We start from the raw sequence: 126151 nt of genomic DNA, 5'->3' as shown, positions 1-126151 counted from the left end.
ATGCTGGAGATGTGGAACAGCAGGAACCCTCAGTCATTGCTGATGGGACTGCAAAGCATAGCATCCACGTTGGGAAACTATTTGGCAATTTCTTATAAACATACTACTTATACGGCCCAGCGATTCCATTAGGTATTTTCCCAAGTGAACTGAAAACTTCTGTTCACACAAAAAACCATACATGACTGTTTATAGCAGCTTTACTCACATTTGCCCAAAACTAGAAATAACCTAGTGAATGGATAAACTGTGGTATATTTATACAATGAATATCCATCCTTAACAGTAAAAAGGAATGAACTATTGGGTCTTGCAACAACAGGGACAATCTTAAATGCATTTTTCTAAGTGAAAGAAGATGGACCTAAACATCTACCTATCATATGACTCCATTTATATGACATGGGAAAGGCAAAACTATAGGGATGGAAGACAGGAATCTTTAGGGTAAGAGAGCTGTTCTCTATGGTACTGTGATGGTGAATACATAACTCTATGTAATTTGTCAAAGTGCAAAAAAACTGTAGAGCATACAGAGTGACTTTTATTGCATGCAAATTTAAAAAATTAACCCGTCTGTCAGGGGGACCCATGACTGAATGCTCTTTGTGATAAATGAATGTAACTGTATTACAAATATATGGCATAACCTCACTAAAGAGAGTGGAAGGAGAAAGAGCTGACCTAATTAACTTTGGAAAACAATGTTTTTGCTTGAAACAGTAAGATAAAAACACAAAAAACTCTACAAAAACACTGCACTCTAGTTGGTAAATTTGCATTTCACAGGAGTGTAGGTTAGCAATTCTGAAACTACTTTAAGTGTATACTAAGGTTAAACAAATAATATAGATAAGGAGAGGCAGGTTTCTTACTATTGGAGAAAACAGTAACAAGTAAGTAGGAAAGGCTCCAATGAACTCTGTCATGCTGGATTAGAACTGGGGGTACAGTTTGAACTCATGTTTATTTAAATGTATATGAATAGATATAGAAATCAATAGAGATACGTGTGTATACATAAGCTAGTATTTATAAATTTCTTAGCTCCATCCACTACAGGGTCTAGATGTGCTGACACCTCTATAGCAGTGAACACACTGAGCACTCAGAGCTTGGTTTCTAAATATCATTCTTCAATTAAAGTAACCAGAGCTCCTTGGAGAAATGGCTATTTCTAGGGCTGGGGCAGAGAACACGCAGGTTGAGCTTGACCATCTTAGAAAAGAGAAGAAGAGAAGAGAAGAGAAGAGAAGAGAAGAGAAGAGAAGAGAAGAGAAGAGAAGAGAAGAGAAGAGAAGAGAAGAGAAGAGAAGAGGAGAGAAAAAAGAAAAGTAGAGAGGGTGAGGGTGAGGGGAAGAAAAGACAAGAAAAGATGAGGACATGTCCCAAGGAGCCAACTTGAAGGAACCCCCAAAGGCAAAGCTAGAACAGTTTGAGCAATAACAATAAGTAATTATAATACAAATTTATAACTCAAAGAATAAAATAAATATCCATAACTGACATTTATATTAATGACCAAAAAAACAAATCTTCTTTATAGATAAATTATAAATAATAAATGTAGAAGAAATGAGGGGGGAAAAATCACCATTAAGGCACCACAGAATAATTGCTATGGGTAAGTCCAGGTGAATGTTAAAAGTAGTGGGTGACACTTTAGGAGAAATAAGATAGTTTCATAACCTCAAAGACTCTTCCCCAAAATATTCACTACTGTGATGATTTTAACACACGTGTCTGCAAATTATTTTATATTCCCCCTGGAACTTAATTCCTGTCCCCTTCAACATTGGCTAGATTTAGTGACTGTTTTCTCAAAAATAGAATATGGAGTTGGGGGGAAAGAAATTTAGAGTGGAGAGATTTGGCAGACATCTTCTTGACCATGTGATCAAGGATAACTCACTGGTAATAAGTCATTTTGCTATATGACCAAAGAGAAGGATACTTCACCTGTCTGGTATTCTTCCCCAAAATCCACAACCACAGTCTTAGGAGAAAAAATCAGAAAACCCAAATTGTATGACATTATACAAAAACCAGAGCAGAGCTCTTAAAAGTGTTAAAAGTCGTGAAACACAAGGAAAGGCTGAGAAACTGTCAGATTGGCAGACACTAAGGATACATGATGAGTAAGTATGACATGGTCCCTTGATTTACATCCTGGCATAGAAAAAGGACATTAGCAGGGGAAAAAATGGTAAATTCAAAAAAGAAGTTATATTTTAGTTAATAGTAGTATGTTAATGTTTGCTTCTTAGTTTTGATAAATATACCGCGGTGTGGAAGATGTTAACATTAGGGGGAGGTGGGGGAACGGTGTACTATCTTCTGTAAATGATTTCTAAATAATAATTTTAAAGCATGGATAAAACTGGGAGTAAAGACAAAAGGATCATCCCACTTAAATAAGTGTACCCGTCTTTCTTCTGCAAAATGCATGTACATAAAGCACATGCTGGTGATAGTTCTGGGTGTTCGTTCTCTGGGTCGCTTTGTTAGCCTCGGTGTTCAGTCTCCTCCGTCAGGCTGCATCCTTGCGCCTGCTGCATCATTAAGTCAAACATATCTCGACTTCACTATATTTAAGTCCTTTGCATTCACCCTGGCACTGAGCACAGGATCAAGATAAAGGCGCTTATTGATCGTTGTTGATTGATGGGATTTCAGTGCACCTACTTACACCATAACACGTTGAGGGTTTTACTGTTGTCCAGGAATCAAGGCTAAGGTCTAAAGCTGAGTACTAAAGGTATAAAACACCCACGTTCTGAGGTCGGAGTGCCACCAGCGGTTACTGGTCAGCCCACCCCCTCGGGGCTTACTGAGAGGGGGAATTAGTCCTACCACATGCTGTTCTTCCTTGCGCTTTGTCCCTGCTTCATGGAGAGGACCGAGAGGTGACGGAGGCTAGCCTTCGAGAAGCATCCTGGTCGGGAAGGGGGGTTGTTTCCTCCTTCACTGCCCCATCTCCCCGGATGGTAACCATCTCCTTCTGCAGAGCGCCTGCCGCCCCAGGAAGAGGAGGAAGAAGAGGGCACTGCCAGGACTGAGAGGGGGCCGCGAAGCAGCTGGCCACCCACTACTGGGCGTGGCAATGATGAGAGTGTCACCAGGGAAAGGCGGCTGGCCATGGGCCACCTTGTTGGCACCACCTCAACAAGGTGCCAGGCAAGGGCCTCTAACAAATCTTAGGTGGCTTCAACAAGCACTTGTTTGGGTGCTACTGACTGAACTTTTGTGTGCCCCCCAAGTTCATTATGCTGAAACCTAATTCAGAATGTGATGGTATTCAGAGGTGGGGCTTTGGGAGGTGATTAGGTCATGAGGGTGGAGCCCTCATGAATGGAGTTCGTGCCCTAATAAAAGAGACCTCAGAGAGCCCCCTTGCTCTTCCACGTGTGGACACAGCCAGAAGACAGCTGTCTATGAGTCAGGAAGTGGGCTCTCACCAGACACCAAATCTGATGGCACCTTGATCTTGGACTTTCCAGACTTCAGAACTCTAAGAAATAAATTTTTGGTGTTGAAGCAATCCAGTCTTTGGTGTTTTTTGTTACAGCAGCCTGAACAGACTGAAACAACGGGATAAAGGCAGATTATTCCAGGAGCCAGTTCCCCCACATTTCATGACTGTATTATGGGTAGATTTCTTCAGGGCTCTCAGATTCACCCCATAAGTGGCCAGCATTTAAATTCTTACCAAAGAGAAGACACTGTGCCAATCGCGGTGATGGCCAGGGAAACAACAATAAGCAGTAGGACGGCAACCCAGTCAGGTAAGGAGGAACTTGTATCAGAGGTGAGAACAAAGATTTGGACAGGACTGAATCTTAAATATTGGCATAAGAGAATTCTCATAACCAAGAGGGGATGAAAACTTATGGGATTAAAATAATTTGTTAAGAATGCTACCACCCAGCTGTAAAAAAGAAGGCTCTCTTACTCTTTGAGACAGCATGGAGAGACCTGGAGAGTATTATGCTAAGCAAAATAAGCCAAGTATCACATGACCTCACTCATATGTGGAATCTAAAGGACAAAATAAACTGATGAACAAAAGAGATCCAGAGACATAGAAGCAGGGAACAGACAGGGATCTCGGAGGGAAGGGGGGGGAGGGTGAGTGGGTGGGGAGAGAACCAAAGAACTTATATCCATAAATGCATAACCCATGGACACAGACAACAGTGTGGTAAAGGCCTGGGACTGGGGGGGGGATGGTGGTGGCAGACGGGATCAATGAGGAAATAAGGGGACATCTGTAATACTTTCAACAATAAAGATAAATAAAAAAGAAACCACTCAATAGGAAAGGGAGGTTCAAACTACCACAGTTGGGGGGCAGGTCCTAGAAAAAATAAAGTCAACTCATATTTATACCCCAATAAGACAGTTATATACATTCTCCTATTAATTATTAATAAATTGTAATTGTCTCATATTAGATAGGTAACCTATCTGTTTATTTCTTGTTCTGAGAATTTTTACAAGTGAGTGGATAAAAGACTATTAAATTATAATTCTTTCTTTTCCTTTATAGTTTTATTTTCTCACATTAGTTGCCAGGGCATTTTGAGTTCAACTGAATGCCCAGCTGCAGTAATTATCTGATCTCAACTGTCTGATAATGTTAAATATGAGAAATTTTTTTCAAGACCAGGATGAGAAAATAGATATAAAAATAACTAATCCATTTTCATTCATTAGTTAAATGCAGTTAATTAATTATTCAAATGTACGTTATATTGAGTGTGACCTCATTCAGAATGCTGTGCAGTGTGAAATACAGGTTTGCCAAGTCTTCTCCTTCCCTCTTTGTCACGCACCCTCTGATGGTGAGCAGAACACAAGATTTCGCTGCCTCTCTGGTATGTGTCCTCCCTGAGCACTGCCTTAGTGTCATGGAGTTTTATCATCGCTTCTGGTTTTCCTGTGGGCTGAGGGCCTGTACTGACTGGGGAAACTCTGAGTCTTAAACCGGTCAATAAGCCAGCATTACAGAAAGAAGGCGATGGTATTCTAAAAGACCCAAATGACCAAGGAAACCCATCTTACTTATGATACTTCCTTATATTAGTTAACCACGTATGCTGCAAATAATGACATAGCAAGAAAGGGAAAGAGAAGGTAACCCAGAGTTTCTTTTCCTTGCTCTCAGTAATTGGAATGTGCGTGGATCAAGAAGTGGAGGTAGCCCTTGCTGGTTTGGCTCAGTGGTTAGAGGGTCAGTTCATGGACTGAAGGGTCTTGGGTTCGATTCTTGGTCAAGGGCATGTACCTTGGTTGCAGGCTTGATTCCCGGCCCCAGTCGGGAGGCAACTAATCGATGTTTCTGTCTGTCTGTCTCTCTCCATTCCTTCCACTCTCTAAAAAAGTGGAGGTAAAAATTCTGCTCACCTAGTATAATGTGGGGCATTCCCACACCACTAAGCAATTCTCAGACATCACCGTGTGTCCTATAATTCAACTCAATTCTGACACTAGCTATCTGGAGAGACCATCAGATTCCACAGTTACAGGCTCAGTCCCACAGACTGCCCTTTACCTCAGATGCCAAAGTCCACATCGTCACTTGTGCTTCTCACAGACTGGGTATAAATCAGAGGTTCCCAGGACCCCTTCCTTGAGTTTGATTAATTTGCTAGAGCAGCTCACAAGACTCAAGAAACAAGTTTACTCACTAAATTATCTACTTATTACAAAGGGTATTAAAGGATACAAATCAACAGCCGATAAATCTTGCAAACAAAGAAGCTTCTATCCTCATGGTGAAAGCACTCTGGTTCACCAACCCAGAAACTCTTTGAACCCTGTCCTTTTGGGTATTATGGAAACTTAATACACAAGCATGATTGATTAAATCATTGTCTGTTGGCAATAATTTGAACATCCAGCCCCCCTTCCCTCCCTGGAGGTGATGGGGGTGGAACTAAAAGTTGCAGCCCTCTAATCACATAGTTGGTTCTCTGGCAACTTCTCCCTTCTTTAAGTGTGATCCAAAAGTCACTATTAACATAACAAAAGGTACCTTTATCACTCTCATCACTTAGAAAATTCCAAGGGTTTAAGAGTTCTGTGCCAGAAATAGGGACAAAACCACATATATATATTTCTTATTATATTTCTTATTATAAATCACAGTATCACAGGAGTAAAAACCGTTATTTTGTGCAGTCTTTCCACTGTTCTGGCAAGAATGGAATTAATTAATTCTTTTTATTCATGGTGGTTATAGTCTAGAAAGTCACCATAAACAATGAATTAATGAATACTACTGAACCACACTGCTCCTCAGGGAAATATACAGTTAGGTTCCTTTGAACTGGTCACAATATTTTCATTAACTCATCAATACATACTTGTTTTATGTGTTTCTGTTTAAAGACACCTTATTTAACATACATTGTCAATTCATTAACATTGGGACTCACTGCCAACTGCACTGTAATGCATGCCTGAATGAGGCTTATCTAGCACACATATTTTCTCCAGTCTTATTGCCCTTTGAACACTAGACAGTGAAACCAGACAACAATGGGTTCAGGCTGCCTGTCACTACTTGAGCCAATTAAGCAGACAGGGTTGAATCGTATATGAGCATTTATTCCAATAATGCAAGCAGTATGGGAGAGCAGCAGAATTTTCCACATAAAATCTGCTCTACTGCACCCCCCCCCCTCAACATACACACAAGCCAGCTGCTTATATTGGGTGGGAAGGCAAAGATTACACGGGAAAGTAGGAATTACAGACATCATAGGGAAGTAGGCAAGGTATAGTGCTAACACATTACAGGCAACGTGGGCTGGAGGTCCCAAAGGGTGGGCACCTCTGGGACTACAGGGCTAGTGCCTCCGGGATTCCACTGTTTCGGGAACAAAGCTGTTAATCTTCCCGTGATGACAGACCACATTCCAAAGTTAACTCTCATGTTCCAGGGCATACAACTCTCAGCCAGGTTAAAATGTGCTTTCTCAAATCAGAACAGCCCACAGTTAACAGAGCATGATTAATATTTCTGCCCCTAACAATACTTCAGCACTACATTTGGGGATCATCGGAAACACTGAAATCACCAACAAAAAGCACAAAAATGAAAAGAAAAAAAAAAGTGCTGCTAAATAGACTGCAAAAAAAAGACACTCGTTCATAGTTTGAGAGCTGAAATGAGAAAGCAGAATTTTGCCTTGCTCAATCTCAGGTAAAGGAATATGTGTGTTGGCCAACTGAAGTTTTTCCTACTCTGCACATGTGCATGTCCATGTATGGCCAAAAGTGCGAAAAGTACTGATTTTGAAGTTACAAATAAATTTTAGCAAGTAGGTAAATTTACAAACACAGAATCTACAAATGATGAGGATCAACTGTCTGAATGTACCAACTACAAAAAAAATTATGCAATTTTGGTGATTCTATGTATGAGTTAAATGCTGATATATTTGCATTTAAACTGGCATTACACAATATAAATCTGTTATTTACTTAGAATGGCAGTAAATAGTACGGAACACCATGAGAAGTCAAGAGAGAGACTAGAAGAAAGGGAAAAGCTTTATATTTTAGAACTTCTAATAGCACTTTTTTCCCGTTTTTTGAACTAGGGGCCCCACATTTTCATTTTACACTGGGCCCCACAAATTATGCAGTTGATGCTGTTCCCACAAGCCTTTCTTCCCTGCCCTCCAGTTCATGTGCTTACCTGAATTTCTTCACAGGAATATGGAACATTTCAGCTCCCCATTCCAACTATGGAAAACACATCCATTCTCACAAGAGCTTTGGCTCCCTCAGTCTTCACTTTGCCCCAGCACACAATGCCCAAGTCTAGGTTTTGCAGCCTGAGTGTCAGCTGGTTAGACAGTAAAAGGCCACCCTCACCTATGCTAACAGACTCCTGTAGGGAAAGACAGACCCTAGTTCAAAGGTCAAATGGACAGGTTTCTTCCATCAATGCTTCCATTTTGTTATTCTATCAATGCAAGATATGGACCTTTGGCTGGTCCCTTCAACTAGTGAATCTATTAAAGTACTAAAATCTATGCCCAGCCAGGCGTGGCTCAGCGGTTGAGCATCGACCTAAGATGCAGGAGATTGGGGTTCGATTCCTGGTGGGGGCACATGCCCGGGTTGCGGGCTCGATCAATGACTCTCTCATCATTGATGTTTCTCTCTCTCTCTCCCTCTCCCTTCCTCTCTCTGAAATCAATAAAGATATATTTTAAAAATAAATAAACAAAGTACTAAAATCTAAAATCATGGAAGTTTCAAAAGAAACACAGGGAAAAGTTTTATAATCTCAGAGTGGTAGAGGTCTTTCTAAACATGAACCCAAACCTTGAAAGCTATAAAGAGAAAGTCTGAGAAATTTGACTACTCTGTTACTTTTCTGTTGCCACAAACTTAGTGGCTTAAAACAATAAAAATTTATTATCTTACAGTTCTAAAAGACAGAAGTCTGAAATAGGTCTCACAGGGCTGTAATTCCTTCCGGAGGTGCCAGGGGAGAATATGTTTCTTTTCCTTTTCCAGCTTCTAGAGGCTAACTGCCTCCCATGGTTCATGGCCTGTCCTCCATCTTCACAGCACACACTCCACCCTCTGCTTCTATCATCTCACCTCCGTTTCTTTTCTTTTTTTCTTTTAATATATCTTTATTGATTTCACAGAGAGGAATTGAACCCTGATCGCCTGGATCCTAGGTCGATGCTCAACCGCTGAGCCACGCCCGGCCGGGCATACTTCCTTTTCTGATTCTCACTCTTATAAAGATCCCTGTGATTGCATTAGGCCCATCCAGATAACCCAGGATAATCATCACACTGTAAAGTTCTTTTTACCATGTAAGGTAACATATTCACAGGTTCCAGGGGGTAAGGTATGACATATTAAAGGGGGGCATTATTTTATCTACCACAACTATATAACAGATTACTATCTCTCATGATAGACGAGTAAAATGATATGTGTATACACAGGCACACACAAACATCTGGGTTTCAAAAGAAGAAATGAGAAATAGGAAGAACGCTGCTAGGCCTGACACATTTGCTGGTTTCCTGATAAACTGATTTAGATTATGTATCACATAAGGTGTTAATTTAAGGGAGGTGCTTCCTTTCCTGGAGGTCACAGCAAACGTCAAAGCAGAATGCAGACATAGAGAGCCACCAATGCCTTGGGACATGCAAGGCAGACACATCAGGGGAAGTCTCCACTGGGCTAAATATATCAGATCCTAGGTAACTTGCTTGCAGATGCTGAGACTCTCTGACAGCTCAGGTTTAGCTCAGGTATCCTGGAGAACCCTGACTCTCTAGAAGATCAGAAAACTTGTGGGGTTTTTTTAATCTTTAAATTTTTTTGATTTTTCAATTACAGTTGACATACATTATTATATTAGTTTTAGGTGTACACTCCAGTGACTAGACATTATATAACTTACTAAGTAATGATCCTGATAAATATCACACTTATCTGACAACATACACAGTTATTAGAATATTATTGACTCTATTCCCTATGCTGCACTTTACATCCCCATGACTATTCTGTAACTACCAATCTGTACTTCTTAATCCCTTCACCCTTTTTCAGCTACCCCCCAAACCCCTCCTATCTGGCAACCATCAAAATGTTCTCTATATCTATGAGTCTGTTTCTGTTCTGCTTGTTCACTTTGTTCTTTAGATTCGATTGTTGATAGATATGTATTTATTGCCATTTTGTTGTTCATACTTTTTATCTTTTTTTCTTCTTCTTAAAGAAGACACTTTAACATTTCAAATAATACTGGTCTAGTGGTGGTGAACTCCTTTAGCTTTTCCTTGTCTGGGAAGCTCTTTATCTGCCCTTCAGTTCTAAATGATAGCCTTGCTGGGTAGAGTAATCTTGGTTGTAGGTCCTTGCTTTTCAACACTTTGAATATTTTGTGCCACTCCCTTCTGTCCTGCAAAGTTTCTGTTGAAAAATCAACTGACAGTCTTATAGGAGTTCCCTTGTAGGTAACTAATTGCTTTTCTCTTTCTGCTTTTAAGATTCTCTCTTTGTCTTTAACCTTTTGCATTTTAATTATGATGTATTTTGGTGTGGGCCACTGTGGGTTCATCTTGATTGGGACTCTGTGCTTCCAGGACTTATATGTCTATTTCCTTCACGAAATAGGGAAGTTTTCTGTCATTTTTTCAAATAGGTTTTCAATTTCTTGCTCTCTCTCTCTCTCTCTCTCTCTCTGTTTCTCCTTCTTTCACCCCCATGATGTGAATATTGGTAGGCTTGAAGTTGTCCCAGAGGCTCCTTATACTATTCTCACTTTTTTTGTAATTTTTTTGATCCTCTGCTTTATCTGCTCCACTGTTGATTCCCTATAATGTATTCTTCATTTCTGACTGGTTCCTTTTTATGTTTTCTAGTTCCACTTTTATGTTTCCTATCTCTCTGTTGAAATTCTCACTAAGTTCATCTACTCTTCCCCTAAGTTCATTGAGCATCCTTATAACCAGTGTTTTGAACTCTGCATCTAGTAGATTGCTTGTCTCCATTTTGTTTTGTTCTTTTTCTGGAGTTTCGTTCTGTTCTTTCATTTAAGACATATTTCTGTCTCATTTTGGCAGCCTCCATGTGTTTGCTTCTATGTATTAGGTAGAGCTGCTATGTCTCACGGGCTAGGTAGAGTGAGTTTATGATGTAGGTGTTCTATAGGGTCTAGTGCCAGTCTTCATGATTACCCAAGCTGGGCACTCAAGGTGTACACCCCCTTGTGAACTGTGTACACCTTCCTGTTGTAGTTAAGGCTTTATTGCTGTTGGCACATCAATGGGAGGGATTTACCCTCAGACCAATCAGCTGCAAGAACTGGCTAAGATTGAATTTTGTCCTTGAACCATGGGATGGGGAATTTAAAGAAACAGAAAATGGTAAATAAGGGCTAATGATTGCATCATGATTTGGATTTGGACAGACCTGGATGTGAATCCTGACTTTGCCACTTACAGCAATGACACCTTGGAGACATCACTAGAACTTTATAAGCACCTATTAGTAAAAATAGGTTACTAACATTATCTAATAGAGTTATTGCAAGGATTCAATTAGATAATGTATCTAGAGCTATTAGCACAAAGCCTAGCACATAATGAAGTATCAATAAATGCTGGTTAATAATAAGAGGGAAATAAGGATCCAACCAATTTAAAACTTATGCCCCTACCACAGTAATTTCAGAGAAGTCATGAGGATATAAATACAAATGAAATATATTAAAGAGTACATGAGAGGTGAAAAAGTAGTCAATGAAGATAAGTTGGGATATTAGGTGTGCCAGGGGTAAAAAAGAAATTGAGCATAATGCACCCCCATCCCACTTTTTAAAAAATCAGTGGTGGCTTTGTGTATGTTACTAGACTTTGGGAAACAACCAGAGAGAGACAAGTTAAAACTATGAGACAGAGGGATAATGGATAGGATCAAGAAGGGACCACTTTTTGCTGCTTCCATTGACTCTTCACTGTAGTCACTCCTGCCCAACATTACCTCTAGTTCAGCCTTTCTGAAACACAACTTTGCAAATATCACATCTCTTATTTTTTTGTCCCTGATTCAAAGACTTCAAGGAATTCCTATTGTCCCCAAACATTATTCAAATGCCTTCCCAACATTCAAGGGCCTTCATAATCTTGCTCCAACCTACTTTTACAATGTTTATTCTTTCCATAACTTGTGGACTTTTCCCTAGCTGAATTTCTCTCCTAATTCCTTTGCAGGTCTCCCTAACATAGCTTCTTTCCTTGTCTTCACTTAACCTCTCACCTCTGTCCTACTTGATGTCAATTTAAGTCTCCCTCCCTTCAGAAAGTATTTCCTGAAACTGCATTTATCAATGACTGCCTCTTCCTTTCTAACTCTCCTGGACCTAAAGTGGAGATTACAGACCAGCCTACAAAGTTATTTTTTTAATTTTGTTTTGAGTTAGCTTCCAAATTTACAAATAAGTTTTCACACTTAGAAAATCTGAATTTCCAGCTTCTCTTGAAAAATTGGAAGATGTGTTAACACTTGGTTTATATTCCCTCCTGGCAAGAATGAGTTGGAGTTGAATGGTGATGGCTGGCCCTTTGGCTAGGGCATGCACTCAAGTTTTATTCTTATACCTGGCTTACCATACTCATCATATACACATGTGCCTGGCCCATGTCAGCATTTGAGTTTGTAACGCCAGGTCTAAACTATGCCTGGACACTTGGTAGTTATTTATCTTTGTATTTATCATGTCTCCCAGAAAAGTGCCATGTATCATGCCTATTTGGGAATCCCCACAATGACTAGCACAAAGACCTAAACATAGGAGGATACTTAGTGTAAGGTAAATGATGATGATATTGATAATGAGAACCTAGTCTGCCTTTTCTTAACTAAACCATCACCCAACAAAACTACAGTTAGCTTATTTCAAAATTAAATTCCGTGAAAAAGTATTCTATATGAGGAAATCAAACAGCCTAAGAAAGCATTAAGAGTGGAGAGGCAGTACTAAGAAGGTTGACTTGAGCAATACCAGCCCAGGTCTTGCAGCTAGAAGTTTGAAATTTATCCATTGTGATTAGTTGGTACTTGTGACTCCCATCCAAAGCTTCTTGCTGGAAGACTCTGTTGGTCCCTGTTTCCTCACTCATGTCAGACAGCTGAGACCCAAAGGCAGAAAGCAAACAAGAAAGGATGATGGATAATGGTGATGGGCACTGGGTTGGAGAAGGGACTATCTATTCATGTGGCAGTTACTTTTTCACTATATCCTCTAATGTGAGAAGGTAAAAACTGAGGCTACCCCCAACCTGGGGAACTCACAGAGTTGACTAGAGCTTTAGGGAGAGAGATAGGTCAGGATTTGAATCCAGATCATATGATTCCACAGTGAAACCGAAGAGAGGAAGATTTATCATGAAGCTAATGAAGCTTAACTTTCAGGACCCCTTACTTAGAGGAGCCTTCTTCAATACTCTGGGCAGGAATACTACAGTAATGTGTTCATGTGGTCATTGTAAAATTTGCAAAAGTAAGATATTTTAATAGCAAATGCTTCAGAGCCCTGAGTTTTCTTGTTTGCTTTGTTTTGTTTTTGTTTTTTCAAACAGACTCTAATACCTTCCCCTTATTGGGCATTTTTGGGATCTGGCAAAGAGAAAGTTGAGTTGAGATACAATTATTTTGGGTTATATTTGTGTGATTTACAGTCATTTTCATTAGAGTTGTTATTGCTAGACATGCAGGCATAAAAATGGCTTTCAAGCATACCCCTATTACCTATTGGGGTAATACCCCTATCTGGCATTGTGACCCAACATTGGAGGGCCAGAGGTCATAACTTATTTTTTTTTAATATGTTTTCATTGATTTCAGAGAGAGGAAGAAAGAGGGAGAGAGAGAGAGAGAAAAAAAAAAAAAAAACGATGAAAGAAACATCAATCTGCTGTCTTCTCCATGCCCCCTACTGGAGATAGAGCCCAAAACCCAGGCAAGTGCCCTGACCGGGAATCAAACTGGCAACCTCCTGGTGTAACAGACCAAGCTCAACCAACTGAGCCACACTGGCTGGGCCAGAGGTCATATCTTGATATAAGTGGCACCTAGATTGGGGAACCTGCTTGTTAGGTCTGGTTGACATGGCAACCAAAGAGTATTGTCATGTAAGGTAGGGACTGGGCCTAGGATTCTAATGTTGTGACTTATTGCTTTGAAAGAAGGTTGAAAAGCCAAGTGTGAGGAGACTCAGGACCCAGTTGTGGGCTGACTCGACTCCTTCACCAAGTTGGTAGCTGGCAGAAGAAGCCCAAGAGGAGATAAAAGGTGCCTGGAGTCCCATCTGCTTTGCTTTACCATCAAGTGTATCCTTTCTTAGCAGCAGAACTGTGTCGTCTGGAGTTCAGTAAAATGTAGCCGCCCAAGCAAGTTCTGTTGAGCCTCTAACTCGGGAGGCATTTGGGGAGCCTAATTTATCAGCGTAATATATTTCAGTATATGTGAATACAAAAAAGTTAGAAACAATACATGCGAAATTAATGAGAGATTATTCCTCAGGAATGAAATTAATAGAGATTTAAACTTTCTACTCTATATATGTGTATTATTTACATTTTAAAAAAGACCCACTCACATGTATTACCTTTATAATCGGAGAAACAAGATAAAAAGAATTCAAATGGGAAAATACAGGCTAATGTCAATAACTGAGGAGGCCAAAGCTGATGTTTTTCCTTCTGCCCCAACCCTCGTGAACTTCTTAGCACGAAATAATGTTCCAATACAAAAACTGGTTTTAAGAAATGCAACTCCCCCCAAACCTAATTTCACGTCTTCAAATAAAAGTAAATGCACAAACCCCTCAACATGGCATGGGAAAAGTAATTTATTTCTAAGTTAGATGTCTAAATAGTTGGGACGATTTATTATTCATTAAGCCAGCACTTTTGGTAAGAAAACACTGAGCGCCTACTGTCTGGTAGACACAGTTCTCGCGGCTTTCTCGCTTAGTACCTCGTTTGATTCAAAAAAAAGAAAAACCGTTTTTAAAAAAATCAAAGGTGGTTTCAAAAAAATCCGTTACCTTCATAAAACGCGATCCCGGGAAAGGAACGGCCGGTTGGCCCGGCGCCTCCCCTCTCACGTGACCAGGTGACCCGGGCGCGATCTTAAGCATCGCCTCATAGAGGAACTACATCTCCCAGAATCCTCGCGATTGCGTCGTGCTGGCACTTTTACCGCCCGGTCTTAGAGCTGAGCCTGTAGCCGGGCGCCATCTTTGACGCTGGCAGTCTTGGATTTCTGCTGGTGTTGCTGCTGTGAGGACGGCGGAGGGCAGCGGCTAAGAAAGAAGAAAGACGTGGCAGCTAGCGGGAGTCGGGAATAGTGTCCTCGGTTCGGTAAAGTTTCTGTTCTCCGGTAACTAGACCCGTTTTTTGATTCCCGGGTTGCTTGGGGCCGGGGAGGTTGGGGTGTGGGCGAGGGGAGTGGCCGCGGCCTCCCCTCGCCCCTGGGTCGCGGCCTAGCCCGGGAAGTCATAGCGGGTCCTTCGGCCCCGCGGTAACAGCACCCCCTCCCCCCCTCCGGCCGCTGCCCTCACCGGGGCGGGCGGGCGGGGAGCCCCGGACTCCCTCTGTTCCCATCCACCCCACCTCCACCCCAGCCCACCCCACCCCCACGGCGCCTGCTCCCTTCCCAGCCAACCTTCCTCCCCTCCCCCACATCCGGTGTTGGTGAACCTGGGAGCCCGGAGCAGCCCCAGAAAGCCGACTTGCTCCTCGACCCCCGGAGCGAGAATGGACTCGAGATTGCTTTCTGCGGGGCCATAGGTCCCCTAGTTTAGCCGACCCCCACTGCTTAAATGAACCTGAGTGCCAGGAGCTGAATTTACCTACTCTCATTCCTCTCCAGGGTCTCACTACTTTGGAGGTTTTCTCAAACTCCACATACAGAAAGCCACCGACCTTATTCCGGTATCCTACACCCCTGTCCTACCTTAATTATACTCCCACCCCCAGCCCTCAGCATCGGAGTCAAGAGCCACAGGGACACTTCCGTTCTCCTTGTAGGACTGATGAAACCGTAATGAAGAACACCCCCTAAACTCCCATAGTCGGTGCGGATTCCTATGGGGAAGGGCCCCTGTTATTGACATCTTACAGGCCTCGGTTTTGGACCTTGAGAAGGAGGCTGTGGAAATAGTGATAGCGATGCTTTTTAGGGTAAATGTATGTAGGTATTGGGGGAAGGGGAGGGACCAACCTAGAAGGAATGGAAGTAGTGTAAAGCTCATTTCAGTTTTTGCTGCTCATATAGAGTCCAGCTAACGAGTTACTCATTTACAGGCCATAAAGCGTCTCCAGTCTAAAAGGGTCTGAAAACTAAACTTGGATTAATTCTTGATACAGTAAATCGAAAATAACGTCTTGTGACCTTGATTTTTAATTTTACCCTCAAAGCATTTTTTTTAGCCACCCACATATTTAAAAATTGTATTAGTTATAATTACAGCTGAGAGGGTCAGCTAGGATTTGTTGTTAATGACCAGTATGTGGAGTCTGATTTAGCATTCCAGAATTGACTTTTTGGGTTGTACTGACAAATCACAGTCCTAAATGATCGATGTTGAATGATGCACTATGTTTTTGTTTAAATGAGATTTCCTGAAAATAATTTCAGAATTAATGGAAATTGATGTTGCTGTTGTGAGGCGTCATAAAAATACCTATTTTAAAAGTTGAAGGCATTTCAAGCATATATAGTTATTGATGAAGCAGAAAGAGTGTGGACCTGGGATTTGGAAAACCTGGCTTCTAGCTGCTACTGACCAACTTTATGACTCTGGGAAAGTGGGCTTCAGTTCCATTATCTATAACATGAGTAGATTAGGCAATTTGAACTCAGAACTCAGAAAGTTGGAAGGGATCTTAAAGCCCTCTGAAAAAGAGTTTGGGAATGTGCTCCATTGCTGTCACTTTTCCTCCAAAAATAACCTGGCTTGGAAGTCATTGGTCCACAGGGAATTTGATTCCCCGTAGAAATTGGAGAATAGGTAATGCAAGTAGAGAGGAACAGCTGTATTTCCGCTTGAGTAATAAACCCACTAACAGATTCTGGTACGAATTTTGGAGGCATAAAGAGAATGAGTGTATGTACCCTAAGTGTACCAGTTTCCTCACTCTCTCCTGGCAGAAGGTGCAGAACTTTTAGTGGTGCTGGGATTCTGGGAAGTGTTCCTATTCATTCTAATACAGATAAAGAAGATGTGGTAGAGAGAAAGATGGTGGCGGAAGGAATGGATAAAGAGGCAAAATTGCCTTCTAAAAAGAAAAGAAAGAAGGGCTTGCGAATTAAGGGGAAAAGACGACGAAAGAAACTGATCCTTGTGAAAAAGTTTAGTAAGGATTTGGGATCTGGGAGGCCTGTTGCGGATGCTCCTGCTCTGTTAGCTTCCAGTACTCCTGAGCAGGATGAAGAATGTCTTTTTGAGAGCAATATAGAAAAACAGATCTACCTACCTAGTACTAGAGCCAAGACCTCCATTGTGTGGCACTTCTTTCATGTTGACCCCCAGTACACCTGGCGGGCTATTTGTAACCTCTGTGAAAAAAGTGTTAGCAGGGGTAAACCAGGCAGCCATCTTGGGACATCTACTCTTCAACGACATCTTCAGGCAAGACATTCACCTCACTGGACAAGGGCCAACAAATTTGGAGTCACTAGTGGGGAGGAGGATTTTACTTTGGATGTACCTTTATCTCCCTCTTCTGCTGGAAGCAATGGAAGCTTTGAATATATTCCTACTGATCCATTAGATGATAGTAGAATGGGTAAGAAACGAGATAAATCCATATCTGATGCCCTGAGGGCGGAAAGGGGGAGATTTCTCATCAAAAGTAACATTGTCAAGCATGCCTTAATTCCTGGAACAAGAGCCAAGACATCTGCAGTTTGGAATTTTTTTTATACTGATCCTCAGCACATCTCAAGAGCTGTGTGTAATATATGTAAAAGAAGTGTGAGCCGGGGTAGGCCAGGTTCTCACTTAGGAACTTCAACACTTCAACGACACCTGCAGGCCACACATCCCATCCATTGGGCTGTTGCCAACAAAGACAGTGGTGCAGTTGGAAATGGATTAGATGAAGCTGAGACTGACAGAAATCTCTTGAGTGATACTTTGCATGGAGAGAAGTCTACAGGCAGCCAAGATTTAACAGCTGAGGACCTTAGTGACTCTGATTCAGATGAGCCTCCTGTGTTAGAAGTCGAAAATAGGGTATCTGAGGGTCCTATTCCTGTTGCAGAGCAAGATACTCTGATGCATGCCCAGGAGAGAGAAACAACATATTGTGAAAATTCAGTCTCCAGTCAAATAAGTCAGGCGATTATTCAAATGATTGTGGAGGATATGCATCCTTACAACTACTTCTCCACCCCAGCCTTTCAGAGGTTCATGCAGATTGTGGCCCCTGACTATAGGTTACCATCTGAGACTTACTTCTTCACTAAGGCTGTACCTCAGTTATATGATTGCGTCAGAGAAAAAATTTTCTTAACTTTGGAGAATGTTCAAAGCCAAAAGATCCACCTGACTGTGGACATATGGACCCATGATCCATCCACTGACTATTTTATTGTGACTGTACACTGGGTCTCCTTGGACACTGCACCTTCTTCCAATACTGACTGGGTCCCCAATTTTAGAAAATGGGCAGTGCTTTGTGTAACAGGTTTGGCCAAAGACTGTTTGGTAACCAACATTTTACAAGAGTTAAATGACCAGATTGGTCTGTGGCTCTCTCCTAATTTCCTCATTCCTAGCTTCATTGTTTCTGACAATTCCTCTAATGTGGTACATGCAATCAAAGATGGAGGTTTTACCCACGTGCCGTGCTTCCTGCATTGTTTAAATATAGTCATTCAGGATTTTTTCTGTGAGCACAAAAGCATTGAGAATATGTTAGTGGCTGCTAGGAAAACCTGTCATCATTTTAGTCATTCAGTCAAGGCCCGTCAGATACTGCAGGAGTTCCAAAATGATCGCCAGCTTCCGTGGAAGAATTTGAAGCAGGATGAAACTGGCCATTGGATTTCTACCTTTTATATGTTAAAATGGCTCTTGGAGCATTGCTACTCAGTTCACCATAGTCTTGGTAGAGCCAGTGGAGTTGTACTCACCTCCCTTCAGTGGACTCTAATGACTTATGTCTGTGATATTCTTAAACCGTTTGAGGAGGCCACCCAGAAAGTGAGTGTGAAGACCACAGGATTGAATCAGGTGCTACCCCTAATCCACCATCTACTACTTTCCCTGCAGAAACTCAGAGAAGATTTTCAAGTCAGAGGTATTACGCAGGCCCTCAATCTGGTGGACAGTTTATCTCTGAAACTTGAAACTGACACCCTACTAAGTGCCATGCTCAAATCTAAGCCCTGTATCTTGGCTGCTTTGTTAGATCCTTGCTTTAAAAATAGTTTGGAAGACTTTTTCCCTCAAGGTGCTGATTTAGAAACATATAAGCAGATCCTTGCAGAAGAAGTTTGTAATTATATGGAATCTTCACCAGAGGTCTGCCATATTACAGCTTCAGAAGCTTCTGGTCCCTCAGCTATTGTACAAACGGATTCATTTACTTCATCTACAAGAGAAGGCACTGTTGTATCAGGGTCTTTTGATAGCTCAGCTGCAGGTGTTGGCGTGGGAGGCAAAAGCTTCATGTTTCCTTCTGCTGTAGCAGTAGTGGATGAATACTTCAGAGAGAAGTGTTCAGAGATCTCAGGAGGTGATGACCCTTTGATTTACTGGCAGAGGAAGATTAGTATATGGCCGGCTTTGACCCAAGTTGCCATTCAGTATCTAAGCTGCCCCATGTGTAGTTGGCAATCTGAATGTATCTTTACTGCAAATAGCCACTTTCATCCAAAGCAGATCATGAGCCTGGACTTTGACAATATAGAACAGCTGATGTTTCTGAAAATGAACTTGAAAAATGTTAAATATGATTATTCTACATTGGTTCTGAGCTGGGATCCTGAGAATGAAGTTGTTCAAAGCAATGAAAAAGAAATATCTTAATTTTCTTTTCTCCATTTAAAATGGGCAACTTCTTGCTCTGTTACTGTATTCTAATTGCTATAGTTGTTACATATTGTTAACTAATTATTCTTTATACATGAATCTGGGGAAACCTGAAAACACAAAAAGGACTGAAAATTCCTCAGAGGTAACATTGACAAAGTGAAGATTAACTTCAGTGATTTCACAGTACTAACTCAATGTAGCTGTCAGATGAAATTTTGTTTCTATCAGTTGACAGATATTTTTTAATTAAAAAAATATAGTGCAGCATTGAAAGGCCTTAGGCTATTTCTGACTGGTAAACTGAACTGGTAATTGGTTTTAAATAAAAATTTCTCCCAACATGGGAAGTTTGATTACTCTGAAACCAATGATATGGAGAGAAAATATACTAAGCTGGTGTTCCTCCCTCCATCCCCATTTTTCTATTTCTTCTAAAACCCTGAATCATACTTATAGCTTCGCAAAAACAAAACTCACAAAATTGTTTTATATTTGGAAATTTCTAATTGCCTCCTCATACTGGTCAGTTTTATAATTTTAGCTTACTTTGTTCCCTTTATAGGATTGGATCTATATAAAAGGGAAACAGAAAACAATTAGGAAAAATTCTTTTAATCCTTGAATTACCTTTTTTAATCTTTATAAAATAGTGTTAAAAACAAAGATTGCATAGGTACTTTGGCCTAATTATGGGTAAATGACATAGTAAAAGTTTATGAAATTTAAAAAGATTGGGAATTAAAATGAAAGTCCCATCCATGAGCATACTTTGACAAACCTAGTATCCATTTTCCAAAGAATGTTTTTCTGATATTAAATGATCTTAAATGCTTTTAAAAATATACTGAATTATTCATAAAACTGTATTAACTATGAAATTGTTTTGACCTCAATTCTTAACTAAAAATAAACAATCAATATTTTCATGTGTTAGGAATCATTTCCTCACTGGTAAAATGAGAGAATTGATCTCAGTGATTTTTAAGGTGCTTTTCCACTCTAAAAGTATGTTTCTGTGATTGAGTGGGAGGCCAGAAAATGACGACTTTTTAATAAAAGTCTATTAAAATTTTCAGACTGAATAACTAATGTGAGATCCCAATTTTTCCTTTTTTTCATTTTAGATTTGGGGATATTCCCTGCCCAAAAATTTCCTGGAAAATTGACTAGTATTAAGTGTGAGTAAAAGGTGTCCACTTTTTTTTAAGTTTTGATTTTAGTTTTGTCTTGGATAGTATTTGGCAAGATTTAGCCTAGAAATAATGTAGTATCTATTACATGAGAATCAAAATTGCTTTGTTACTGGGCTGGTTTCAAAATTTAGAATTCATTTCTATGTATCAAGGTTTTTGGGGGTTTTTTGGTGGTTTTTTGTTTTTTTTTTTACCATTTTTATTTTTTTTAAATTCTTAAATGGTAAATGTACCATTGTGGAATGAAATTTCAACTTCAAAAGTTTACCCTTTTACTAACTGGAGTAAATGGATAATTACAACATCTTTAGTTGTAGCCATCAGTAGTAAAGAATTTGAAATTAGGCTGCATAAGCAAGCCTTTGCAGGGCCAATATTGAATTTCATGCCAGTTGACACTGGTGTTGGTATAAAAGAAAAAAATCTTCCCTTATAGAAGCTTTTTGTATTTTGACAGTGCCAGTTCAGTATGGCTATAATGCTGCTCTGCCTTCTACAGCTTGCTGCACCACTCTGTAGTTACTCTATAACTATACGTTTCTATCTTTTTTGGTTAAACACTCCCTGAAGGTAAAAAAAGATGATATACATGCATCCATATTATACACATTGATATATGTGTAAAGATTTCCCCTCATCTTTATTTTGCGGGCTGGGCAAAATTTTGTGTAATATACTTCATGATACTTTGGTATAAGAGTAAGTTCACTACTTTTATAATGAACCCAAATCTAAATGCTTTTGTAGTGTATTTTAAAAGGGAAAACTTACCCAAATGTTTTATTTCTACACATTTGTGTGTGTGTGTGTGTGTGTATGTGTGTATAAGCCAGTTAGTATATATGTATATTATGTACATAAAACACTTTATATTTTTACATACAAGTATGCTTTTACTATACAGATAATAAAGATGGGGGAAGGTTTCTGTTTTTTTCTTAATAGGTGAAGAAATCTTGAAGACCAGAAATTGGATCTTATTGAATTTTGGTGTTCTTTTAATTTTTTCTTTCTTTTTTTCTTTTTAAATTATATTGTTCGGCTATGGAAGATGGATTTTTAAAAAAATAATCCTTTGAATTTCAAGTTCATCTTTAAATGAACTTTTTTTGTTTGTTTTTTGTTTTTGTTTTTGTTTTGAGGAGATAACTAGCCCTAGCTGTCTCCAGTCTGACAAAGGTTGTTCGAATGGACTTAATCTCCCAATAGTTGGGAGATGTTTTAAAAACACATCCTGTGTTTGAATTGTGGCTGAGAGGTTTCCTTGGCAATGTGAGGAGGAAAATTTTTTCTGCCTCATTATTATTAATTCATGGATTGAGTGTTGGTTCGACCTACAGGCGTGATAGATTGGAACTCAGTGAAGACACAGATGTTCCTGTTGAGAGCAACCAGCTAATGTAAGTGTGGTAATGGTTTTTTTCTCATTAAAGGGATAAACATTTTTGTAATTTAAGGCATGATTTTCCTGGATTAGTAAGAAATTAGCCATTGTCAAAATATTTTTTTTTCTTATAATTGTTTATAAGCTTTTGGTTTGGGAATAGAGACACCTCCTCCCCTTTTTTTGATAATGGATGCACATTAAAAAAAATAAAAACAGTGTAGCCAAGGTGAAAACCCCCTGTAATTCCATCTCCTCAGAGACAAGCACCTGTTAATAGTTTATCACAGCATAGTTCCATGTCTGTACACGTAACTCTGCCTCATCTTTTTTTAATGACTATGCAGTGTGCCTTTATATGGATGTGCAATAATTTAACATATCCCTCCTTGATAGACCTTGGGTTTTTTACCTTAAAAACAGTCCCACATTCAATAATAGCCCTATACACACGTCTATGTGAACTGTTCCTTGGAACCAGTTCTCCAATGTGAACTTGTAGAATTGTTTCAATTCACTGTAAAGAGGTTGTACCAATTTACTGAATAATTAATGAGGTCTTTTTTTTTTAAAGATTTTTTTATTGATTTTTTTTTTAAGGAGAGAGAGGAAGGGGAAGAGAGAGAAACACCAATGTGAGAGCAAAACACCAATAGGCTGCCTCCTGCACAGCCCCCTACCAGGGATCGAGAGTACACCCTGACCGGAAATCAACTGGCAACCTTTCTGTGCCCGGGACAACAGCCAACAAACTGAGCCACACTGGCCAGGGCGATTAATGGGGTCTTTTGATTTGTAAAAGTTCTTGACATGTCCCTTTTAGTAAATATACTAAAAGTCCTACATTTTGGTCATGTTTGGCCATGTTGCTGATAGATATTTTGCTATATTAATGTTTTTCATTTTATGTAGTCAAATCTACCAATTTATTGCTAAGGTTTTTAACTGGTATACTAGGAAAAGTTTTTTCATCCTGAGCTTATAAAAACACTGCATTTTCCCCCCACAGCTTAGATAGTTATATTTTTTATATTAAAAATGTAATTTAGGGATTGTAGTTATTCTAGATGATTTTGCAGTGTGTCAGGTTCCAATAATAAATTCTCATTGAGATATTGACTTGAGTTGCAGTCAATGTATACATTTTGGGGAAAAGTAAAACTTAAGTCATTATCTCCATTATTCTGGTCTGCTGTGCATTAGTACATAGTTTCATAATTTTATATTTTTCCTTATTGTATGTTACCTTCTGGAACAGTGTTGTATGATAGTGAACTGAGTGTTCATTTTTCTTTGCCTCGAGTGAGCTTACCGTGAGCTTACTACCTCTAGTGTCTTACTTCATTGCATGTGCTGATGGTTTCTGATAGTCAAGTGCATTTATGCTAAGGCTGTTCCTTGTAATTTACAGAGTTTTTATCAGGTATAGATGCTGCATTTTAGCTTTTTCTTTTAAAGCCATTTTGACTTTTTAAAAAATACCATTTTAAGTCCCTTTTTTACCATTTTTTCCTTTTTGAAATCTTAATATACCACAGTTCTTTTTACCCACTTCCCTTTACTCTGTTAATGTAAAGACTTTCCTAATGTTAAGCCTTAGTCCTAGATCATGTGATATAACTGTTAGAATGCTGCAGTTTGGGTTGCTTGGATTAGGCTTTGTCAGCTGTTTCATAAATTGTGTATCCACAGCAGTTACTTTAAAGCTTTGTGGTTTTGTTCTTTTTCTTTCGTTGAGTTCTGTTTTCTAAATCCTTTTTCTCAGGTTAAAATACTTTTAAGTAATTTGTTCAAGAATAAACGGAGTACATAGATTGTATACTATTTGAGGCATTTCATGTCTAAAATCTTATTTCAAGTCCTGAGATCTTGAAATGTAGTTTGAAAGGCTAAATCTCTTTAAATTCTAGATACTTAGCATTTTGTCTTTCGGCATTTAAAGATTCAGGTGAGAAGTCAAACATTAAGCCAGATTTTCGTTCCCTTGCCACCACTCTGCTTTTTTCCTAGGAGTGTGTATGATTCTGTGGTTACCATTAGAATTCAAAATTTCACCACATCTATGGTATGGAGGTGTCTTTTAAAGAAAATTTCTGCATGGCATTTGATGAACCCCATTTAAAAAAGTTTCAAGTTCATTAAATTTAGGGGAATTTTTTGTATTGTTATTTTATTACCTCTACCCATTCCAGTTCTTTTAGAATTTCTGTTGTATAGAAATGGAATCTTCTGTAATTATTTCCATGTTATATACCTTTTGTCTCGTATTGACATCTATTTGCGTTCTGGGAGATGTCCTGACAGTAGCATTTTAATTCACCAGTGTTTATTTTCCTAGATTTGAAAAGCAATACTCTTCTATATTGGAAGAGATTTGAAAATCTGTTTTTGGAAGAAGATGCTAGAAATTTGAGTTTCCTTATTTTTTAAGCTGTCTCTTGTTTCCACTTTTTTTTCATAGTGATATGTTCATTTGTATTAAACTATATCCTTTAAAATTTGCTGAGAGCATGAGGATTTTAAAAGAATTTCTCTTTTTTCCTGCATTAATTCAGCAGTGGCACGGTGGGAGAGGACCAATTCGTTGTCTTGGCTTCCTGCTTTCAAACAGCTATTTTCTGTTTGAAAAGTAATCATGTTTTTCTTGGCATCCTGGATACTTTTTTTTTCTTTTAAAACTTATGAAATACATCAGTATGCGTCTTGGTTTTGAGTTTTTATTTGGGGTAATAGTGATTACTGTCAATTTTTAACCTCTAGATTTTTTTTTTTGCCATTTTCTTGAAGAGCATTTGTATTCCCCCATCCCGAAAGTTATTGAAGCTTAATTTGTAAACAGATATATGAAGTAACTGTTGAAACATTAATTAAGGGGGTGCCATATACTAAAGATTCAATATCTCCATGCCCTGCCTACCTCTGAGGGAATTTTGTAAAGCCTAAATTGGAAAATTTACGTTGTTGCTATTTCATGAATACTATTTTGTTGTTTGGTTAGTATTTGGGGGAGTGGTTCCTGAAACTAGCAACATTTCATATATCTTCTTTGGGATATTGATTTCAGGGATGAAATTGACCTCTTAAGCCTTTTCTTTCCTTTCTCTTGTACAACTTTTTCACTCTCATCTAATTCTTTTCATTTTTGTATATGTGTCATTGTAATTATTTGAATACCCCTTAGATCCCACTTGAAGCAGTTTTAAAAAATTACCTTTTGGTTTACCCAAGAATGCAGAATGCATTGCCTGGGGTTTGGGGCCAGGGGAATCCTGCTAACGTATCAGTGAGATGCTGTTAAAGTTCCTTGTCTCTTTCTGTAGTGGATCAGTGATTGTCAGGCCAGTTAGGGCAGACTTAATTTTTTTTATTATGTGTATGTTGCATTATGTTAGAAAATTTAATGTTACTAGCATAAAACAAAGTAAAAATTTGTAAAACAAAGAAAATTTAATGTTACTAGCATAAACAAAGAAAATTTAATGTTACTAGCATAAACAAAGAAAATTTAATGTTACTAGCATAAAACAAAGTAAATAGCTACCTATAATCCTACAACTCTGGCAATAACTACTGTTTTGGTGTTAAGTTCTTCTAGATTTCTTCCTGTTGTTTTACATCCTTACCAGCATTTGCTGGTGCCAGTGTTTTGGATTTTAGCTATTGTAAAAGGAATTTGGGGTTCCCTAATGACATAAGATATTGAGTATCTCTCCATATGCTTATTTTCCATCTGTATATCTTCCTTGGTGAGGTATCTGTTTAGATCTTTTGCCCATTTTTTAATTGGTTTGTTTTCTTGTTGAGTTCTAAGTGTTCTTTGTATATTTTGGAGGCAATCTTTTATCAGTCGTGTATTTTTGCAAAGATTTTTCTCCCAGTCTGTTACTTGTCTTTCAGTCTCTTAACAGTGCTTTCACAGAGTGGAAATTTCTGGTTTTTATGAATTCAACTTATCAGTGTTTTTGTTCATAAATTGTGCATTTGGTGTTGTATCTAAAAAGTTACCTGGATTTTCTCCTATGTTATCTAGGAGTTTTATAGCTTTTGCATTTTATATTTAGGTCTGTGATCCATTTTCATTTTTGTGACAAGTGTAAGGCCTGTGTCTAGATGTATTTTTTCATGTAGCTGTCCAGTTATCCCAGCATCATTTTTTTTTAAAATCTTCACATGAAGGTTTGTTTGTTTTTTCCATTGATTCTAGAGAGAGAGTAAAGGAGAGGCGGGGAGAAAGAGAGAGGAACACCAATGGGTTGCCTCCCATAAGCGCCTGACTGGGACTTGAACCCACAACCTGGGTATGTGCCCTGACTGGGAATCGAATCCTCAACCCTTCAGTATATACAGGACTGTGCTCCAACCACTGAGCGATACTGGCCAGGGTGTCCCTGTGTCATTTATTGAAAACACTATCCTTTCTCCATTGAAATTGCCTTTGTAGTAAAAAATTAGCATATAACTACAGTCTGTCCTCTGCATACAGGGATTCCCAACCTTGGAGTTGATGTTTGAACGTGGGTTTGAACTGTGTGGGTCAATTGGAAATATCCACATATGAGAGGACCTGCGCAGTTCAAAGCTGTGTTGTTCAAGGGTCAACTGCATTTTATGGGAAGAACCTCAAGGACTTTTTTTGCCCCTTGTTTCTAATTGGCGTGCAACTCTTTGTCTTTCTTAAGCCAGCTCTACAGTTATTCTAGACAGTTTTTCTAAACCTATGTATAACCGTGTATTTCTGAAATAAAAATGATTGTGAAAATATTGAAACTTTTGTTAGAGAAGAAATGTTAGTATGTCAGAAATGTAGATTTAGCAAGTATCTTGTGTAAAGTAATCTAAGTCTCATTAATAATCTAAAAGTAGATAATTTGCTGAGTTAGCAGTGCTTGCTTAATTTTATGCTGAAGCAGTGTAACAAGTACCACAGAGACTACAAAAGAAAGAAGGGCATGGCTATCCTTAACAAAAGATTGACATTTTAGATGAGAATGTACATCATGACATAAGAATAAAATATGATTCAGAGTGTTTACAAGGGTCTGTGTAGGCAAATACTATTGAAATTTGGTTTTAATAATTTCATTAGATGATTTGGAGGAGGAAATTGGAAGAATGTACCTGAAATACTTTAATTCATTGTTTCCTCATTTTAGGATTGCATTTTAAAGGCGATTTCTGTGATTGAGTTGTCTTTTGGAAGAATAAATCCATTTCAAGAGGACTTGAAGCTGGTCCTCACCTTGAGGAAGCAGTGGCTTGTTTTCAAGAAGCCACATCTGATCTCAGGATCTACCCAGCATGCCTAATCAAGGAGAAGACTGCTATTTCTTTTTCTACTCTACATGTACCAAAGTAAGAATTGCAGTCCCTAAAATCAGTTCTTTCTCTGGTTTCCCTAATAAAATTGAGTAAGATATTTTCAGTATACTAAGTTGTTTTCATGCTCTGTTTTACTGACTCTTTATTATCTGTTGTCAGTTTTTTAGTAAAGGATAGCATTCCTAGGTGGATTTATTCTTTGTCATGTTGTTTCCCTCTTCGTTTTACATTCATGTTCTACAAAAGTGAAATGGTCTCTTACCTGTAATTAATGTGTTCAGGGTGCCTTTGGAATTAGGAGCACTTTGGCCTGTGGCTTATCAACTTTGATTTTATTTGCTTGGTATTAAATGAGTGGGTGGGTTGTATTGTACTTCTAGAAACTGCCATGGGTTGAATTTGGCTTCAGATTTCCTACTGAAGACTAAAGTCATCTTCCAAGTATGCTTTTGTAGCTTTTTGCTTTTCTTTATCAAAACTTCCCTGTTTTCTGCTTGATTGTACTACAGCTCCATTTAGATTAATCTGTTTTCTGTTGTTCCTTTATAACTAATTCTATAAATGTACATGTTGTTACAAAAACTTTTCTTAAATCATCTTGGTGCTGTGTTTAAAATTAAGTTTTCAGCAAAGCCCTGATCTTACATAGCAGTTTGCTCAATTGTAGTATTTTGATAATACTGTTGTATGAAGTATAGAGTGAAGCATAAAACTATACGTAAGTCCTTATCTATTAACTTCTTTCTGACCTTTCATCAAAAACTAATCACAGTAGTTGGGATAAATGAAACAGTTTGAAGATGAACTGTATAATGTATTTTTAAAGAGTATCTAATACTCCCACTTGTCCTTTTTTTTTTTTTTATATGTCTCGGTTTCAGAGAGAGGAAGGGAGCGGGGAGAGAGAGAGAAACATCAATGGTGAGAGTCACTGATGGCTGCCTCCTGCACGCCCCCTACTGGGAACCGAGCCTGCAACCTGGGCATGTGCCCTGACTGGGAATCAAACCGCGATCTCCTGGATCCTAGGTCGATGCTCAACCACTGAGCCACACCCAGCCAGGTCATTTCTCAGATTGTGTCATTCATGTTGTCAGACAAGATGAAGGGTGTTGTCAGGAAATAGGCTGTAGAAAATTATAAACTTATTGACCTCTTCTTGTTTAGTTATCCCGCCTCAGTTGTCTTCTATCTTATCTCTCCTTACTCCTTTCTATTTGTCTGGATGCCAGGAAACTGTTATAATCATTTCACTTGGGATCTGTTTCATTATCACAGTTCTTTTCTATATTATTCTCTTTGTTTACAGGGTGACAGCTGTCCATTCCGTCACTGTGAAGCTGCACTAGGAAATGAAACTGTGTGCACATTATGGCAAGAAGGACGCTGTTTTCGACAGGTGTGCAGATTTCGGCACATGGAGATTGATGTAAGTATTGAATTTATATTATAATTAAATAGGTTGGTGTATGATGGGCCAATCAAAAATATAAGGGGAAAATGACATTTTATATAACGTGTGAGTTACATTTTAAAAAATGATCCAGTGAAATTTCTGTCATTATTATAATGTTCACTTAATACCTGCATGTTACAGAGTACAAATTGGTATCTTTTTTCTGGAAGACAGTTTGGTAATATCTAATGTGTAAAAATTATGTATGTATATTTGGGAAGTATTTGCATATCTTTATTTTCAGACAATCTCAAACTTAAAAGTTACAAGTACACATAAAACTTTTTCTAAGACATTTGGGAGTAAATTACTGACATTGCCTTTCACTTCCAAATATTTTCATGCGCATTTCTTACAAACAGGAAGGACATTTTCCTATATAACCATAATACAGTACTCAAAATTAGAAAATTAGCAGTGATATATGACCTTCATTTAATCCTCATATCCAACTCAAGTTTTGCCATTGCACCAGTAATGTTGTTTGTTGCAGAAGGAGCGTGTCCAGAGTCAAGTGTAGTTGTCGTCGCCCTTCATTGATGGTGCTGGCACTTGGGTAGTTACAGGTCAGTTGTTTTGTAGAACGTCCCTCAGTTGCAGTTAGTCTGATAGTTCCTTGCAACTGCTTTGAGGTGGTGTTTTGGCAGGAAAACCTCCGAGTTGCTCCTGTTGTTGCCCCCCCCCCCCCGTCGCCCACGTTGCCAGGTGGCTGACTCTTTAACTCTTTATCCTCGTCCCCGACGTGTTTCCTCAGAGCGAAGGGGCGGGGGGAAACATTGGTCAGTTGCCTCCCATACGTGCCCCATCCGGGGGTCAAACCCGCAGCCTAGGCATGTGCCTGCCTGGAACTGAGCCTGCAGCGTTTCGGGGTTCAGGACGATGCTCTGCCCTCCTGAGCCCCTGGCCGGGCCGGGGGCATCAGCTTTAACTGTCCCTAACAGATGATGCTGGCCTTGGTCACCTGGTCAAGGTGGTACCGACCAGACTGCTGTGCTGGAAGTTTCTCTTTTTTGTAATAAGTTTTGTGAGAGGTACTTTGAGACCCTGTCATTATCCCATTTCTCATCAAACTTTCCATTTTTTTCAGTGATGTATTTGCATTTGTGCAAACCCGTGGTTTCCTGTTTTATTCAGTGTGTTGTGCTCCGTTACTATCATCATATTTTGTCCTCAGATAGACCTAGATTTGGCCGGGGAGGGCCCTTCAAGCTGTTTTTGTATGTGTGTCCTTTGGATGTTTCCATAATTCTTTGTGCACCTCTTTACTTTCTGGCTTAAAGTTTTTCTAGGCTCTGTACTTTTCCTCCCTGAGCCTTGGAATCAGCCGTATCTCCAAGGAGCTTTGGTGGAAAATAGTATATAGAAAGGAGACTTGAGCTGCTCTTGTAGGGCTTCTGCTTCCAGGCCTACAGTGGACAGGAGGAGGAAATACATAAGTTATATACATACACACATTTATATCATCATTTATTACTTTATGCTTATGTATTGAAAATCATGAGTTCACATAGATGCCTCCAATTCACAAACACTACAGGTATCTCCTTTTGCATACTTGTAATTCTCTTTTCTGAAAGTGAGAAACTTGGTTTCCATTCTCCTTAATATTATTTGATCAGTCCCCTAGTTACGTAATACAGTACTGTATCCCAGTCTCTTCCTTCCTTTCAGGTTTTGACATCACACATGAGGCTGCTTCTCCACAGGGACATCTTTCTCACCTTGTTTCAGTGCCAACACCATGTACCAGGTCTCCCCCTTGCTTCGTCGTGAGGACTCCTTCCTCAGCCTGCTTGGACCTCAACATCCTATTCTGGAGCCCTCTCCCCCACATGGATGCCCTTTTCACACCCTTCGCCTCTGATACTCTGTTGGGCAGCCCTCCTCTGTGAGGTGCTCACTCTCACCCTGTTCCTTCTCTGACTCTGCACCAGGTCCCCACTCAGGAAGACCCTGCTTATTCTTGGATGCTCATTCTGGGCAGACTCTCCAAGAGTACACCCTCCTCAACCAGCATTGGGATCCCTTCTGTACAGAAGTCTTGCTTTCCTTGCTCACCCTGCTCAGGCTCCAGCACTGTGCCAGGCAATCCTCTTATGTAATTGTTATACGAATGGGTTCTGACACCCTTTGCCAGTCCCACCTTGTCAAGTAGACTCCATCTCAGTCGTCTCTTAACTCCCTGTTCTACCACATACCCTTCCCTTTTTCAGCATAAATACCTGCCCTCTCTTAGCCTTACCTAATGACTTTGGACTAATTGTTTGAGGGGTGGTGTAGGAAGGAAGAGACTAAATATGTAGTTTGTATGCCTGGGCTCATATATGTACTCTGGTTTAGTTCCAGATTTATAGTCTTTTTAACTGTCTTCTGTGCTGCCTCTCTTCCAAATAGCAGGGAATTCACTAACATTCCGACAGGAATACTCTATAACTTTTGAAAAGTCACGTTGTAACACTGCTGGCAGAGTTTGTAAATTGGCACAACTCCTAGGATAGATGTGTCAGGGTCTCTAAGGAGATCTACATTTAGAGATTCTCTAGAAGAACTCATGGGACTCAGCATATAGTTGTGTTCCTGGCTGAGGCTTATTACGGTGATGCAGTGAGGTTACGCTGTCTGATCGTAAGAGGTAAGGACACAGGCAGTTTGGAGGGATCCGTGTGTGGGTTTCTTTGTGATCTGTCCCTCCCATAAGAGGTCACACAGTGAACACTTCCTCCAGCCCTGAAAATGCGGCAGTATATATGTGACTTTCTGCCCAGGGAAGCCCATGAGAGACCCAAAGTTTTCATTGGGGTGGGTTCCGTAGGCACCCTCTACCAAATACATACCAAACTCCAGACTCTCAGAAGATGGGAGGTGTTCTGCAGAAGCTGTATTTGCATAAGCTGTCTTGGTACGTTCTGAGTGCCCCGAGTTTCCACGTGCCAGCCAAGGGCCAGCCTTGCGAGCAGGCTAAGGATAGCAGTTTTAGGGCTACTGTGTTAACTTTTCTGCACAGAGACTTATTTGACTACATCTTACAAAACTATTATACCTGTGTTTCATGTGCAAAATGAGGTACAGAATTACTTTTTGTGGCATAATTTGTATTAGTAAAGTATGAAACAACCTAACCTTCATTTAAAATAAATTTTACTGCATTCATGTGGTGGTGTGCTGGGCAGCTGTTAACAAAAATTTTTAAAGGGAAACTACTTAAATTGATATGTAAAGATCAGGATATATTATCAGTGAAAAGGGAGCAGAAAAAGGTGTATAATATGCCACCATATGTAAAAAAGAGAGGGAAAAATCTATTTTTACTTGCATGTGCATTTTAAAAATCAAAGCACTGTATAAAAGAGAAACTTAACACTGGCTATTGGGGTGGGAACAGTTTTGGGAAGGAACCTTGTTACTGTAAACCCCTTCTATATGCAATTTTTATTCGTGGGTTCCATATTTGCAGATTTGTCTGCTCGCTAAAATTTATTTGTAACCCCCAAATCAATACTTGCTTTCGTGGTCCTTCACAGATGTGTAGATCACTGAAAAATTTGAGTCTCCTGAGTCACCAAATGTACACATTTTCAGCTGAGATCCAACAAGGCAATACTCAGCTCTCTTGTTTCAGCTCTCGTAGTGTAAACAAGTGTTCTTTTTGTGGCCTATTTTAGTGTGACCCCCTTTTTGGGTGATTTTTGGGTTTGAAATGGCCCCCAAGAGTAGTGCTGCAGTGTTGTGTAATGTTCCTAAGCACAGGAAAAGAAAACGTGTAACAGATAAAGCTTCATTCAAGTGTGAGTTACAGTGTGTTGGCCTTGAGTTCAGTATTACTGAATCAACGATATTAAATAAGTTGTCTTTAAACAAAAACACACATAAAAACAAGGTTGTATAGTGATCACTTGTATTGTGACCAGAAGCTTGTAGGAACCTAACTCTGTATACCTTTGGTCTGTGTGCTGTATTACCTATTAAAAATTTAAAGAAATAATCATGTTAGAGAATGTTCCTGTGGAGAATGTGTTGCTAAATGAAAAATGTACAGAATTATATGAAATAACCTTTCTTTTAAGTGTGCATCTACACATTTACATTTTTTAAGAAAAAGAATTATATACCAAAATAAGTGATTCTTTTTGGGTAATAGTATAATAGGCACTTCTATTTTTCCAAGTCGTCTTTATTGTTGGTGTATTATTTTCATTTCGAAACAAAATCCAGTAAGTGCATTAAACAGGTCAACTAAATGTCGTGTGATTATTGCATATGGAGGATACTAGTATAGAAGTCATCCAATAATTTGAAAATTGCTTCTGCGAAAGGAGTAAAAACTTAAGCAAACTTAGGCTTAGGAGCAAGGAAGATTGTTATTAGGTTCTGCCTTGAGGAAGGAGGGCTTGAGTAATTACTGTTATTCTTATCTAAAAAACAATGGTAACTATTATACCTACCTTTTGAGTGTGACAGGAACTAATAAATTTTATCCAAAGGTAAATGTACTTGATGTAGTTTTTAAAAATAGGTAAGTATACATGTGGCAGTAAACTCAAGACATAAATTTTTAAAACAGTTTTTGCCAAATTGCCTTTTAAAGCTGATGAGCTACTTTACATTTCCATTATAAGTACACGGACTGCATGATTCTTTCACATCCCTACCAACACCATGTATTATCACATTATCAGTCTCAGTATGGTAGACTTTGATCTTTGCCCTTTTTTATACATTTAAGAATTTTTTTGTAATGGCCATTATTTCTTTGTTTCTTTCCTCCATATTTTAACATTTTTGAAATAATCCTGCTGTTCCTTCCTGGAATTTTAAACCTTTGGCTGCTTGTAATGATGAGACATCAACATAATGCAGGTTATTAATTAGAAGTTAGTTACTTTTCAGAAATGCTTATCAGGTTTTGTTTTTTTTTCCTTTATTGAACTATTCTTTAAAGTGTATATAGAAATATACTTGAAGAATTTTCACCAAGTGAGTAATATACTTAACCAGCACTAAATCCCCAGAAGACAAATGACCAAGTTAATACAGTTCACACTTCATTTTTTATTTGGAAACTATGTTTTTCTCTCTTACAGAAGAAACGCAGTGAGATTCCCTGTTATTGGGAAAATCAACCAGTGGGGTGTCAAAAACTAAACTGCGCTTTCCATCACAACAGAGGACGTTATGTGGATGGCCTTTTTCTACCTCCAAGCAAAAGTGAGATGTTTTTAATTTTAAAAGAATACTTACTATATAATGAATACCTGCTATGCACACTGTTCAAAGTACTTTATATACTTGCCCTTCTTTTACTGTTGTGGGAAAGTGGTATTATTTCCACTTTACAAATAAAGGAACCCAACTTTATTAAGGTTAAGTGATTTGTATGGTTACAAACCAGTAAGTATCAGAGTCACAATCAAAACTGTTGCCAGTGCCTGGCCAGTGTGGCTCAGTGGTTGGGCGTCGCCCCATGAACCACGAGGTCACGGTTCAATCCCCAGTCCTGTGGGTTTCTGACTCCATCCCCGGCAGGAGGCAGCCAGTTGATCATTTTCTGTTGTCATTGATTTCTCTCTGCCTCTCCCTGAAATCAGTAAAAACATATTTAAATTAAAAAAAAAACTTACAAAAAGCCATGTTGCCTTATAAGTGTTTCTTGGCATTACAGTTCTAGCTTCATTCCCACAGTTCTAGCTTCATTCCCAGACCCATAGAGGTTTTTGACTTCTTTCTGTCTCTCTAATCCTCACCCAAGGACATGCTTAGAGACGGGGGTGGGGGGTGGGGGGGGGTGGAGAGAGAAACAGATTGGTTGCCTTCCGAACACACCCCAACCGGGGATCAAACCTGTAACCCGAGTATGTGCCCTGACTGGGAATTGAACCAATAACGTCTTGGTTGGTGCACAGGCTGATGCTCCAACCAACTGAGCCACTCTGGCTGGGCAGAAGTTTTTTACAGAAACTTGATTTTCTCAGAGGGTTTGGCAGATCTGTTCTTCCACCTGTTTTATAAAATAAAGGTTTATTGAAATGAAGCCATGCCCATTCATTTTTGTATTTTCAGTGGCCACATTTTGTGCCACTGCTACAGAGTTGAGTAGTTGAGACAGAGATCTGTAGAGCCTATAATATTTGCTATCCAACTTTTTACAGAAGAGGTTTGCTAACCCTGCTATAGACTAATCTAAAATAAAGCTTACACTCTACCAAAAGCTAGTATTTATTTCCAAAGTCCCATATAAAGTAATTTCCTAGTGGAATGATCAACCATTTGAAAACCACATCTGCCCTGTGATTAAAATTTGATGGCTACATATTTTCACATTTAAGGGGGGGGGGGGGGGTAGGCCTCTCCTTTCTGGTTTGGCTCACAAGTGTTACCTGTTATCTCTTAAAAGCTACTTCTTGCTGAGGAAAAATCCTGGAGTTACAGTATTAAAATTACATGTCTAGAATTTACAGTCACTCTGCATCTAGCCTTCTGTTTATTCTATGTTTTGAGTGCCCACTTTGAGTGTGTTTACGTACATTGAAGAGTTAACCTAAAAGCCACATTTTTCCCTCCTTGGAAGTTTAGAACCTAATTGAGGAAATGGGGAAGTTAAATAAAAACACATTAAATGTTCATAAGGAAAATGCACCCACTTGAATTGGGATTGTATCTTCTGTTTTTAATTTATGACTAATTTTGTATGTCTAGCTGTGTTGCCCACTGTGCCTGAGTCACCAGAAGAGGAAGTGAAGGCTTGTCAGCTCACAGTTCAACAGAACAAATTGTCTGTTCAGTCTAATCCCTCCCCTCAGCTGCGAAGTGTGATGAAAGTAGAAAGTTCAGAGAATGTTCCTAGCCCCACACATCCACCAGTCGTGATCAATGCTGCAGATGATGATGAAGATGATGATGGTACATTTTAGTTCTTTCTTTAAGGCAAATCAGTGATGAGAGTCACTTAATGAATGAGACAGAATTAGGATTAAAGCTCTAGGCCTTGTTTTTAATTGTAAATTTGCCTTAAATGTTAATATAGATCAGTTTTCTGAGGAAGGTGATGAAACCAAAACACCTACCCTGCAACCAACTCCTGAAGTTCATAATGGTTTACGAGTGGCTTCTGCCCGGAAACCTGGGGTCTGTTTAAAACAAGGTAAGAAGAGGCTTTATTGATGCTGGCTCCCACTCAAATCTTACAGCACTATTGAATGTGTCCAAACTATTTTAAATTTAGTTTACGATGACCACCACCTCCCTCTTCTCTGCCCCCGTTAAACATACACAGTCATACTTCCTCTTTCTTTCTTAGAAAACATCTGAACACCTGCTGTATACAAATAAAATGCAAAGGTGGAAAAGGTGCTAGTTCCTCATGTGATTTCTATTTGCATTTCTCAGGTGAATGTTTGAATTTTGGAATAAAAACTCTTGAGGAAATTAAGTCAAAGAAAATGAAGGAAAAATCCAAGAAGCAAGGTGGTGAGTTACTAGTTTTGACCAGATGGTTGAATGTTGCTAGAAAAAAATAATAAGGGCACGTCCAATAGTGAGGACCCTGGCCGCAACCAGAATGAACTCGAGTGTATGACTGATTTGACGTAAAACACAGATTTAAGTCATGGTTGCTCTTATAATTCATTGCAACTGTGTTTCAGTTCCTAACTATTCATAGCTAAGCACTGCAATTAACCCAAAAGAACTTGTTTATCCTGAGAAATAAAGCATATTAAAAAAAGAAATACTTTATTTTGTAGTAGATTAACTCTTCCCAGGAGCTGCTAGGACTTTCTTCTAGAGCTTGTCTCAGCCTGGTTGATTTATATATTTCCAACCCTAAAAATTATTGTCAAAGTAATATTTAGAGAGAATCAAGTGGTTGATTCTTAAGTACCCTTTTGGTAAAACTTTTTCTATAGGAAGCTTGGAGTTGTGTTTTGCATGTAATTGAATATAGATGAAAAAGATTGAATTGACAAACCTGAGAGCTGGTGTGCTTCTGAGATTAACTTTAGAATAATGTTAGCCTTGTTGGTAAATAAAAGTAGATTGAGAGCCTAAGTCATTGGAAACAGTTTTATGTTTTCTTTACATATTGTGCCAAAGGAAGACAGGAAGTGGGGATCATCTCCCCTTCTCTCACCACCACCCCTGTAGGCAAACAGGAACAGAAGCTGATTGGCTTGTAGTCCAGTGGTCTGTGTTGGACTTACCTGGTCACAAACCAAATTTCTTGACTTGCGATGGCTTTATTTTTCATAAATTATTTGCTCTTCTTTGACTCGCTTTATTCAGAAGATTCTTCGGGGGTTTCCAGTCTTTTACTTCAACCTCAGCCCATTCCAGGTCCTGAAAAAGAGAATGTCCGGACTGTGGTGAGGACAGTAACTCTGTCCAACAAACAAGGTGAGATACTCAGGCTGCAGAGTTGTCAGGCTGCTCCTGAGGGACTGAGAGAGCAGTATTCTTGTGTGCATCTTACCTTTGATGGATTTGCAGAAAGAGTTCAGTATGTTGATGGATGAAAAGAAAAGTTAGTGCATTTGACTCTGCTGTTAAAAAGGTTGAAATTCTTACTTAATGCAGGTCTCACATTTATGTATATTTAATTTTTACATTTACTGTTTATTTGTATCTGCTCACCAAATTTATTGACTGCCCATTATGGATAAAGAATTGTTATAAACCCTTTAAGTTATAGAAATATTTCCTGTAATAGTTTTAAATTTAGTAAGGAATGGGACACAAGTAATTATAATATGCAGATATATTTAAATATTTGTGCCATTCAAACAACAAAGAATTAGGAGAAAGCGCTCACTTCTGGAGTGATCAAAGAAGGTTATAAGAATGGAGTATGATGTATTTTTTTAATTTTTGAGGGTGTTTATTAAAGCTGAGGACAGTGAAATAAGGGCCTAGGGTAACAGGAGACGGACTAGGTGGGAAAATGAGCCTAGGCTAGGCTGCTTTGGCTCACTAAGAAGTCAGAGAAAAGGGGGCAAGCAAAAGTATAGATTGAGTTTATAATCAATTGGTTAGAACACAACTTGTCTTTGTATACTTGGCTCCTATTAATAATTATGACTATGCTATTGCTTCCCTTTGGACTGTTCATTTGGCTATTTAAATTATTCTTTAATATGTTAATTTTTTTTTTAATGTGATAGTCTCCCTTAAGGCTGAGATCTGATTTTCAAGAGACTAGATGGACTTATGTTAATATTGGTGCATACTTTGTACCCATTAGTAGTTACTGAATACAGAAAAATTGGCTAATGGTACAGAAATTCTGTTTTTGCTATTTCAGGAGAAGAACCCTTGGTAAGATTGAGTCTCACCGAGAGACTGGGGAAACGAAAACTTTCAGTAGGTGAGATAAGTTTTGTACATATCCTTTGTTTTTAGCTTGTTTATGCATTTATATGATACCTCCTCCAAACTTCTCTTTACATAAGTAAGTGCCCTGTCATATTGATTTGTAGTCCCCTTGTATTCTTGGCTGAAAGCACATTTAAAATTTTTTCATGTTTTTCACATGTGCATTATACCTTTTATTGAAATCATAGAAATTTATAGTGTTATAATGTAACTCGATTATAGCCAGCATTTTAAAAAGCAATAAAGAATATGTGTTTCTATGGACAAATCAAAATTTGACTTTTTACAGGGAAAAGAGTGTTCGGTTAATATAAATTCAGCCACTGAGTTTATTAGTGCTAGTTTATATTTAGGGAAGTGTTTTACCTTATTACTGAATTGTTGTGTACCTACCCTAGTGTGTGCATCTCAAAAGATTTATTTTGAAAGTCTCTCTGACTTCAGAAGTTCCTTCATACTCTTAAAATGTGCTTGCAAATATGAAGTCTTACCTGTTTTGGGTTTTCTTTGACACTGTTCTCATTGAGAAATTTTAGGTAAAAAATACAGAAATAAGGTATTTTAATATCGGCATAAACGTAAACATTGTGAATTTTGGTTTCATATTTAAATTATCAGTGAAAGGAGAGAGAAAATCATACTCTGTGGAGAGTCAAGTTTTTAATGCATCCTGGAAAGATTGTATCTTCAGTCAAACAGTCCTAAAAAGAATTAACAACTTGTGACATTTAAACAACTTGTATTGAACAGTGTAATGTAATAAACCAGGAGTCGAGAAACTTTGTTCAGGTCTTGGCTCCATCACTAATTGGTGACTTGGCTAAGATAGAGAATATTTCATAACCTTAGATTTCTTATCTGGAATTGAAAAGAGGGCCTCTTTCACCTTCAGCATCTTCATGTCACAGAAAACTTTTTAATTTTGTGATTCTTTTGCTGTCCTCCTAATCCCTAGTGCATTAAACCACAAATGTACTTAGAATTTAGCAAGCAGCAAGTTAAGATTTTTTTGTACATGATGTTGTTTTTTTCATATATCCCTAATTCTGATTTTCAGTCTTAACCAGGACTTATAATCCTCCATTTGTAATTTTAGTCATTTATTTGGTTAATGTTAATTCATGCATTTTAATTTTTTGTCCCTTATTTTACTTCTTCTTTTCGGGACATTTTTATTTCTTGTCTAGCATTGAGTTCTAAGTAAGCTAGTAAATGAGCACCATATAAATGCAGAAAACTTAAGAAATATTCTATGTTGTCTGTTTTTGCTTGTATTTCTTGACCTTGCTGAAGGTTTACTTGGACTCTTAAACCTAGTTTCCTGTATTTGTAGGTGGCGACAGTGATCCTCCATTAAAGCGTAGCCTTGCACAGAGGCTAGGAAAGAAAGTTGATGCTTCAGAAACTGACAAAACACCAAAGAAAGGTACCTTTATTGTAATATACTTTGCGTGTGTGTAATCCTGACGTTTGTCTCCTATGATGTTAACAGATATATTTTGTCACTCTTTTTGTTCATGTAAATTAGATTATCTTCTGGTATACATTTTATTCATTCAACAAGCATTTGAGTGCTTGCTTTACTAGTTTCTAGGTAGATACCATTGGATAAAACAAACGCCATTACAGTCCTCAAGAGCTGTAGTATAATGGGAGATAGAAATAGTTGTATATATTCTGATAAATTCTGTGAGAGGGAAAGTATAACGTGTTGTAGAAACACAAAATTTGCAGCCAAATTCCCTTCCTCCTTGACAATCAATTCCATTGAAGACACTCATAACTAAAGAACATGTTTCAAACAGATTTAGGGGGAAAAGCCTTTTGACGTCAATAAGATTTTAGAAAGTTGTATGCTAACAAAATTATTTTACTAAATTTAATAGTTTCTGCTTTTCAAATCTAAAGAAAATTTTTTAAAGCTCTCCAGAGTGCTCTTAGGGAATTTATAATTTGCATAGAGAAGAAAGTTTAACACCTGAATACATTTTTAAAAAGCATTTGTATTAGAAATATAAGCCTAATTTGTGACCTTTGAAAAAGATATTTGACCTCTAAAAAGTCTGTTTAACTTTTGGGTTTTGGGGTTTTTTGGATTTTTTTACAGTTCAAGTTTCCAAGTCTCTAAAGGAACGGTTAGGTGTGTCAACTGGTCTCAACAATGAGGAGGCAGCAGGTAGGTAAACCCTAAGAGTAGCTTCTGATATCTTTTTCTTGCCATAAAATCTTTACTTTTTCTTCTATTTACTTGTCGAGTTAATGGTAAGGCTTATGGATTTTTGTTTCGTTTTGTGGTCTTAAGGAATTGATTACTCACTGTTATGAATTCTGTTTTTGTACTTAAAGATGGCATACTGATTTTTCATCATTGCATTGATAATAGGAAATTAAAAACAATCTAAATATCCAACAAAAGGGAATTAGATTAAGTTAAGGTAGTTATGTACTAAAATAATTGCTGTCATGAAAAGTCACGTTGTGAACAACAATAATGGAGAAAACTACTCGTACTGAATGAAGAAAGGTTACAAAAGAACACACCACTTTTGACCTTTTGCATTAGGGTAAAATAAGAATCTTTCTTTAAAAGTTTCTTATATTAGAAACATTCTCAGGAAGAAGTCCGTACATATGAGATAATTCCAATTTTGTAAAGATAAAAATATATGCCTAGAAAAAAACACTGCAAAAAAATACACTAAAATATTAACATTGGTTTTACCTGGGTGTTGAGATTTTAAGTAATTTTCATTTTCTTCTTTATATTCTTCCTGTACTTTAATTGTTGAATTTTTTAAATTGCAAGATACAACTACATAAACGTATCTATGTATACAATTTAAAGAATAATAAAAGGAACATTCAGGGACTCAACCATTTAGCTTTTTTATCCATTGCTGGATTCAGTTGGGTGCTTTTTAATTTTTGTATCTATATTTATGGATGGTATTAGCTGGGGCTTTTCCTGTTTCATTTTCTCCTTATTTTATTTGGATATTAAGATTTTATTGGAATTCATTAAAAGGGAATCGGACACGAAACATTCTTACTCTTTTTTCCTTTAATCCTCACCCGAGGACATTTTCATTGATTTTCAGGGGGCGACATTCACGTAGAGAGAAATATTGAGCAATTACCTCCCACATGTGCCTCAACTCAAGCTGGGGTCAGACCCACAGCCTAGCAAGTGTCCTGACTGGGAATGGGACAGTGGGGCCCACGACCTTTCAGGGCACTCCTGTCAATTGAGCCACTCCCACCAGGGCCGTTCTTAATCTTTTTGTAAACAAACTTTTGTTTTCTCTTTATGGAATTTTTTTTTGACAATAATCTTTTATTGAGAAGAGAATTTGTTCAGAAATTTTTGGTTAGTATTAATATCAGTATATTATAATACTAGTGTCTGTTCTGAAAATAACATGGACATTTATTTAGAGCACTGATAATTCCTTTACTTCTTTGATAATTACCTTGCAATCTTTAAGGACCTCAAAACCTAGGTTCCTGATCTTGTCTAAAATGATGAACAAAGTATAACATGGTCCCTCTCTGTTCTGCACCCTCCCACAGTCATTCGTAGAGTACCAGTGGGAACAGCAGCGAATTAGCCAATATTCCAGTGTTACACAAGTCCAGAAAGGACCGTTCACATTATACCCTGGTGTTCAACATAGGCTACCATACGGTGTGAATTGACCCCTTGAGTTGTGCACCATGGCAGGTTGTGGACATCTCTTTTCTCTGGGGAAGCAAGCCTCAAGCTGCTTATGTTGTGATTTTGAACCAGACCCAGGTTCCTATGGATGTCAGGCAGCTTCATGTATATTATCTCAGGAAATGCTCACAGCTGCTCCTGGGCTCTGGTGGAGGGACGGTGGCTTGGAGGAAATTGGAGTCATACAGGGAGGGCCATTTTTTCCCCATGCTTGCCTAACTGGTGACATTGTTCCCGTGTCCTGCGCTTCTTACTGGACAAACATTGGAGCTTTTGAAATAGGCTCCACCACCTGTTTTTTAACCTTGCCTTCATATTTTCTATCTCTGTTTTTTTTGCTTGACCTTTTATAATCTCTGCTTGGCTTTATTTTTCAGATTAGGAGTAGACAAATTTTTTCTGTATAGGGTCAGATAGTAAATATTTTAGGCTTTGCAGTCCACAATCTAGGTCACAACTACTCAACTCTGCCATTGTAGTGTGTAGCCATATGCAATATGTAAATGAAAGACCATGGCCAGATTTGGCCCATGGACTATTTAGTTTGCCAGCCCTTTTCTGGGTGGTTGAATTTTAACTAGCCTTGTCTTTTTTTATTATTTAGTCCTTCAGTTGGATTTCTTTTGGCACCTGTGTTCTTATTTTCCAAGAACTACTTATTTACTTATTTGTTATTTTTGTTGTTTTCTGATTTCTCTTTTTTCACTGATGTCAGGCCTCTTTGGGAGTCTAAATCTTTTTTTAAAAAAGTGTATATTATTTTTGTCTTCAGCACTTCTCTTTGTTTATTTTGGTTCATTTTTAATGTTTCTTTTCTATAATTATAAGTACCTGGCCTAGATTTCCTCTGTGAGTCTAAAGATCTTTTTTCCAAGTAGTCCTTTCTCCTGGCTGGGAGACGTGACTTAAAATGTCTGCCTAAGGGGTGGAGAGTGTACACTTAAAGGCAGCCTGTGTGGGTTGCAGGCTGGAAGGCTGGAGGCCCCTACAATTACCACAGTTAGAAAGACTTTCTTTCAGAGTGCAACTGATTTCTTTCCTTTTCTAGCTTTGCTTTTCAGTTTTCTTCCCCCACCCCATTCCTTTTTCTGCTTGGCATTTGTGAAAGCCTGAGATTTTTCATGCTCTACTTCTCTCCAGCCCTAGCATCCTTATGTGCTCCCTTCCCCAGCAGGTTCTCCTCCTCTTAGGGAGTAGTTCTCAGGAGAAGATCATGACTGGCCCAGCTGGTCGATAGGCCATCTTTAAATTTTTACCCACTGTTGCTTTTCATACTAGTTTGGCAGCTTTCTTTGGCTCTGCTGGGAAGAACATCTCACTTTTACAGTTCTTTTTCTGTTTTTTTCTGTAAATTCAGACATCTCTTTCTGTCTCAGAAATTGCTCAGGATTTAGGCTCTGCCAGTAGCATCTTTGGTTTCTGTTGCTATTGTTAATCCTCTGCCGAGGATAATTTTTCCATTGATTTCTAGAGAGAATAGAGGGGAGGGAGGGAGGGAAACACCCATGTGAGAGAGACACATCGATTGGTTGCCTCCCACACACGTCCCCCACTAGGGCTAGGAATGGAACCTGCAACTCCAGGTATATGCCCTTGACTGGGAATTGAACCCATGACCCTTCAGAGCATGGGTGAATGCTCTAACCACTGAGCCACACGGGCAAGGGTTATTTAGTCTACTTTTAATGTCTTCTCTTGTTTTGATGAAATTTTGATAGGGTAGGGAAATGATCACCATGGCACCACTCATATTGTACTTTATTGGAGTTATTTTGAGATCAGTGTACCATTTTGAAATGGAAGAACTTTTATTTTAAAAGCTTAAGGAAATAATTCAGTGAGTGCTTTCAATCTAGTGCACCCTGAACTAAAATAGTGTAGATAAGTGAATATAGTTACTGTTCTAATGAAGTATCTAGTGTGGTTGGAATACAATCAGTTATGGTACTGTGTGGTCAGTGTAGCAGACTGGATTTGGGAGTTGTCAGGTTTTAGACAAACTCAGTTAAAACTAACTGGGAAGCAAAAGAAATGAAGTCTGTAGGGACTATTCCTTGCAGAAGCAACAGCATATTCAAAGGTTCAGAACGTGATGTGTTTAAGGATGTAGAAGGATAATCTTTGGTTTTGATCTTTCATTAAAAGCTGTATTTAGTGATTAAATATGTGTGTTTATAATATCCAAATTCTTGATTTTTTCCCACATCACTTCAATATTTCTTTCTTTGTAGCCCTTCAGTAAGGAGGGCATGTATATCTGCCAAGTGTGAAATTTTCTCCTCAGTTTTAACAGATGAACAATGATTAATGTATTATTAAAAAATAGCTCTTCGTTGGCATGTCAGTCTCTGGGCCTTTCCCATTTTTCTTCTGTCTTGTCACCTGTTTTACTTCCTTTTCACCCTTTAAATATCACTTAAATATTACTTCCTCTGAAAAGCTTCCCTTAGCCAATTCCTAGACAGAAGTTGATGTTCTCCCTCTATGCTCCTGTATAGCATATTTCCTTTATCAAAGCCATCGTCATTACCATACTTTGTCGCTTAATTATTGACCTGTTCGACTGTAAGCTACATGTTGGCAGAGATTGTATTTTGCTGCGCATTACATTTGCAGCACAACATCCAGCACATGTTTATATCTGAGTGAATGGAAGAATTAATTTGTTGCTGTTTTTATTAGTAAGATTTATAATGACAAGTTTCTTCAAGTAGTAAGTGGCTTCCAGGTTCCTCAAGAATAGGCTCCTGAATAGAAGTCCAGATCAGTAGATTTTGCCTCTCTGGGAGTTTCCCTTGAGGGCTGTAGCTGAGACAAGCAGCATTCTGAGTTTGAGGCGGGAACTGCTATGCTTCTGATCATGTGCCTGCCTAAATGATGCCACTCTGCTGGACTCTGTCCTCAACCAAGAATAGAGATTGTAGCTCAGTAAGAGGTGAACTCCGAGTGACTTGTTTTTCCCTCTTGAAAACAGAGAGAGTTACTAAGGTTGGTGAGATCCACGTGAAGACATTAGAAGAAATTCTTCTTGAGAGAGCCAGTCAGAAACGTGGAGAACTGCAAACTAAACTCAAGACAGAAGGACCTTCAAAAGTTGATGATTCTACTTCAGGAGCAAGAAGCTCTTCCACTGTCCGAATCAAAACCTTCTCTGAGGTCCTGGCTGAAAAGAAACATCGGCAACAGGAAGCAGAGAGGCAAAAAAGCAAAAAGGATGTAACTTGCATCAAGTTAAAGACTGATAATGAAATTAAAAAAGCATCAGTTTTGCCACCGATAGTTGCCAACAAAGGACAATCAGAGGAGCCTGCAGGTAGAACAAAGTCTATGCAGGAGGTGCATATCAAGACGCTGGAGGAAATTAAACTGGAGAAGGCACTGAGGGTGCAGCAGAGCTCCAAGAGCAGCACCAGCTCCCAGCCTCAGCCTCAGCCTCAGCCTCAGCCTGAGGCCACCCCAGGGGCTAGGCGGCTCCGAATCACCAAAAAATCAGGTAATGAGAAAGAGCTTGGTCTGTAGCACCACTTCCCCAAATAACATTTCAAAGGGCAGTGCTCCACAGGACGTTCAGAGGAATTCTGTAAGAGATTTTCTTTACTCATGTAACCTGTGAGAACCACTGGATTAAGTGAAGTTCAGCTGTTTTTGTGTAGCAGCACTATATAGAGCTTTGATATTTTAAAGTACATATTGAAACTATGAGGACCAGTGGGTTTTATCTACAATTTTATTTGTCCTATCTTAGCATTACTTTCATTAGGAAAAGTTTTGTTTGATTTCATCTGTCCCGAAGTTGCAGCCTAAGTGAAATAACCGATGATGTGTTTGATGCAAATGTAGGTGTGAAAGAAGAGAAGAAACTTCAAGAGGAGAGCGAAGCTGCCTTTCAGACCAGTGTGGCTAGAGCAGAGGCTAAAGAGGCGAGTTCCTTTAAAGTCGTTGCATAGTTTCGTCTATGTTCAGGTGAAGGTTAGATGAATGGTAAAATGGGCTTTTTAGTTTTAGCTTATAATAAGTTTCTGTTTAACACTTCACTGATACATTACGTAAACAGTCTTTCACTATGTTTACGTTTTAAAGTTGTTTTCATTGGCCATCAGTGTTTTTTAAACTAAGTTTTTTTTCCTGCCTTTGAGAGTAATACCAATTCATTGTACTAAACTTGGGAATGTTTAATTTCAAAAGACTGAGAAACCCTATAATTACTGTCTACATGTAACCACCATTAGTTTTTTTCATGGGTTTCCTTCAAGCCTTTTGTTTATATACACATGTATGTGAACTCCTTTAGTCTTTGATTCATGTTTAGAATGTAATTGAGAATTTTACAGTGTATCATTTTGTAGCCTGCTTTAACTATACCACATTAATATTCTTCAAGATGTTTGTCTTTATTGACTATAGTGTTTTATAAATATAGTCTGTTTCTGGACTTTTAGATTTTGTTTTACCTATTAAGATAATGAACGTCTTTGTACGTTAGTGCTAAGTGTCTGATTATTTAAAATCATTTTTATTAGACTTAGGGTTCTGATTATCTAGCCTAAAGAATCGGTTTTTATTGTTGCACACATCTTTAATCTCTCACCTTTAGCTTGGTGGTGGTGGTGGTGGTGGTGGTGGTGGTGGGTGTGTGTGTGTTGGTTAATCCTCACCCGAGGATATTTTTTTCCATAGTAGAGAGAGTGGGAGGAAGGGGGGAGAGAGGGAAACATCACTGTGATAGAGACACATCGGTTGGTTGCCTCTACCCTAACTGGGGCCAGGGATCAAACCTGAGACCCTTCATTCCATAGGCTGACTCTCTAACCACTGAGCCAAACCGGCCAGGGCAGCTTGGTGGTTTTTATTTAATATCAAAGAACAAAAGCTCTCATATTTTGGATTATGTGAGACACTGCTTGATTTGAAACTTATAAATAGTAATTATTGTATAGGTTGGTAGAGGTATTTGATTTTTATTTTTATTTTTTTTAGAGAGGGGAAGGGCGGGGAAGAGAGAGTGAGAGACATCCACGTGAGAGCGAAACATCAGTCGCTGCCTCACCCCCCACCAGGGATTGAGCCCACAACCTGGACACATGCCCTGATCGGGAATTAAATTGGCAGCCTTTTAGTACATGGGATGACACCCATCCAACTGAGTGACACCAGCCAGGGCTAGAGGTACTAGATTTTAATTCTCTCATTTAAATTTATCCATAGGGTTCAAATGAGACAACAGGAGTTGGCATCACTAAAATTCAAGTCAAGAGATGTGAGACCATGAGAGAAAAGCACATACAGAAACAGCCAGAGAGGGGAACCTCGCAGAAGGAAAAATCAGTTTTGAAATCCCTTTGGGGAGATGTAGACTCTTGTAATAGCCAGATAGCAGAGAAGCCAGTGCTCACTACTGTGCCAGGCATCACACGGAACCTAACAAAGCGGTTTCCCACAAAGTCATCCCAGAAGGCAGAGGTAGAAACCTCAGGGATCGGCGACTCAATATTAAATGTGAAATGTGCAGCACAGACCTTGGAAAAAAGGGGTAAAGGTGAGTGTTTTTTCTAGTATGTCTTGCTTTAGGATCTCAAAGTTACCAAGTTTTAGTAATTCTCTGCAGCAATTGAGTTGAATTTCATTTGTCTTGTATCCTAGTCACACGAGTGGATAGTAAGTAACAGTTGTTATAATTCTATTTAAAAAGAAAAGTGGATGAGTTTCTTCCTCAGCATTTAAAATTGCTATTTAGAATTTTTGTTTGTTTGTTTAACTTTCTGTGGTGCATTTTCCCTCTGGTTTTGAGGAAAAACAAGGATTAGAAGAGCAGTGGCGAATTCAAGAGCCACTGAAAGGAATCATTTGAGAATATATTTACATGGTGGATATGTATCGTTCAAATCGCTTGTGGGTCGTTTTCAGTCTGAGTTTTTTTGTTGCTTTATTTTTTAATTATTTGTTGTACATCTAGTACTGTGAAGGAATTTTGGTATTCTGAGTTATTCTCCATGTAAAATAGGGATTTTTTTTTTTTTTAGCTATTAATCAGATATTTTCTGTTCCTTGTAGCTAAACCCAAAGTGAATGTGAAGCCATCTGTGGTTAAAGTGGTCTCTTCCCCCAAAGTGGCCCCCAAACGCAAGGCTGTGGAGATCCACCCTGCTGTCATCGCAGCTGTGAAGCCGCTCAGCTCCAGCAGCGTCCTGCAGGAAAGTCCAGCCAAGAAAGCAGCTGTGGTAAGAAGTAGACCTAACTCAGCAGCACTTTAGTCTCTGCGGTAGGAAAGCTGGGAAGACCCTCTCTCCATCTATACCCATGTGTGGTACTTCCTGCCATTTTCTTTTTTTTTAATATGTTTTTATTGATTTCAGAGAGAGGAGGGGAGAGGGAAAGAGATACAAACATCAGTGATGACAGGGAATAATCTGTTGGCTGCCTCCTACAGGCCCCTTACTGGGGATCGAGCCCGAAACCCCAGCATACGCCCTAACCAGGAATCGAGCTGTGACCACCTGGTTCATAGGCCGATGCTTAACCACTGAGCCACACCGGCCAGGCACTTCCTGCCATTTTCTAAGGATTTTTGTTGTTTAGATTGTTACTGCATTTTATGTTTATATCAGACATTTGTGAAGTGGAAGGATGGGACTTTTGAAAGCTAGTTTTGGAGTGCTTAAAATATTTTGCTTATTTGTACACCCAACCTTTGGCTTATTTATTCATAGATTCCCAGGCTTAAAGTGATAGCCATGATTCTAAGAAGGGGACAAAAGAAAGTGAATATGCTCAGATTAAAAAGCCTGACTCTCTCACTGAATTACCTTCCTCTTACTTTTGTAGGCTGTTGTCCCACTCCTCTCTGAGGACAAATCAGTCACTGTGCCTGAGACAGAGAGACCTAGAGACAGGTAATTACCTTGCAGTTCTTTTAAATCAAACTTAGGCCACTATTACTGTTTACGCTCTGTAGGGAATAACACCGCCAAATAATGCTAAGCATTTACAAGTTAGCCACACTAAATAAGTGCTGAACTTCAGTTTAATTGAAAGAAAATGTAATGCTCAGGGTTGCTGTTCTCCTCAGGTGCCATTGTTTATATTTTGCCTATATTATTTCAAAAATGTTTTGAACACCTGCCTGAATTCTGCTTTAAAAGGAGGAAAATGCTTTGTCCCAATTAATAAAAATTCTTTTTGTGTGTCCTCAGAAACAACTCTTTGCTAACTCTTTGTGTCCCTGAGACTAGGTATTCCAGCTAGTCATTGATAAACGGCAGTTTTTAATAATCTTCTGGGGTTTGTTTCTTACAGTCTTGTGCTGCCTCCAGCCCAGTCCTCTTCAGATTCCTCTCCGCCAGAAGGATCTGGCCCTTCCTCATCCCAGATGGCCACGAAAACTCGCCGACTCAGCTCTGCCTCAGCAGGAAAGCCCCCGCTCTCTGTGGAGGATGATTTTGAGAAACTAATATGGGAGATTTCAGGAGGCAAATTAGAAGCTGAGATTGACCTGGATCCTGGGAAGGATGAAGATGACCTTCTGCTTGAGCTGTCGGAAATGATTGACAGCTGAAGGTGGTGGTAGGACGTTTAAACAAACAAAAACAAAAAAACTCACCAAAAAACTGGACTTAGTTTCATCTATTGTAACATTTACCCAAGATGATCATTTCTTTAGAATATGCCCCAGATCAGAAGTATACCTCTGAATTAACTGTATGTGTCCTAGGTTCCTTGGGGTCAGATTTTTTAAGTCCCTTGATAACTATTTTGTCCATTTGATGCCATTGTTTAGCATCTTCAAGAAAAAGTTCTGTCTTACCCCTCTCTCCACGAAAAGACTGAGAGGAGGTCCAAGTGAAGGGTGCAAGAGGACTTTGTGACTCCTTGAGGTGTCGGTCACTTTTGGCTTTTCCCCCTTTGTTGTATTATTTCTTTTATGTATTGTCTCAATGTGCTTAATGTTACATGAGTTTGGGAAGGATGAAGACAGCTGCTACCATAAGGACCAAATTTCATGCTACCACTAAACAAAAAATTCACTCAGTCTGTGTTAAATTGTATGTGTTTTTTAAAGTATTTGGAGATTCGTCTAAGCTTTAGAGCTGAGCAGCTCAGGAAGCCTGTAATCTGGACATCACTTTTTGGACCCGATTTTCATGTTTCTACTGCTGTGTAAGCCTCTGAAGATCAATAGCTAATTTATTACTGTAATTTTTTAAGGCTTTAAAGTGCCTCAGGGGTTCTCTGAAATTAACTTTCTATTTCTGGGATTCCCTGGATTCTTAATAAGAGATAGTGACATAATGATTAGAGGAATTCTTTTTTTAGTATGAAAGTTGTCCCTTCTCTTCTTTAGTACCTGCCTCTTACTAGCATTGAATTATCACAGGAATAAAAATTGCTTAATTTTATATTTCTAACTCCCCCAGCAAACTCCTCTTGCCCAATATTTATTTAGTGTCCTTTAACCACCTGAGGGGGGGAAATGAACTCATTCAAGCTGCCAATGTGTATGCATGGACTGTAGCAGTACAGTGGACTGTACTACAGAAGGGGTTGAGATGTCCTGGAGGTGTATTGTATACCATCCAGTTTTTGTCATTTCTGAACTGAATTTTCTTTCTTTGATGTTGGTCTCCTTCGTGTCACCTCAAGGTTTAGACTGTGAAGGAACGAGTATGTGGGGCTGATAGTCTTAAAAGGAGACATTATACATAATTGGAAGGAAGAGGAAAGAAGGACTTGTCCATTTTGGTATTTTGCTGTAGGTGGCCAGTTTTGTTTCTCATAGGGGAATCTGACCCACCTGTCATGTTGGCTCCTAAGGAACTGCTATTGTAAGCGGCTCATCAAGAGTTGAACTTCATGTAGCCTTGTTGGGAATATGGAACAGGAAGAAAGCCACAGGACTGCCATTCAGTCTTGGGAAGATCTGGATGATTCTGCACAAGTGAAAATGACTTGAAATTTATGTATAGACACACCTGTCAATCCATCTTCAGCTGACTGAATGTTGTATCGTAGCCCTTCTCCAAAGCAGGGGTGGAATGTTTGCTTTCACCACAGATTTTCTACTCATTTCCTTTCTGGAATCAGCTTACAGATTCCAGGTCTGTTTTGTATATAACCTTTATTCTTTGCTTTTTAAAAAATAATTTTGTTTCATATTTAAAGCTCTTGTATTAGTCAATGATTCACGTTCAGCATTGTTTAAACCATTTGCCATTCATTACACAGAAATACTTATTTGTGTTTTAAATAAAACTGGTGTAGGAAAGTCTTGACATTGTGAGTTATGTAGTCATACATCACTTCAGCCTAGGATCTGCCTCAACAGAGGCCGCAGTCAGAATGTAAGTGCTCCAGCCTCACAGGTATTTGGCTAACCCTTCTACAAGGACATATTGCCAGACTCACCACAGGCTTGCTCAGCTTTAGCCACGCACGCTTCAGGTAAGAGTGCGTGTCACATGCGATTCTTTTCTGGCACGGGTACTCAGCCACTATCATTGTAACTCAAGTTACGTCATTAAATTTCTTAAAAGAGAGGGTTTTTAGAAGTGATCTTAGATGGATTCAACAATTTAGAATTTTCAAACATGAAGGCATATAAAAATTTTCAGGAAAGTCCAGGTTTATTCAGTGGTGTGCCAGTATTTTGTTATGGGATTACATATAAATGTTAGCCACCAAAGAACATAGGTTTTTTTCCCCCCAAATAGTAGCCCCAACAAGTTGAATCAACTTTTCGCAAAAAGCAAAACAGACTGAGTGATGATGGTTTTGAATTGTAAAAGTAGGAAAAGGGCCTAAATAGTACAGTTTGGCTATAGCCAAAAATTTGAAAACAGTTTACAATTCATATATTTGTCTCAAGTGATTAAAATTGTGACCTTAACCTCAGATTCCAATTGGTCCTCATTTGGCCAGAACAGAGTTTATTTTCATCTTGACCAATCTGTGAAACCAGAGAGATCAGACTGATGTTTAATAATTGTAGTTTCAGAAATAAAGCTTATTCTCTGTTGGTCAAGGTTTTATGATCCTTTTCTAAAATTGTGGCTTCATTTTGCTGAAATATTTCTGCAATTCTTAAAAATACTTGCTTTGGCCCGGCCGGGCGTGGCTCAGCGGGTGAGCGTCAGCCTAGGATCCAGGAGATTGCAGTTCGATTCCCAGTCAGGGCACATGCTTGGTTTGTGGGCTCGATCCCCAGTAGGGGGCGTGCAGGAGGCTGCCGGTCATTGACTCTCCCATCACTAATGTTTCTCTCTCCCTCTCTTTGAAATCAATAAAGACATATTCAAAACACACACATACACATACATGCTTTGAATTTGTCAGTTTAGCAACAGGAACTGTGGTCACCAGTTGCTGGCTGTTTAATAGGTAACACTTTAAAACTAGCTAACGTTTATTGAGTGCTTAGTGTGTACCCCTTATTTTAAATCATTTTGATACTAAATCTTACACTGCATTGAAGATCACTGCCTTTTATCTTCATTGCGGTGTCAGTGTGTGCAGATTTACCAAGAAAAGACAGGCACATTCTTACTTGCAGTTGGGTTTGATTTGTTTCAAGAGCTCTTTTTTCTTAAAGTATCTTTGGAAGCTCTTCAATAATCAATGCAAGTTTCCACAGCCCACACATCTGACTGCATTTGTAATTTGTTCAAACTCCATTTGAATTTGCAAAATGATGTCATTTAAGCATATGAGCACAAAGAAAATACTTGACCATTTTCTTAGTGTGGTAAAATAAAATGGGCAAAGAGTAAGCAATGGCCTTAAATAAGAACAGCAATCTAGAATTTTAAGTTTTGAAAAACCCGGGGTCCCAAGGTTTACTGAGTGGGCTTAGGAAAGTGTTTAGATTTTGGTTGGACTTAACAGCTACGCTGTTACTGAGTCTTCGTCTATGGTGATGAGTGTATTAAAACTTAGTATTGCCTGTCCTTGGGTTTTTTGGTTTTTAGACTCTTGACTGGCTTGTTCTCAGGAGTAAAGCAAAAATCTGTAGAGTTAAGAGGAAGGGTAAACAGCCAAGATTCAGACTAACGGCAGAGAAGGGGAAATGCTCAAATAAAAAGCTGTTGAGTGAGTGAAATTGGGGATTGGGTGTATGAAGAAAATGCAAGAGAAACGAAGAGAAATGTCAAAGGGAAGAAGTAAAATGGGTCTATGGTTAGTGTCACTTACTTGGGTTAGGAGCTCAAGGAGAGGGGTCAAGTTTAGAAAAGCTCCTGTTAGGAAATGTGACACAGTCTTGGCGTGACTGCCACAAGAGTATTTTGGACTGCCACTCCTTGCAGAGGCTCCAGTTAGGACATGAATTCAAACTATGATTAAACACGACTGGCCACTAGGGGTAGATGAGTGAGGCAAAGCCCTGCTCTTGAAATCTCAGGAAATACGTGTAAGAGGAAAGTGCCAGGAGCGAAGCAGGTGCAGGTACTAAGTGGATGCTGCTGCAGAGGGAATGAGTGAGAAATCAGTAAGTTAGAGACTTCAGGTGTGACAGCTGGAGCTCTGTGCAGCTTAATAAAGGAGATAGTTTGAGCTGCAAACAAGGCCAAACCGAGCAGATAGGTTTGTTACCAGTGATGACTTCTGACCATACCATTGGTACTCTCTCTGTCCTGTGTCATTCTTACTCTGCTGTTATTCTTAGCAAAGGTATAAACTGTTTTCCTTCTTAAAGAAAAGTATTTTAAATGCCAATCTGTCACTCCGGCTTCATAAAATCCTCCGGTGACTTCCCCTTCCTTCCAAAATTAAGTTCAGGTCCGTCAGCATAGCATGTAAGGCCCTACCTGCCCTTTCCCACCACTCACCCTTCATGCTCAAAACTACTGGCTGTTGACTTCCCTTCTACACTAATCTCTCTCTAGCCCTTTCTTTGCCGTTGTTAACGTGGTCTGTCTTCTACCTAAAGGCCTCCTCCTTCGGCTAACTCCTACACATTCCATCGCCTCTAGGCTACGCTCCCAACACCCTGCTCTCCTCCCCACGCTGAGGCCTGGCGCCTGTCCTCTAAGCATATAATACACTTTGTTTACCCCCATTGTGGTTTTTTCATTGTTTTAAATATATCTTTATTTGATTTCAGAGAGAAGAGGAGAGAGGGATAGAGAGACATCAGTGATGAGTCATTGATGGGCTGCCTCCTGCACGCCCCCGACTGGGGAAGGAGCCCGAAACCCGGGCATGTGCCCTGACCAGGAAACGAACCTCGATCTCCTGGATCCTAGGTTGATGCTCAACCACTGAGCCATGACCGGACGGGCACCCCCATTGTTTTAAAATCATTTAGCTGTACATCTTCCTCAGCAGAGTATAAACTCAAGACATATCCTTACTAACCTATATATTCTCAGCACCTAGTACAGGCCTGGCACATAGAAGGTGTGTTAGCTTTCTAGGGCTGCCATAACAAGATACCACAGTCTGGATGGCTTAAACAACACATTCATTTTCTCAGTTCTGGAGGCTAGAAGTCCAAGATCAAGGTGTTGGCAAGTTTGGTGTCTGAGGCCTCTCTCTGCTTGTAGATGGCCACCTTTTCACTGTATCCTCACGTGGTTTTTCCTCTGCATTCGCATATGTGTGTAATCTGTTATAAAGAGTCACGTTGGGTTAGCGCCAACTCACATGATGTCATTTAACCTTAATTACTTTTTTAAGGGTCCATCCAAATACAGTAAAATTCTGAGATACTGGAGGTTAGAGCTTCAACACACAAGTTTCGAGGTGGGGAGGGCACACTTTACCCATAACAGAAGGCATTCAATAAATATGTGCTGGATGAGTGAAAAATTTCTTGACCCATTTCAAGAGCTATGGAGCTCTATTGGACCGCCTCTGTCTCCTCAGCCCCATTCTTTGGCTTGCTTCTAATTAGTCACAGCCGTTCAGCAAGTTCTGAAGCTTCTGGCTGCGATGGAAACAACTCCAAGCTGAGAGGAAGGGTGTTCAGTATTTGGGAGGCCTGGAGGTGACTCTTCTCAGGGTATGTCTCTTTGGATCAGTAATTCCCATTTTGCAGGTAACCTTGGGAGTGGCAAGTATCTCAAGTTTTACAAGAACATTATTGGTTGCAATTTAAAAAAAGGAAAGAAAATGTTTCTAGTATCCTCCCCTATTTAATGAATTGATCGAATTAGTGATATATTCATTAAGTTTCAAGATTCAAAATGTGTATAAGAGCACACAGTAAAAATCCTCCCTCCTACTCCAGTCCCAGGAACGCAGCTCCCCAAAACCAATCTTACCGGTTTCTAAGGTATTTTTCCAGAGATATTTTAGGTATATACTTAACAGCGTCAATAGGTTCTGTGACTTTAAGCAAAACAATGTATAATGGAACAAATTTTACCGCAGGCTAATGGATATAAACATGGTTAAGTTCTTGAGGCATCTCAGCAATGTTACAATGAAATGACATTGGACAAAAAGATGTTATTTGAGGACCTGCTATATAAGCAAATACACTTCTGTACACCATCATGTATAAAACACATGATGTTCTGCACCTTTTTTATTATGTTTATTATGAATATTATGAATAGTTTTAAATTATGAATTGCAAGTTCATTACAAATCCTGTTTTATCTGTGCCCATACCAACTATTCACCACTTATTCTGGTCTGCAGGGCTGACCCTAGGGGGACAAGATGCCTGGACACCGATTAGGGAGGCACTCACTCAGGGGTTTAGTCACGACATGTAAGTGTGACTCCTTAAATTTTGCTCCTAAGACTTGCCCCATCTGAGATCCAGTCTGGCTGGCTCCACTGGATTACCTTAAGGTAAATCTAAGCTGCAGCGTAGCTGGCTTTTTGTCTTACTGTGTAGTGGATATAATTTCATACCAGAACGGAGCTGCTTCACTCCTGATGCGGTTGCACATAGTGTTACACTACATGAATATGCAATCACTGCGCTAGCCCCTGTTGACGGGCATTTAGGTTTCCTGTCTTGGTATTTCAAACAATAACACAATGATAGATTACATTATACCACACATGTAAGTTTATCTGTAGAATTAAATACCTACAAGTGGAGTTTAGTAATTGGCATTACCATCACTTTTTGAGCTTTGCCAATCTAATGGGAGAAAATGCTTTCTCCGTGTAGTATACTTTGCATTTGTCTCATGATTCAAGTTGGGCAGTGTTTCATATTTGAAGACCATTTGTATTTTCTTTGCTATGAACTGATCACATCCACTTTCAGTTTTTACTTTGGGTCTTTCTGTCAGATTAAAAATGACTACAAATTCTTCAACACACCTCCTGTCAAGAGGTGTGCTCTGTTTTTCACAGATTCTAGGAATCTGGCCTGGGGTATGAATACTATACGAGTCCAAGGCCTTTAAGGGCGGCTTCGGCCTTGGTTTATTGGAGCCCTGGGCTCACTCATATTAAAAAAGCGTACTATTCTGCCAGAGAGACCACGTGGTGAGGCCCTGAGGCTCCGTGGACATGGAGAGGGACCCAGCTGAGGCTAGCCTTCTGAATACCCATGCCAAGGGCTTAGATATGTCCTTTGGAGCAGAAAAAGCACCCAGCGGAGCCCTGTCCAAATTCTTCACTCTCAAAATTATGAATTACAACAAAAGTGGTTGTTGTCATTTTAAACTAAATTTTGGAATAGTTCTTACACAGCAATAGAGAACGAGAACAACATTTGGGGGACAGGAAGTAATGTAGTACTAAAATTAGTTAACCATTTGTTTTAGTGCAAATATATTTTTTCCTAGATCTTTTGACTTTATTATGGCTCTTTAGTCACATAAAACTTGGTAAATTTTATATAATTGAATTGATCACATTTTCTTCTAAAGATCAGCTAGAGCATACAATTGAGGAAACTCATTTTTAAGGACAAGAGACATGAAATAGCTATGACTAAACTAGATAAAGTCGAAAGAAACTAAAAACGAAAGAAAACAAAAACTTCTCAAAGACTCAAAGGAAAACTTGAACAAATAGAAAGGCATCATGTATTTAGATTTTTAAAAATTAATTCTAAGTTGTTCTAGAGTTTAATGTAATCAGTAAAAATACCAAAAGGATTTTTTAAACTAGAGAAGCTAATTCTAAAGTTTGCGGGGAAAATAACCAACAATAGCTAGGATAATTCTACCTACTTTTAGTCCTACCAAATAACAAAACATTTTAAAGCTATAATAATTTTAACGGTGATACTGGCCCATAAATAGACACAAAGATCAAATAAACAAAATACACACTGTATACATACACACATACACTTGTTATATTTATAAATGTATTTTAAGTTGAATGGGGAGCAATGAGTTATTTTTTTGTAACGATGATGGAAAATGGGACAGCCATCTAGAAATTACAAAGCTGTATCGGTTCCCGGATACACTGGGATACATTTTAGATTAAATCTCAATCAAAGATTTAAATGTAAAAAAGCAAAATCATTTTTTTAAAAAGCAAATCACTTGTGATGAGTTGTATAATCAGTCAAATGATCGGTTATAGGGATCAATCCCTAAAAGTTTAGAAATCATGACTTCAGAAGCGGGAAAATGCAGAACAAGTGGCTAAGCGTCTCCGATGGACCCGCTGTGCCGCCTGTTCCCTCCACGCTGCCTTTGAATTCAGCAAATCGAACTCGTTTCCTCTCTCCGCCCAACATGACCCTCTATTGGGTTTGAGGTAGGAAAATTTCTTAAATAATATCCCATGCGTTTTCTAGCTCCCTCCAGTTTAAAAATCACTTTCATGTCCTTTGATCTCAACACCTGTATGAGGTCGGCATTAACATTATCCTCCAGCAGAAGACCTCAGTGAAGCAAGTTATGTTCCTGCCGCTCGCCACTCTCCCTTTAGACAAGTCCGTTCAGCTCTGAGCCTCAGTCTCCTCATCTATAAAATGGGTATTCCCATTCGAGGGAATTTCTGCCGAGCCACACCCAGGACATGACATGGCCTAACGAAGCTCAGCTGCTCTCTTGTTGCCAGGACACGGTTGTGTTAGCACACTGAGGCCTTGGTGTGTGCACACAGACAGGCTGTGCACACGCGCTGCTTCCCTGAAACTTCAGCCCCCGAGGAAGGCCCGCTTTTATCTCCATTTTCGGAACAGCGAAGCCGAGGCGTGGCAAAGCTGCAGAACTGACCCTTGGCAGGTGGGTTTGGGCTGCTTGCCGCCCTGCCCTCTCCATCACAACGCTGCATCACGCCTACATCCCGAGGAAACGGCTTTAGAAAAAGCACTAAGGCCCAGGTTTCGGCACCAAAAATAAGAAAAAAGGGGAAGGGGAAGGGAAAGCACTAAACCAACCCATTCTATAGAGAGAGGAAAGCAAAGGGACCATTTGGCTCTTTTTTTTTTTTTTTTTAACCAATCCACTTTTTAATTTTAAAATTCTTGACATCACAGAACTAAACTGAAGTTTATTAACATTCTACCCTTACATTTCTTATCGACAAACAGAAATAAAACTCATGAACCAAAAACCCAAACAAAACTAAAAACAGGGAAAAAGCTTATAAAACTAAGTAGGGATCCAGCATTAACAGCTGAACAGAGAATGCGATTTTTAAATTCTTAGCGGATGATAAAGTTGTGTAGAAACTGAACACTTACAAATTATTTAAAACCTGGAATCACTGACGAGAAATGACACATTTGGATCTTGGGGAAACAGCAGAAAGAGGTTATGAGTGACCCACACTGTTCTAGCTGCACCCCACGCCCTCCTCCGAGGAAAGCCTGGCATCGATTAGACATTGGGCCAGACTAACCCCGGCGGCAGAACCAGCGATAGTGACCTGCCTACCGGAAGAGCCTTCCACTGGATGGCAGTTTTGATCTGGGGGATCTCATTGATGTCGGCGCCCTGGCGCCCGATCCTGCAGCCGATTAAGTCATTTGGGACGGTGAGTTCAGGGGTTTGAGGAGATGCGTCCACCGCGCCGGTGTCGCCGCCGCCGCCGCCCTCCAGGTGGCGCTGTAGGACCGACCCCCTGTTCCAAAGCGCAGTCGCCTCAACTTGGCCTCCCCCGGAGGCTCTAGAGCACCGAGAAAAGCTAGAGAAGCACTTCCGGGGAGCTGCGCAGGCCGCTACGCGAGCACCGCACACTTCCGCTTCCGGTTCTTGATTCCAGAAGCCGCTTTCTGAGGTCCCGCGCGGCTCCCTGTGGTCTTTGTTGGCGTCCGCCATGGCGTACCGCGGCCAGGGCCAAAAGGTGCAGAAGGTGATGGTGCAGCCCATCGTATCCTACTCAGGATTTCAGGGCCGGGAGGTTCGGGCCAGAAAACGGCCAGAGGGCGGCCGGCCGGCTCGGAGCGGCGGTGTGCTCCTTCCTCCGCATCCCGTGAGCCCGCGCGGCGCCCGAGGCCCGGGAGAGCGCGGGGCGCGGAGAGCGCGGCGATGGCGGGAGGCGGGCTCCGGCAGAGCCCTGCGAGGGTTGCGGGCCGGGCGGGGGCGAGCGGCGGGGGGGAACAGCCTTAATTAGGTACTGAATACGCGCGGGAGGTGTCGGTTTTGGGGAGGAGGAAGATGGCGCCAAAGGAAACTCCCTGAGAAGAAGAGGGGGAGGGAGGAGATTCCTCGGAGTCTGGAGGGACCCCCAACGAGAGCCTAGTTGGGCTCTTTTCGCGGCGTGGGCACCAGGCCTCGCGTTCCGAAAACATTCGATGGGAGTAGGGACCGGTTTCAGGGAACAGAGTGTGCGCTGTACGTGTCTTTTTTCTTTAACCGTTGGTGCAGAACCTCATCTTCAGATACCTGCAAAATGTACGTAAGTTGTTTGTTGTTCCGTTATCTTGTCGTGTAGTCCGATCACTGTGCTCTACAGTTGAAGAGGTGAACTTGTGGAGATCGGAGGGGTATTCGAGGGCAAGGGGTGCAGGGAGAGCGCTAATGTCATAATATGCTGTGGAGCCGTGCTAGCTGCAAGCATGTAAAGAATTTTGTCATCACTTCGCAAGACCAAAATTACTAATTTCAAAAATCATCGGCAGACATGACGGTGGTGTTTGGGTATTGGCACTTTTGTTGGTGGTGATTACGATCAGAACATTGCAACCTTTTATTCTTTTTCCCTAGGATGAAACATTGGAAGAAAAATCCAAGTAGTTTTAAATCACATAATAAAGTGGTTTTAGTACCTGGGGGGAAACTTAAGTATAGAAAAGACACTAAAAGAAGGAAGAGGAGGGATAGGTTTGGAGGACTTAGGGACAGCCTGCTTTCCTTTGGGGGGAATTGTTAGCAAGAGTCTGCGTTGGCAGAACAAAGTGTTTAAATTATCTCTGAGAGAAAATGTAGTTCCTTTTGCTCTGACAAATTTTAGTGTGTGACAACACATTTGGAAAACAGATTAATTTTAAGCCACTGTAATTTTTAACCATCAGAATTGGAGGTTTCTCCCCTGGTGGTTAGATATGAGACCTGGAAAACTGAAAAACTAGAGCCAGCTGTTTTGGTGCTGGATTTTACTGTCACACGTAAGAAGGAAGCCCCTGGTCTTCAGAAATTACTGCTTTGTGCTGTATTGGCACCAGTTTTCGCTCTAAGTGTATTGAAACTAGAAGCAGTAAGAAGTATGATTGAGTCCCAAGATCACAAGATTAAGTTATCTAACTTGGGACTGTCTGGTCCCTGTGTAGCATTTATTAAATGAGAATGTTTCTTGGCAGGTAACCAGTCTGGGTTAGCAATTCTAATATGAGTCAAATGGGTAAAACTCTTGGCCTTTTTTTTTTTTTTTTTTAAGTTTCTTAGGAGCCATGTTTCTCTACTGTTTGACCACAGGGATTGGATTTTGTGTACTTTTTAACATTTCTATTTTTATCTTAGAGATCTCGGATTCAAGTGTGGCTTTATGAGCAAGTGAATATGCGGATAGAGGGCTGTATCATTGTGAGTACCCAGGATATTTTATCTCAGAGCAGTTTGTTATAGAAAAAAATTTCACAAAAAATGGCGAGCCAGAGCAGTGTACAAAAAAGTCAAAGACCCAACCCAAGAAAAGTGTTTCAGGACCCATTGTCCTTGCCTCATTGTTTTACTTGATAGAGATTGGGTAATTCATAAAATAGAAAATTAATTTTTAAAAGTAATCTAAACGATGTTAGTATTTGATGGAGGGGGCAGAAAAATAAAATTAAAGGGGGGTGAGGATTAATGGAGCACAATCTGGGTTAGGTGATACCTGATCGAGCTGGGTGTGGTTAGTTAAATAAGACTTCCAGGGTGGCAGAATACCTTAAGTATAATGTTTTGGGTTTTTTTTAAATTCTCATCTGAGGATATGTTTTTTTTATTTTGGTGAGAGAGAAAACATCAATTGGTTGCCTCCTGTGTGTGCCCCTACCAGGTATCGAGCCTGCAACCTATATATGTGTTTTGGCTGGAATCGAACCCATAACCTGGTGTTTGGGACAACGCTCCAACCAACTGAGCCACCTGGCCGGGGCTTAAATCATGTTTTAAAGAAGGATGACATGTGGCTGAAAGTATGCCCTTTGGGCATCATAGATTTCTCCAGTAATCTCACCTTCCCTGTTTATTAGTTGGAAAATAAGAGTGGTGGTTAGTGGTGATAGTGTTCTGTGGGAAACATGGGAAAAGCGGTGGCAGAAATTAATTCATATATGTACACACATACTGCATATTGAGCACGTTATAAAAGATAGGCAGAGTGGCTCTTTGCCATAGTAAATGAAATCTTAAGTCCAAAAGTTCCAGAACTAATGGAATATGTTCTGGCTTTCTTCATTATTTAAAAAGAGGCTTAGAGTGGGAGGTGGTGTTTCAACTGAAAGATCAGTGAAGGGATGAATTTCTGAACTTAGTTTGCAAATCTGAATCTATATGGGTGTATTTATTTAGAATGGTTTGAATGTGCTCTTACTTGAAGATGACAGTCAATGGTTTGTTTTTCTAGGGTTTTGATGAGTATATGAACCTCGTATTAGATGATGCAGAAGAGATTCATTCTAAAACAAAGTCAAGAAAACAACTAGGTAAGAATATAGATAGTCTTAGAGAATTTTAGAAATTTTTATTCACTTGCAGAATGGAGTGAGTTGTAACTTACTTCATGTTTACATTTAGTTTACACTTGAGACGTTATTTGTGGAGGGGAGGGTACACTTGAAATCCTCGGCCACTTATTCTTTACCCCACCATTTCTACTTCTGACTTTCCCCTTAGCTAGCTCTCACCAGTGTCACCAAAGACTAATGGTGTTAAGTCTAATGGTCAATATTAGTCCTAATTTACTGTCCTCTCCACAGCATTTGGCACTGTTTGGCTACTCCCTTTTTAAAACACTTTCTTCCCTTGTCTCTGTGATACTATAAGCAGGCTTTCATTTTTTCATTTCTAGTTAACTATTTCTTTTCAGACTTTTGTAAATTCATTCTTTGTGACCCAACCATTAAATGTTTAAATTGCTCAAAGCTTGGTTGTAGCACTTCCTGTCACTCTGTATTTCCTTAGGCACTCAAGACTACACCTTCAGTTACCATCTATATACAGTCATGTGCCTCATCCCAACGTTTCGGTTAATGATGGGCTGCACATACCATGGTGGTACCATATAGGCCTAGATGTGTAGTAGGCTGTTTGTGTAAATGCACTCTGCCCAACTGTGAGATCACCTAATGACTGCTTTGACTCCCAAGTTTACATCTAGCCCTAGACCTCTCTGAGCCTATTAAACATTTCTATTTGAATGTCTCAAAGGCTGTTCAAAGTTAGCATATCAAAAATCAAATTCAGTTCCCACCCCTCACACTTTCAGAGCTATTTTAGTGTTCCCTATCTTAGTGAATAGCACATTTCTGTTTGGTTTACTAATTGATTTCTCTGCAACCACCTCATCCTCTCCAGTTTGCTCTGCAGGCTGCACTGATCTTTTAGAAACACCAATCTGACCTTGTCATCCCTTTGACGCACTTCAGTGGCTTCCTGCTGCTCGTAGGATAAGGAAATTTTTAATGTATTCTCCAAGGTTCTTCATGATCTGCTCTCTGCTTCATTTTCTGAGCTTCATCCACATTTGTCTGTTTTTTAGTTCTTTGAATCTGCACATTTACTCCACCATAATCTTGTATATCCTGTTTCTTGTGTCTTTACAACAGTTGAAATGTCACCTCATCCCAGGGTTTGGTTTGGTTTGGTTTGGTTTTGCTTTGCTTTGCTTTGCTTTGCTTTGCTTAGGGTGGGAATAGAGGGAGGGTGAACAGGGTATGCGCTGCTCTCTGTGTAGTAAAACATTCATTAGTGGGTATTATTTTATTAATTTCTCTCCCACTGGGCCAGATGCTCCATAAGTGCATGAGTCCCATCTTTTTTGCTCCCTAACATGCTCAGTGCCTAATTCAGTGCCTGGCATGTAGTAGAAACTGAAAAACATTTGATCAATGAACACAATGTCTTAACCCAGTTAACAGAAGGTCTTTAGGATTCATGGTTTCATCAAGAATAAACCATTTTTGTTAAAATCCCATTAACTTAGGTTTATTTAGGCATTTTGTTTTTATTGTTTAATGCCCCTGTTCACAGCTCACTAGTACTTACATCGGTGGTGGGCTTCAAATGTCTCTTTTCCCAGACCCTGAGCATTCTCTTGAGCCTATATGAGATATGTGGAAAGTAGATTCTGAAAGGCGTTGTTTTGCTCCGCTTCTTCCTGCTTAGGCTACTTTTATGAAAGCCTGGGGTTTTTTTTATTTTTATTTTTTGTTTTTTTTTAATCCTCATTCTAGGATATTTTTTCCATTGCTTTTCAGAGAGAGTGGAAGGGGGGGAGAGAGACAGACAGACAGACACATACATATATCAGTTGGTTGCCTCCCGTACTTTCCCTGACCAGGGCCAGGGAATTGAGCCTGCAACCGAGGTATGTGCCCTTGGCTGCAGTTGAACCCGGGACCCTTCAGTCCATGGGCTGGTGCGCTAACCACTGAGCCAAAGTGTCTAGGGCGAAAGCCTGAATTTTTTAAATTTAAATGTGCTGAGAAGGGCACACTTGCCTTATTGACATATTACTTATATTATGAAGTTGAATTCCCATAGTAGTATCTTGTAAATGTAGAAAAGATTATTACCTGTAGTGGAAGCCTGGGAAAGTGAAACAATTTAGTCACTATTGGGGTTGATTGGCATTTCTCAAACTGTTTTACTGAACGCCAGTGTTCCTGAAGATATTTATGGATATTTCTCAGGAAAAAAGTGTTCTCTGCTCAGAAACGTTTAGGAAATGTTGGGTGAAATTTAAACAGGTATGTTTATTGAAGATGTAATCTTTAACATACTAAGAGCTCTAAGAATGGGGCAATAATATGCTGCATTTTCTAAACTTGACGTACAACTCATTTCCCAACTTCTACAAACTGAGCATCGGGAAATGTTGGGGTAGACCTATTTAGTTAACTTAGTCTACAGAAACTACTTTTCATAAAATTACATTCTCTACATTAGGTAGCTGTTGAAAAGTGCATATGCTCCAGTGTACACAACCTTTTACTATGGGTATTTGAAAATGCTCACATACAGGAAAATATTTTCAAAATTGCTCAAGAACATTCAAAATTCTGAGGTTAAAAGGTTGTTTGAGTAGGTAGTAATAACTTTTTAATTTTGTGTTGCAGGTCGGATCATGCTAAAAGGAGATAATATTACTCTGCTCCAAAGTGTCTCCAACTAGAAATGACTAATGAAGTGGGAAATTGTTGAGAACCAAACAGTTTGTGTTTTGTAGGTGTCCTTTGTTGGGAATGTAGTTCATAAACATTTATTCATATTGCTTTCATTACCTTTATGTTACTATCAGATGACAATAAATGATGTGGAATTGTTTTTGTTAAAAAATTTACATTGTTTCTTTCTATCCAGTGGTGAAGACCTTTTACAAAGTGGCACCATTAGCTGTTGGTATTTTAGTTTTCTGAAGGGTGGCTGTTGGCCATGGGCATTTGCTTTTCACAAAGTCTGATCTATAGATTCTTTTTTTTTCTTTTTTTTTAAAATATGTCTTTATTGATTTCAGAGAGAGGAAAGGAGAGGGAGAAAGAGATAGAAACATCAATGATGAGAGAGTCATTGATCAAGCCCACAACCGGGCATATGCCCGGCCAGGCTGATCTATAGATTCTTAAGACAAAGAGTAGGAATTCTACCTGACATGTAAGCTTCTGATATTGGGTGGAAGAGAACAGGAGGGTTCACAAAAATAGCCTATTACACTAATAAATGTCACCTTCATCAATTTTAACTCTGGATGCTACAGTTTCTACTAGTTAGAACACTAGTTTCTAACCACAGGAGGTTGGGGACATAACAGCTACAGTATTTCATAGAGTCATTGTGTGAGGTCTTTGTTAATTATTTTATCACTAAGATCCGAATGTGAGAAGTATTTGGGTATGGGCAAAGAATGAAATGCCTTAAAAGTACATTAGAATGAGCTCTGTTAAGCGTAAGCAGGAGCGACACTGAGATTGCTTATTTCCTAATTGAACTGTGTGGACAAATCTCTCCTCCCCCAGGATCTCACAGTGGTTCTAGTTAGAATTCTGTTAAATGGTTATGGAGCATCTGCTGTTAGATAGACACAAAGTTGAATAAATACAGTGAGGCTGACTGGCAAACAAATAGCTTCAATACCACATGTTAAGTGCTATTTAAGTTGGATCTTGAAAGATGAGAAAGACCTTCCTTAAATTTCTCGTGATGGGCAGTATTATGAAGTGCGGGTGAGAAAGGACCGAGAAGGCCATTTCCTGCTTTTCCAAGTGCCTGTGGAGGAGATACAGAACTTTTCTTTAAACTGAGTGAAAGAAACCCTTTGTGAGAAAGATTGTAGGTGAGTGTAGAAACCTAGCTTGCAACTTGGCATTCTAGCTGTTCTGCTCCTATTTGAACTTGTGCTTTTTTGGTAATATTTTGAAATAAAGCGCTGCTTTAGCTCTTACCATTTGAGTTTGAAATTCATTGAACCTGCTACAGCATGCAAAGAAAATACTGGGCAGTAGGGGGAGTTGCAGCCCTGAGACTGCTTCAGCCTTTCTGGTGAAAAGCTTTTTAAGAGAAGAGCAAAGACTAGCTTTCTTGACACCAAAATAGCTGGAAAGGTAAAAGCTGGAGTGATATAATCCCTAAGAAAACCTGCTGGCTGCTGCTTCCATTTCCTCGTGGCCCTTTCTGACCTGGCTAGCCCATGTAAGCAAAACTGCCTGCTGTGGCTTATTCCGAATGGATCAAGACATGGAAGGTCCTATTTTTGACAGCAAATGATGATAGTGAGAAATAAGGTACAGTCGAACTCTTACAGTTGAGCTCTGTGTTTAGAAATTTGCTTGCTTTTGTGCTCTACCAGAACCTGTGGTGTTTGCTTTTTAAGTTATACTTTTCCACAATCTAGATTTTTTTTCTTCCAACCAGAATTTGTATTATAGGAGGCATTGCGTTCTCCTTCATTGAGGTTAAAGCATGCTGCTGAGAAGCTGCTCTTGTTGGCAGCCCTTGGTATGTGAGCAGTTATTTTTCTGGAATGACTTTTGGTTTCCAAGGGGGTCTTGCTAACCACCCACTAACATAACATTCTTCAAGCGGAGAGGGGAGGAGAATTAGATGGCGGCTGGTGTTCCTTTAGTAGGTAGTAGGTGGGGAGAAAGATGGATAAAAATGGTTTGAACTCTCAAGATTTTGTGTTTGCAGGCACCAGCTATTACTGTATCACATTTGTCAGCTTCAGGATTAGAGTGGATCTCTAATTTGGATAAGAGAAGTGCCCAAGGAAGTGTCATGGGCAGTACCTGGGGTAAGCCTATTAGGCAGCATCTCATGTAAACTCAGTGACACAGGAGCTTTTTAAAAATTACTCCTTTTAGAACTAGTCATAACCACCTACTCGTGGCATGCTTTTGGGAGGAGATGAGATGCTTGGTAAAACTTCTTAAGGTGGCATAGAAACTTAAGTCTTTCAGTACCTAGAGTGTAATTTTAATTTAAAACATGGAATTTTTAAAAATTGAATTTTAAAATACTTGTACATGTTTATGATCAAAATGCAAACAGTACAGAAAGATACAAAGTAGAAAACAGAAGCCCCTCCTTTCCCCCTCAGTATTTCTCATTGATAACCACTATCAAGAATTACATGGTTATTTCTTTTAAATTTTTTAAAATTTTGGTTAAATACACATGGTATTTATTGTCTTAACCATATTTAAATGTACAGTTCAGTAGTGTTAAGTATTTTCACATTGTGCAACCAATCTCTAGGACTTCTTCATTTTATAAAACTGGAACTCCATACCCATTAAACAACTCGCCATCCCTCCCTCCTCCATCCCCTGGCAACTACCATTCTACTTTCTGTTTCTGCATTTGACCCCTCTAGATACCTCATATAAGTGGGGTCATACAGTATTTTTCTTTTTGTGACTGGCTTATTTCATTTAGCATAATGTTCTCAAGGTTCATCTGCGTTGTAGACTGTCAGAATTTTCTTTTTAAGGTTAAATAATACCCTGTATATACCACATTTTGTTTATACGTTCAGTTGTCAGTAGACACTCAGGTTGCTTCCGCCCTTTGATTACTGTGAATAGTACTACTATGAACTTGGGTGTGCAAATATCTCCTGGAGACGCTTCTTTCAGTTCTTTTGAGTATATGCCCAGGAGTGTTTTTGAGGAACAGTGGCCACAACATTTTACATTCTTACCAGCAATGCACAAGGGTTCCAATTCCTCCATGTCCTCGGCAAAACTTCTATTTTTGATAGCAACCATCCTAATGGTTGTGAGGTCGTGATCTCATTGTGGTTTTGATTTGCTTTCCCATAACAGTGATGTTGAACATCTTTTCATATGTTTATTGGTTATTAGTGTATCTTCTTGGAGGAGTGCCTTAAAGTTCTTTGCCCGTTTGTTAACAGATTATCTTTTTGTTGAGTTTTTTTACATATTTTCTCCCATTTTGTGGGTTGCATTTTCACTCGTGTCTTTCAATGCACAGGAGTTTGTTTTTCAATCCTCACCCAAAGATATTTTTTCCATTGCTTTTCAGAGGGAGTGGAAGGGGCAGGGGAGAGAGAAACATCGATGTGAGACAGACACATCGACTAGTTGCCTCCTGCGCATTCCTACAGGGGCTGGGGATCGAGCCTGCAACCGAGGTACATGCCTTTGGCTGGAATCGAATGAGAGACCCTTCGGTCCACAGGCCAGTGCTCTAACCACTGAGCAAGACCAGCTAGGGAGATGCACAGGAGTTTTTAATTTTGATGTAATTCAGTTTACCTATTTTTACTTTTGTTTCACATGCGTTTGGTGTCAGGTATTTTTATTTGTGAAGACATACCTCTGCAGGTTGACTGTTAGCAACAAAACTTGGATGTATTTCCATGTTAAACAGTTGAGATGTATTACACTGTATGAGCCTCTTAATTTATGTAGTCACCTCCTATTGATGGGTATCAAAGGCTGTTTCCAATTTTTTGCTGTTAAAAGTTTGTAATAACATCTCTACCTGTTTTTCTCCTTAGATTTTCTGTGAGATAAATTTGAGATGAATTTTTAGAAGTGGAATTGCTAGATAAAAGGATATGCACATTGAAAAATTCTATAGATATTCTAAATTGCCTTCCAGAGTACAAATAAGAAAGTTGTTTTCTTCATACAAGCCAACCATCAGGCAGCAGTTTGAATGAAACTCACAGGCTTATTATGAGCCTACTGTGAAATAGTAACTGCCAGTATCCTAAGGATGCCAGAGTAGAAAAATGGAAAAAAAATTGGTTTTTGATGACTTTTGAACCACTGAATTAATCAGCTCTGGAACTTCCCTACCACTGAACTTGTTATGTGAGGGAATAAATTTCCTGGTTGGGTTTTTTTTTTCAACTAAAGCATTGTAACTGAGAACAATGGCAGAACAGGGGTTCCTGTCTTCGGTACCTCTTAAGCTTGGAAGGGGATTAGTTGTTCAGTGAAGAATTGTTAAATGCCACATTGAGAAAGTTGGCATTTGAAGTGAAGATCTGGGACTATATGGGGGAGTACAAATGAAGTGATGTGACTGATTCTGTTCAGTGAAACAGTAAACTTTACTTCCTTCCCTACTTAAAATAATTCCTGAGAAAGATGATCTCAGATCATCACTCCATGTCCGTAGAAGCTGCTGTCTCTGGAGTATTAACAGATTAGCCTGGTCCCAAGGGTCATCCTGAGTTAGAGATGTTTTGCTGGGCTGGGAAATTGCAGAGGGGAACTAGGGAGAATAACAAATGAATGCCTTTTCCTGGTGGACTGTTGCTACACCGGAGAGAAGGTGGATGGTGGGAATAGAGTGGGAAGGGATTATTTTTCCGAGAAAAGCAGCCTTCTATTTTTTAAATCATTATTTTTCAATTACAGTTGGCATACAGTATTATATTAGTTTCAGGTATACACCCCAGTGATTAGACATTATAAAACTTACTAAGTGATCATCCCCAAAAAATCTAATACGCATTTTGATACTACCCCTTAGTTATTAGATTATTGACTATATTTCCCATGCTGTAATTTATACCCTTAAGACTATACTATAACTACTGATTAGTACTTCTAAATCCCTTCACATTTTTCACCCACTCTCCCACTCCCCCTCCCATCTGGCAACTGTCAAAATGTTCTCTGTATGAGTCTGTCTTTTCTGTTTATTTTGATTTTTAGATTTAATTGTTGATAGGTATTTATTGCCATTGTATTGTTCATATTTTTTATCTTTTTTTTTTTTTTTTCCTTAAAAAAGACCCTTTAACATTTTATAATGTTTGTAGTGCTGGTCTGGTGGTGATGAACTCCTTTAGTTCTCTCTTATCTGTGAAGCTCTCTGTCTGACCTTCTATTCTAAATGACAGCCTTGCTGAGTAGAGTCATCTTGGTCGTAGGTGCTTGCTTTTCATCACTTTGAATATTTCTTGCCACTCCTGGCCTGCAAAGTTTGTGTTGAGAAATCAGCTGACAGTCGTATGGGTAGGTAACTAACTGCTTTTCTCTTGTTGCTTTTAAGATTTTCTCTGTTTTTAACCTTTGGCATTGTAATTACGATGTTTTGGTGTGGGCCTGTGAATTCATCTTGTTTGGGATTCTCTGTGCTGCTTGGACTTGTAAGTCTATTTCTTTCATTGGGTCAGGGAAGTTTTCTGTCATTTTTTGAAATAGGTTTTTAATTTCTTGCTCCCTCTTTTCTGGCACCCCTGTGATGGAATGTGGGCCGCTTGAAATTATCCCAGAGGCTCCTTACACTCTCTTCATATTTTTGGATTCTTTTTTTCTGTTCTGATGGGGTGTTTTTTGCTTCCTCATGTTCCAAGTTGCTGATTTGATTCTTGGCGTCCTCTACTGTTGATTCCCTGTAGGTTGTTCCTCATTTCAGTTAGTGTACCCCTCATTTCTGACTGGGTCTGTTCTATGGTTCCTAAGTACTTTTTCATGCTGTCGAGGTTCCCACTTAATTCCTTGAAGTTCTCAGTCAGCTCCTTGAGCATCCGCGTAACTATTGCTTTGAACTCCGGTAATTTGCTTGCTTCCACTTCGTTTAGTTCTTTTTCTGGAGATTTCTCCTGTTCTTTCATCTGCGACGTGTTTCTTTGTCTACATTTTGGCTGCTTCCCTATGTGTGTGTCTATGTATTAGGCAGAACTCCTAGACTGGTAGAGTGGCCTTGTGTAGCAGGTGTCCTATAGGGCCCAGTGGCTCAGCCTCCCCAGTCACCAAGCTGGGTGCTCCAGGTGTGTCCCTGTGTGGGCTGTGTGCGCTGTCCTGTTGTAGTTGAGTCTTAATTGCTATTGGTATCACGGGGAAGAATTGATTCCCCAGGCCAGTCAGCTGTGAGGACCATCTGGGACTACAGTGAAACAGTTGCTGTGCAGGTGTCGACCCTACGGAGCAGGACTTGCTTCAGTGGGGCTTTGGTGCTCACCGAGTCCGCCCCTCAGTGTGTAGTTTCTAGAGGTGGTAGGGTTGTAATCCGGCGAGATCTGAAGCTGTCCACCTGATGCACTGGTTCTGGGGCCTCCTGGGAGGTGCAAAGTCAGCCACTGTTTATGCCCTGCCTGGGGCCACTCACACAAGCTACTAAGCCATCTGCAGATAGATGCTACTTGTTCTGGGCTTGGAGGTGTCCAGGAGAGGCCAAGCTGTGAACCAAGGCCAGCTGCTGCTAGTGCTGAGCCTGGGGCCACCTAGCAAGAGGTACAGAGCACACTGAGGCCAGTTGCTGCTTGTTTGAAAGCTTTTAGGAAAGTTGGAAGCATGAGGCAAAAGAGGCCAGTTGTATGGAAAAGCCACTGGGAAAGTATTGGATGAACCCAGAAGTTGGGTCGGGCAGGGTCTCGGAATCACCAGGGCAGGGTGAACAGTGTGAGACAGGTTGATAAGAGTCTCAGAGCACTGCTGAGGTGGGAGGGTTCAACCAAGGAACCAATGGCCTTGGGCCTCCCTGACCTGGAAAGCCTATATTCTATATGTAGCAGAAAAACAAGGGATTCCCTTGGGAGTCCTAGCCCCAAAACTAGGCAACATCCCTAGGCCAGTAGCTTGCTTCTCAAAACAATTAGACTCTGGCAGTGGATGGCAGGGCTGCCCACAGGCAGTAGTGGCAACTCCTTATTCGCTGAAGGAGCCACTTGAGCTGACACTAGGCCAACTTTGGAAGTCCAAACTCCACATCAGGTTCAAACTGTCCTTGAGGCAAAAGGATGCCATTGGCTAAAGGGAGGAAGACTTACTAAATACCAGGCCCTTCTCTTAGATTCCCCTGAGCTCACTCTAAGAGTATGCCAAGCCCTAAAGGGAGCCCTGGCTACCTTAATTGATACCTTACGTTCCTGTGTTAAAACTCCTGAACAGGTTGGTACTCTCCAGCAGATCTGACGTAAGGATGTGGCCCTTGCCAGTCCTGATGGAGATCATGCACTGTTCTGGGATGGAAGCAGTTCTGTTGACCACGGGCGGAGGGCAGGCTATGCAGTCGTGAGTCTCCCTAAGACCACAGAAGCCAGGCCTCTCCTCTCGGGAACTTTGGCTCAAAAGGCTGAACTCATAGCTTTGACCTGAGCTCCTTAACTAGGAAAAGACAAAAGAGTCAGTATTTACACAGACTCCAAATATGCCTGCCTTGTTTTACATGCTCATGCTGCCAGCTGAAATGAGACTGTTAACAGCAAAAAACTCCCCTATTAAACGTGGCCTGGAGATTCTAGGACTACTTGAGGTAGTAAATCTCCCCGAAAAGTAGCCATGCTCCACTGTAAGGGACATCAGAGGGATCCAACTAAAATATCTAAAGGAAGCTCCTTTACCAACAGGGCTGCAAAGGAGGCTGCCAGGTCAGATACCCCTATTATGGCCCTAATTCCATATACGCTTCCTATCAAACCAGGTTATGCTCCTAATGAAAACACTTGGGCAGAAAGGCAAGGTTTTTCCCCAAACAGTGAAGGATGGATGATCAGAGACTGCTGTTCCCAACTAAGGACCAAATTATAAAACCCTTTCACGACTCTCTCCAGCTAGGTCAAGGTGCCACCTATTTTTCAATATAAAAAATCTTCATTGGGAGAGACCTATCTTGAGCCATAAAAGGATTCACTCAGGCCTATGCCCTCTGTTCAGTTAACTAGCCAGTAAGAAAAAGCACCCCCATTCTCAAGCCCATCCAGAGAAGGGGTACCTTCCCAGAAAATTGGCAAATAGATTTTACCCAAATGCCTACCTCCCAGGGTTTCCGCTCTGTCCTGGTATTTATAGACACTTCTACTGGATGGATAGAGTCCTTCCCTACCCGGATGGAAAAAGCATTGGGATGACCAAAGCCCTCCTTAAGGAGATCATTCCAAGGTTTGGACTGCCTCGAAGCCTCCAATGTGACAATGGTTCTTCCTTCGTGGCCAAAATTACCCAACAACTCAAGCTCTAGACATTAACTACCATTTACATAGTTCATGGAGGCCTCAGTCTTGAGTGAAGGCAGAAAAGGCTAATCGTACCTAAAAGAAAATCTTAGCAAAATTATGCCTGGAGACCTTGGTGACATGGCTTTGACTCCTGCCCGTAGTCCTAAGGTACAGAGGGGCTCCCAACAAACTTAGAGCTGAGCCTTTTTTAGATGTTATACGGGAGGCGCTTCCTACCCTCTGACATACATTTTGATCCAGAGGTCCAGGAACAACTTAAATATATCATCAGTTTAGGACAGGTGCAACAGACTCCAAAATTATGGCCATCAGCCCTTCCGCCCTCGAACACATCCTCTCCCAGGCCCAGTCCATGTTCCGGGCCAGGGTCCTCACGGCTTGGACAGGAGGCTCCCCAGAGGACCGAGTAACTCCAAATGGAAAGGACCCTGCCGAGTCTTGCTTGCCACCCCCACAGCGGTCAAGCTACCTGGTATACGATCCTGGAACATTTATCTAGAAGAAAACCTTTCTCCGCTGAGCCTTTGGGATACTTCAGTTTACTCTTTAAGAAACAACTCAAAGACTCCTCGACCAATAAGTAAGTGAGCTGTCAGGTCTTTTTCTTTGCTTCGTTTCTTGTAGCCATTCTTTCCCTCACTTGTGCACCGCCTGGCACCCCACCTCACAACTGTCTCCCTTGCTCTTAAAATGGAAATTCTAGCCCTGTATGTTTTACTTTCCCCCATTACCTACGGGGATTGGAGACAGAACTCTCGTGAACCTTTCAAATACGGCTTTAGGAAACAATGTTGGATCTGCCATCCCCCCACCTCAGGTGAACACAGTAGGCCTTAGTATCGCCCCCTAACCACGAGCCCAGACCCTATTCTCTCCAGCTCCTCAAAGCACTTTGGAAAACCTCACCCCCTGTAGGTTCATCTCAGTATCGCAAAGTGTTCACCTCGCTCCAACCCATAATCACACCCAAAACAATCAGCCATACACTTGTCTTCCCTCAACGTCACTTGTGCCCCCTGTGATATACGCACAAATGAGCCTACACCAAATTGTACATTTACTGGGGGACTCACCACCCCTACTATCTTTCCCAAGACATTTGACACCTTACAGTTCTGTCATGCTAATACTACACATTGGTGCCTGCCTTTCACAAAGTTTTTGATGGAAAGGAAAAGCAACACCCCTCTGGAAGATGCACGTATTGGGAGGGATTTGAATCCCAGGCTTGGAAACTAATTTATCACACTGGTCAAGCTTGGAAGGCCTATGGGGCCCAGAGATGCCAAGTTAACAGGAGGGGCACTTTCACCATCCTGTAGTGGTACCCCTATGTGGAGTCCCAACCTTACTACCTGGCTAAACCACACATCAACAAGGTGAGCTTGTGCACCCGCAGGGTGTCTTTCTTTGTGGATACTTTGAACACAGCTCCCTATGACAGATGGCCCCTGGAACTTCTACCTCTCTCCTCCAGGCTTTGGCCTAACCCCTGCGTAGACAACTCCCAATTCAAGGGATAGGGCCCACAGGAGCGGAATGACTGTCCACAATATAACCTCACCTACAAGAGCCAAAAGAGCCACAGGCCTAATCCTAGCAGGCATAGGGGCGGATAGGACTATGCCTCTCATGAGGCAACTTACACAGTCTAACTCAGGCCCTAGATGACCATGCTACCAACACGGGAGGCCCTGCAGGGAGTTCAGGAATTCCTACATTCTCTAGCTAACCTGGTTCTAGACAATAGACTTGCCCTAGACTACCTCCTAGTCAAACAGGGAGGCGTCTGTGCAGCAGCCATTCACAAAACCTGCTGTGCATATGTAAGCAAGTCAGGGTCAGATTAAACAATATAAAAAAAAAAATCTGTGAACAGGGACCTGGTGTGAATCAGATCCCCATATCATTTGGAATGTGATTTAAAAGGCTTCCCTCCTTTCACCTGGCTCTTTGCACTTCTTGGCCCATTAATCACTCTTATTATTTGTTCTGTGCCTTTAAAAAAAAAAAAAAAAGTATTGATTTTAGAGAGAGGAAGGGAGAGGGAGAGAGAAGCATCACTGATGAGAGCGTCACTGACCCCACCGCCTCCTGCACGCCCCCTACTGGGAATTGAACCCCCATCTCCTAGATCGTAGGTCGATGCTCAACAGCTGAGCCACGCCGGCCGGCTGTTCTGTGCCTTCCTAAGCTCCTCGTTAAGTTTATATCTTCTGGGTGACAGCAATTTCTGTAAAGATGATGATACTCCAAGGATTCCAGCCCATACCTCAGCACCAAGGGGGTGTAGAGCTCCGGCCCTTAGTTGAGGCAGGAAGGCATTTCCGATCCCCGGCTAGTCAGGGGTGGCCCAGTCTCAGCAACCGTTCATCTGTCCAGATGACCATGGGACTGAAATCTCTCAAGGTGGGGGCGATTTATGAAGCAGGAAAGTTAGAATAGGGACCAGAGGCCTCAAGCTCTCCCCCTGCCCTTTTCTGTCTTGTCTGGAACATCCTGGACCTGACTTTTATTCACTGCCTGTTCCCCCACTTCCCCTCCCCAATTTCCTGTAGTTGAGACAAACAGAAACCGGTCTCAACCAGACTTGGCAGTCATATTGACCGAAAGTGACCAACAGGGCCATTATAATATCTTCATAATAAGTTTGCATTGCAGTTTCAGGACCCCCACCCCCACCCCCCAATCGCCATGGCAATTCTGGGAGGACCAAAACAAACCGCTATCTCGAGAGGAGGGTCCCCAACGAGCCACGTGGGCAGGCACCCCGCCAGCATCGGAAGCCGAGGACCACCCTATCCCCCCACTTTGCTTACATTTAACAGAAGCCTCCCACCCGGACTCCCTGCGGCCTTTCCTCCTCTGAGGTAGCCAGCTCTCACTTCTTGAGTACTTTTGCTTTAATCAATTTTTTGTGCTTTGCTAAGTGTTTCCATTGCGTTCAGTCCCTTCTTGTGCTGTGACAAAAACCTGGACCCTGCTATTGGGTAGAGGCCTCCCGTGGCCTCCCTGGGTGCCACCCAGCATCAAACAGAGAAATTAGGGCTGACTTTGAACGGAATGAAAAGTGAAAAGTAGCATATCAGAATTTGAAGAACTGAGATGAAGTTTTATCGTGTAAATGTCTAGATTTGAAAAGGAAGTCCTCAAGTCAGTGACCCGAGTTTCCACCTTAACCTAGAAAATAAGTGAAAAGGTAAGCACACAGGGAGAGCAGAACGCAGAGACGTTGGGAAGCTTCTAGGCAGACTGACCAGGAGAAAGGAGAGATGGCAAAAATGACCAGTATCAGGACTAAGGAAGGTGATATCACCACAGATACTACTTGGATTGGAAAGACAGAGTATTATGAACAACAAATTCAACCATTTAGATGAAATGGACAAATACCTTAAAAGACAAACCTCCTAAAGCTCCCTCAAGAAGAAACAGGCCCGGCCGGGTGTGGCTCAGCGGTTGAGCATCGACCTAGGGTCCAGGAGATCGGGGTTCGATTCCCGGTCAGGGCACATGCCCGGGTTGCGGGCTCGATCCCCAATGACTCTCTCATCGTTGGTGTTTCTGTCTCTCTCTCCCTCTGCTGCCCTCTCTCTGAAGTCAATAAAGATATATAAAAAAAAAAAAAAAAAAAAAGAAGAAATGGTGCAGGCTAACTTCTGTGACCGTTTTACAATAGATACAAATACTGAATCATCGTGTTGTACACCCGAAACTAATGTTATATGTAAGTTATATCTCAATTTTAAAAGTGAAAAAAGGAATAGGTAACTTTTTACGTACATAATTATTAAGGAATTTGGATTTGTGGTTTGAAAGCCCACAAAGAAAACAACAGGCTCCTACGGCTTCACTAGTGAACCCTGCCGCACATTCAAAGAAGGGGGAAAGTAAACCCAGAACCAGTTCCTCGCAAAGTCTTGCAGAAAACTGAAGAGGACAGCATTTCCTTGTTCTGGAAGCCAATTTGTGTATTTTTCCATACTGACAGACTATTCTAAAGGAGGCAAGATCTTGCCCTGGCCGGGTGGCTCAGTTGGTTAGAGCACCCTCCCTAACACCAAAAGGTTGCGGGTTCGGTTTCCGGTCAGGGCACATACCTAGGTTGCGGTTCTATCCCGTCAGTGCGCATATGGGAGGCAACTGATTGATGTTTCTCTCTCTCCCTCTAAAAATCAATAAAAAAAAAGGGGGAGCCTTCACCAGTTGTCTCAGTGGTTAGCGCGCCAGCCCTCGGACTGAAGGGTCCTGGATCCCGACCAAGGGCTCTACCGTGGTTGCAGGCTCGATCCCCGGCCCTGGCCGCTGTCCCTGAAAAGCAATGGAAAAAATGTCCTCAGGTGAGGATTAAAATAAATGAATGAATAAATAAAAGGCGAGATCTTCTCAACACTTGCACACAAAAACATTGACAAAATACAAAAAAAATACAACATCCAGTTCTGATAAACTCTCAGCAAATCAGGAATAGTCATTTATGTAAAACCTACATTGAACATTATGTTTTATGTTGAAAGATTGAATGCTTTCCCTGTACAATCAGGAAGAAGGCAATGATGTTCGACGTTGTACTGAATGTTCTAACCAGTGCAATGAGGCAACAAAAAAACAGCAAGTCAAGAGAGTAATAGGAAATGGACTTACCCTCCCGCCCGTGACAGCCGAAAAGCTAGACCAAATATGTGAAACAATGGTTTTCAAGGCACTGGACATTGGGCAGCTAAGTGTAGCAATGACTGATTAATGGGAAACAAACAAATACATCCTGTCTGGAAATAGCTGCTGGAATGAAGGCAGGTGGAGCCCAGGTATAGTCCAGACATCTCGCTGAACCGAAGAGGGCAGCGGGTACCGGGGGCCCAGGCAGCTCCGAGTTCTCAGGTCAGAGTACCCAACGGGAGGGAGATGCAGAGACAGCGCTTTGGGGGTGCCCTTTCCCAGCTGTCAGCTCAGCACATGCAGCTAGGGAAAAAGAAAGAAACTTGGAAATAAGCAAAAGACAGTGTAGCCTGTCTTTTCAGTGTCTAACTGGCTTTGTTAGGGCGACTGTGTCCGTGTCTGCCTTTGCTATTTACCGTCTGGAGAGCCCAAACTCTGTTACCCGTTAACTTGCAGATTTCTGTCCAGTAGAAAAGATAATTCCCGAGGTTGTAGTTTGATTGTCCTGAAACTCATTTACCAGTTTTGTATCTAACCTAGCAATCTTAATCTAGCATTACTTTTTAAAAATAATATATTATTTTTATAGATATTTTATCGGTATTAAAATATCTATAAATACACAGTTCCTTCAATACTCTTGGAACCAGCTTTATCATCATTCTGTTTCCATCATTAATGAGTTAATAAATTTGGGGCATGGCTTCATTCTGTTATTTATGTAAAAGCCATATTTTACACTTTTTCAATATTTTACTCTGATTTGATTCTGCCGAGATGCCCAAGTGGGCACTTCTACCAGAGCCAACTAACGAGTGTTAGAAGCGCACCTCATGGACTATTTAAGCCCATGCGTACCTTTTATTTTTGCCCCAGAGCGAATCCCCAGAGGAAATCTAACTTTACTCTTGATCTCTCTGTTCCTGACCCTGTGTTTTATTTTTGTTTCTAGTTCTGGGCCAGGCTCGGTTCTAGTTCTGACTTGCACATAGTTGGTAAGCTATTCTCAGCTGGTAACAGCAGCAGCTGGCGACCAGGCCTTAGGGCCTGAGCGTTTATTTGCTTATCAGTATCAGCATGGTGGGGATTTGCGCTCCCTTAGCTCACAGATGCCAGCATATGGCTGTTAGTCTTTCTTCGTTTTGAATGCTTTCCTATTAGGTCAAATCAATTAAGAAGCACTTTGTGAATTCAGGAAAGGAAAAGGTCCCCTTGAGGTCAGGGTGCTCAGGTTTTGTGGTCTGCGTTTACTTTGACCCACAGCTGCAGTTGAACAGCTAAAGCTGCAAGCTTTCTGTGGGTCTGTGTCTGTGTGAGAAAGTCCTCTGCCTCTTATTCTATGAAGCTGTAGCATTTACTTATCTCTGAGCATATTAATAAATTATACTCTCCGTTGACACAATACACAGCCACCCACATAGTGACCCCTTTTTATCTTGTCACCTCGATTCGTATGTAGCTCTCTACGAATATGTTGTGTGTGTATATCCGGCATTTTGAATTGTTTTTAGTGGGAGAGGAGTGGAATTGCCAAAAATACAAGATACCAGTTTAATTTGGATTTCAGGTGAATAAATTTTTTTAGTGTAAATAAATATGTTTGAAATTCAAATTTAATTGGGCATCTTGTATTTTTATTTGCTAAATTTGGCAACACTGGTGGGAGTAGGGGTCAATCCAAATAAGCTAGACTACCATTACTAGAAACAAACATCTTTTTTGTTTTTTGTTTTTTTCAAATTCTCAATCTTTGGCTAGAAATTTCAAACATTTAAATTCATAATTTTTAAAAAGATCATTCTTATTTGTTTGTTTTTCTGGTTTTGAAGAGAGTATCTCTAGCTTTTATCCCTTAAATAGAATATTGGCTCTTGATCTGAAATACACTTTTTTACATTAAGGATTATGTAGCAAAGCATTAACCTTACCCAAAGAATGTCTGGCTTTTGCCCTTTGATGCTGGGAAGGTGATCTCTAGACCCCAACTGATAGGAATGTCCTGCCTGGAAAGTGTCTTTGTTTGCTGGGGGCTTTGGCCACCAAATAGTTTAACAATGTGATTTATGACGTGGGCTTTGGGCCACACTGTATTAGTTTCAGCCTCCAGAGGAACTGATGACTCAAAGGAGGGACTGAAAACCAAGGGTCAGCCATGTAGGCAGGATGTGACTGAGCCTTAATAAAACTCTGGATCCCAAAGGCTCAGGCGAGTCTTCCCAGTTGGCAGTATCCCGGGCATGTTGTCACACATCGTGACTAGGAAAAGGTAACACCACATCTGACCCCACAAGGACAGGATGACCGGAAGCTCTGCAGTTAGACCCCTTCTGGGCTCTGCCCTACGCTTCTCTTCCCGCCAATGATTTTTATTTGTATCCTTTCTCTTTAATAAATTGTAACTATGGGTTTAAAAGCTGCTTTTGGTGAATTCTATGAGTTCTTCTAGAGAATTATCAAACCAGAGAGTGGGTTTAGGAACCTCCCAAACTTGCACTTGGTGTGAATTAGTAAGGCTCGTCTGTGGGCACCAGTCCCTCAGACCTTACGGTTTGGTTAACTGTGGGTAAGCTGTATCTATACTGTCAATGAGAAGGCTGTTGGATTTTACTGTGCCTTCTTTTCAAACTTCTACTGAATTGATCACTAAGTTTACCTTATCTGCTGGATGTTATTTTTAAAAATACTTTGTCATTAGGGGTAGATTCAAGCTTTGTAGAACCTGAAACATAATTTAGGTGATTCTTCATATATATAATTATAAATGCAAAATTAGATACAGAAATGAGTTTTCATTTAGTATGAGAGAGAAAAGCATAACAAATTCTAAAATATTTTAAGTTGACAACGTAAAATTACAAAAGCCATAAAAACAACATAATATTTTTATTATTTAACAACCTGGATCACTTCTGTGATGCTTTTCTCCCTTCAACTCTTTGATTGCTTCATATAACAAGATTTTGTAATATTTTATATTAAATAAATGGAAAGATAAATCAGTCTTTTGTCCCTCATGAGTGTTTAAAACTTATTTTCATTTTGATTGTTTAGAAAAGTTTCTTTCAGGTATACAATTTCTTATTGATAGTACCACGTAATTTCTTAAAATCATCAGATTTGGTAAAATCTCTGTTTCTTTCATATATAATCTCTAGATTTCAAGGTGTTTCAGATTTTCATGTGCAATGACTAATCTTAAGTGCATTGATGACATGCACTAATTTGTCATAGATGTCTTCATTAGTATTATGACTGATGTTATCTTCATAGTCAATCCAGCAAGAAACTAAAATCTATTTCCAATATGTTCACACATGATTATTTTCTCTTGATTGATTGGATTAATAAATAATTCAATAACCTAATTACCTGTATTTGTTTATTACTATTTTATCTTTATTGTTGAAAGTATTATAGATATCTCCCATTTTCCCCCCATTGATCCCCTCCACCCCCAGCCCCACCCCCAGCCTTCACCACACTCTTGTCTGTGTTCATGGGTTATGCATTTATGCATCTAAATCCTTTGGTTAATCTCTCCCCACCCTCTCTCCCACGCCCACCTTCCCACTGAGATCCCTCAGTCTGTTCCTTGCTTCTATGTCTCTAGATCTATTTTGTTCCTCAGTCTATTTTGTTTATTAGATTCCACATATGAGTGAATCATGTAAAACTGAATCAGGAAGAATCAGAAAACCTGAATAGGCCAATAACAACCGATGAAATCGAAGCAGTAATAACTCCCAGGAAAAGCCCTGGTCCAGGCAGCCTCACAGGGGAGCTTTCTAATTCTTTAAGTTGTAGGTAATTACCTGTATTTTAAATTTAGCTCTTGCTCTCAAAGAATTAATAATTCTGATATGATATAAAAATGTTCTTGCTATAGTTCACTTCTTAAAACATGCAATTTTACTGCCCAGCCATCGTCCTGTGCACCAAAGGTTTGCTGGTTTGATTCCCGGTCAGGGCACACACCTGGGTTCTGGTTCAATCCAAGGCAACAATCAGCGTTTCTCTTTCACATCAGTGTCCCCCCCACCCCCTCTCTCCCACTGCCTCCCTTTTTCTCTAAGCATGTCCTCGAGTGTGGATTTAAAAAAAAGAAACGATCACTTAACAAGCTCTGTTTTTGGGGTTTTTTTTAAAGAAAAAATACAATTTTACTGATTTTGTAACTGATCTCTGTTACTTTTGTTTCCTATTTCATTAATTTTATCTGAATTTTTTCAGTTCTATAAATAAATTTAAAGATGACAAAATTCATCTTCATATAAGTCCAAATTAGGAGTCTGACATTTCTCACTTGCTTTATTAAAACATTTCAAAATATCCAAATTGCAGTGGAAATGTTGTATTAAGTTTTATACCATTAGCCATTCCATGAAAAAGGGCAGGTGGTTGGGGGGACTATGATGCATTTAAAATCGTATATGTTGCAGTATCAATATATATATATTTTTAAAATATCTTTTTTTTTAATGTATCTTTATTGATTTCAGAGAGAGGAAGGGAGAGGGAGAGAGAGAGAGTAACATCAATGATGAGAGAGTCATTGATGGGCTGCCTCCTGCACGCCCCCTGCTGGGGATCGAGCCCGCAACCCGGGCGTGAGCCCTGACCGGGAATCGAACCATGACCTCCTGGATCCTAGGTCAGTGCTGAACCACTGAGCCACACCCAGCTGGGCTCAATATGTTTTTGATAGAAAGATCTTTGGGTTTAATTAGGTGTTTATGAGACTGAAATCCTCTGTTTACAGTTTTGTCTGGCCTTTCACCTGGACCTCCCTGTGCCTATGCGAGGGGCATTGGCACAGCAGGTGTTAGGAATGTTCCTAGAAGCCTTTCCTTCTCTGGGAGGGCTAGCAGTAATTTAACCGTGCATAGACGTAGCTGAACAACAGAGATTGTCCCACGTAACCAAAACTAAATGTGTCTCCAGTGTAACTTCCTCTTAGCCGGAGTCCAGAGATGTCTGTGGCCCTGTAGCACCACCTGATGCAAGTGGAAGTGTGAAGGTGGGAAAGTCTAAGTGGAAAGGGATCATAGTCTTAAGCTATTATGGTTAAAATATCTTACTTTTGCAAATTAAAAAATATATTTGATCATGTAAAAAGTTGCTAGGGTCTGTCGCAGGACCTTGGAAGGGCTTACATAGTAAATAGTCCTGAAGCTTAAGCTTTATCTTCATGGATGATTTGTGTGTACGGTCAGTGCTTCTTAAATTCTCACCAAGGAATCGGAGAGTGGAGACTTTGGTCATTCATCCCCAAAACTTTGAAGGCATAATTCTAAACCACAGGCTTCAGAGGAAGAGATTTCTTTAAAGTTATGTTTTATCTTAAAAAGGCATGTGAGTTTTGCTTATATTTTCTTTTATTTGTTTTTATCAATGTTTAACATACAAAGAATGTTTTAAAAACTTAAATCATTTCCCACGTTCCCTCTTCGAAGTGGCAGAGGGGAGCAGAGTAAAGCCAGTGCTTCAGCTGATGCCACAGCGTCACAACTTTATCACTTCTCGCCTTTTCATCTTTTCTCGTTAGATTTGTCATTTGGGAATATATCAGCTGGGAACTTACAAGTAACACAAAACCCAAGTAGCAGTAGCTTAAACAAACATAAATTTATTTAGCTCACAATAGGAAACCTGAAATAGGTAGTCCAGCTCTATGCCATCCCCCAGTATACAGCACATAGCAGGCCTAGTGTGGTAATCCGATGAGGCCGTCAGACACCCAGCTACTTCCATCTTTCCCTGCAGCCTCCCTTGTCACATAGGGCATTATTCTTGTGCCTGTCCCCTTGTGATCGTAAGAAAGGAATGCTGTTCCAGTAGGAAAAGAGAGGGAGCCCAAAGGAGCATGCAATCCAGGTCTGTCCTAGTTCTCAAAGTTTCTACCCAAAGACTTCTTTGTATATCCTTAACTAAAACCAAGTTCACTCCTAGCTACAGGGGTGTCTGAGAAAGTAAGAGTGTTATTCTGCTTGGGCTGCCATGACAAAATGTTACAGCCTTTGTGGCTTAAACAATAGAAATTAATTTTCTTGGATCCAGAGACATAGGAGCCTGGAACAGACTGAGGGATCTCAGAAGGAAGGTGGGGATGGAGGAGGGGGCGGGGAGAGATGAATCAAAGAGCTTACATGTTTATAAGCATAACCCATGGACACAGACATTGGTCTGGGGAAGGCCTGGGGGTGGGGTGGAGGGGATCAATGGGGGTAAAAAGGGGACATCTGTAAGACTTTCAACAATAAAGATAAAGAAACTTTAAAAAAATAAATTTTCTTACATTTTTAAAGGTTAGAAGTCCCAGATCAAGGTGCCACCAGATTCCATTTCTGGTAAGGGCTCCCTTCCTGGCTTGCAGAAGACTGCCTTCTTTTGATGTCTTCACATGGCCTTTCTTCCGCTTGCGCAAGGAGAGAGCACTACCTAGTGTCTTTCTTTTTTAAAAAAGTATATTTTAAAATTTAGAGAGAGAGGAAGGGAGATGGAGAGAGGGATAGAAACATCGGTGAGAGAGAAACATCATCGATCGGCTGCCTCCTGCACATCCCCGCTGGGGATCAAGCCCGCAACCTGGGCATCTGCCCTGACCAGGAATCGAACCAGCAACCTCCTGGTGCATGGGAGACGCTCACCACTGAGCCACACTGGCCAGGCTTTCTTTCTGTTTTTAAAAATAAGGACAGCAATTCTGTTGGATTAGGGCCCACCTTTGTGATCCCGCCCTACTCTCTTAAAGGCCCTATGTCTAAGTATAGGCACAGTGAGGTTAGGGCTTCAACTTACAAATTTGGGATAAAACAATTCATTTCATAAACAGTAAACATTTTTAGCTCAACATATTATCGCAGCAAACAAAATCATTGTTCTGTTACTGTGGCTGACTCTGTCAGTATCTAGCCCATATTTCCTTGGCCTGCCCTGAGGGTGCCTGCAGACCAATTGCTGGACACAACAGTCACTTCTTGCCTTTGCCTGTTGGCCTTCTCTGGCCACTGAAGCATGATCAGTCCACATGCTGCCCTGAGATTCAATGCTCTTGGAGCAACCCTCAGTTAATAAGGTACTGAAAACAAGGAAAAATACCCTTGGTAAGATTCTGAGGCATATTCTATACAGTCTCTCCGAGGGCCCCCAGCAGAGTGAACCCCAGTTAACCAGCTCATGACAGCAACTTTTATTAGCTTCCCTGCTATCTATCCCTTTTTACTTCCCCACTCTCATACTTGCTCCCTGGGATCATCTCCCAAATAAACTCCTTGCACTCAAATCTTGACCTCAGCATTGGCTTTGGAGTCCATTCCCCAAAACTAAAGTTTCTAGAAAGGGAGAATGGATACTGGTGGACAACTGGAAGTGTCTGTTACATTGAGAAAAGTCTGTTTTGTGATAATATGCTTATATATAATATTAAATTTTATTTCAGACTATAGTCTGGTAGATGTGTGCTAGATTCTGTAATCTACCACATCTTATTTCCTTATCTATAAAATGGTAATAATAAGATTAATTTTTAAAAATATGTTTTTATTTCAGAGAGAGGAGGGGAGACGGGGAGAGAGAGAGAAACATCAATGAGGAAAGTCATTGATCGGCTGCCTCCTGCACGCCCCCTACTGGGGACTAAGCCCCAACCCGGGCATGTGCCCCGACCAGGAATCAAATCGTGACCTCCTGGTTCCTGAGTTGATACTCAACCACTGAGCCACGCCGGCCAGGTAATAAGAGTAATTTTTTCAGAGGTTTATAAGAGTGAAATGAGTTAATTCACATAAAATACTTAGAATAGAGCCTGGCACAGAGTAAATATTCAATACATTTTCTTTGGCCATGATTATCTTCTTTTGTTTGAATGTGTGTGTTATAGTTATCAGGATGTATATGCCTAATAAATCGAGTTTCTAGCTTGCCATCTTTTTATTAAGAAGGAATAATACAACATGGAAATTTTAAAGTTCTGATTCTTGTTTTTCTTTATTATTATTATTACTTTTTAATATTCACCGGAGGATATTTTTTCCACTGCTTTTTAGAGAGAGAGAGAGACAGAGAAACATTGATGTGAGACACATCAATTGGCTGCCTCCCTCATGCGCCCTGCCCAGGGCTGGGGATCAAGCCTGCCACCGAAGTCCATGCCCTTGGTTGGCATCAAACCCAGGACCCTTAAGTCTGTGGGATGAAGCTCTAAACACCGAGGCAAGGGCTTCATTTATTTATTTTTAACCCTCACCCCAGGATATGTTCATTGATTTGAGAGAGAGAGAAACATCAATGTGCAAGAGAAACATCAATCAGTTGCCTCCTGTTCGTGCCCCAACCAGGGGTCCAGCCCACAAGCTAGGCATGTGCCCTGACCAGTAACTGAATCTGCAACCTTCTGCTGTGCAGGATGATGCTCCTACCAACTGAGCCACCCGGCCAAGGCTCTCGTTATTTACTTTTTATTTATTTATCATTCTGTGCTTTCTTTTTGTCCTGTCTTCTGTTTGTTTTTTGTTCCCTGCATTTCTTGTCTTTTATTGGGTTTGGATTTTTTTCTCATTCTAATTTATACTCCTAGTCTTTGAGGTTTATATAAAGTTAGCTCTGCTGTACAACAATCTCTCTCCTCTTCAAAAACAAGTAAATAACTACAAAAACCAAAAACAACTCAGTGGCTTAAAACAGTAACTATTTCTGGACCACCTGGGCCGTGCTTCTGGTCTACATCAGCTCAGTGGATTTCTGCATCTGTGGCCATTTGGCAGATTGGTTGGCAGTTGATGATCTAAGGTGACCTCAGTAGTACATCTGGTGATTGGCAGGCTGTGGACCAGACCAATAGGGGCGACTATTGACAGGGCCACATGTCTCCTGTCACCTATCCATCTAGTTTCGACTTCTTTCTGTGGGAGCTTAAAGTTGTAAGAGCTCCAAGTGAGTGAACTCCAATATGCAAACACTTTTCATTACTTTACTTGCTTTTTATTTGCTTAAGTCTGAAGCAAATCACATAGCCAACCCGGATTTAAGGGTTGAGAAATAGACTTCCCCTCTTTTTGGATTGGGAAGGATTTGTGGCCATTGTGCAACCTATCACAAGTATATAGTATCTATTCTTACATTTTTAGAAATTACTCTAGAAATTTGAACATGCATGCCTAATTTCTCATAGTCTAAAGTGAACCATGACGTGGCCATGACAGAGTAACCAGCACTGGACTTGCCCTTCCCTACATACACCACAAACCACTGGAAAGCTGGAAAAAACATATGAAATAACTTTTCCAACATGATCAATAAGCAGCAAAGGATTATGATCCCTGAAAGAATAGAAACAAACACGCTGAGTCCTGTGATCATCCTGGCTTTCAGTCTGGAGGCGCTTTCTGGACCACCGGAGAGGGAGGGAGAACCCAATCAGAGAACCGTGAATTTCTTGAGTTGAAGAGACAGAGATTAGGATTTGGAGAAGCTGAGGCAGCTGGAATTCATGTAGCAGAGTACCAGAGAAGAGGTAGCTACACAGAGAAAGATTTCCAGAAATCTGCAATGGGTTTTTGTTCGTTTATTTGTTTTTACTGAACACCAATAGGTGCATTTATTGGGTAAAACTCCTTGAAGCTGGGCAAAGAACTGCCGAGGGGCAATAAGATAAAAATCCCAGAGCACACAGAGAGTTGGGAGACATCTGAATCCCACCAGCCAGAAAGGAGAGAACTTTTAAACAGCCGGCCCTTCAGTAGAGACGGCGGAAGGACCAAGCCTCACTAGTGGGACCAAAGCCGTCTTTGAGTAATGGCCACTGTAGGCCGCCTCTAACCAAGCTTAAAAACAAAGCTTGAAAGGATCAGGGTGATCCTCAAGGAATTTAACTGCCATCTAAGAGAAAACTCAACACTTTAAAAGAAGGCAACAAAGTACATCACTCAATACTGAAACATCACTGTCTGGCATTCAATTAAAAACTATTAGTGTGCCAGGTAGCAGGAAAATGTGACCCATAACCAGGATCAAAAATGATCACTAGAACAGACCAAGAAATGGCAGAGATGATGTGATTAGTAGCACAGATTTTAAAATTTGTTTTAAATATACTCAGGAGTTTAAAGAAAAATAATATGAAGAGATAAATAAAAAATGTATTGTGAATTAGAATATTTACCTCCTCTTCAATAATACAAAAGAGCTTTAAACATTTCAACTCCAATTGCTCTCTTCTAATTTTTATATGCTAATGTTGTCATGCATTTTAATGTTATCTTGTCGTTCTTGATTCTGTAAGGCATTAGTATTATTATTATAGTTTATGTGGTCACGGTTTGTTTGGATTTACCTATGTATGTATTTATTTCTTTATTTTTGTTAACCCTCCCCCGAGGATATTTTTTCCATTGATTTTATACAGAGAGTGGAAGGGAGGGAGGAAGAGAGAGAGAAACGATGTGAGAGGGACACATCAACTGGTTGCATCCTGTACATGCCCCGACCAGGGCTGGGGCCCAGGTACGTGGCCTTGCTGGAACTGAACCCGTGACCCGTCAGTGCACAGGCTGGTGCTGTAACCACTGGACCACAAGGCCAGGGCAGTATTTATCCTTTTGTTCTTCATTATTCTGTTTCATCTTAGGCCATCCATCTCCGTGATCCTTTTTCTGCCTAAAGTACACATTCTAGAATTTCCTTTCATAAAAATCTGTGGTGGCAAACTCTGCATTTGTTCGAATAATATCTTTATTTAGCTTTCATTTTCAAAAGATATTTTCACTGATCAGAGAATTTCAGGTTGACAATCATTGCTTTCAGCACATTAAACACTTTAAAAATATTACTTCACTGACATCTAGTTTAATTGTTGCTGTTGATAAGTTATCTGTCATTCTAATTATGACGTGTGTCATGGTATCTCTTTTCTTAATGGCTGCTGCAAATGTCTTTTTTGCTTTTGTTCTAGTTTTCTTGTTGTAGGTCTCTGGGTATAACTTCCTTTCTACTAATTCTGTTTGGGATTCATTGGATATCTTGCATCTTTGAACTGAATTCTTTCTTTCTTTTGTTCTAAAATATCATTAGCCATTATTTCTTCAGTTATTGGCCCCATTTTTTCTCTCTCTTTATTCTGGAACTTTAAACAGTCATTTGTTAGATCCTTACACTAGATCCTCTCTTTTCATATTTGTCATCTTTTTCTCTTTGTTCTGTGCAATTTTTTCAGATCTATCTTCTATGTCTAAAGATATATACAGAAAATTTAAACCCATTTTTTACTATGTCGAAAGACATATACAGAAAATTTAAACCCATCCAAAATATTTAAAATTTATATATTACTTTTTTTTCTAAGTTCTTTTTGGTTTCTTTTCAGATATGCTGGCTTTTAACCATATTTTCAACCCTCTATTTTATTTCTAGAAATGTATTAAATATACTTTTTTTTTCTGTTTGGTGCCTGATAATTTCAACATCTGGTGTGTTTGGAGTTCTGATTTTTCTGGCATTTCTGCTGGCTCTTGCTAATGGTGCTTTGTTTCCTGGTGGTTTTATAATTTGTTTTGTGTTTTGTGTTGTGTTGTTGTTTCACTACGTCCTGATTTTAAAAAACATTTTCTTTGGGAAGACTTTAGGGCCTGGGATGAAGATGAGTTCCAGGGATTTGCTTTAGCTTCTTTTGGGCACCCGAGGGCATCATTGGACTAGGGCTACTTTAAACCTACTTCTTGGCTTTAGATTTTTTTTTTTTTTTTAAGTATCCAGGTTGTATGTATTTGGGCTACAAACTTTCACTAAAACTAGCTTATGGTTACAGATTCTTAGGAGGTATAATCTCTTGCTTCCACCTCAGCACCAAGTTTTGAGATGAGTAATTTTTGTTGTAGACCCCGGTAGTGATGGGTGTGGCGGGGAAATGGGTGATTCCTCATTTGCCTCGCACTGAGAGTGTAATGCTTTGGGCACTCAGCATTCTGCGGGTAAGGGGAGACTCTCCTTTTAGATTCTCTATTTTAGATGCCGGTAATTTCAACATCTGGTGTGTTTGCAGTTCCTGGGCTTTGAGTTCTAACTTGTATGCTGCACAATATATTAAAATTGAACCTTAAGCTCTTCCAGTTTGGGTAGGTATCTCCCATATTTCACTTCAATCTTACTTTATCATATTTTGTTACTCAAAATATACACTTTTCCACATTTTGACATCTCTGAAATCAGTATGCATCTTGAATTGATGGTGTCCTACAATCACTGTCAACCAGGGTCAGGCATAAAATAGATGGATTGTTTATGTGTGTATAGCTATCAAAGTAAAGCATCAAGCCCGGCCGGGCGTGGCTCAGTGGTTAAGCGTTGACCTGGGATCCAAGCGATCAGGGTTCGATTCCCGGTCAGGGCACATGCCCGGGTTGCGGGCTCGATCAATGACTCTCTCATCATTGATGTTTCTGCCTCTCTCTCTCTCCCTCTCCTTTCCTCTCTCTGAAATCAATAAAGAGATATTTAAAAGAAAAGAAAAAAAAAAGTAAAACATCAAAATATGCAGGATGAACATGAGAGGCTTGGGAGGAAATCTTGAGGCTGATGGTGGTGGAGCATTCTTGTAACCCCTAGGAATCAAATGCCTGTGGAGTGGACTATCCTGACATACTCGGCGGCATTCCTGAACTATGAGTCAAAGGTAGGTTAGTACCTTTTGTAACTGCAGTCAGGCTTCAGAGCCCAGAGTCAATGGTTTTTCATTCTTCTAAGGATTATTTTATGAAATAACACATCACCAGTGCTCTCGATGGCGCAGAGCATTGTGTGGAAGAGTAAGATGAAATGGGAGGAACTTTTTGGCATATCTGAAGTGAAGTTTTACTGTTCATGTGATTACTGAGTCTAAAAGATAACCTTCAGTAAGTATAAAATAAAAGTTTTAAATGACAAGAAAGCGTTATGTCATAGTTCGACAGCATTTTCTCCTTTCTTGGCAGTAAATAAAGTAATGGTAACTCTTTCAGTCAGTGATGCCTGAATACATGTAATACATTAAATCATCTTTTCTTTCCTGCCAACTTGTGAGTACATTTGAGACTTTTTAAATAACCAGTAACTTTGGTTGATTTTAGCAGGTGGTTTAGTCCTCTAGTACCTGGTCTTCTAAACTACCAGAAATGTACGTCTTGCATTACTTTTATAATCGGAAAACACACATTATTTCCAAAAAATTGCTTGGTTTTGAGAGAGTCTTTCAAAAGGGGAAAGAGAACTATAGGAAAAGAAAGGTTCTTTAGGGAAAGATGCATTTTAGCGTGTTTGTTTACTTACCTCCTTGTTTCTCATATTTTGTGTATATTTTCTCTCCTTTTTTTTTTCAAAATCTTCACCCAAGGATATTTTTTCCATTGCTTTTCAGAGAGAGGGGAATGGGGAGAGTGAGAAAGAGAGAGAGAGAGAGAGGGAAACATCCATGTGAGAGAAACACATCGATTGGTTGCCTCCCACACGCACCCCAACTGGGGCCGGGGGTCGAGCCTGGAACCGATGTACGTGCCCTTGGCTGGAACTGAACCTGGGACCCTTCTGTCTGCAGGCTGATGCTCCAACCACTGAGCCAAACTGGCCAGGGCTATTTTCTCTCTTCTTGATTAGATTTGCTGGAGGCTTGTCTATTTCATAATGCGTCCATAATCAAATTGTTTTTATTTTCTAGTTAAGTTTGTTTTGGTCTTAATTATTCCCATTCTTCTATTTACTTTCGGGGATTTTTTTGTTGCTTTTTATATCATCTTTATTCTCTCTCAAGAAATATAATGTTTTAAACTATACATTTTCCTTTAAATATGGCTTTGACTTTCTCACTAAGATTTAGGTAGGTTGGCATTTCCTTTATTATTTTTAAAATATGTAACTAATAATAATTAGTAATATTTTCCATACACTTTTATAGCCTACAAAGCTTTCTCTTTTCACATTTTCTCTTTTTGTTCAATTTCTAATTTGTGGATATTTGTTTATTTTACAGGTGATTGGGGACTATTAGTGCTATTAGTGCAAGAATACATTTAAGCCATTAATGTTTAATTGTAAACAAAAAATATATCCCATAAAATGTTTTCCTTTATTGTCTTTAATGAGATTTTTCTCCATAACCTAGGATGCTCAATTTATATACATGAACATGTGTAGCCTTTATTTGTAGAATATAAAATCTGAAATAAGATTCTGCATTATGAATTATGTTGTTCAGATCCTCCATGGCTTTATATATTATCTGCTTAATCTGTCATTGACATTAGAGGATTAAAATCTCCCACTGTATTTGTATTTTTATCATTCTCATTACAATCCCCTTAATCTACATTATATATTTAGCTGTCATGTTGGTCTATATCAATTCCTTATTATATTTTCATTATTACTTTTTATTGCCTACAATAACTCCACTTGCCTTAGGTGCTTTTTTGCCCTAAGCTCTACTTTATCTAACATTAATATTGCTATCACTGCTTTCCCTTTTTATCAGTTTAGTTTATCTTTGCCCATTCTGTGATGTGTAGCCTTTCTAGGGCTTTGGCTTTTAAGCATCTAAATTAATAACTTATTATTTAATTGAGTTTTAAATAATTATGCTTTTTTTTTTTGCCTTCTAATAGCAGGATATAGACTGTTTAGAATAATTTTAATTATTATGTTTGGTTTTGCTTACTTTCTATTTTATGCTTCTGTGAAGCTAAGTAAAAGAAACCTCATTTAAAATGATGTCAGGAGGCTAGACGGGGGGAGCTCTCATGTACTACCACTCAATGCCAATCACACACCCCAACAGAAGAGACCACCTTGCAGTCCCAGCAAAAAGTGTCCCTATTTCACTACCCCAGGAGGAGGAAGGAAGATTTTCTCCTTGCCCAGCAACAAGCCCAGCCAATGGAACCGTTGTAAGTCAGCCAATGAGAAGCCATCACCTCCCTGAACCCTCTCTTTCCTCTGATGGAATTTCATTCAAAGCATCCCCTCCCAACTTCCTCCTTTTTTCACTATAAAATAACATTCCTCTCCTTTGTTTGCTGAACTTGCCTATAGTTTTTTGCAGTCGCATGCTTGTCCCTAATTGCAATTCCCCACTATTTCTGAATAAACTCAGTTTTGATTGTGAAAATAACTGGCTGTTTTATTTTTAAGATTAATACTTCCTATCTTTTACTTTTCTTTCTTTTGTTCTACCTCTTCTATGGACTTCACTTTGTTTCCTTTTGTCTTTTAAATCATTTTGGAAGGGAAAGTTAGCCACTTAAACAATAAACATTTATTATCTTACTCAATTCCTGAAAGCTAGGAATCTGGGCAGTTCTTGCATAGGGTAGATCACAAGGTTGTAGTCTCAACGTTGCCTGGTGTTTTAGTCTTCTGAAGAGTTGGCAAGGGCCGCACAGTTTGCCTCTAAGCTTGTTGCTAAGCTCACTCACATGGCTGTTGTTAAAGGCCTTAGTTCCTTGGTGCCTGTGAGGCTGGAGGCCTCATTTCTTACCACGTGGACCTATCCACAGGACTGTTCACGACATAGGAGCTGGCTTCACCCAGAGCAAATGACCCAAGAGAGAGGGAAGGGTCAAGATAGAAGCCACGATATCTTTTATAACCCTTGTCTCTCAAAGGATATACTATTGATCATGCGGCCCAACCCTAGTGCAATATGGGAAATGTAAATGCCAGGAAGCAGGGGTATTGGGAGCTCTCTTGGAAGCCGGCTACCTTAAATACCCTGTTTTTGATTCTACTGGTGAATAGCTTAACTCCAAAAACCTCCTTAACTCTGTATCTATTTATAGAGATCTAATAAAAAATAACTATGGCTGTCAAATTATAAGTCGTTTAGTACATTAGGCTTCTTTATCTTATGATTTCCTCATACTTTCTCATTGTTTATTAACTTACTACTAGGGTTTTATAATTCCTAAAGTCAATCTCTCTTCTATATCTTTTTCTAATATTATATCAATGAAGACTTACTTCTTAATAACTGTAGTTAATATCACTGTCAGTCAAGTTTTCACCAGAGAAAGAGAACCACTAGGAGTTATATATTAACAGATTCATTGCAAGGAATTGTCTTTTGCAATTGGGGGGGCTGGCTAGAAAAGTTTGGAACCCACAGGGTAGGCCATTGGGAAGGCCAGGCTGGAACTCTCTGGCAAGCTGAAGCTTCAGTCACAGGTGGAATTGCTTCTCAGTTTTGCTCTTAAAAGCTTTCAACTGATTGAATCAGGTCCACCCAGGTAATCTAGGGTAATTAGATTAGGTCCACTTTTACTTAAAATGAACTGATTATGAACCTTAGTCGTCTACACAATACCTTCAGAGCAAAACCTGGTTTGGTGTTTGGTTGAATAACTGCAGGTTATAGCCTAGCCAAGTTGACACAACACATCACTTTTTTTTTCAAAATCACTTTTCTTCAAACAATAGCCCTTGGTGCTCTTAAAGACACCAAATATACAAGGCATATACTTCCTATATTTCATTAACACTTTGCCATACTAATATTGCTTTCTTGGTCCATTTAATTACAAATAAAACTTACATTTGAAATAAATGTCTTTTTTTTCCTCCAATTTCTTTGGTTTTGTTTTAATGGCAAAAATATAAATGTGCTCAATTTGCATATAGCCCATGTTTTTTTTCAGGTTGGAAGGCTCAGAGTTATTTCATTTTTTTACCAGTAAATTAATTTATTTTTCTAAAGGTATGGTCTTGAACTCTGCTAGTTAATTTTTTTTAAAATGTGTTTTTATTGAATTTTAGAGAGAGAGGAAGGGAGAGGGAGAGAGAGAAACATCCATGCGAGAAACATGACATGCAAGCCCCCTACTGAGGATTGAGCCTGAAAGCCGGGCATGTGCCCTGACTGGGAATTGAACCAGAGACCTCTTGGTGCATGGGACCATGCTCAACCAACTGAACCACATCGGCTGGGCTCTGATGGTTAACTTTGATTTTCTCTTTGAACTCTCTTTGTGTTCAATCTCTGTTCTTTTTTCAGGTGAAAAAAATTCTTTAATACTGTTATTGATCTCATCTGTGCCCATTTTTCTGTATTCTTTGAAACGTCTATTATTCAAAGGTTGGTTCTTCCTTCCTTTTTCACATTCTTTTAAAATCCACTTATATTTTTTATTTCCTAATATATTTCTCTAAATTATTTTTTATTTAACTGACTTCTTTTCCCTGCTGGGCCCTCTTTGCTTTTCACTGATTTTTACGATCATCTTACCTAGTAATGTGATAATCCTGACCAAGTGTTGCTTAGTAAATACATATAAGAATTCTCTGGACTTACTGCTCCCTTGCACCTCAGGAATTAACTTTCAGCTCCTGTTTAACATTTTTATGGCTCTTATGGTTAGTCCATTTCAATGTTTGGATTAACTTGAACTAATATGGTATTGTTATTTTTCTAGACACTATTACTTTCATATATATATCTAACTGCCTTGAGTTTAATTTCTCAAGCCTTACTGTTGATATTGAAATTTTTCTGTGTTTCAGTGATTTGTTTTTTTAGAAACTTGGCAAGTATGGGAACCTGGAGTCTGAGGCAGTTACTCTTTACTATCTTGGAAGTCCCAAGGTGTGTACTTGTAATTGATTTTGTCTGGGTACTTTTGTTTTTGTTTTTTTAAATATTATGGCAGAGCATTTAGAACAGCAGACCAAAAATCAAGAGAATTCTAATTCACTCCCAGCTACTCTCCTACATACCTATGTAACTTTGGCTAGTGCCTTCATTTTTATGGGCTTTAATTTCCCCATCTACAAAGTGTGGGAGACAAACAAACAAGCCCGTCCCCACCTTTTAGGAATGTCAGGAAAAATAGAAAGGTTTATGAGAAAGCCAAGGAAATTCAAGCCTTTCAGCAAAAAAACAGGCTGAGGCTAGGGCGTGAAAGTGGGGAGAGGAGCAGAAAGTTGGAAATAGTGAAGGAAATCTCTCCCTCTTTCCGCATTTGTTTATCATGTGTCTACACGACAGGCACTCTGTTAGTTATTTTACATAAGCTGTTTCAGGTAGTCATTACAACTTTGTGAGCTGGGTTTACTTTTTCCCTATTTTGCAAATAGGGAACTAATTGCAAACAGGAAAGTACAGTGACTAATTTAAAACAATCTATCCACCAACCAGCTTATCAAATCTTTTTTTTTTTTTTTTTTTAATATATTTTGCAGTAAGTGAACCAACCCAGTACCTAGGACAATTCAAATAATCCTAGCTCTGTACCTTCTGAATTGTGTGACTTGAGTGAGGTCACTCAACTCAGAAGGGACCAAGTTAGGATCAGAACTCAAATCTTTGAATAGCAGGGCAGTTTCCTCTCCACTACACCCTGTTGCTCCACCGTAATGAAGGAGCAGCAGCGTAACTGTGGCACTGAGCAGGACGTGGGGTACAGATGTTGCTTTCTCGCCTTCCCTTTTGTCCCCCTCTCTCCCTTCCTCCCTTCCTTCTTTCTTCCCTCCTTCCTTCCCTTCTTCCCTCCTTCCCTCCTTCCCTCCCTCCCTCCCTCCCTCCCTCCCTCCCTCCCTCCCTCCCTCCCTCCCTCCCTCCCTCCTTCCCTCCTTCCCTCCTTTCTTTCTTTCTTTCTTTCTTTCTTTCTTTCTTTCTTTCTTTCTTTCTTTCTTTCTTTCTTTCTTTCTTTCTTTCTTTCTTTCTTTCTTTTCTTTCTTCCCTCCTTTCTTTGTTTCCTTCCTTCCTTCCTTCCTTCCTTCCTTCCTTCCTTCCTTCCTTCCTTCCTTCCTTCCTTCCTTCCTTCCTTCCTTCCTTCCTTCCTTCCTTCCTTCCTTCCTTCCTTCCTTCCTTCCTTCCTTCCTTCCTTCCTTCCTTCGTCTCCCTGTCTCCTTCCCGCCGTCCCTCCCTTCTTTCCTCTTAACTTACAAACTATTACAGGCAAACAGGAAAGTATAGTGACTAATTTAAAACAATCTATCCACCAACCAGCTTATCAAATCTTTTTTTTTTTTAATATATTTTTTAAATGATTTCAGAGAGAGGAAGGGAAAGAGAGAGAGAGAGAGAGAGAGAGAGAGAGAGAAACATCAATGATGAGAATCATTGATCGGCTGCCTCCTGCACGCTCCCCACTGGGGATCAAGCTCAAAACCCGGGCATGTGCCCTGACCGGGAATCGAACCATGACCTCCTGGTTCATAGGTCGATGCTCAACCACTGAGCCACACTGGTTGGGCAGCTTATCAAATCTTAACATTTGGCCAGGTTTGCTTCAGATTTTCTTTTTTTAAAGACATTAAACATTACCGTACATATATAGTTGAGCCCACTTTGTACCCTCTTTCTCCCCAGTGGTGCTCATTATATTAGTATATATCATTTTCATTCATGCCTGTGTACATTTATTATATACTATAATATATGCTAGAGTTTTTCCTGTTTCTAAACTTTATTTAAATGGTGTCACACTATAAACATCCTTCTACAAATTGCCTTTCTCATTCAAGATTATTTTTTATATTTATCCATGTTGGTATATGTAACTGTAGTATGTTCATTTTAACTATTGAATATTTTTATTGAATATACCTCAATTATTTTTATTTAGTTACCTATTGATAGGCATTTAGATTATTACCAAATTTCAGTGTTTCACTAACGCTGCAATGAATGTTCTTGCATATTTCTCATTGAACATCCATACGAGAGCTCTCTAGGAATGCAGCCATTGAGTAATACGTTATGTGCATCTTCAACTTTCTTAGTTAATGTTGCTAAATCACTCCCTGAGGTGGCTGCAGGGCAGTTTCCTCTCCAACTTACCTCGTACCAGCAGTCTGTAAGTTTCTAGTTCTTCACATCCTCACCAATACTTGCTTTTGTAGACTTTAAAATATTCTTTGGTCCGATGAATATGAATGACATCTGTTGTAATTTGCATTTCTTTTATTAGTAGAGAAAATGATTTCTTCTCTTGTGCTTATTGGTCACTTGAGTTTTCCGTTTTATGAATTGCTTGTTCATATCTTTTGCCCATTTTTATTGCTATTTTTTATTTTCTTTTTGTGTTGTAGGGGTGCTTTACATATTCTAAATATTAACTCCTTGTCAGGTATGTTTATTGTAGTTGTATTCTCCTATCCTTTCATTTTATTTAAGGTGTCCTGTTTTATAGACATCGTAAGTTATAATACCATCAAAACAATTGGTCTTTTCCCTAAAGGTTTATGTCCAGTGTTATAAAAAAATTCTCCAGCCTGGCCGGCATGGCTCAGCAGTTGAGCATCAACCTATAGTCCAGGAGATTGAGGTTCGATTTCCGGTCAGGGCACATGCCCGGGTTTTGGGCTTGGTCCCCAGTAGGGGGCGTGCAGGAGGCAGCCGATCAATGACTCTCTCATCATTGATGTTTTTCTCTCTCTCTCCCTCTCCCTTCTTCTCTCTGAAATCAATAAAAATGTATTTAAAAAAAATAAAAATAAAGTTTTAGGATTTTCTCTGTAAAGATTTTTGAAGGTTTTTTAAATGTAGGGTGTTTGGTTTTTTTCATTGCTGATAATAGAAACAAATACAATAGCAAGAAACGTGGGGAGGAATACTCAAGGCTCTTAAGAATAAGGGAGGGAGAACAAGATGGCGGCGCAGGTCACAGCTGCACCCGCCGCCTCCCGCAACCACATCAAAATCACAACTAAGATACAGAACCACCCTCACTCAGAGCCTCCTGGAATCTGGCTGAACAGGAGCCCCACAACCAGGGACCTGAAGCAGCACCGAGAAGGTAGGAGGGGCGGAGACGCGGGCGGATCGGGGCTGAATCGCAGAGACGCGGCCGCGGGCCCACCCCCAGTGCGCGGTTGAAACCCGGGAGGGAATCTCAGCGGCAGAGTTTTCCCGGAGGAGGGAGGGGTCCCAGCCCCACAGCAGCCCCCAGCCCAGGGCTCCAGGCCGGGAAGAGACGTCCCCACAACTCTGGGCTGTGAAACCAGCGGGGACTGTGGCTGAGGGTCGCGGAGGCTGCGGGAGCCCAGCAGCTCCTCTAAAGGGCCCGGCACGGACTCACTCGGACGCTCCCTCAGAGCCCAGCACCGGGCAGCAGCCTGAAAGGACCCGGGACACTCGGGGAGGAACTAACCTGCCTGAGATCCGGGCGAGAGGTGGAGGGCAGCTTCCTCCCAGACAGAAGAGCTGGCGGAGGCCATGGCTTCTTTCGAGAGTCCTCCCCCGCACACAGCCGGCAGGCAGGCGCCATGTTTGAATCTCCAGCACCTGACTCGCACCTTTGGCCCCGCCCCGGGATTCCCGGAGGCCCCGCCCCTCCCCACCTGCAGCTCATCCAGGCCATTTCCAGGGGCTTTTCTATGGAAGTGACCTCTTGAGCCTCAGGCTTAGGACTTTCCTAAAATCTCTCAAACAAGCAGCAGCTGCCCCATACAGCTTGATAAGTGGCCCCAGGCCTGGCACTAGCGGCAGCTGCACTGGCTCATAGCTTGGCCTCTCCTGGGCACCTCCAAGCCCAGCACAAGTAGCAGCCAACTGCGGTTTGCTGTGTAGCTCATGCTGGGTGGCCCTGGGCAAGGCGCTGGCAGAGGCTGACTTTGCACCTCCCTGGAGGCCCCAGAGACAGTGCACCTGGTGGTCAGACTCTACCACGCTGGATTACAACCCTACCACATCCACGAATGACACACTCAAGGGGCGCACTCGGTGAACACCAAAGCCCCACTGAAGTAAATCCTGCTCCATATGGTTGTCTCCAGCGCAGCAGCTCTTTGGCTGTAGTTGCAGCTGGTCCTCACAGCTGATTGGCCTGGGGGGTCAATTCCTCCCAGTGATGCCAGCAGCAACCAAGGCTCAACTACAACAGGACAGTGCACACACAGCCCACACAGGGGAGCACCTAGAAGGCCCAGCTCAGGTGACTGGGGAGGCTGAGCCACTGGGCCCTACAGGACACCTACTACACAAAGCTACTCTACAGATTCCAGGAGACATAGCAGCTCTACCTAATACATTGAAACAAACACCTGGAAGCAGCCAAAATGTGGAGGCAAATAAACATGTCACAAAGGAAAGAACAGAAGAAATCTCTAGAACAGGAACTAAATGAAGTAGATCCAAGCAAGCTAACAGATACAGAGTTCAGAATTTTGTTTATAAGGATGTTTAAGCTGACTATTAGGGAAATAACTGAGAAAATTGATAACATAATAAAGTACCAATTTGAAATGAAGTCTACAGGAACTGAAATGAAGAATAATTTACAGGGAATCAACAGTAGAGTAGAGGACACTGAGAATCAAATTAGCAATTTGGAACATGAGGAAACAAAAAACACCCAACCAGAAGAGCAAAAAGAAAAAAGAATCCAGAAATATGAAGATAGTATAAGGAGCCTCTGGGAAAACTTCAAGATTTGTATTATTGGGGTGCCAGAAGGGGAAGAAAGAGACTAAGAAATTGAAAACCTATTTGAAAAAATAATTACAGAAAACTTCCCCTACCTGGGGAAAGAAATCGACTTACAAGTCCAGGAAGTACAGAGAGTCCCAAATAAGAGGAACCCAAAGAGGCCCACAGTAAGACCCATCATAATTAAAATGCCAAAGGTTAAAGACAAAGGGAGAATCTTAAAAGCAGCAAGAGAAAAGCAGTTAGTTACCTACAAGGGAGCACCCATACGACTGTCAGCTGATTTCTCAACAGAAACCTTGCAGGCCAGAAGGGAGTGGCAAGAAATATTCAAAGTGATGAAAAACATGGAACTACAACCAAGATTGCTCTACACAACAAAGCTATTATTTAGAACTGAAGGTCAGATAAAGAGCTTCTCAGACAAGAAAAAGCTAAAGGAGTTCATCACCACCAGACCAGCACTATAGGAAAAGTTGAAAGGTCTTCTTTAAGAAGAAGCTAATGAACAAAAGAATCTGATGAACTAAATAGATCCAGAGACACTGATGCATGCAACAGATGATCATATTTCAGAGGAAAGAGGGAAGGGGGGTGGAGGGTGGGAAGAGATTAACCAAAGAAGTTATATGCATATATGTATAACCCATGGGCACAGTCAATAACGGGGTGAAGGCCTGGGGAAGGGGTGGTAGCAAAGTGGAGGGGGTCAATTGGGGGGGGGAAATGGGACACCTGTAATACTCTCAACAATAAAGATAAAATTTAAAAAAATAGAATAAGGGAGGAAACATTTGTGAGGGTCATCCAGTTATGTATTAGTTCTTATGAGAGCTTTGTGCTGTGTCAACAGTAGCTAAACTGGAACTACATTTCCCATAATTTCCATCCCTGTGTGCTTCTTGGTTAAAATTGTCCACAGAGACATTTGCGTAGGATTTGAAAGGTAAAAGTGAAGTAGTAGTCAGTTTTGTGCTTTGAAGCTCAGCGTAGGGCGGGGGGAGCTCATGCAGTTCCAGCTATCCACCAGCTCATTTTGTTGGTTTGCAGCAGAAGGCGTTTCCCACTGGCCCTCCTCCTTCAGCTTCTCCAAATCCTGGGCCCTGTGTCTGTGCAGCTCCGTGGCGAGGGTCGCCAGCTTCTTCTGTGCCTTGCCTGCAGCATGTAGAATGGATCAGGGATAAAGAGACACACAGTCTCAGTTTGTCCTCAGGGCCTTCCCTTTACCCTTGATGTCTCCCACATCGTATCTACCTCCCCTTTCCGATGTTGGCCTTGCTGATCTCGGGCCTGGCACCACATGCAGAGGCAACACTCATATAGGCTGCTAAAAGGCTCCCAGGATTACAAAAGGCCGAATCCCTACAATGAATCCTCAGTCTCTATCACCCACAGTGGTCTGCTGTCTTGATCAAACCCTAACTGATAGAATTCCCACTTCCCTAAAGGCCCCAGAGGGAACAGCAGAAAAACAGAATGAAGAATACAATTAATTGCGCCTGGCCTCAGAGGGGATGAGAGGCTGTCTCAGAGAATTCAGGGACGAGACATAGTTTTTTTAATAAAATGCATAAAGATCGATGCTGTGGAAACTACAATGGCTCGTGTCAACAGAAAGGAGCCTGAGATAAACTTACTTTCACAGTGCTGCACAGATCCAAAATCAATGAGCAGGGGCCAAATTTGGGAATGCAGAGTTTATTTGGTAATTAATTCTGCTTTTTATTGTTGCTGATTTATTTTAGAAGCCCCTTAGTGTAAAGCTTGACACAATATGCGTTGAACATTTGTTTGTGGAATGAATCTAAATTAGACTGTCTATTCTGGAGAATGTTGTGAGGCTCACCTTTGCTAAAATATCATTAATTAGGCCAAAGAGAAATATTATTGCCATATGGATTGGGTGATAGAATCCCTGAACTTTGGAACAGGAAATAAGTTTAGTGTAGCCCTCTCATTTTCTAAATGAGTTCAGGATTAGTTCATTGGCTCAACAAGGTCAGGGCAAAGCTTGAGTCAGAAGCATGTTCACAGGAATCTCAGTACATTGCTCCATTTACTAAACCACAACCTCTTCCCTGCAGAACAGTTGGGTGAATTTATTTATTGGTGATTGAAAAATTAAACCCAGATACTCATAAGAGCAATTTCAACTTGGAGAGAGATCTCTAGAGGACCAGGCCTTGCCTCATTCAATATTTGTTTCAACAACGTGGATAAAGATCTATGAGAAATACCTATGACATTTTCAGATGATACAAACTGTAGTAGCTTTAATCTACTATACTGACCTAGAGAGTTAGGATTCTAAATTCTAATTAAGAGCCTCTATGATTTTAGGCTAAAAGACAAAGATTTATGGGGGTAACTGGAAAGTGCAGCATATACATTAAAATGTATAAGCATAGGAAGGGGAAAACTTGGTTTGGTAGCAGTTCATGAGAAAAAGGCCTGGAGCCAATGAGTACACAAAGGAACTTAAAAAATGTTTATATAGTCTTTGGGTGAAGAAGATGGAAGAAGCAAGGTGGGTCGAGGTTGTAGAAATGGGTACAGTTTGAAGAAAGCCGTGAGACAAAGCTTTGCGCTGTGGAATGGAAATCTTTTCCTAGAAACCAAGCAGCTAGTGCGGAGCTTGCGAGCATCCCCCTAGGCTGGGCCTTGCTTCCTTCCTGCTGCGCCTCCTCCTCTTCACACACCTGTCACACTGCTCGCCCGTGTTTAGTGTCCGTGGAGCACCTTTCCTCTCTGCTCACCTTAATTCTATCTTTTGTTGAAACCTAGCCGCTGTCCCGCCCATTTCTCAGCCCCGTTTCCCTATGGACTTCTTTAGCATTTATTGAGCAAGAATCCTATACTATCTTTTAGTTTGTTGCTTTTATATAATGATTATTAAATTGGTGATACTGGTGGCAATAGTGACAAATGGCATTGACAATATATAAGAATTAACTGAGAATAATAAACTTTGAGCCGAGGTGACTCACTTCTAAGAACATATAAATGCTAACTGTAAAAGTTAATGAATGAAGTCGTTGGGGGAAAAAACATTATTCTATTACTGCTTGGAAATTTGGCTTTTTTAAAAAAACTGTAAAATTATCTTAGAGCAAAAGGGATGACATATAAAGAATCCGAGTTCCAGGATATTAAGTGACTTTACTCAGGGTTCCTAAGTGAGTGAAATGTTATTCCTACCATACTGGGTCTGACACTGTGTCTATCAGATAAGGCTCTTAGGAGTTCAAGTTGTAAGAAAGAACTTAAACAACTATGGCTGATTTAAACAGAAATGGAATATTATTTGGTCAACACATCTGCTTAATGTCTATTTACCGAGTGCTCATGATGTGCTAGGCACTCTTCCAGGCCCTGGGGATATAACAGAAAACAAAGTCCCTACTCTCAAGGAGCTTACAATGTAGGAGGGGAGACAGACAGTAAACAAGTGCATAAATACATTATGTTTCAGGTGCTAAAGAAGAAAATAAAGAGGAATAATTCAGATGTTACAGAAGAAAAGTAAAGAAGGGATCTAGCAGAGGAGAGGAGTGCTGTTTCAGATAAGGTGCTCAAGGAACCCTGTTGATAAAGTAACAATGAAGCAGAGACATGATTGGAGAAAGGAAACAAGTCCCGTAGGGACCTTGGGGAAGAGCATTCCAGACAGAAGGAACCTCAAGGCCAAAGGTCCAGCAACAGGCTATCGCTGTGTCCAGGGAGGGATAATGGCAGCTGGGGCCCGGGAGTGCCAGCGAGGAGCTAGGCACATCCAGAATTTCCTGATGGACTGGGTGTCGCGCTGCAAACAAGACTGTGATGTGGCCAGAGTTTGGGGCCGAGCAACCGAAGAGGCAGCTGGATAGGTCGTAGGATTCCCTGGAGACTGAAGCTCTGAAAATGGGCATAAATAACGAGGAGGGAGGGCGCCGTGACCCCTGATGAAGTCTTACCACGGAGCCAGGCTGATGAAGCCCCTCTTGCTGCCGGCACTGGATGCCACACGCCACCCCTGGTGTGGAAACGGGATGCTGCTGCTGCTAGAACAAACTCTGTTTTCCTGCTCCCGTCTCTGCGTTGAGATTTCCTGAGTCAAAGTCCCAGGCGGGCACGCCCAGCTGGCCGTGCTCAGGCCACACGCCTGTGCCCTAGCGCCACGGGGGCTGGGCAGGTGTGCGGTCGGTTCGCTGCCATAGCAGGACGCTGGCCCTGCTCTTTACCGGGTTCAAACGGTGAGGAATCCGTCCCACAGGAAGGGGGGGCAGGCCGCGGGCAGCCACAGAAAGGCCTGTGCGCCACATCTGTCGGGGCAGCCGCTGGAAGGTTCGACTGCTGATGCAGGAAGCTCCTGGGACTCACTTAAAAGCCGATCTGAGAGGACTTCCTAACTGTGAGCACTTCAAACTCCTCCACAGGAAGATGGACGGTTGCATTACCCCTCGACGGCGCGGGTGTCAGTAACAGACTTCCTTTCACTCGCCCACGTCTCTGGCCACAGCCCCGCGAGGCTGGGATCCTTACGGAGGTGAGGCTTGCTCTCGGGGCACCCAGGGCCCTGGCTGTGTGGTACTGATCCTTCTTAATCACTGCAGCATCCGGGGAAACTGAGGCCTAACGACACTCTGAGGACTGCTGGGGGAACCAAATGAGCTTGAGCTCAAAGGGCTCTCCCCAAGGCAGGTGTCACTGAGCCCTGTTTTAAAAAGTTTCTGACCTGCTGTAAGGACCTTCAGGAACCCCACAGACACCTCCATGGAATTGCTGAAGGCCTTGAAAAGCAAAGTTTGAAACCCACTGGGTTACGCAGAGAACACCAGGCCGGGCGTCTAAAGGCCTGAGTTCTAAGCGCGCCTCTGGGTTTAAGTTGCTATGTCTCTGTGAGCTTTAGTGCCTGTCAGCCTTCCCATCCTGTTCTGTAAAGTGTAAGAATCGCTGTCTCACAAGGTTATCAGAAGGATTAAGTAAGAGAATATGTGTGAAACCCAGTTGAACCGTGAAGTGTCCTATGAAGTTGGAATAACTTCTCACAAGCACGTGGGACCAAGGGTGTCAAACCGAGAGCACTTAGGTCCTCCGTCTGGTGGCCTGGGAAGTGTCTGCTGACCTGGAAGATACCCAGGCATGTGCCTCGCCTCCAGCATGTTCCAGCAGCATGGATGCTAAAGCCGAGCTCACAGCCTTTCCTGTCCCACCACTTCAAACACGTCATCTGAGCTCTGGCCTGCACTCCTGCCTTGATGCGTTGGGTTGGTGTGAACGGATCTCCAAAGGTCAGGTATTAGTTTCGGCACCCCACTGTTGTGGGGCGGCCTCCCAGCTGCCCTCAGGGATGGTTCACTTGTTCTTTCTGCATCTAGCTAACCCAGGTGCTGTTTTCCATTTTCTTCTATTTGGTCCCAGAGCCTCCTCCTCAGAGACTTTCCCCCACAGCCCTGGGGAAAAGCCAATTGGCTAGAAAATTCCCACTTCCTACCCCCCGCCATTCTGTGGTTTGCGATTGAGTCCCCAGGAGATGGTCCTCTGGGTGGCTGCTTTTGTTCGGAGGCTTGAGCTTAAAGCCCACAGCTGCTGTGTAGCTTCTTCCAACTTCTCTTCTGTGGGTTGGGTAGGGAAATTTTCCCAAACTTCCACAGCACTTCCTGCCTTTGGAAGATGATCTCCTAGGTTTGGCCACAACCAGAAGGATGAAACTCTCAGGGCACTTGAGCCCTGCCGGGAGAGTCAGAGTTAATGGTGGACAGGGGCCTTAGGCATTGCCTGCTTATTATGAGGGAAGTAGCAGAGGGGAGAGTTTGCTAGGGGTGTACAGGGCGGTGGACAAGGTTGTAGGGTGTAGTATCTATATTTTGGCATCGAATGTGAAAAATTTCTGAATTAAAATATGTAATAGCCCCGGCCAGTGTGGCTCAGTAGTTAGAGCATCGGCCCGCACACTGAAGGGTCATGGGTTTGATCCCTGGTCAAGGGCGCCTACCTGGGTTGTGGGTTCACTCCCCGCCCATAGTCAGGGCAGGAGCAGGAGGCAAACAGTGGATGTGCCTCTCTCACATCGATGTTTCTCTCTCTCTCTCCACCCCCTTTCACTCTCTCTGAAAAAGCAATGGAAAAAATATCCTCAGGTGAGGATTTTAAAAAAAGTAATAAATATAAACATGTGAAATGACTTCTCATCTGTGAATCATTTGTTTGGAACCCTTGTAGTTCTGAGCATGTGAAGTAGGGAAAAGAGACGAAGGCAGCTCTTTGACTTATTGCATTTAAAAAATACATACGCAGACAACCTTGCAGACAACCTTGCAGAAAGGAATGGGTGACTTTCTGGTGACTCATGGAATCCCCTTCTATATCCTTATGTAAAGCAAAGGACTTTGCCTGGGAGCTGTAAATATTTTTCATTAGGCCATTGTTTTCCCATCTATGTAATATGTTTATTATTGAAAAAATTATGTGTTGTGAGGTTCCACTAACAAGATCAGAGCCAGCCTGCCTTCTGTGGCATTAACACTGGAGATAGGTATACTTATGAGGGACCAACCTGCAATAACAGAAAGCCAAAACCAAAACAACAGCGAAGCAAGAGCAAGATGTTTTCATGAAAAATTAGTACATTTTTGAGTTGACAGTGAAAGGAAGCTTGACAAAAAAGTGGAGAGTTCAGTGTGCAGGGGAATTGTTCAGCTAGGTGTCCTAAAAGAGAGGGGATTACAGGATTGATCGGAATGAAATTACTTCTTTACACTCTCTCCTCGCCTGTGGCATGTTGGGGAAGGGATCCTTTTGCTGGGGAGAAGTCAAGGGCAGGGTAAGACAGTTAAGTAAACAGTTTTCTTCCGCTGGCAAATCACAGCCGCACCGGATTTTTAAGGAACCGGTGGGCCTGCAAGACGCTGACTTCCCGGAGGTGGTTGCTGCTCTGTGCCCCTCACCCGGGTTCAGGCCACTTTGAAGGTTAATTGTCACAGCACCAATCTGCAGCTGAGAGGGCCCTTGCAGGGCTGGGAAACAAGATACCATCAAGGCTGGTTTCTGCAGAACGCTGAGCCCGCAGTCGAGCCGAGAGGAAGACAGAGGGGGCCTGCGCAGGAAGCACGACCACCTGGGCAGGTGGAGCCTGCGTCCCGATACCAGTCCGACCCTTCATATCTGTGTGGAGCAGGGAGCACGAAGTCGATGCCAGTTACTCAGACTGCAAACCAGGCCCTAGCTAAAAGCAGGACCTAAATTATCCTGGACTGAGACATTACAAGGTGGGCACCCCTTTGCCCATGTCAAGGGAAAAGTCCTTGGGATCCGAGCCAGTCTGGGACTAACAGAAACTTCTTCTGGACACTCGCCATTGATTCGAATGCCTTTCTACTCCTTTGAACAATTTATTTATGAATCCTATGTAATAACAAGAATAATAAAAAATTATTAACCAAACGCCAGCAATATGCATAATATTACTCTAGGCCTTGTAGGGGATGCCAAGAAAATTATGAAATCTGTCCTTTTACAAATCTTTATATTTTCCAAAGTGCTTTCAGATCCTTGCAAGATTTTGTTTTTATAGCCTGTGCTAATCCTTTCCAGGAGGCTTTCTCCCACTAATGTTAACCTTGTTGTATTTATTCCAGTACCCACATGTATCAGGTTTTGAAGCTGCACGCATCTGTACTTGTCTCACTATCTTTGATATATGTTTATGTGTGTACACCTTCTATTAGACTGCTTCTTAGAGCAGTCACTTTCATTTTACCACTTGCTTTAAAAGCTCCTGAGGACTAAAACTGTTTCATCCAATAGACTGAAAACCACTGTAGATACAGGATTTTTAAAAATATTATTCACTTAAAAAAGTTACATATAGTAAAACTCACGCATTGTGTATGTACAGTTCTATGAGTTTTGACAAATGTATACAATTATGTAAACACCATTACAATCAAGATACAAAACAAGCCCAGCCGGGCGTGGCTCAGCGGTTCAGTGTCTACCTGGGATCCAGGTGACTGGGGTTCGATTCCCGGTCAGGGCACATGCCCGGGTTGCAGGCTTGATCCCCAGTCGGGGGCATGCAGGAGGCAGCCGATCAATGGCTTTCTCATCGTGGATGTTTCTATCTCTCTCCCTCTCCTTTCCTCTCTCTGAAATCAATAAAGATATATTTAAAAAAATAATAATAAGATACAAAACAATTTCATCCCCCCACTTCCCCCCAAATTTCTTCAGTCTCCCCTGACAACTGCTGATCTGTCTTCGGTCCCCGTCTTTTCCAGAATGTCATATAAGTGGAATCATACATATGAAGCCTTTTGCCTGTGACTTCTTTCACTTACCAAACGCATTTGAGATTCACCCATGATGTTGCCTGTTCGTTTTATTGCTGAGTAGTGTTCTACTCCAAAGTGCTTTCAAAGTATGATGTACCATACTTTGTTCACCCTTTCGCCAGCTGAAGGACATTTGGGTTGTTTCCAGTTTTTTGTGCTTATGAATAAAGCTACCATAAATATTTATGTACTGGTTTTCATAGGAAAAAAATTTTCATTTTTCTTAGATAAATATGGAGAAGTGGGATTGCTGGGTCATATGGTAACTGTAACTTTTATTTTATTTTATCTTATCTTAATATATTTTTATTGATTTCAGAGAGAGAGGAAAGGAGAGGGGGAGAGAGAGAGAAACATCAATCATGAGAGAGTCATTGATCGGCTGCCTCCTGCACGCCCCCGACTGGGGATCCAGCCCGCAACCCGGGCATGTGCCCTGACCGGGAATCGAACCAGGATCTCCTGGATCATACATCGATGCTCAACTGCTGAGCCACGCCTACTGGGCTTAACTTTAAAAGAAATTGTCTGTGAACCTAAAACTGCTCTTAAAATATAGTCTTTAATAAGGAGGAGGGAAAAAGAAACTTTTCCAGACAGGGCTGTTCATTTTGCTTTACCATCAGCAATGTGTTTCAGTTGCTATGCATCTTTGTCAGCACTTAGTATTGTTAGAATTTTTAATTTTGCCATTCTAATAGATGTGTAGTAGTTTTTCATTGTGGTTTTAATTTGCTCCTAATAACTAATGATGTTGATCATATTTTCTTGTGTTTCTTTGCCATCTGTATATCTTCTCTGGTGAAGTATGTCTTCAAATCTTTTGCCCACTTTCTTAATTGGGCTTGTTTGTTTTATTATTGAGTTTAGGGAGTTGTTTATATATTATGAATGCAAGTCCTTTGTCAGATATGTGGTTTTTTTAGACAAACAAACAAAAACCTTTAAACTGGCTCAAATGATAAATTGGCTCACAGAATTAACTGTAAGGTCCAGACGTGTAATGCGCAGGCTTCAGGACTGGTGATATTCAGTTTCTCACTGTCTTCCTTATCTCCACTCTGCATCTTGCTGTGCTAACTTTATCTGGGGCATAGCTTTTCTCCTGATGACCAAATTGCTGCGGTAATTTAAGGCCTCATATCCCTAAATCAAATTGTCCAGAAAGAGGGAGAGCTGGCTTCTAGTAGACCTTAAGAATGAGAGATCTTCCATCTGATCTCCTTTTACAACAGCCCCTAGAACCTACCCAACATCGCATTGGTCTGAAATGGGTGAGGTGCCAACTGCAAAGCAACCTCCATGGCCAGAGGAATGTCATGAGCTGGCCGGGGGGAAGCCAAGAGGAGGGGACTCTATGTCTGAGGGTTGGGATGACCTATTTCTAAGAGCTATGTCTGGTACACGCAGAAGACCTAGGGAAGGCCGAGGGAGTCTGTAGGGGCAGGACTTCCAGAGCTCTCCATTTTATGTACTTTGCATGGAGATATGGCTTTGCATAGAAAAGTTCTATGCAAAATAGGTTTGGTAGAGGAACACTGGGAAAAAAGGAGATGTTACCTCATTCATTTTAAATACACCTGTGTGGCTGAAAGGTAGAGACTGTAGGCAGAAACAGCATGTGGGCCAACTGGAGGAGTAGGCAGGGGCCAGGACACGCTAGGTTTTATAAGGCATGGGCCTCATCCAAGTTGGACTTGAGCCTTGAATGTGAGCAGTTATGTCATTGGCCGTGACAGGGAGCCCTGGAGGCTGAGATTTGAGAGGAAAGATGATAATGAATTGGAGGTGCCTCAGTAACACCCTGTCAGTTAGACAGTAGGATCTTTGGACCCAAGAGGTCAGGAGAAACAGCCATAGGCAGATTGTTAACTCGAAAAGGCACAGGGTGGGAGTTCCCTGGGCCCTTTTCCCGGCCTGCTTCTTCTATGCCTTATGAGGGTGCAGAAGGAGCTAACTGGCAGGCCTCTTGGTTGTAAAAGACAGAAACCCTACTTAACTAGCTTAGGGAAACCCAGGAATTTATTGGAATGATATTTGTGTAATTCTGTGGATGAAGAAGAATTGATGGACCAAATTACAAGAAGGGCAGAAATACATCTGGGCTCAAGGAACAACGGAAAGACAGACTTCCTACGGCTCTTATCCTTTCTTCTCTTTTCCTCACGTTCTCATAATGCTTTCTGGCTTCTCTATATGGAAGTAACGAGACACAATTGTAAAGAGATGCAAATGTCAGGTGGTCCAGTGCTATACCACTTAAAGTGCAGGTAACCAGAGAGACGGACTCTTCACAGTCCCAGTTTGAAAATTGCGGGCAAGGAATCATTGGCCTGGCCTGGCCTCACCTGACCGATTGACCCTGGAGGTGGCAGTAGAGTGGTGCTCATGTGTGAAGATGGCAGAATAAAAATTAAACACTCTGTATCATGATATTTGTCTGGCTATTATGATAGAGAGTCAAAATAATAAGTTAAGCAAGTTAGAAATTAATTTTTCTTGTGTAAATACTCAGATATGTAGTATTGGAAATATAACAAGACTGCTATGATTGAAACAAGGATCGGTCCAGATTTTGTGGCGCTGAATCCTGTGTTTGGAGCCCTCTTTAAGGACAGGAACACAAACTTTCCAGTACGAAAGTAAAAATTTGTTAACTATGAGAAAATAAATGACAACAAATTACTGGAGCTTTGGAGCCTCGGGTCCCTTTCTTCTGAGATCTCTTTAGCCAATTTGCCAAACATGCTTCCTAATTGCAATCTGTTCCCCTCTCCATCTAGAACACTGCACACCTCCCCGCAGCTGCCAGAGCTCGCAGGCCTCGAGCAAGGGGAGCTCCAAGCGACAGCTTCATTAACTTAACTTCGTGGCGCATCTGCCTCTGTGCTGAGGCAGAAATTCTATTCCCATGTGAGAAAAGAGAACAGACACCCACTAACAGGCCCCCCTACCTGCTCATTATGCATGAGCCCGAGGGTGTTAGGATTTAAGGGTAGGAGGATTTATGGGTAAGGGTTTCAGAAGAACTATGTCAGCTTAGCATTGAGAGAAACTTCTAAATGCAGCCAGTAGAGAGATGGACTGTGTTAAATTGTGTGGACTCCTTTGTCTCTAGACAGGGTTGAGCCGATAACCATTTATGGCGGTGTCTTAATGAGGATTTAAGCACCAGATGGGGCAGAGCTTATTTAGATTAGGTGAACTTCAAGGTGGTGTCGTGAAATGCACAGGGCATGGACTTCAAGGTGTAAGGGATCAGGGTTGGAGTCTTCACTCTCCCTCTAGCTGGCATGATGACCAGAGGTGAGTATTTAACCTCTCGGAACCTCAATTTCCTCGTCTGTAAGGTGGGGATAACAAACCAATTCTCCTGGTTTTCTGTAAGGATTACATGTGAATGAATTTCAAATATCCAAACAGGGACATAATAATAGATCGCAATATAAATTATTTCCTTCTCTCCTGCTCCTTTCCGGTCCTGAGATTCTAGGATTCTATGTGGCATCTGAGCTTTACCTTGAAATATAAATCGGATTTAGATGAATACGTTCTACATGGAGGGACTTGACAAGGTGGTTATGTTGACTTCTAGTTTTTGTCTGTCCAACAGCCCTTCCCTTTTTGAGGAACTGCTCCTTATATAGTACAAGTAATTTGGTGGCAATTTGTAAATCACAAAACAATCCTTTAACGACCCAATTTCTCCATTCTTGGATCATGGTTCACCTAAAAGTGAAAGGCCAAAGTGAGAGGCCACAGCCTTTATTTGCAATACAAAAGAATAGCTATTTGGGAAGCACAGATCCAGGCAGAAAGCCAAATACTTTTCTAGTTAGGAGATAAAGTCAAGAAGTATTGCCCTGGCAAAGTAGCTCCATTGATTGGAGCATTGTCCCAATATGCCAAGGTTGTGGGTTCAATTCCCGGTCAGGGCAACCAATAAATGATGTAAAGAATTGCAACAATAAATTGATGTTTCTCTCTTTCCTTCTCTCTCCCCCAATCTCAAATCAATAAATACAAATTTTTAAAAAGAGGATTTATGAGAAAAGGGAGGGGAACAATGACATGAATAAAAGAAAGGAGTTTCTATAGGTGCAGGTAAGTGAACATGATGATGCTAATTCTAAAGAATGTTCTTAATTTTCAGTTAGGTAGTCTCTTGCCTGTTTTCTTGTTACCTTTGCAAACAGTTGTTTGGAACACAGTGCTGCTTTAAATCCAGTTCAAAAGTACTTTTTGTTGGTTTTAACATGCCAAAGTTTAAAGAAATAAGATGTTTAAGGCTGTTCCTCTGGGATGGCAACTCCAACTCCATTTTGAAGTGGCTCCATTTACATTATGTTTTATGTTTCCCCCTTTTGATCAAAATCTTTCCCTGAAAGCATCACTGATCAATCACTGGAAAGCAACACCAATCAGTTAGTTATTAAAGACATCATTGGTCCCTCGTGCCCAGGGAGGCTCATTTCTGGTATATCAGGTTCTGGGAAGGAGGGAAAGTGGTGGGGTTTTTTTTCTTAGGAGCCTTAGGCCACATTTGAGCAACCAAAGTGCCAGAACACAGAAAAGCTTTGCCACCGTGTTCCTTTAGGGGGGGACATCTTCTATAGTTTCTTGAGGTTTCTCATACGAAGTCTCATAGGCTTTAGTGGTCATCTCAAAACGCTGAGCGACCGTTTTCCAAGTGGTGTCTATAAAACATCAAGCCATGCAAAACAACGTTTTCTAGCAACAAACATTTCCGTTACAAATAAAATGTTAAGTCCAGTTTGGAGAATAAATCTGAACCAGGAGGCAATACCTGAGGGCAGCCAGCTGATGATATCAAAGAACCATGAGGCATGAGCGGGTATTCTAGTTAAATTCTGGGCTTGCGCCCGATTTTATCTAGTTCCATCTCTGCTTCACCAGGGGTATTTTATCCAAGTGCAGCAAAAGGTATTAACACCCAAATGAATCCACCTTTCAGCTAAGATCCAGTCAAGAGCAATTCTATTAGCTAACACAACTCGTGCAAGGGAATTTAAAGATTTTTCCTGGTTGTCTGTTGCTTTGACAGTAGTTCCAGCAATTTCCCTGAAGGTTTCTTTTTTTTTTTTTTTTTAAATAAGTTTCTAATTATGCATTCATTCATTGCAATGCCTGCCCAGAGGAACAGTGTTCTTCCAAATATGGCACCTTCCCGGGGGTTGACACAGCCAGACATTGAACACCTTGACTGTGTGTGGCACCAGATGTATTTTTGGCCTGTGAAGGAGGTTTAACGATGATTTCCAAGGCTGAGTTATCTTTTCAGAAGCTCAAGGAGAAAAAGGAAACAATATTATAGTGAATGTTTGGCCTCTAATATTATTTGTGAGACAGGAAGAAAAAAAGTGAGGAAAAATGAAGGTGTAGATGATTTAGGCCTGGTCTGGAATCTGCTGCACTTCCTAGTAAATTTTTTTATTTATTTTATTTTTTGTGTTTTAATTTATCTTTATTGTTGAAAGTATTACAAGTGTCTCCCTTTTCCCACTATTGATCCCCTCCACCCTGCACCCCCCTTCTGGCCTTCACAACACTACTGTCTGTGTCCATGGGTTATGCATATGTGCATATAAATTCTTAGATTAATCTCTCCCCACCCACCCACCCAGCCCTGCCTTCCCTCTGAGATCCCTTAGTCTGTTCTATGCTTCTATGTCTCTGGATCTATTTTGTTCATTGGTTTATTTTGTTCACTGGATTCCACATATGAGTAAGATCGTGTGATCTTTCTCTGCCTGGCTTATTTCACTTAGCATAATACTCTCCAGGTCCCTCCATGCTGTCTCAAAGGGTAAGGGGTCCTTCTTTTTTACAGCTGCATAGTATCCCATGGTATAAATGTCCAAGAAGATACTTGGTATGATTTCAATCTTTTTTTTTTTTTTTTTTAAATCCTCACCCGAGGATATTTTTTACATTGCTTTTCAGAGTGGAAGGAAGAGAGAGAGACATCAATGTGAGAGAGACAGGTTGATTGGTTGACTCCTGCATGCACCCTGACCAGGGCCGGGACAAGCCTGTAACCCAGGTACATGCCCTTGGCCAGAATCAAACCCAGGACCCTTTGGTCCACTGCTCAATACTCTAACCACTGAGCAAGACCAGCTAAGGCTGACTTCAATCTTCCTGAACTTGTGGAGACTTGTTTTGTGTCCTAACATGTGGTTTATCTTTGAGAATGACCTATGTGCACTTGAGGAGAATGTATATTTTGCAGTTTTGGGGTGAAATTATCTCTAAATGTCAATTAAATCCATCTGATCTAGTGTGTCATTTAGAGTCACTGTTTCCTTGTTGATTTTTTGTCTGGAAGACCTATCCAGTAAAGTCAGTGGGGCATTAATGTCCCCTACTCTGGCTGTATTGCTGTCAATCTCTCCCTTAAAGTCCTCCAGTAGTTTTTTGGGTTTTTTTTTTCCTTTCTAGCCTGTGTGAGTCTTTTGTTTTGCGGTGGGTCTCTTGTAGACAGCATATATTTGGGTCTTGTTTTCTTATCCTTTCAGCTACACTGTGTCTTTCGATTGGAGCATTTAATCCATTTATATTTAAGGTTATTATTGATAGGTAGTTATCTATTTTAATTCTTTATGCCTATGTTTCTCTCTCTTTCTATTTCTACTTCTAATTACAGCAGTCGCTTTAACATTTCCTGCAGTGCTGGTTTGGTGGTGATAAACTCCTTTAGTATTTTGTGGCCTGGGAAGCTCTTTATTTCACCATCTATTTTGAATGATAGCCTTGCTGGATAGAGGAGTCTTGGTTTCAGATCCTTGCTTTGCATTACGTTGAACACTTCATGCCATTCCCTTCTGGCCTGTAGAGTTTCTGATGAAAAATCAGCTGACAGCTTTATGGGAGCTCATTATAAGCTCAGTTTGTGTTACTCAAAAGTAACAGATTGCTTTTCTCTTGCTGACTTTGATTCTCTCTTTGTCTTGAATTTTTGGCATTTTAATTATGATGTGTCTGGGTGTGGGCCTCTTTGGGTTCTTCTTGTTTGGGACTCTCTGTGCCTCCTGAACTTGTGTGACTTTTTTCTTGACCAGGTTAGGGAAGTTTTCTGCCATATTTTGCCAAACAGGTTCTCTAATGCTTGCTTACTCTCTGGCACTCCTATGATGTGAATATTGTTACATTTCATGTCCCACAGCTCCCTTAAACTGTTCTCCTGTTTTTTAATTGTTTTTTCTTTTTGGTTCTCTGATTGAGTGATTTTTTTCTACCTGTCTTCTGATTCACTGATCCAATCTTCAACTTTCTCTAATCTGCTATTCATTCCTTCTAATGTATTTTTTATTTCTGCTATGTCATTTTTAATTTCCTTCATAGTTTCCATATCTTTTCTTATGCTATTGAGCATCCTTATGATCAGTATTCTAAACTCTATCTGATAGGTTGCTTATCTCCATTTCATTTATCTCTTCTTCTGGAGAATTCTTTTATTTTTGCATTTGGGGATTTTTTGTCTCTCCATTTTGGCTGCTTGTTTGGGTTTGTTTCTATGTATTAGGTAGATCTGCTAGGACTCTCAGTCTTTTTGGAGGGACTCTGGTGCAGGCCAATGTCAAATGCTGTTTGTGACTGGCCTTGAGTACCCTGTTTGGAGCTATCAGCAATCCACAGCTTGTCATTCCTTCTGCTGGGGGTGGGTGTATTTGGAAAAGACCAAGATGCACATCAAAGTCTGCTTTTCCAAGCCCTGAGTCCAGAAGGAAATCAGGCAAAGACTCAAAGCACCCAGAGGCTGATTATTATTCACTCTCTTAATGAGCCTCAAGCTGTAGAAACTCCACAGGGTGAGGTGAGAGGTCTTCCAGCACAGTGGGGCAATTGCTTCCCCCCCCCAGGCAAAAGCTGCTTGAATGATAAATGTTTCCCTGAGAAAGATGTCTTCTATATGCAAGAATAACTCAGCACAGGAATCCAGATGGCTGCCCTCTGAGTTCTATCCCCTAGCCAGCACCCCTAGGTTCTCCTCACACAGCTCCAGTCCACTCTGCCCTCCCACTGCTAGAGCCTAAGGTGAGAGGCAGCACACAAAATTTTGTGCATTGGCTCTTTAAGAGGGTGCCTGCATTTCCAGCCGTCTTTCCCTGACAGATAGAAACCCTGCTGCTTTTCACAACCAGAAGTTATGTGGGCACCTTCCTCAGTTCTGGTGCTCTGGACTGGGGAGCCCAGCTTGGGGTTTAGACCCCAGAGTCCTCAGTGGGGAAACCCCCACAGCTGAGATCTCCCTCCAGGCTTCAGCTGCTGCTTGTGGGAGCCCAGCCAGCCCTCTCACATCTCCACACTTCCCACCAGTCTCTATGTGGTCCCCACTTTATGTCCTTGGTTATGAGGGTCTCCAGCTGGTCTTCAGTTGCAGTTGATTATTCAGGATGGTTTTTCTCTATTTTAGTTGTCATTCCAGTTTGGTCCCGGGAGAGTGTCAGTGTAGCTTCCAGTCAATCTGCCACCATCTTGGAATCCCCTAATAATTTTTAATTTCAAATCTTTTGTTGCCACACACAGTTTAGTTGAGAGTACCTGATATTGTCCTTTCCATTTTGGTTGTAAGAGTCCTGCTGAAGGTGTCTTTTCCAGTATACATAATCACCAAGTTCTAAATTGTGGTGTTTAATTATTTTGTCTCTGCTAATTGGATATTAAAAGCAAAGAAAGCTAAATGCATAGCTTGATATGATCTGGCTGCTGGGAATCCTATAAGCAAGATACCGGGTCACTCTTTGTTCCTTAATGCTGTCTGGCATATCTGAAACTATGCATGACTTTCTCAAACATGCCATACCAGTCAAAGCCTTGGTAATAAAACCAATGTTTCCAATTGTGTCCTGTTACAAGGAGAACAGAATCTTAATAAACTTATTTAAATAATTACATGGCCACAAAAATAAAAATACTCACTGAGCCCTGGATGGTGTGGCTCAGTGGTTAGAGCATTGAACTATGCACCAAAGGGTCATGGGTTCAGTTCCCAGTCAAGGACATATACCTGGGTTGCAGGTTCGATCCCCTGCTTAGGCCGGGTGCATGCAGGAGACAACCAATGGATGTGTGCCTCTCACATCAATGTTTCTCTCTCTCTCTCTTTCTCTCTCTCTCTTCCTTCCTCCCTCCCTCCCTCCTCTCCACTCTCTCCAAAAATCAATTGGAAAAATATCCTCAGGTGAGGATTAACAAAAACCAAAAACACTCACTGAGAGTTTCTGGAGGGATTAGGTAGAGACAAAAAATAATTGTTTCAATTCTACTTAAAAAGGCATAGTTTACAAAATTTATTTTCTAATTTTTAGAAACATATGTTTCCTCCACAAAATACTGTCAAAGTAAGAAAAATTCAAACCTGTAAAGAATTTTTGTGAGTTTATTTGAACCAAACTGTTGACAATTTCCAGGAAGCAAAATCTCAACGGATTGAGAGAATGCTCCAGAGAATGGCAGTTTGGCACCTTATTTTATACATTACAATCAAACGAGAAGATGCAAGTGGGTTACATGAAATCCACTGGTGACAGATTAGGAAGGCAGGAGAAAACAAAGGGCAGTGGAACCTCTGGGATTGGGTGAAAAGTAAAATGATAGACAGATCTTTTACATAGGTGGGTACAGGCTAGTTAACCGTCAACAATTAATATACTGACAATAACAATGAGAGATTTATGGTCTCTGCCCTGGTGCATTGGTTATGCCCTGAAAGGTTAGGAAAAAGTAGAGTTACCCAGACATTCCAAAGAGATGTTATCATATATACAAAAGACAATAGACAGGCTCAGCTAAGGTGAAGGTTGACTTTCGTCAGGGAAGATTCTAGCCTAGGACATGACTACCTGTCATAAACTGCTTTTAGTTTAAAAGTTTTAATTTTAGACATCCTTTGTGGTTACTTTAAGTCTCTGAGTTTGCAAGGCCACCACGCAGGCCTTCCCTGACCTTGTCAGGTTAGCATGTGGCCCCTTTTTGTTCACACATCCCCCTTTTGGTCATAAATCAATCCAAAGGATGCATTAATGGCCAACATTTTGGTTGGATAATGAGGTCTCACAGTGCTAGGAAGGCTCATTTCTAGGAAGTCTCAGTGTTAGCGTTTGTCTTAAACAATGGACCACTGGGGATGGGGCAAGACCGTAACCTTGGATGGAAGTCAAGGCCAATATTTTTTTTCCCTCCAAAGTGAAAGGCAGGTAAATGGGAGGCAAGCAGGTCTTATGGGTCTTTATTAAGAAAAACACTGGATTATTTCTAACTTACAAGCTATTATGGTTTAGGTTTTCTTGCCTGTCTCACTTTTTTATATTTTGCATCTAGTATAACATTCACTTATAGTTTGAGGTCATAACGTACACCATTTCGGTTTTTATAATCTCACCATGAGACGGGTTTCTATTTACTATGGCCTATTTATTTCCCATTGGAAACATTGAGGTTCTGTCATTAATTTGATTGCTGCTAGTTGTGCAACTGGAAGCTGCAAGCTTACATTATTGTTGTTGTTGTTGTTTTAATTAGGGCCAAGACTGTAAGAACATAATGCTATAAATTACAATGTACTAACTCTTTGCAATAACATTCTTTTCTAAATTTCAAAAGAGAAATCATAAAAAGAGTATTAATGATAATACAAAAAATTATCCTATACACCTTCAGTAATTATTAACAGTTGGGCTGTATACATAAGGCTTAAGAAAAGCCTAAAGAAGCAGCATAATTATTATTATTAATATTAGCAGCAGCATTAATTTGTAGGTATGCAGGCCTTGTCAGTGTCTTGGGATGGCTATCTATTTCTGATGTTTGGGCTTTTCACCCTTGAAAAGTCTTTGATCTCCACTGTAGATGGAGGCAAGTGTTAGACACAGGGGCAGATGTCCATTCATGGTTAGGCACCTGATAAGGTAAGGTCTCTTCCAACATTGTTGGAGAGAGTCTTTGATGAGTGTCTATCCCAATGGACAAAAATTTCCTGGTTGTAAGTTGTGGTCTTTGAAGTCTTAGTCTCCTGGGAGCACACTGTGAAATAAATGTTACTAATTTATCAGTCCCTATAACCTGGTTAATGAGCCAGTGTTAATAATGCGGAATGTCTTCTTTTAGTTTTCCTTAGATATGGAAAACAAAAAGATCTAAAAATCAGCAATATTTAAAACAGAGTCATAAGAATAAAAATTATTCTCAGTTCATTTAGTCTCATAACCATTTTTTTGTTTATCCTGATTATCAATATTTTCACGAATTCAGTTATTCCTTAGAGTTTTATAAATATTCATCTAGTTCAAAGATATGATCTGCTTAGAAACCTGTAAGTTAGAGTAAGTCAGAGTCCTTTCCATGGATTTTTCTAAAGGTGTAACATATCTGCAAATGAATCAGAGTAAAATAATGACTGTCTATAAATGACAAAACTTAAAGTAGCATGGTTAGAGATTTGATTATAATTCAATTGATAAAAAACTTTGCTTTTTTTGTAAGATATAACATTCCAAACAATAATTTCTAGGTAAATAATAATTACTGTTAAATAACATAGAGAATAATATAAAGTCCACATATATAAACACACACACATATATATATATATTTAGATTCAACACACAATTTTAATATAAAAGAACAAATAATATGCAAGATTTTTAAATGTTGCACATGGCTGATTAGAAGTGTGCACTGAGCACTGGAAATAATTCATAAACTCCCAGTGTCCGAAGTACCACTGCCAGATGCCCCCACAGGGAACCATCGCTTTTGACTTGCCCAGTGTCACTGACAGGACACCTGCTACCCCTGGGCACTCCCTGTTTGAACTTGGCTTTGAATCTTTGCAAGTTCCCTACTTAGGGAAGGCTGAAAATTTTAGAACATCCATTTTAATAAAAATATATGTATACAAATAGTACAGTTATTATTATATTAAAATATATTTTTATTGATTTTTAGAGAGAGGAGAAGGTAGGGGGAGAGATAGAAACATTGATGACATTGATCTTCTGCCTCCTGCATGCCCCCTACTGGGGATCGAGCCCACAGCTTGGGCATGTGGCCTGATCAGGAATCGAACTGGTGACCTCTTGGTGCATGGGTCGACTCTCAATCACTGATCCAAACTGGCCAGGCTAGAACAGTTATTTTTATTATTTTTTATTTGGCAAAGCTTCCCATGTAATTTCAAGCATATTAAATAGGCCTAATTAATTTAAAAACTTTTCATTTATAAGGAGAGAGAATAAATCCTCGAGGTATTCCAGGGCCCATTGGAATAACCCAGAGTCATCTCTCAGTTAAAACTGTATTTTAAAATTTTAACTTTGGGAAGGTTGTCAAACAAACTTTGTTAATAACTTTAAAAGTTGTCAATCAAACTTAAAAAAAAAAAAGTTGTAATATTAAATATTTTGTCCAGATTACAGAATTCTGCTTACTTTACATAAGTATATAATCTCTTTAGGCTGATAAAAGATTATACCCTAGTAATGCCATTCGGAGGCTGAAAATTCACTACACATAATACACAGATGAATACCTATCACATAAAGACCATACACATAATTTGAATTATTAATTTTTGCAGAGAAAACAAGATTTTTTTATTTGCCCTTGATAATTGTTAAGAAGACTGGAAAAAGGGAGGGAAGGACCTAATTACCAAGCAGGAAGATCTGTTGAGACTCAATAAAAGCATCAAGGGCTGTGGATGAGCTGTGGCGACAAAGAAAGTCTTGGCTCCAATCTAAGGAATTAAGCAACACAAGAGAGCTGGGCTAGGTTTTTGATTTTCTTTATAAACTTAAAATTTTCACAAACATTTATAGCCTTCACAACCTTTTACAAACCTTTCTACAACTTCTTATCCATTCAGAAATAACTATCCTTAGAACAACTCACTTTCTTCCTTTTCCCTCAAAAATAAATCTCCATACCTCATGCCTTCTATTACCAAAACCATATAATTTTTTTCCAACTTAATTAGAATTTCTAACTTTTAGAAATCTCAATTTCCAATGATAACCAAAAGGTTAGCAACCAGCATTCCCTAGATTGACTTTTTTTTTTCCTTTTTTAAAAAAAATTATTAAATTTATTGGAGTAACATTGATTAATGAAATTACAAAGGTTCCTAGACTGACTTTTATGAGCACATTTCATAACCTTTAGAAACATAGTTTCATCTACTGGCAAACACACTTTCAAGAAACACACCTCCAACACAGCACTAGGCACTTAGCAACAGCTCAGGCTTAGCCACAGCCCCTCTGCAACAGAAGGCAGAAGCAGACGGATCCAAGGCTTGTTTAGCAAGCAGTGTCTTAGTATTTTGTTATTTCAAAATAGTTAGATATTCAATAACTTTTATCCAAGTTTACTGATTTAGAAAGGAATAGCGGAAATAAGTTAAATTGATTTACTCAGATATGGCTAAGCTTTTGTTTGTCCGTTTGTTGTTTTACCTCAACAATTGGGTTGCCACCCAAATGTTGATGATGGACTGATAAAATCCATTCACCCACTTTCGGGCTGTTTCTTCCCATTTGGGTACATTTTTTTCTAGTTCACAGACAGCACTGGCTTAGGGTTGCCTCTGAGAGCCAAAAAGGCTTGGCCACATGGAACCTGCCCATTTCCCTTGGGAATGGTGACCAGGTCTAGCTGGAGCATCCGCTAAATAATTTCCTTTTGCTTCCATGGTGGCCGCTTGACAGTGTCCTGGAATTTTGCTAATTGCCAATCATGTAAACTTCTGTATAACATCTAATAATTCTACAACCCATTTTCCATTCTTTCTGGGCTGCCTTAGAAAATTAAGAAGCCTCGCTGCTTTCGCGACATCCTGAAGCTGTGAGCTACGCCAAGGGCATGGCTACCGTCAGTGTAAATATCGGCTGTTTGATTTTGGCCAGTTCACAAGCCCGAGTCAGAACAATTAGGCTTGTTGGGAAAATTATTCAGGTAAATAAGAACCTTCAGTTATGTCCACCATGGAAGTTATTGCATATTCACCTCAGTAACATTCCTGCTAATCCTTTAAAGATCCACAGCCCGGCCAGCCTGGCTCAGTGGCTGAGCGTTGACCTGAGAACCAGGAGGTGACCGTTGGATTCCCGGTCAGGGTACACTCCTGGTTTTTGGGTTCCATGCCCAGTAGGGGGCGTGCAGGAGGCAGCTGATCAGTGACTCTCATCATTGATGTTTCTCTCTCTCTCCCTCTTCCTTCCTCTCTCTAAAATCAATAAAAACACATTTTTTTAAAAAAAAGGTGGTCAGTAAGCAAAATGTAATCGTGGATTTCTTTACCCTCCAGAGAAAGTAGCAAAGTTGCTGGGTTAAGACTGTTACATGGAGCTTAAGTGAAATTAGTTGCAGAAGACAAGAGCCAGGTGGCTGACAGCGGGTTGAATGTGATGAGAATTCAGTGGAGATCTAAGGGAATGAGGAATATAAGCTAAGGGGACCCCATCTTTTGTTTGTCTGTTTGCATAACGCGTCTGTAGCAGAAAGGACTGTCATGCAGGGAGGGAGCCCTTTGGCTTCAGAGCCTGGTTGCTGACTGTAATAGCCTGTAGGTCTACGATGATCTACGTTTTTGAGTTACAATTTCTATAATTAAGGTGTCCCAGAGTGGAACCTTTAGATAATTCTTTAGAGATTTTATAGCTTGTTTTCCTTCCGAGTCCCACTGGATCGGATCAGGTACATATACAGGCGGGGCCATTAATGAGAAATTTGGTATCCAATTGTGACAATATTCAGTCAAACCCAGGAATCCTCTAAGCTTCTTTCTTGGCTTGTTTATTTATTTTTGGAAGAGGAAGAGCTAGGATTCCTTTGAGGCTTTCGGGGTTAAAAAGTAGCCCATCTTTAGGTATTAGAACCAAAGTATTTCACCTGGGGTAGACAGAATCAGAGCTTGTTCTTTGATATCCATGTTCCTTCATAGCTGGCTGTTGTAATAGGTATATTGTGTCCTTTTGGGAGTCTAGTAACTTTTTAGAGTATAAAACTAAATCACCCACATGTAGGATAAAGGTGGAATATTTAGGAAATTTAACACCACTGAAATCAGCTTTTCGTATTTAAGACAATAGGTCGGACTCTTTGTATATCCCTGGAGATTCCAAGTGAACTTGTAATCTTCCCAGGTGAAAGCAGAGAGGCATTGACTGTCATTTTCTACTGGAATGCTGAAAAAGGCACTATGTAGATCTGTTACTAAAAAATATTGGCAGTTGTGGATTTGGAACCACAGGATGTCTGGGAATAACTAATTTTTTTATGGCTCTGAGATTTTGTACCAGTCTCCATCTTTTTTCATTTGGTTTCTTTACTGGATGGATAGGAAAATTACAGGGGCTCGTATATGGAATTATAAGCTCCTCAACTCTTTGTCGTTGTCATTGTTCTTAATCCCCACCCGAGGATATTTTTTCCATTGATTTTTTAGAGAAAGTAGAAGGGAGAGGAGGAGACAGAGAGAGAGCAACACTGATGTGAGAGAGACACATCGATTGATTGCCTCCCACACGTGCCCAGACCAGGACCGGGGATGGAGCCTGCAGCCGGGGTAATTACCCTTGACAGGATTCGAATCTGTGACCCCCAGTCCTCGAGCTGACGCTCTAACTACTGAGCCAAACCAGCAAGGGCCCCCTTTTGCTTTTTTTTTTTTTTTTTTATCAACAGTACAAATATCAAGAGTGAAAAGGCAAAAAATATCTTAGTATTATTATAAAAACAGCTTTGACCTTGTGAACCTCCTGAAAAAAAGATTTCAAGGACCTCAAGGGGGTCAGTGGACTACACTTTGAGAACGTCTGTTTTAGTACACGTCTTTTGCTGACTTATGGCTATGTCAAAATTTTTCCTTAAAAATTTTGTGTCTGCTGTTCCATTGACTTCTTATATTTAGTATTCCAGAAAAGATTAAAATCAAACATAATTTTTCCCCCTTTAGAGCTAACCTATTTATTTTGTTTAGGTTATAACATTTTTTTATGTTTTTGTAATTAAGAAAATTGGCTGGGGTATGTCTATGTGTGTCTGTTGGTTAATTTTTATTTAATATGGTGATTCCCTTCAGTCTTAATACTTAGGGTTGTTTTTTTTTCCAGCTCCAAGAACTTTAAATTTTGTTTTCATTTTTCCTCCCTTAGGAAGAGCAGTAATTAGTGAGTTAAATCTGCCTTCTGTCCTCTCTTGCTATCATCTTTTCTTTTATTATTTCACCCTTTCTCTTTTTTCTCCACATTTTAGGGCTCTTTCATATTTGCCCTCTACATAAGTTATTACATTGTCTATAATGTTCATCCTAGTCACCTTTTTGTTATGTATTACTGTTTCTCTTTCCTTAAAGTTCTTCCATACTTTACCTAACTAACTCCCCTTCTCTCTGTGGTCTTTGTATATTATCCTGCTGTCCTTTTATTTCCTTTGTTCCCTGTTTATGACTTTTTGCTCCCTTTTTGTAGAAGACATGACCCCTAATACCCTAGTTAAGGGATTGTTTAAGCTATTATTTAACATTTAAAGGTTAAAGGTCTTTATTATCTTAATAAAGACTTAGTTTTTATCTGACAGCATTTTCCTTGGTTCCATTTATGCTCATTCTTAGACTGTCTAAGCACCTTGTCAGAGCTTTAGCTCTTTGGCAAGTTGTGGGTATAAATCCTGACCCTATGCCCTGGGTCTGGTACATGTTATTCTAGGGAAGTTCGACATATTGAGTCATTCAGCAAAAGGTGAAAGACTTACTGGTACAACATATTTGAGGAAATCTCTGTTCAGTCATTACCAGGCTACTAGGCTAACTGACCAAAGATTTCATATGACAAATAATACTGACTTTACAGAATTAGTCCAGAAAAGTCTTGAAACAAATCCCTAGGGAGTGAGAATCTGATTTACAGAGTTGTCACATTATATCATTACAATGTTCAGTTTTCACCCAGTCAGTGTGGCTCAGTGAATTGAGTGTTGTCCCATGCATCAAGAAGTCACGTCACTAATTCTGTTCCCGGTGAGGGTACATACCTGGGTTGCAGGTTCAATCCCCAGTAGAGGGTATACGGGAGGCAGCCAAATGATGATTCTCTCTCATGGATGTTTCTATCTCTGTCTCTCCCTTTCTCTCTTCCCCCAAAATATCAATAAAAACATATTTTAAATGTTCAGCTTTCAACAGAAAATTATGAAATAAGCAAAGAAACTGAAGTGTGTTCCATATAGAGAAAAAAAGAGCATTCAATAGAAACATTATCTGAGGAAGCTGTGATGTTGGGTTTACCAGACAAAGATTTCAAATTAGCTATTATAAATATGCTCAAAGAACTAAAGGAAATTGTATCTAAAGAATTAAAGAAAGGTATGAAATGATCTTACCAAAGAGAGAAAGTCAATAAAGAGCAATTATAAAAAATAAATACAAATTCTGAAGTTGCAAAGTAAAATTATTAAAATAAAAAATTCACCAGATGGACTCAACAATAGATTTCAACAGGCAAAATAATTAGGTAACACGAAGAAAGATCAACTGAGATTATCGATCCTGACGAATCAAAATTAAAAAGAAGAAAATGAACTGAATCTCAGAAACCTGTGAAACACCATCAAGTGAACCAACACAGACAAAACTGAAGTCGCAAAAAGAGAGCAGAGGTTAAATGGACAAAAAGAATATTTAAAGAAATAACAGCCAAAGAATTTGATGAAAAACATTAGTCTGCACACCCAAGAAGTTCAATGAACTCTTACGATAAACTCAATGGGATGCATACTTTGATACTAA

At 40.4% G+C, this 126151-nt stretch overlaps 4 protein-coding genes across 7 annotated transcripts; all 4 read left to right on the top strand.

The window, feature by feature from the left end:
• Positions 1–14849: 14849 nt before the first annotated feature.
• On the top strand, positions 14850–51302 carry ZC3H11A (zinc finger CCCH-type containing 11A). Of its 4 annotated transcripts, XM_081120510.1 has the most exons (20): positions 14850–14940; positions 15433–15494; positions 20731–20784; positions 22140–22199; positions 27337–27535; positions 28812–28931; positions 34040–34163; positions 35652–35855; positions 35980–36096; positions 36342–36422; positions 37236–37346; positions 38251–38313; positions 39655–39747; positions 40429–40497; positions 45011–45529; positions 45877–45956; positions 47242–47572; positions 48088–48254; positions 48859–48926; positions 49330–51302. In XM_081120510.1, exons 5-20 carry the CDS (start codon positions 27482–27484, stop codon positions 49586–49588), a joined length of 2460 nt encoding a protein of 819 aa, XP_080976636.1. In that variant the 5' UTR covers positions 14850–14940; positions 15433–15494; positions 20731–20784; positions 22140–22199; positions 27337–27481; the 3' UTR covers positions 49589–51302. The 4 variants fall into 4 exon arrangements, with proteins under 4 accessions (XP_080976636.1, XP_080976637.1, XP_080976635.1 ...); XM_081120509.1 differs by lacking the exon at positions 15433–15494 and having other exon boundaries at positions 14903–14940; XM_081120511.1 differs by lacking the exons at positions 15433–15494; positions 20731–20784.
• ZBED6 (zinc finger BED-type containing 6) lies at positions 16802–20792 on the top strand (the record flags this gene model as incomplete). The annotated part of the gene is made up of 2 exons (XM_081121904.1): positions 16802–19307; positions 20731–20792. 2 exons carry the CDS (start codon positions 16802–16804, stop codon positions 20790–20792), a joined length of 2568 nt encoding a protein of 855 aa, XP_080978030.1.
• LOC308548665 (uncharacterized protein) lies at positions 20778–21461 on the top strand. Its single transcript, XM_081120525.1, has one exon. It carries the CDS (start codon positions 21269–21271, stop codon positions 21365–21367), a length of 99 nt encoding a protein of 32 aa, XP_080976651.1. The 5' UTR covers positions 20778–21268; the 3' UTR covers positions 21368–21461.
• Positions 51303–58795: 7493 nt separating the features above from the next.
• On the top strand, positions 58796–65988 carry SNRPE (small nuclear ribonucleoprotein polypeptide E). The gene is made up of 5 exons (XM_081121584.1): positions 58796–59274; positions 59772–59798; positions 60864–60926; positions 61954–62032; positions 64667–65988. Exons 1-5 carry the CDS (start codon positions 59221–59223, stop codon positions 64720–64722), a joined length of 279 nt encoding a protein of 92 aa, XP_080977710.1. The 5' UTR covers positions 58796–59220; the 3' UTR covers positions 64723–65988.
• Positions 65989–126151: the final 60163 nt, after the last annotated feature.

The sequence above is a fragment of the Miniopterus schreibersii genome, assembly GCF_964146895.1.
Source record: "Miniopterus schreibersii genome assembly, chromosome: 19".
Lineage (NCBI taxonomy): Eukaryota > Metazoa > Chordata > Mammalia > Chiroptera > Miniopteridae > Miniopterus > Miniopterus schreibersii.
This window is presented reverse-complemented; position numbering and strand designations above follow the sequence as displayed.

Coding starts and splice junctions, on each gene's coding strand:
- SNRPE (XM_081121584.1), top strand. CDS start 59,221: ATGGCGTACCGCGGCCAGGGCCAAAAGGTGCAGAAGGTGATGGTGCAG. Junction 59,275..59,771: donor AGGTGATGGTGCAGCCCATC/GTATCCTACTCA, acceptor CCGTTGGTGCAG/AACCTCATCTTCAGATACCT. Junction 59,799..60,863: donor TCTTCAGATACCTGCAAAAT/GTACGTAAGTTG, acceptor TTTTTATCTTAG/AGATCTCGGATTCAAGTGTG.
- LOC308548665 (XM_081120525.1), top strand. CDS start 21,269: ATGGCTATAATGCTGCTCTGCCTTCTACAGCTTGCTGCACCACTCTGT.
- ZC3H11A (XM_081120511.1), top strand. CDS start 27,482: ATGCCTAATCAAGGAGAAGACTGCTATTTCTTTTTCTACTCTACATGT. Junction 38,314..39,654: donor GAAACGAAAACTTTCAGTAG/GTGAGATAAGTT, acceptor CTGTATTTGTAG/GTGGCGACAGTGATCCTCCA. Junction 48,255..48,858: donor CAGCCAAGAAAGCAGCTGTG/GTAAGAAGTAGA, acceptor TTACTTTTGTAG/GCTGTTGTCCCACTCCTCTC.